The 139,544-nt window shown below is 37.2% G+C and overlaps 14 protein-coding genes, 2 long non-coding RNA genes and 1 pseudogene across 19 annotated transcripts in view; 11 read left to right on the top strand and 6 right to left on the bottom strand.

Annotated features, from left to right (window-relative positions):
- Nucleotides 1–1,586, top strand: part of LOC126375602 (uncharacterized) — a 5,357-nt gene extending 3,771 nt beyond the window's left edge. The window contains exon 3 of the long non-coding RNA XR_007567614.1: nucleotides 1–1,586. This exon is cut by the window's left edge and continues 2,320 nt beyond it. This is a non-coding gene — a long non-coding RNA (uncharacterized LOC126375602).
- Nucleotides 1,587–38,406: 36,820 nt separating this feature from the next.
- On the bottom strand, nucleotides 38,407–40,071 carry LOC126375577 (uncharacterized). Its single transcript, XM_050022578.1, has 4 exons — nucleotides 39,399–40,071; nucleotides 39,135–39,267; nucleotides 38,774–38,922; nucleotides 38,407–38,542 (listed from the first exon to the last, which is right to left on the bottom strand). The coding sequence occupies exons 1-4, from the start codon at nucleotides 39,645–39,647 to the stop codon at nucleotides 38,411–38,413; spliced, it is 663 nt and encodes a 220-aa protein (XP_049878535.1). The 5' UTR covers nucleotides 39,648–40,071; the 3' UTR covers nucleotides 38,407–38,410.
- A 531-nt stretch (nucleotides 40,072–40,602) lies between these two features.
- LOC126375541 (uncharacterized) lies at nucleotides 40,603–59,917 on the bottom strand. 2 transcript variants are annotated; one of them, XM_050022520.1, is made up of 2 exons: nucleotides 59,556–59,917; nucleotides 40,603–41,978 (listed from the first exon to the last, which is right to left on the bottom strand). In XM_050022520.1, the coding sequence occupies exons 1-2, from the start codon at nucleotides 59,782–59,784 to the stop codon at nucleotides 41,299–41,301; spliced, it is 909 nt and encodes a 302-aa protein (XP_049878477.1). In that variant the 5' UTR covers nucleotides 59,785–59,917; the 3' UTR covers nucleotides 40,603–41,298. The 2 variants fall into 2 exon arrangements, with proteins under 2 accessions (XP_049878477.1, XP_049878476.1); XM_050022519.1 differs by lacking the exon at nucleotides 59,556–59,917 and adding an exon at nucleotides 45,747–46,062 and having other exon boundaries at nucleotides 41,299–41,978.
- Nucleotides 59,918–62,381: 2,464 nt separating this feature from the next.
- On the top strand, nucleotides 62,382–65,909 carry LOC126375473 (uncharacterized). 3 transcript variants are annotated; one of them, XM_050022424.1, is made up of 4 exons: nucleotides 62,382–62,652; nucleotides 62,878–63,123; nucleotides 63,493–63,754; nucleotides 64,001–65,909. In XM_050022424.1, exons 3-4 carry the CDS (start codon nucleotides 63,611–63,613, stop codon nucleotides 65,891–65,893), a joined length of 2,037 nt encoding a protein of 678 aa, XP_049878381.1. In that variant the 5' UTR covers nucleotides 62,382–62,652; nucleotides 62,878–63,123; nucleotides 63,493–63,610; the 3' UTR covers nucleotides 65,894–65,909. The 3 variants fall into 3 exon arrangements, with proteins under 3 accessions (XP_049878381.1, XP_049878379.1, XP_049878380.1); XM_050022422.1 differs by having other exon boundaries at nucleotides 62,878–63,754; XM_050022423.1 differs by lacking the exon at nucleotides 62,382–62,652 and having other exon boundaries at nucleotides 62,834–63,754.
- Nucleotides 65,910–68,872: 2,963 nt separating this feature from the next.
- On the bottom strand, nucleotides 68,873–74,157 carry LOC126375538 (uncharacterized). The gene is made up of 3 exons (XM_050022516.1): nucleotides 71,538–74,157; nucleotides 71,230–71,367; nucleotides 68,873–69,996 (listed from the first exon to the last, which is right to left on the bottom strand). Exons 2-3 carry the CDS (start codon nucleotides 71,343–71,345, stop codon nucleotides 69,102–69,104), a joined length of 1,011 nt encoding a protein of 336 aa, XP_049878473.1. The 5' UTR covers nucleotides 71,346–71,367; nucleotides 71,538–74,157; the 3' UTR covers nucleotides 68,873–69,101.
- Nucleotides 74,158–81,753: 7,596 nt separating this feature from the next.
- LOC126375774 (uncharacterized) lies at nucleotides 81,754–84,473 on the top strand (annotated as a pseudogene).
- A 1,672-nt stretch (nucleotides 84,474–86,145) lies between these two features.
- LOC126375532 (uncharacterized) lies at nucleotides 86,146–89,933 on the top strand. Its single transcript, XM_050022509.1, has 3 exons — nucleotides 86,146–87,531; nucleotides 87,811–88,053; nucleotides 88,952–89,933. The coding sequence occupies exons 1-3, from the start codon at nucleotides 87,424–87,426 to the stop codon at nucleotides 89,678–89,680; spliced, it is 1,080 nt and encodes a 359-aa protein (XP_049878466.1). The 5' UTR covers nucleotides 86,146–87,423; the 3' UTR covers nucleotides 89,681–89,933.
- Nucleotides 89,934–98,258: 8,325 nt separating this feature from the next.
- LOC126375565 (uncharacterized) lies at nucleotides 98,259–101,490 on the top strand. The gene is made up of 2 exons (XM_050022553.1): nucleotides 98,259–99,930; nucleotides 100,890–101,490. Exons 1-2 carry the CDS (start codon nucleotides 99,753–99,755, stop codon nucleotides 101,459–101,461), a joined length of 750 nt encoding a protein of 249 aa, XP_049878510.1. The 5' UTR covers nucleotides 98,259–99,752; the 3' UTR covers nucleotides 101,462–101,490.
- Nucleotides 101,491–106,993: 5,503 nt separating this feature from the next.
- On the bottom strand, nucleotides 106,994–110,758 carry LOC126375526 (putative nuclease HARBI1). Its single transcript, XM_050022500.1, has 2 exons — nucleotides 110,158–110,758; nucleotides 106,994–109,142 (listed from the first exon to the last, which is right to left on the bottom strand). Exons 1-2 carry the CDS (start codon nucleotides 110,491–110,493, stop codon nucleotides 108,336–108,338), a joined length of 1,143 nt encoding a protein of 380 aa, XP_049878457.1. The 5' UTR covers nucleotides 110,494–110,758; the 3' UTR covers nucleotides 106,994–108,335.
- Nucleotides 107,983–110,135, top strand: LOC126375560 (uncharacterized). Its single transcript, XM_050022545.1, has 2 exons — nucleotides 107,983–108,312; nucleotides 109,453–110,135. The coding sequence occupies exons 1-2, from the start codon at nucleotides 107,983–107,985 to the stop codon at nucleotides 109,999–110,001; spliced, it is 879 nt and encodes a 292-aa protein (XP_049878502.1). The 3' UTR covers nucleotides 110,002–110,135.
- Nucleotides 110,759–111,932: 1,174 nt separating the features above from the next.
- On the bottom strand, nucleotides 111,933–115,593 carry LOC126375540 (uncharacterized). The gene is made up of 2 exons (XM_050022518.1): nucleotides 115,478–115,593; nucleotides 111,933–114,580 (listed from the first exon to the last, which is right to left on the bottom strand). The coding sequence occupies exons 1-2, from the start codon at nucleotides 115,591–115,593 to the stop codon at nucleotides 113,698–113,700; spliced, it is 999 nt and encodes a 332-aa protein (XP_049878475.1). The 3' UTR covers nucleotides 111,933–113,697.
- Nucleotides 112,465–113,149, top strand: LOC126375773 (antifreeze protein Maxi-like). Its single transcript, XM_050022862.1, has 2 exons — nucleotides 112,465–112,797; nucleotides 112,955–113,149. The coding sequence occupies exons 1-2, from the start codon at nucleotides 112,465–112,467 to the stop codon at nucleotides 113,147–113,149; spliced, it is 528 nt and encodes a 175-aa protein (XP_049878819.1).
- Nucleotides 114,803–115,448, top strand: LOC126375581 (uncharacterized). Its single transcript, XM_050022582.1, has one exon. The coding sequence runs from the start codon at nucleotides 114,844–114,846 to the stop codon at nucleotides 115,417–115,419; it is 576 nt and encodes a 191-aa protein (XP_049878539.1). The 5' UTR covers nucleotides 114,803–114,843; the 3' UTR covers nucleotides 115,420–115,448.
- A 1,404-nt stretch (nucleotides 115,594–116,997) lies between the features above and the next one.
- LOC126375489 (uncharacterized) lies at nucleotides 116,998–118,623 on the top strand. The gene has a single exon (XM_050022442.1). The coding sequence runs from the start codon at nucleotides 116,998–117,000 to the stop codon at nucleotides 118,621–118,623; it is 1,626 nt and encodes a 541-aa protein (XP_049878399.1).
- Nucleotides 118,624–124,898: 6,275 nt separating this feature from the next.
- LOC126375617 (uncharacterized) lies at nucleotides 124,899–125,764 on the bottom strand. Its single transcript, XR_007567628.1, has 2 exons — nucleotides 125,425–125,764; nucleotides 124,899–125,017 (listed from the first exon to the last, which is right to left on the bottom strand). It is a non-coding gene; the product is annotated as an uncharacterized LOC126375617 (long non-coding RNA).
- A 300-nt stretch (nucleotides 125,765–126,064) lies between these two features.
- On the top strand, nucleotides 126,065–127,932 carry LOC126375523 (piggyBac transposable element-derived protein 2-like). Its single transcript, XM_050022498.1, has 2 exons — nucleotides 126,065–126,265; nucleotides 126,481–127,932. Exon 2 carries the CDS (start codon nucleotides 126,774–126,776, stop codon nucleotides 127,920–127,922), a length of 1,149 nt encoding a protein of 382 aa, XP_049878455.1. The 5' UTR covers nucleotides 126,065–126,265; nucleotides 126,481–126,773; the 3' UTR covers nucleotides 127,923–127,932.
- A 596-nt stretch (nucleotides 127,933–128,528) lies between these two features.
- LOC126375548 (uncharacterized) lies at nucleotides 128,529–130,854 on the top strand. Its single transcript, XM_050022527.1, has 3 exons — nucleotides 128,529–130,041; nucleotides 130,146–130,268; nucleotides 130,592–130,854. Exon 1 carries the CDS (start codon nucleotides 128,819–128,821, stop codon nucleotides 129,791–129,793), a length of 975 nt encoding a protein of 324 aa, XP_049878484.1. The 5' UTR covers nucleotides 128,529–128,818; the 3' UTR covers nucleotides 129,794–130,041; nucleotides 130,146–130,268; nucleotides 130,592–130,854.
- The last annotated feature ends 8,690 nt before the right edge of the window (nucleotides 130,855–139,544 follow it).

The raw sequence follows: 139,544 nt of genomic DNA, 5'->3' as shown, positions 1-139,544 counted from the left end.
GCACTCTTGCCAACAATCCAGCTTAATAATTACCATTCATTGTAGTATTTTTGGGAAGGTAATCTATAAACAAAATTCCTTCTCTGTGTACAATGGCGGTGGCGTCCTTTATGATTGAATGTATGGACTGGTCAACAATGGCAGTGGCGCGGCGTCCTTTGTAAAAGGGCCTCATTACACTACTTAGAAACTATTAATAATAATAATAAAACACTTTATTGCACACAAATTCACAAAACATTTACAGGAAATTATTATTATTTATTTATTTATTATTCTAGGAAATAAAGTATACTTAGCTTTAGGGAAAACAGCCCATATGGTTTCTTGCTTCGTGGAATGCACCTGAAGTTTCTCAGAAGCGAGGGGGCACGGTCGAGACGTAACGGGGAGACCGTCAGTAGTCTTCGCAGCCCGGAGAACACCTGGTGGTTTGGTTATATCTGAAAATTCAGACAATAATTTGTTATAGTCATGTTTGATGTGAATGACCTTCACGCTCTGGTGCTCTGTGTCCCATGGGACTTCGGAGCAGGCTGCGGTGAGCTGCGTAGTACCATCAAGCAAGCGCTTTGTGCGCACAGTCTGGCAGAAGGTTATGATGCGCCAGGAAGTCCGACCAGATGATGGCGGTCTGTACTTCGGCCACGACGAAGTTCCACGCATAGTCAAAAAATTCAAAAATATTTGTTTCAAAATTGGCTTACAAAGTTCGCGCTTTTTGAACTTCAAAAAATTAAATTACATATTTATGTAACTAGCTGTATAAACTACTACCACATCGGACACATAGTCGCGACACATGCCTAAGTCGCAGGGTGAGACTGATGGTTCCATATGTTTTGATGGGTGTCCCATTAGCAGCGATAAGAGCGTACGATGTAGCTTGCCTCCGTCCTTGTGTAGCACTTTTTGGGACACAGCACAGATCAGAGCCAGTGTCCACTTAAGAACTTACGCTTGGTGATTTGGTCTGTAAGTCGGAGGCTACCTCTACGGACTGCCTGTGGGGTTTCCCGATGACCAGTTACACGGTTGTATGCACCTCTTTGCTTGGTTCCCAAAGAGGCTGTGATAAAAACACAGGCCGGGTTTGTTAGGTCTGTTACGCGACCTGGATCTATTTCGTGACCGATCCTTGTTACTCTGGCCGAGTGCTGTAGTTAATTTAGCCACCGTCCTGGTGAGCACGTCCAGCTGTTTTTGCATGTGGTCAAGGTCAAGCCGGTTAGTGGTAGCAGCAGATATGAATGCTACTTGTGGTGTTGCAGCAATTGAACGACAAGAAACTGAGTTATATTGTGTCTACACTCAGCGGGATGCAACAATTTTTTTTCCACTGGTAAATGACAATCGAAGGAGGAAAATAGCTACAATAAAACTTAGAATATGCTGATTGTTTTTTGTACAAAAAAAAACTTCAAAACTGTTGTGCGGGACAGCCGTCTGTCGTGCGGGACCAGTACGAACTTTATATCAATTTCATAAATATATCTATTAATTCTAATTAATTAGGTTGAAGGTAATGTAAAATAATGATTTTATATAGGCATTATATTTTATTGTTCAAAAAAAAATCAAACATTTATTCAAAGAAAAATAAAAAAGCATCATATTTCTTTTATCATTTTAAACAATTATTATAACTTAAAAACTTTAGCTTTGTCGCTCAAACCGTGGTCTAGAGCCTGAATTTCGTTGTAGAGACATGAGATAACGTGAAACTTAGAAATGCCAGGAATAGGCTTAACCGAGGTCCATGGCTTTTCTTGATCGACTTCAGCAGTTATATTAGACAGAGGAATATAAATAATCTCAGTGGTCTTTATTAGGGCAGGTGACCCGGTTTTGGCCATTTTAAGACTTTTGTAGACTTTGAGGCTATATCATTTTGCAGTTTTTGTTATCACGGACATATTTCTTGTAAAAAGTGATTAAATATATATAAATCTAGCCTAAGGATACATTTTTTTTCATAATGATTCAATGGAAAAATAATCCTGTTGAAAAGAAAAAAAAATGGGAATTTGTGCCATTTTTGGCCAGATTTACCCCATTTCTGGCCCAGTCATGTGTCAGTTCTGGCCATCAAAATTCATCAAAAATAAAAAGCAGGTAATTCAAAGTAATAAAAAGTTTATTCGAAAATCGCATATTTTACGACCAACAGTCTTTATTTAGAGAAAAATAGCTAACATAATATTGACGACAAATATGAAATATAATATTTCAGCTTGAATTAAAATTACAATTGAGGATATCAACATTAACCTATACGAGGTAGATATCTATAATATTATAATGACCAGTCTTGAAAGGTATTCTTATAATTATCTCTAGGTATGATGCACATTCGTTGTTTAAAATTAAATAACAATATTGGCAACCTATCTTTGCAATAAAGTAAACAATTATAGCCTACTTCTTATTAATTAGGTACACTTGTGATAACACTTTTATTTGTATTTGCTTATTAAATTTAAGTTTATGCTTAAATTAATATCAATATAGTTCTAAATCACAAAAAAATATTATATAATACGTACTTATATTTTAAGATTTTATAAATAAATGTTTGGCAAAAACTTTTCCATCTCAGTAACTTTAAAGAAGCCTCTGTTATTAACTTTAATAGGTGACTTTATAATTTCCACAATGTCATTAATTCCATACCAAATTTTATCAGTTTTTTCTGGCCATCGGAATGTATTATTTGTAGATAATACCATTGTGCTAATTTCATAATATCCTTTATCTTTATTCTCAACTCTTCCAGGAAAATACTCACCTTCATACTTAACAATGACGTTTGATCTTACTTTTAAGTTTTCATCGAACATTTTATTGTTTCCTAACTTTGCTAACTGATTTAGAGGCAACTCTGATTCGGAACTTGTGTTATCAGTCTCAGAACGTTTTCTTTTTCGTTTTAGATCTTTTTTTGGCATTTTGTTTTCTTCTATCACTTTTTCAGCATTTGAATCGCTACTATCACCATCATCACTACTTTCTTCAAAAGATGCGATTATTCTACACACTTTTTTCTTCATCTTTTTATTTCCTGGTTTATTTTTTTTCTTAGATAGTTTTTCTGTTTTTTCTTTTTCAGCTGCTTTCATAATATCCCGCCATTTATTCGACGTGATAACGGAAGGGACATACATTGCTTTCCTAGTATTTTTTGGTATTACTTTTCCTGGGTACAAAACACAATCTTTCACTAAATCTCTAGCTGTTTGAAGGCCAATTATTGCAGGGGGTTTAGCTGTAAGGCAGGTATTGCAGGGGTTGTCTTTGTTTTGTGAGTCTAGAACATCTGTATCAGAATAGCTAGAAGATGGACCTGGTTTTTCTGCTGTGATATCCTTTTGATTACAGATTTTTAAATCCTTTGAAGATGTGGTTTTAATTAGTGTGTTTTCTACTTGATGAGAATGTAAAGAGTCTTGAACGTCTGTAACAGACTTGCCCGAAGATAGACCTGGCTCATCTGATGGTTCTTTTTCCGCAGCCGAAGTTTTGTGGGAGTTGCTTATATTTTCCGAGTCTTGAATGTCGATAGCAGGATAGACGGAAGATGAACCTGGCTCTCCTGATGGGTCCTTCTGGTCAGTTAAGTCATCAATGTACTCTTGGTTCCTTGATATATTATCATCCCTGATAAGCGATGGTGAAGGAGTTTCTCTGACGGCATTTTCAATATCATGAGATGCCAAGGTGGGCTATGACATTGTAGCAGTAGTATCATTTTTGAAAGTTAGCCATATATCATATAACATTGATGCCTCCTTGTTGCCTTCCCAGTCTTTACCAGAATTAAATGTAGTATAAAAGTCTTTCAGTATGTTTGGTACGATTTTACTTTCCAGGTATGAAATGTAGCTGGATTCAGAAATAGCAACTTCGTGTCGGTTTTCAATAGTTTTTGGATCTCTATCTTTTATAATTCTCTTGTAATTAACAAAGTCAGCGCCAAATGGAAATAAACCACATGTCTGAAATCCTGCTTGCACATTTTTTGCAAACTTATCTTTGTTATCAAGGAGTAAACTTTGCAGAGCAGATGGCAAAGTAAATTTTGTGATTTCTTGTCCATCGTTTTCAATGCGCCACTTTTTGACCATCTGACGCCAATTCTGTTTCAATGGGTAAAATACAGCAACGTCCAAAGGTTGCAACATATGAGTTGTATTTGGGACAAGAGCAATAACTATAATGCCATTTTCCCTACACAATTCGCTAAGATGCATAGTCAGATGGGACTTGTGGCCGTCAAGAAACAAAATAATTGGTAATTCAATTTGTTTTTCTTTCAGGTAAGGAATGAAGACGTTTGCCACATATTCATAGAAAGATTCGCCCGTCATCCATCCTTTATCGGTTTTACCAACTCCCCATCCATTTGGTGCATTGTCAAGAACTTCAGAACTCATTCTTTTGTATTTGTAAATAGTTAAAGGAGGTGCATATTCACCAGCGGCATTGACAGTAAATAGGGTAGTTATATTTTCTTTATCGCAGTTTTTTGATGTATCGTAAACATGTTGTCCCTTTTCAGCTAACACAAGAGATCCTTTTGGAGCTAGAAAAAAAGCTGTTTCATCACAGTTCCACACTCTCGCAGGGTTTTCTAGAATCTTTAAATTTTCATCACCGAGCAATGAAGAAATTTCTTGGAACCAGTTTCGAATTTTCTCTTCAGTTATTAAGGCACGAGCTTTATTAATATACTCGGCATGTTTTTGGCTCAAATCAGGATGTCTCGCCATAAATCCATCGAACCAGGATCTTGAAGGTCTATCATTTGTAAAAGGTGTAGCAATTTGGCCCTTCACAACAATTTTCTTAACAGAATCCAACAAACCTTCCTTGTTGATGGGAAATCCAGCGCGAGCGCAATCTTTAATCCAAATGACTAGTTCGTTTTCTATAGGTTTTCCAAGAACTGACTGGGGCCCTACATGGCCAGAAGTTTCAGGCGCTTTTCCAGAAATTTTGTGACGCAAAGTCGTTCGAGGTACGTTAAAATCTCTACTAGCTGTGGCAACGGGCATCCCATTCTTTATTGCGTTCAAAGCTAATGTTATTTTATGCGGTGAGTACTGGAACAATTTTCTTTTCACGACACCGATTTTTTTAGTATTTGGCTTCGATGGAGACATTATAATCGTAACTCTGGAAATGAATAGATAACTTATATCAAAACAGCTAAGTAATTAAGTTGAAAAATCACGATAAAAACTAAATGGCCAAAAGTGGGGTTCTACGAGCACCACTTTTGGCCAGTCATGTGGCCAAAGATGGGAAAATTCATTAATTTCCGTTCCACTAGTGGCCACCTCTCATAACCTCACTTAATAAACAAATAGCGATAAAATATCATTAGTACCACTTAGACAGTGTATTATTTATGAAGGATTAACATAAACATTAAAAAAATATGAAGGATTAAAAAAATAATGATTGATTACTCACCCGCTCGCCTTAGCTTTTTTGCTAAGACTTAAAACAATTGACGATCGTGAAAAAATAATGACTTGTTGGATTGAAGTGAAGTTTGACACATCAAAGCGGTCAACGCTATCAGTATTGCCAATATTAGATATTTTTATTCCCGTAAATCATAGAGTAATATATTTGTCTTTGCCTTAGTTATAACGATTTGAAGTTCTAAATGGCCACAAAGGGGTCGGTGGCCACAACCGGCTCACCTGCCCTACTTCTCTTGCGACTTTGACGAAATCTTCAGCGGATTGGACCACTATTCCAGCCTGGCTTAACATTTTCTGTTTTACCAATCTTTTCACGTTCCCTCCCACAACATCCACAACTCCTTTTCCATGGGACGTAGCTGAATACTTCCACACAAATTTACGGTTGAATTTTCGGCACAGGTGATTAAGCAGCTTCACCATAAATTTGTTCTTAAATTCGGATGAGGGGCCATCGCTCCAGATGATGTTTTTGATGGTCGCAAGATTATTCTTTTTAAATATAATTTCAAAAAGGTGGTTTACAAAAACGAAAATCAAATCTTTGTCTTTATTGCGGCTGTCTGAGCAGACCACATAAGTTTCACAATGTTGTGATAAAATACAGCTGCAGTAAACATAAGTACACTAGAACGTGCCCAAAGAGCACTCTGGATCTCATTTTGGTATTCGCATGAGAAAGACATCGCAAAATCTATCTGTAGGATTCTAGTTTCAGGACATTTTTTATCTTTTTCGAATTCTGCACTCTGTATTCTTTTTAAATTAACATGACTCAAAAATTTGGGATAGTCTTCTTTAACTTTGTTACACAGTTCCGCAAATTCGCTTTCTTTCAGTGCCAGTTTCAATCTTCCCGTAGAATCTTTTTCCCATTCTCTCCATACAATTGTCTGTAGTATATGTTCAGGGGGGTTTAACTTTTGCATATCATTACAGGATTCACACTTATGTTGCCAACAAGCAGAATTCATTGAACAATCGCATAGAAGATTCTCCCAAAAACCTTGATTGTAGGTAATTTTTAGCGCCTTTAATTTCAGGACAAAATTTTCGTGTATTCTACATTTGCATTGTTCACTTGGAGTATTCTTTAACAGAAGGACATTTTCGGGACGTAACTCACAAAACTTAGAGAAACCAATTTTGCTAAACCGATTTTCTTCTTTATATATCTGAAATGCTTCACGAAGGAACATGGTTAGATAATACTTTTGCAGTTTTTTTTTCTCTCCACTTTTCCAAGAAGTCATACAATCGTTCATCCCTGGGCACGTGTAGACAATATCTGGACGAAAATAAAATTGTTTTACCGAATTTTCGTCATAATCCCAAGTTACTTCATCATTTTGCTTCAATTCTCTCTCAATTTCTTCAGCTAACTTAATTCTATAACGGCTACACAGACCTTTTATGACATAGTCACGTTTAGTAGGAGAAGATGGTAGGGCCTGAATAGCTTTTCGTATCGCTTTAGAAGCCGCTTGTGGACATTTATACGGCGGCCCAGGCGTGGAAGTGCTTGCTGTTTCGCCTGATGTATTGACGACTGAAAAATTTGGTGATTTACTAGATAGACGTTTCCTTGCCCTCTGTTTGCGTTTCTTCTCTCTTTCGTACAATTTTAGCACTTCCAGTTCTTTTCTCGTCATAGCTTCCTTTTGCTTCTTTTTTAAATTAGAAATTCGAAAAAATTTTTTTTTTTTGGTAATCTGGATCTTCAGCTTTTCTTTTCTTACGGTATTTCTTTACATACGCAGAATTACTGTGATCCGACATTGTACAAACAAAAAATAAAATAATACTGTTGTGCGGGACAAAACCTTCTAAATAAAGTCGAAACTAAACGATCGGTACCAATAACCTCCCGAGTGCCACTATCGATAGCTACAACTAAACTGCGTTTGTAATGCGATCATCAAATTATAAATCTACCCTCACACTCTCAAAAATAAAAATTGTTCCACAATTCTGTCGTGCGGGACAGCGTTAGTAAGGTATTTTATCTTAAGTCATAGGTGTGACATTAACTGACAATTGCTATCAAATTGATATTTCATTTAAACATCTGGCTACTTTGAGGTCATGACCCAAACATCTTATTTAAATCGTGTTTCCTTGTACACCAAGCTAGAGAAAACGAAGAATATTTGATCGCGATCAAAGAGCAATGTTAGAGTTTTAAATAAATTTCATAATAATTATATGTCAAATACATTTTGTCTATAAAACTTTTTAATTAGTGCTTGAGTACCTATAGTATATATTTATGATGAATTTACGCCCACATTGTAATGTTGAGTTTTGTAGCCTGCGGTTGCATTGCTGGTGGAATGCTCCAACAATATTTTTTAAGAAAATTGAAGATTCTATGATAAATAAGACTAATGTTATCTACTCTAGATACCTATTTATTAATGAAATCAAACAAACCAAACGTTCGATGAGTCTCTATTAAACTTGGAAAACTTATTAAACCATGCAATTATGGTGACAAAGAAAAAGAGATACTGCGTGACCGTATAGTGGTTGGTATTAAGGATCGTGAAGTTATAAAGGAACTGTTAAGACGGGAGGACTTAACATTGGTTTCCTTCATAGAAATATGCAGGTCAGTAGAGGCCGCCACAGCGCAATTGTCAGATATGCATAAGGCACAGGAGCAGGTGAATAAAATCACCAAAAGAGATGTGAGAAAGAAATCAATGGGTGATGCTCAAGAGTGTAAGTTTTTTGGTGGAAAGCATATCTTTAAGAAATTACTGTGCCCTGCATATGGTAAACGCTGTGAACAATGTGATGGATGAAACCACTTAAAAAGTTTGTAACAATGTTGCCCAACATTGTGATAACAATTAGAGGTGGATAATTCTTCTGAGGACAGTTTATATCTCTCAAGTGCGCACAAATAAAGAATCTGGTCATGTTGAAGCCCCTTTGAAGTTAAAAATTAAAGATAAATGGCAGAAAGTTTATTGTACTTTGGACACAGGAGCACAGTTGTGTAATGGGAGCACAATTTTGTCTTTAACTTTGTCTACAAAAAAAAATGTATACTATATAAATCACATTTTAACTGCACTGAATGTATCTAACTGAACTAACTTTATCGCCCTTACCACACAAGTCCCGTTGTTAGGCGTACGTATGTGGTGTCGCCGATTGTACTCCTGGCTGCGCGCCGACCGTTTTCCTGACCTGCGATCTCAGCCAGCCCTACATCGCTTCTACATCGGTATCATAGTGCACATAGCAACACTAATGTGCAAATGGCTGCTAATACTATCATTATCAACCCTAAGTTGTTGATTTTCTCTACAACGACATCTCCCTGTTTCTGGGCAGTCTGGGCTAAGATGACGTCTCCTCTACTTTGATACGCGCCCATAGCTACTGACTTAATTACACAATTGTATATACTACGAGACTCGGAAACAACAAATGTATACTTTTAGATAAATTACCGTAATTTATTCTCCACAAATTGCTGACTACACTGTCAAAACTTATGTTCAGTCTTACATCTATTTTAATTGCACAATTTCAAACATCATCATTACTTTGCGTCATACCACTTTTTTACTTACACTACGCCCTACATTACACGTCTATCCTATACCGTTATTGTTTCTGAATCGCGATCTGGACCTTTCTATCTGTCCCATTCGGACGTCGAGTTTCGCTATTTCGGATACTATCATAGCCGTATCGGTGGATATCGACTGCGGTGAGGCAGCCTTTGTGCATGCCTTTACTTCCTCCATGCGTGCTGTGCGAGTATTATCCAGAATGTTATCTGCAACCTGGGCTAATGTGGCTACATTTTTATTATCAACAACTGTCAGCACTCCTCTTACCCAAGAGGGTAAATGACTTTGCCATAACATGCTAAGGGTGGCATCAGGGATTTTATCTCGCGCCAGGTCCCTCATCCTTCTCAATAGCTGGCTCGGCTTCTGATCGCCCAGCTCCATCTCTCCGATGAGCTTCTGCAGCTGACTGCTTTCAGACTCTTCGTAGAGCTCCAATAGTCTATTTCTTAGTGCCTCGTATAGCCCAATGTTCGCTGGTGGTGACGTAACCAGATCGGTAACTTGTGTGACGGCATCCTTGCTTAACTTGGTTAACACAATGTTGAACTTCACCTCTTCACTACCCTTCTGCGGCGCCAGGGTTGACTCTAGGTGTACAAACCATGCCCTGGGTTGATCAGTCCAGAAGTCTGATATACGGTTACCGATAGAAATTGCTGCAACGGTGGTTGTGGATGCAGAGCCCATTTAAACACTTTTTGTTACACTTATTCACTCGCGTATACTCGTATAACTGATAAAATATATCACACGCGGTTTATACACGCTCCCACGCCCGGGTCACACGGAACCGCCGACGTCACCGTTTCCGTGGGCGAGTTGTTCTCAAAAATACGCGTTTTATTTCGCGTCAAGGGGTCACCAATGTTCTGATTGAACCTTAAGGGCCTTATGCAGGGACGACTTTAAATAATATATTTATACTGATTTATACTGAACTGAGTTTATTATGACACATTTGTTAACGTTACAAATGTATAATTATCGGGCGTGCGATGGGAGTGCGAGGTGGAGAACAACTGGCTCTATATGCAAAAACTGCTAACATACAAGTTTGTATTTCTGAGAACTGTGTCCCCACAAGGGCATCATTCAGAAAGCCCTTGAAGTCACACTCAGCCGCCTTCCGCTTTATCTCGACTATGAAGTCGTTTATTGTTTGGTTTTCTTGTTGTTTATAATTGTAAAATTCATATCCAGCTGCAATGGCTGACTTTTTAGCACTGTCACTAAATTGTCGTAAGTTTTTTTGCTCGGCAGTGTTGGTGATAGCATTTTTTTAGAATTTCATAGTTTTTGCCCCGATTAGGCCAATGAAGAAAGCCTTCTTCTTGTCATCTTCCGTGATGGCATTTGCAATGAAAAAATATTCCATCCGTTCAGCGTACGCCGCAAAATCTTTTTCCAATTCGATAGTTCTTCTCTTTCACTCCTATGTATTCTCGTCGCCAATAATAAATACTCAGATTTATAGCTTAACACTTGTTTATTTTCAATTTTAGCAATACAAACATAATACAAATTATGGTAAAAAACAGTTCGTAATATCGCAAGATACTCAATCACCATAGATAACATAGGTTTAAAGACTACCATAGATCATACAAGATTCTGTGACCTTTTACTTGGCCATCATAACCTACTAATATTGGATCTACTTTTAACCTTTTTTGCTTGGGAACATGAACTGCAACTTTAGTAACAAAAGTTTTGAGAAATGAAATATCAAAGGACTTACCTGTCCATTACTCATACGGACTATTACAACTATTACTAAGCAATTAATTACACAGTACGAGAAAAGTACCAACAACCTATTTCCGAAACATATTCTGTCACCTTGTAGACTTGGCCCACATCTATTGTAAATACAGTTGTATTGACTGCTGGTGCCCAAAAATGCTTTTACATTTTGACTATCTATGTCCTAGCACCTTCTAAATTATTGCAAACTTCTACAATTTAAAACATTGTCTCTGCGAATTATCTTAACAGAATTATTCGTTTGGTTTTGTACTAACTTCAAGAAATTTACTAAGCACTGTATAACTTTTGAATTATAAAAAGTGTAGCGGGGCCTAATAATAATATTAGAACTTATAAAACGGTTCGGTCGGGCCGCGCAGACGTTCCCCCCGCGCGCCTGCGCGAGTAGCAAGCGCGAGCGCGCTCGTATCCAATCGCTCACTCAGTCTGATCTCGGGTTCCGATATTGCGATATTCTGAGATTCCGATATTGCACGCCCTAGTGCTGACATTAGACCTCTTGTTAAAATAAGTATTTGGCTACCAGACGCATATCTCTCGCCACTCATAGTCTCTGTAAGCTGATGGAATAGCTTCAACACAGTACACAAGTGTCAAGGACTCCCACCTCTCATCCATTAAGGCCATTGTTGCTTTGATGGCATCTTCAAGCTCGAGAAAGCGCTCCAACATATTTAATGTCGAGTTCAACAAAACACAACTTGGAGGACATTTTTAGGTGCAGAAATGCCGTTTTGTTTTTGGTAACTGACTAACTTTTCGGTAGATTTCACGCTTTTCTTATAGTGTGAAACAATGTTATTTACTTTATTTATAAGATGCTGTACTTCTTCGTCTACAGTATTCTCCACTGTACAATTCTTCACCATTAAATTAAGCGTGTGAGCGTAGCAATCGAAATGCTTCAATCCCATTTTCTCAACAGCACTTCTCATGTTGCTGGCGTTGTCAGTTACAATTATTAACACTTTTCTTTAAGTTTCCAATTTTCGACAGTGCAGAGTACGTGTTCTTTAGTATTTTCGGCCGTATGCGAACCCGGAAAAATTGTGCACTCCAACAGCACCGACCCAATTTGAAAGCTTGGATCTATGTAGTGTGCTGTTAGTCCCAAGTAAGCGTCATTTACGCTGGATTTCCAAATGTCAGTCGTCAGACATAGCTTTCTACGTCACTTTCCAGTTTTATTTTCATTTCTGCCATGCACGTTTCATATAGTGCAGGCAAATAGTTATTGAGAGGACTTTCCTATTTGGCAACTGATAAGAGGGGTTCAGGCCTTCCATAAACTCGATCTTCTACTATGGAAAATGGTTGATAGTCGTATATGAACAACTGCATCAGCAGGTTGTCCAGTTTCTTTTTTTCATTAGGGGTTATTTTATATATCGAGCCATAGTTTGGTTCAACAAAACTTTTGCCGATGATTGTTCTTGCCCAGTGTGAGATTGAAGTATATAATATTAAGCGGTAACATTTTATCAAAAACGTCTATGACCGACGTACCTGGGCCGAATTTAAATCGAGAAAGGGCATCAAACTCAGACAAAGGTATATCTGCTGTTGTAGTTTCCCAGTCATAATTTGTAGCTTCAACGTATGATGACGTTGTGCGTTTGTGGTGTGGTTACTTGTAACTGTATGAGTGACTGGGAATCATCATGAAATAAAACACATTTCCAGTGGCGCTAGAAGTCCGAGATTTAGATATGGTGTGGCGCTATTACTTATGATTTTTGTACAGAAATCCAACGTTCTTGAACGTTCTACGCTTTACTCATGATTTTATTTCGCCGTGATAAAATGTTGTGCTACATCACTTAGATTTATTTTCGACGTATACCTACGTTTAGTAACATTTTGGGCTACTGAGATCCTAAGGATTTTTCTTAATTAAATAAGGCACACAAGTTTAATTACAGTGAACTTAATATTTAAAAAAAAAAATAGCGCTCGAAAACGTCTACTTCAGTCGAAAACTTATTAAATATGTTCTCTTTCCCTTTAAAATCAAGACGGGGTTATCTAACTTATAGATAACTTCATCAAATGACACGCCTGAGATGTCCTTATCATTTATTCTAAAGATTGCACTTTTTTGTCACAAACCTTAAGAAAAGTAACCCGTAAGTCGTTTTCGTCACCATCAATCTCATTAATTACTGCAGCATAATGATATTCTACATTTTAGCTGGAGTTTTAGGCGCATTAGAGCTAATTCTCATTATGGCAACTTCTCCCGAACATACAAAGACAATATCCCCAATATATCTTAATGAAAGCAGTCAAAAGTGAGTCGGTGGAGAGTCGCTAAAAAATAAAAGTATTAGGTACCTATAAAAATCAATAGAATAATGAACAGATAACATTTAAAAAAAACCAACTGTTTATATTTTTTAATTAAATGCTCAATTACCTACCAACGCAATACCGAGAATCATTGCTCAAAATAATATAAAAAAAAATTACAGATTTTTTTTCAGTAGGGGCCGATGCCTTCTATTAGGCACCAAACATATCGTTTATTTTACGCAAATTCTATTCCAAAATAAGCAGAACGCGTAAGTTCTAATCTCAAGCATAATATACGTAGGTACAGGTAAAGTAGAAGGCTTTCTTACCTAAAGGTTAGGTTACACAGTGAGAGCAGCTGATGTGACAATAGACAGCTACTGTGCCTGTGTACTCGTATGACAGTAGCTCGACTCGCCTCGCACGGTCACACTTTGCAATACTGCTGGCGCCACAGAAGACAGCTACTATACCAGTGTACTGGTATAATTCTATCTAATATTAATTACTTAATGTTTCTTTTTCTTTCAGATTAATTATTTTCATAATATAATCCATAGAATCGAACCACTTGATAGATGGTTTATAGATCTCTTTGCCATTTTTAATTTTCAATAACTCCTGGTTATACGTAGAACGTAAGTTTTTGATTTTTCTTGTAACTTCATTCGTGTTTTGTAAATTACATTCCATGCGGATGTGTTCTAGCGACGCTTTTCGCAAATCTCTGTTTTTATAATTAGGATCCAAACAATTCCATAAGTTCGTTTGATGTTTGTATAGCTCCACAAACTTTATATTTTAATCGGTTGTCCACCTATCCGCCATTTTGACGCCCAAACAAAAAACACTGTACCCGGCATGGGCCCAAGCGTACGAGCTACTATCATTTCGCAAAATCGTGCGAGTTGACGACCGAGCGGCGTGCAAGTGATGTGGTGGGGGAAGGCAAGTAGCGAGTAAAAACAAAAAATTTTGAAGTAACTCGATCGCGAGCAACTGTCCCACTCGCACATGACAGTAACTCGTATGATGCGGTTACACGTGCGTAGTAGCTGCAACAACCTCAATAACTGACTCTGTCAGCTCGCATGTTAGCTCGCACTATGTAACCCAGGCTTAATCCAGTAACTCGGCTCTTCTTCTCTCGAGACTTTTCGCGTCTATATGATCCCAATTCATCCCAATCCATTTTTTGTTTTCAAATCAGTAACGGTCATATTCATTTCACGGCTTATATGTAACCAGGAATCATCTCTCATTCCCCTGTTGGTATAATTGGGATCTCTAGCATCCCAAAGCCATCTATTTGCAGCATACAAACTTATTAAACGGCGACAATCATTTTTATCCATTTTTTTGAAAGACATCATCCGTTTTCACCAGATAGTGCACCGGCCCCGGTACTCTCACAGCATCGCCAAATTTCCATCTCTGGGACAGGTCCGTATAGCTCGTCACATAAACTCACGCTCTGAAGCTCACGTGTAGAGAGATCCTAATTCGATTTGACATTCAATGTCCCCTTGTACTTGATCGAATTTCTTTTCGGATGCTTCAAGATTTCCGAGTCGTATGTAGATTTCATCTTTCGTAAAGTTTTCACAATTTTGCGAAAGTTGATGCTCTAATTTCTAACTGGCCACGTATAGGTGCACGTGTCCTGTGTAGACGTGCGAGTTCATCCGTTTTCTACTCCGATTAAATATATTAAGAGATAAAATAGTTTTTGGTGTAAAAAATATAAAAGTCAAAAAAGAGTTATTGAAGAGAGAAAACCTGACATTGCATGAGGCAGTAAATATTTGCAAAGCTTCAGAAACAGAGAAAAACAATTAAAGACATTTTCAAATGGTGAGTCTTTAGTTAGGAAAATTAAAGACAAAGAAGAGTCAAGTTCTGAGAAGAAAAAGAAGAAGAATGAATGTAAGTTTTGTGGCAACATGCATGAATTTATAAAAGGAGCTTGCCCGGCATGGGGCAAGTTATGTTCAGTCTGCAATGGTAGAAACACACAGAAAAAGTTTCCAAAAAGATAATCAACGATATAAAAAAAGAGTCCCTAGCATGCACCAACGCAGCCATCTTCTTCATCTGACACTGACTCTGACTGTGAAAAGAACATTATTATTAATAAAATCACCAATGATCAGCAGAATAATCTGGCAGAGTGTTCTTTGAAGTTCAAGTCAGATGTCACTTCCAGGTGGATAGATACTACATGCTTGTTGGATACTGCCAGTGATGTATAAGATACCCATTACAAAGTATCTGAAATGCAAGATACTTAAAAAAATGCATTTCAGATACCAGATACAAATAATTTTCTAAAAAGGTATCTGAAATACTAGATACAAAATACCTATCTTTCAAATACTTTTTAACGATAAAATACTTTTGTAACAAAACAACATTTAATTGAACTTATCTAAGTTTATTTGTTCGAGAAAACAACTTTCGTATAGATCGCTTTGATAACAAGGATCAGCCAAATGTGACAAGACAAAATATGAAGGTTTTAAAATAGAGACTTTTAATCTTAATGTTTTAGTTGAGATTTGAGTAAAAGTAATTTCTCAAACATATTGTCGGTCATCTTCGATGAGGCCTTATGATCATGCCCCCAAAGGAGAAGAGTCGCTCCACAGGGGCAGAGCTGGGCAAATAGGTGTTATATTTTAGAAATATTTTTTTTACTGTAAGATAAGCATTTAAGCTCTTAAAGTTTGCATCTTTATTGTTGAGGTACGGGAGTGTCTCTAAATTACTGGTGCTGCTTGTGTTTTCGCCACTAGCAATAGTCCTCTAGAAACATATAATAAGATTCATCTTTTGACCTTTTTTTATATTACCTTCAATGTTGTTTAAAGCCTCCGACTTTTGTTTTTCAGATCGATTGACCTTTCTTGTTTCAGACAGAAAAAGTTCTTTTACATATTCCTTTCGCGCTTTTGGGACCCATTTTAGTTTAAACATGGGATGGGACACTGAGGCTAATATAGCATCGTTTGCTGCTGGTTCCAACTGCAAAAACCTTTTAAACCGTCTAAGTTTTCTTCTAATACATCATACATCTAGCAGAGGGCTGTAGTATTTCAGATTTTCCATTCTGAGGCTTTTGATAACATGTTGAATTCTGTATAATTCCGGTAACAGACAGCCATAATAAGTATCTCTTTCCCCTTACAGGCTTTGTATAGCTTCTGCTATTGGCTTTGAATAATCCACATATTCACTTAAAAAGTGAATTTCAATTTCTTTCAACTGTGGTAACTTTAACATTTTCAAGGCTTCAAGTAAAATAAGACTTACGTTTCCATGTTCGTGATCCCGAATCCCACAAAGACGATATTGTTACTTATTATTTAATTTAAAACACCATACAACATGAGCACATGTAAAAATTACGGAATGAGTGACAGGAGTGACATCTTATGATGACATTTGTAGAAAGATAGTGTCGCCATCTGTCGTAGCCAATTTGAAGGATGTTATGGAAGATCTGTGGAATAAAAATCAAATAATAAAGAGCAAAGTGTATTTATGGAAGACTTGGCAGGACCGCAAGACTTTTTGAAAAGGCAGGTAAACAAATTTCAAGGGTTACCTTTGCACAAACAAGTATTCCGAAGAAAATAAGAAAGTTTGCTTTAACTTTACATTTTCTTTCTCCGAAGGCGTATATTAATTATATATGCAATGTGACAGGGTGTCATAAAGACAGTTTCTAAACAAATTGACACTGTTAAGAAATGAATAGATTTGTATTTATTGTAAATATAATGTACATAATAAATAATGTGTGAAATGAATACTTGCTAATAAACAGATTTACGTTATAATTTATATTTTATTTTACACTCGGGATTCATAACCGCATGGGAGTCGGAAGGTCAAACAGACCAAAATTTAGCAAACCTTACCTCATGATTGCTTACAGAGCAACAGCGATTGGATACAGGCAAATCAAGAGTGGTGTCTGTTGCCTTTATGGCTACTACTTGTAACACGTTTTTTTTTTTTGACTTCCAACTTGGCTGTATGGCATACAGGTAAGTGCCTACGTGCCGGGAAGAAGTTATGTCCGTTTGACGTTTCGTTTACGCGATGACGATGGCAATTTAAAGTCCCGTCGCGATTATTTTTTAAAGTGGTGTATAAGCCACATATAAAATGATGAAAGGATGGTGAGGTCTTCTGGTGAGTGTTAAGCTACATATGTTCATGACAATGACCTAACCTCACTTTCTTTCTTTCAGTATTCAGTATAAAACCAATGGTTTAGTCCATCGACTAGGAGGAATGCTGTTATAATATCGTCCCACGTGATGTGGTGAGTGTTTTTACCTATAATTCCGCGTCGTAACGGGGTTGACAGAGCTGTAACATGTAATTTTGTTGCAGGGGTCAAAGTCCAGCGTCAAAGTTCAACTAGAATGATCAACTGTAAAGTCTAACTTCAAAGATCAACTTCAAGGTCTACCTTCAGGGTCTGGTTCCCCAGCCATGACTACCATTGGTGTTCATGATCTGCTTTTGCCGTCAGGGACAGTTCCTGCTGCGGTCATTAATGTAATTCCAGTTTGGTGTTAGAATCTCTGGATACCAACTGGATATCCCTTTTTCATGGCTAATTTAACTTATTATGGATAGTGTCATTTTCTCAAGTTGTTATTCTAGTAATACATGGAGTATTTATACTCAATAAATACTCCATGCCTTTTGTCCAGGACCTGCCGTCCTGACACTTTACCTATCCCAATGAGGATAAAACCTAGTTGTTTAGAAATAATACTAAGTTAAGATAACATGTTATAGTAAAAGATCTCGTTTCTTAATTTACATTAGTATGTATAGCAACCGACTGACTTCTAATTGTTTCTATTGTTAAATTGTTAAACCAATTATACCATTGTTAAAAGTGAAATCTTTATTATTTCCAACACCTTGGCTTTGTTTGCAATAGGAGGGGATCTTCTACACGGCGCCCAACATTATTAATCATATTTTCCCCCTATTCTCTGAGTTCGGTGCCTAATTCCACGCCCTGGGAAACTAATATCTCATTACAAGATAACATTAATAGTAACAATTCAATGACAGAAGTGAGGGAAACTCTCTTGAACTGTTACATACTAAAAAAAAATCCGCCGTAAGTGCACAATATGTAAAAAAAACAATCACGAAGAAAAAAAATATTACTTCAAAGATAAACAATAGTGTTCAATTCGTAAGAAATTTCCTTTTGACGCACAATGACCAATAATACAATGGTTTTTTTCGCAATATGACACATTCGCATATTGACCTATTAGCATTTCTACTAAAACGCAAAATGACGCGTACGTGAAAAGACGTATACGTATAATGACTAACGGAAAATTCGAATTTAGACATACACGCAAAACGTCCAAAACGCATAATGACGCATTAGCAAAACTAACAATACGCATAATGACCAATACCAAATCATTTATTGTCATTAAACACGAAACAACAAATACGCTGTTAGGTTAGCCAATACATAATAAGAAACAATACAATATAATAAATAATAGTCTATTAATGGGGCAAAGAAAATAAAATCACACATAATAATGAACGGTTTATTAATGGATATTTTTGAACTACAAAAGTAAACTTAAAAGTGACTCTGGTAATATTCTTACATTAAAATAATAATCATGCAATACGTTTCAGCCGCGAAAACACTATCTTCCTAAGATATTGCATGGTGTTAATTTTTTTGCATGCAGTTCACGCAACAAAATAGACAGTTTCATATCAAAATCGATATCACATTTTCTTCGATTTACTTTTGGCTCGCGAAATAACGATCTTGAAATTTCATGGTCATAAAATTTTGTTTCCTTTTTAAGTTTAAAAATAAAACGGTAAAGGCTTGGATGTATGGACATTCTCACGTTCAAACGGTGGTGCCACCCTTCTAAACAGTTGGTAGTGGTACTTTTTTTACAGACAAGCTTAAAAAATGTAAACTTGTTGCACGTTAGTCAAAATGCTAATAGGTCAATATGCGAGTGTGTCGAATTGCGAGTTGGTCATTATGCGAGTTTAATTGGTATTGGTCATTATGCATATTGGTCGTTTTGCTTAGGCGTCATTATACGTGTTGGTCGTTATGCTTGTGTGTCAATATTCGTATTACCTGTTGGTCATTGTGCGTATTGGTCATTGTGCGTCAAAAGGAGAAATTTAATCACAAAGTAAATGACTGCTTCTGGAATAAAAAGAAAAATAATAAAAAGGACGGCTGTCACATTCAGCTTCAGCATTCGGCTGTCAGCTGTAACATTCTATGCACAAACAGAAAACTTCATTGTTGATTCTGGATGTTCTAAGCACATGACATACTGAGGAAATACTAAAAGAGCAAGAAAAGTGTTCAGTAAAGATACATACAGCAAAACAGGAAAATACTCTTAATTCAACAGCTAAAGGAAAAATTGAAACAACAAATGCCAATTTTAATGATAATGATTATGTATAAATCCTAATGAGGGGATATTATATAAATTACAAAGTAAATTCTCTAAATATACTAAGATAATAAGGACTGTAGCTTGGATATGTCGTTTTATAAGGAATTCAAGACAGTTAAATAGAAAGAAGGGAGAACTGACGTATAAAGAGCATGAAAGAGAAGAGAAAGTCATTATAGGGTTGATACAAGCAGAAGACAAGGAATTGTTAGAAAAGACTAGTAGAGATTTGGGAAATATAAAGACAAAGAGAAGTTTCGTCAAAAATGTAGAACTGAATATTTAACATTGCTTGTGCTGAAAAGGAAAGAGAAAAGAGACAATTTAAAAGTAGGTGATGTAGTACTCATAGAGACTGATGAAAACAGATTAAAATGGCCTTTAGGTCTAATAGAGGATATATTTGTAGGAAAAGATGGTGAGTATAGAACTGCTTGTGTAGACGCACTCATGTAGACAGCAGGAGACGTCCATTTCAGAAACTACCCCTTAGAAATTTCAACAAGTAGTAATTTGTTAATTTCAGAGAAATCTCAACTAAGTAACCCTACAGGTAGTAATGTTTCCTCAGAAGAAGCTGTTGTTATCGATGTTGACACTCGTGCAGTCCGCAGTGAACCACAGCCACAGGTACCAATGACTAGTCGCAGTGGTAAAGTTTCATTCTTATGTACCTTTTTGAAAGCTGCACCAATAAGTGTTTCCTTTGTCAGTCAATGATTATTGTTTGTAGTACCGTATTAAAATGTGAAAATTAATGTACCTTCCTTTTTTATGATGTAGAAATAATGTTATGTGTTAATGCGCATTCAAATGATTGTCCATTATATTGTAACGGCAATATTATTGTATTAACTTTTTAAGTATTACTTATTCTTGGACAGATTGGGTGGTGGCAGGGGCACCGCGTGTGATTCAGGAGCAGGCAAATAACACGAAATACTACTGTCAAAATATCGATACATTTACACCAATAAATATACCACATTACAGTAAATATTTATTTTATGAGGTCATTAGCCCAATCTGCATCAGCGTAAGCATACTATTGAAATTATTGCTCTTTACAAAGTAAAGGCCATAATTTATGGTTCCCGCTAAATAACGCAATACGCGCTTTTCCATGCGCCAATGATCCTCATTAAAACATGTGCTAAACATGCTCAGATAACTACAGGCATTGGATATGTTTGGCCGTGTACATACAGATAAGTTCATAAGTCTACCTAAACTGCATGTACTTCTAATTTACAATTAACTGGCAACGGCGTGGAAACAGCTTTACAATTTGTCATATTATAGTTTTGTAATTTCGACACAAAGATGTTTGACTTTGTGTTAGAATAAAGGAAGTGAGGGGGCGCGGGAAGGGGCATTTAGCTACACTTGTCGCGTTGCGCGCGCGTCGCTGTCGCCTCAGTGCTCTATTGTTCTTAGCTCGTATCGGTTACACGCTGGTCGTCGCTCGTGTATATCCATTTTCTTTCGCCGCAACTATGCAAACAACTCGGAGTGCATTTAAATGTCCTCTTTTTGGTGATATTTGTGAGTTAAAAGAAACGTTCTACCCACTTACGAAGATGTAATGAAGTACTATGAATGGACGAGACATCAACTAAAATTACAATTAGAAACTGCAAAAGAACCAATAGAGATAGCAGATATAGTGACATCCAGGATCGAAAATATATGGCAAACTGCATCTATTCCATTTCTAGGCCGCCATTTGCCATTTATTTAGTTAAGAGTCTTTTTGTAATTATTTCTTTTTATTTTGGTGCAATCAAGTGTATTTGTATTGTGTATTGTATTGTATTCCGACAGCGACTCTAATCATTCAAATTTAAAAAGCATATCATTTGAAATGTAAATACCTGCATAAATTCTATCAAGAGGCTCTCCCCGGAGAAGTTACAAAGTTTTCGGCAATGCTTTGCCTTTTTAAAATACTTTTCTATATTTCAGCATGCAAATGCAAAGAATTTGCTCAGTGCATTTGTCCAAAGGATAAAAAGGTACCTAAACAAGAGCAAGTTTTTTTAATCGATCAAAGAACGTCGCAAATTATGATAATCAGCGCCATCGACGTAACTGCTACAAGGAAGTTGCAAAAAACTTTAAAAAGGAAGCATGAACGAGAAAATCGCCCAAACACATCATTAAACTCTTAACGTCAGCTGATTTGGATGTTGGTACTTCCTCGGCGGCATCATCAGCGTCAGAAAAGACAGAATGCACCATAATCGAACGCGTTCCTGAAAAAAAAAGAAAAATTCTGTGTCCTTCAATTTCCCTACGTTATCGAAGACCTGTGATAGGTATGGGGTATCAGATAGAGCAGCAGCAACAATAGCATCATCTGTATTATGCGACATTGGATCTAATGTTGAGGTAATCGATAGACACAAGTTACACAGAGAGAGAACTAGAAATAGAGAAAAAGTAATGAAAAATGCAACTGTTACAGAGCTCTCGTCTTTATACTTCGATGGCAGGAAAGATAAAACTTTGAAGATTGTTAAAAAAGGTGGTAAATGCTATGGGACCAAGACTGCTGAGGAACATATCTCACTGATTCAAGAGCCGTGACCCATTTACATGGGGTACGTACGTAGTACCTGACGTTGACACAGCGAAAGGGATAGAAACTGCGATAACAGAGTTCTTGTTACATGAAGAAATTGCTCAAGATCATACAATCGGTTGCGACGGTACGAAAGTCAATACGGAAAAGTATGGTGGAATCATTAAACTACTTGAGAAAAGGCTACAAAAACCACGTCAGTGGATAATATGTTTGCTTCACATGAATGAATTGCCTTTGAGACACCTTTTTCTTCATCTCGACGGGTGTACTTCGGGACCTAAATCTTATATTGGTCCACTAGGAAAAGCTCAAGAAACCTGCGAGAAGCTGCCTGTTAAAAAATGTGAAATAATAATGATTCCGAAAAAGCAATGAATCTCCAGCGTTCTCTGTCCGACTATTATTCTAATGTACCCGCGTTCTAATAAATTACCGAAAACAAAATGAACATTTTAACAAACACATATGAACAGGCACAAATTACATTTTTACTTCAACATTTTATTAAACTTCAAATAAAACAACTAAACTTCCGAATAAAATACTGAACCTCCGAAAAGTTTTCTAGGTTACTGACAACAGAGGTCATGTCAGAATAATCGATCTTTTACGAATTGCATGAGCTATTCAATTTTCTTTTGTTGGTTACCAAATTTTTTTTTAACTTTCAATAATTATGAAAATACCTACACAGTTCGGACCGCGCGACTTAAGTTGCCGCGGAGCGAGGGACTCTTTTTAAAAAGCAAAAATTGAATTTTGAATTTAAACTTTTAATGCGTACTTTACAGTGGTCAACTTAAGACTAAACTTATGAGCTAGTTCTATGATCTAAGAAAGCTATGCAAACAACAATACCTCCCGGTAGTTCGGGCTTATCAATAGCTGAATGCGCAGGACGGATGTTGTTCGTCTGCGCCGGAGGTCTGGGAATGCGCTTCATACAATACTTAGAAAGCTTACGTCGGGACTCTTACAGTACCCGCGGTAGGTCCGGAATACATAACTCCTCCCTCCATAAGATTGGAATTATCGGAGGGGTGGTTTTCAGCCCTTTGATGATTCCGATCTGATAATATAAAATTCTTAAAACGTTTAAATGAATATATGAAAATACTTAAAATTATGATAACATAGAGAAGTAGAGTCCCTATACTAATGTTCCTTGCGTTTACTACACTTCCATATGTGCTCACTTCACTAACTAATTCACTTTCACTATTTTTCAGGACATGGGACAGGCTTTGCAGGGTCTGTAAATCTATTTCATCCAGGTTAAGTGGTTTCTTCGAGACGACAGGCTTTGACGTCGACAGTGATGGTAGATCAATTATTGGAAGTTTCTCGTATAAAACGTTGCCCGCCTTTGATCGGTGTTGTTTCAGAGTTACATTTTGGATTGTTATTTCGCAGGAGTCTTCAATGGTAAGTATATAGGTTCCTTCAACATATGTTCTAGTGACATCCTCTCCACATTGTGACGTCATTAGAGTAGCGGTTTTGCAGTAGAATATCCAACGATTTGACTCTATTGGCTGTAACTTGAATTTTGTTATATCCACGTGAATAGGGGAACACATGGTGGTATTAATGACGAACTTCAGTAGATCGGTGATGCAGACATCTTCCATAGTCGGCGGAACAATGGAGTCTTCATGACACATGAAGATGCTTCTTTCTATTTCCAGGCAAGAGTGGGAGAGCGACAGAGCTTTCGACTGATTCACAATAAGGTAAGGATATTTAGGAATTATTAGGGTAGTTAGATTTAGGTTATCTGTTACAGGTAATGACAAGACTCGATAATAATGATAACTCTCGGATCTGACTAACGGAACTTCAATAATAAAGGTAATCTGATTTTCTTTAGAAAACGCTTTTAACTCTACACATTGTTCAATTCTTATCAAATTATTTAACTCTACGGGATAGACCAATTTATCAGTTAATTCTATTTTCCTAAGTACAGTCATAAATTCATCGGTATCAATAATCGATTGATGTAAAGTTCCTACCTTACTAAATGCAACGGCAGTTTCAATTTCGTCCAGCTTTATGTAGAGCATTTGGAAGTTATGTAAGAAGAGACTATAGACATGGATAACTTTATTTATACTTTGGCTTGTTTGGATTGATTCATTTAGTAATATTTTCAAATCGTGTATTTCTTTATCGAGCTGGATAAAATTGTTCTTCGTAGCATTTGTTACATTTGCAACAGATCCCATAATTTCGGTTATCAAGGCGATTTTCATAGAGACACTATGTTGTTGTTGTTGTAATTTACTGATCTGACTATCGTACCTTATTGCGTCTTCGTTGTCTAAGTTCCCCGTTAAAACTTTAATTAGTGAACCTATTGGGTTTAATAGTCCTCGTTTTTGTCTGACAGAAGGAATAAGTTGTCTAAACTTTTGTATGGTTATGTTCTTTATATGTTCAGTTTGTACTTTAATATCAGTGCATTCGGAGGTAATGTTTTGTTTAAAGTAATGTAGCACATGTTCGTTTAGATCCGCAAGTCGATTAACATTGAGCTCTAAATCTTCATATACAAGGTTTAAATCTAATGTCTTAAAAATTAACCATTTGTCGTAGGTAATAATGGCGCGTCCCTTTCTCACAGGAAGTATTCCAGGGTTCCGTTCAATCTTCTGCAGTTGAAGGGCCTGGCTCTGGCTCTGGATGCTCATTACCAGCAGCACGGTCGCGAACCTGTGGGGGCCGTCGAATATCCTTAATAGTTACCTTAGTTTCGCGGTTCCTAACGTGGATGGGTACAGTGTTTCTAACTATATTTCCAGATACTATTGCCTTTTCAAAACGTGGTTTGTCTTTGCTACGTCTAGTGTTCACTCCTTTGATGTAAACTGTCTCTCCTTCGTCTAAGTTAATGTTTTTCTCACCTCCTCGTTTTTCCCTAATATTTTCCTTGTGGTCTATCATTTTCTCTGTTAGGTACTTATATAAGAATTTTGTTCGGTTCGCATGATCGTTGATTAGTTTTTGGGTGTAATGTTTATTAAAGTCTACATCAAACGCGTTTGAGGAATCCGTCTGTCCTAATACTACTTCGAATGGGGTTAATCCAGTAGTAGAGTGTATTGTATGGTTGTATGCCATGATAGCATACGTCATGACGGAAGCTGCGTCGGTAAGTTTTCGCTCATACTTTGCGATACGATAGATTTCTAAAATGGTAGAGTGAAACCTCTCTACTATTCCCATGGAATTTGGGTTGTGCGGAGTTCCGATATGAAGGTTTATTTTGTAGAAACATAAGGTTTCTTTCAAAAGGGTATTATTAAACTCTGTGCCGGGGTCTACATTTATGATTCTAGGGGTACCGTAATAAGAAAAGTACGAAATTAATGCGCGTACTATTTCAGGGGTGTTTTTACTTGGGATAGGGATAGCTTGTCCCAGTTTGCTGAAAGCATCTACTATTGTGAGGAAGTATTGTCCTTCTATAGAGAATACATCCATAAAAAGTTCTTGAAATGGTTTATTCTGAGTTTGCGTTAACTGTAATTCCGGTTTGAAGGGTTTCCGATCGTATTTAAGTTTTTTGCATGTTTCACAGGAATTGATAATAGCGGTTACTGTAATGTCCATATTGTTCCAATAATAGACACGTTTTAATTTCATTAAAGTTTCTTTTATACCACGATGACATGTAGAGCCCTCGTGATATTTCAGCACTATCTGTCTCTGTTCTTCTTCATTTTCAACGGTTATTACTCTTTTGGTACACTCCATGAGATGTACGGCGCCCTTCTTGAATAGGGATATAAATGCCTGTACAAACTGTTTGCGATGAATTTCACTCTCGAAGTAAATGAATTGTTTTATTTTGGGTCTTACATAACCTTTCAGGAATTCTTTTACTAGATCCGGTCTATTTAAAGGTAAGGTTACTTCAATTATTCTTTGCTTTGAATTGGACAAATTATTAATTGATGTTTCATTTCTGTTCCAGGTATAAACCAGTATTTGATTGGGTTTGCTGTCGATTGCTTCGTTCAAGATGGGGATTCCATTGGTATCAATATCGCGTGCGGAATGGATCGTATCGGTGTTACTATTAGTGTTTTCAGGGATTGTAATGGTACTTTCCGATGGTGAGACGATTGGGAATTGGGACTCCAATTCGTTGTGTCCCGCCCTTGGGGTCTCGCTTCCATCGTCCGATGAGAGTTCTATTACATCATCTGTGTTTACTTGCTCATTACGTCGATTTTGGGGTCGGCTTCCTAGTCTGACTACTTCGTTTACTACGTCATCCAAGTAGGATCTGAGTCTATGTTCACTTTCGTCAACATTGACTCGCATGGATTCCGAATCGTTACCTACTGCGTTTACCCTTATTCTGGATAATGCATCAGCATTGTTATTCTGTTTTCCTGCTTTATATACGACATCGTAGTCAAACTCTGCCAAACGTAGTTTCCAACGAGTTAATTTACTATTGGTTTCTTTCATGGACTTTAACCATGTTAGTGGGCGATGATCTGTATACAGGGTGTTAGTGACATCGTAACGAAAAAAAAAATGGAACGCCTATTTTATTGTACTAAAAACGATGGTGGGTGTTTTTCTTGTCGCAAATGTTTAATTAAGATTTTCAATTTTTACTGTGCCGCAATGTAAGTCGAACAACGCGCCACACAGACGCTAAACTTACGCGCGGCTACGTTACGCGTGTGAGATACGATGTTGATATCTAGGTAGGAGTTTTCATTCTCTTGTATTTAGATGCTTAGTAGTGGTTCAACGTTTAAAAATGTTGTTTGTTGAAGTAGAACACCTACTGCCACGATTTTTCACGCACGGTACCTACCTACCAGTTATTAAAACGTTCCTAACTTATTAACAATAAAAACCCTACTCTTGCCTTACCTTAATTGTTATTCCTTCGGATGAAGTACCTAGGTAGGTACCCTAGAACATGTCACGTCACGTAGGAATGCAACATCGCGTTTCCTCCGCGGTAGGTAGGTATCACACGCACTCACAAACACAACACCTTGCTCTTTAATAAACATCAACAATCTTCCATACTTTTGCGCAGTAAATGGTCTATGATCTATCATCATAGTCGACACTACTCATTTACAGAATGAAACAAACACTCACAAACACGAAAAAAATATCCTCGAAAAACATCACGCGATTCGGGTCAAGCTTAGTATTCGACTGAGCGGAAGCGCGCGGCGGCGGCGTTAGCGCAAAGCATCAAAGGCGCCGACTAAGGGCGCCGACGACGCACTGGCCGCGGCCGAGTCGAGCCGACGACTAGAGAGGGAGAGAGAGTATGTTTATGGTGCAAGTGACAGAGAAAGAAATAGTATCTGTTCGTATGCCTACTTTATTGGCGAGCGTTGCCCTTGACCCGTGCGCCGGCTATTCACCTGCGCATAGCTGAAGTTGTAGATACGTTATTATTATTATTGATGACATTGATAAAATTTAATAATTAGTAATTTTTATTTGTTTATTTTAAATGTGCGTTCTATGCAGCTTAAAACACAATATGGGACTGAAAAAAATCTATTATTTTTATGAATTTGGCGACAGGAAACTTCACTTGATACCTATCAACTCAAAGAAATACCTAGTATCTGTTCGTAATGCCTACTTTATTGGCGCGCGTTGCCCTTGATCCGTGAGGCTATTCACGTCCGAGTATCCATCAAGACAGATCAAACAAGCCCTAACTCGGAGGTCTTGCGTCCCAGGATCCTTTAATTATGTCTTAGAACCTTCTTGGCCTATGTGGTCCAGTGGTTGAGCGATGGGATGCGGAGGGTCCGGGTTCGTATTCCGGTGGGGACATATCACAAAAATCTGTTTATAAGGCCTTTGGTTGGGACGTTACAGGCTGATCACCTGATTGTCCGAAAGTAAAATGATCCGTGCTTCGGAAGGTACGTTAAGTCGTTGCTCCCGTCTACTAGGTACTTATGTAAGCACGTAGCCGTTACATGAATATTGTACACAGAACAGGATAGGTTTAATTAGTTCTTTACTGATGATTTAACAATGAGATTTAAAACTACGAATAACTTAGTACTTAGTACCTCGGTACGGTACCAACATGTAACAAGAAAAATAAGATCACTCCACTCGGACAATTTTTTTCTTTGAACATGCCGACATTGCCTACGCGGCGGAGTTGCCGAACTATCGATAGGTAGATTATCAATTGTTGAACTTGAAAATTGTCTAAACTATCGAAAGTAGTGATAGTACATTTAGATCGATACTAGCGATAGTACCGATAGGTCTTGCTTTGTAACAATAATGGGTATTGATCTAAAAGATTTATTTATTTTCGATTTTTGTGTAGCGAGGTTTTGCGTAGGTACTTACATACTAAGTTGGTGGATGGTTGACATAGTAGGTAACTAATTACCTAATCTGTGGTGGTTGTGTTAGTTGGTTGTTAGTTATTCTAATGACAACAAAGAATACAATTATTTACTGTTTCAACTGTTTTAGGTAGATAATGGCCCTGATTCCTATGAGTAAATGAATGAATAACCCGGTCGAATCAAAAAGGTATCTCGCTGCGTAACTTAATTCTGTCGGTTGTTTTAGATTTCTGCTTAAAATTGACGTGTATTCCATAAATTTTATGCCTGTTGATTATCCGTCCATTTAAGAATAAGAATAAAATAAATTTATAATTTACGATAGACAGAGAAAGAAATAGGATCGGTTCGTAGTGCCTACTTTGTAGGCCGCGCCGCCGCCGCGCCGCCGCCGCGCCGCAGCCGCGCCGCAGCCGCGCCCGCCGGCGCGCGGCGCGGGGCGCGCGGAGCGGGGCGTGCGGAGCGGGGCGCGCGGCGCGGTGCGTGTGGCCGTTGACCCGTTCGAGCAGCTGTTGTCTCCATTACATCGAAAATTTTCGATAATTTGTCATTATTGTTTTTTTTATTGAAATTTGGGTTCTATGCAGCTAAAAGCACAATATGGAATTGAAAATAATTAAAAACAAAACTCAAAATTTCATGAATTTTGCGACGGAAAATTCCACTAGATATTAACTCAGAATCATGGTCTGAATCATCCCTTTCAGTATTCGTTACGATGTCACTAACACCCGGTATATGGTGAACTTATTCCCATATAGGTATGGGCGGAAATATTTAGTAGCCCATACAATGGCAAGAAGTTCCTTTTCAGTTGTGCTATATCGGGTTTCTGCATCGTTTAAAGTACGACTAGCGTATGCGATTGGTTTATCCGAACCGATTGGTCCTTGAGATAGGACTGCACCTATCGCATAGTCTGAGGCATCAGTGGTAAGTACAAAGGGTTTTGTGAAATCCGGAAATTGTAGCAAAGGGGCATTTACCAAAAGCTCCTTACACTTTTCAAATGCGTTGATGTATTCTTGATTGATCTGAATCCGATTTCTTTTCTTTAAACAGTTAGTGAGTGGGCGTGTTAATTTGGAAAAATCTTTTATAAACTTTCGATAATATCCGACTAAACCAAGAAAGCTTTTAATTTCCGTAGTTGTTTTTGGCAAAGGGAATTTCAAAACGGCTTTAATTTTGTCATCGTTTGGTTTCAAACCTTCCTTAGTTATTACATGGCCTAAATAGAGTACTTCTTTACGAAGAAACTCGCATTTATCAAGTGTGACTTTAAGATTTGTTGCTCTTAATCTTTCGAATACCTTTCTTAGCTTTTCTAGGTGTTCTTGTAGGCTGGATGAATAGACGATTATATCGTCGAGATACACCAAGCAATGTAATCCTTGCAAGCCACGGAGGACATTGTCCATTGCTCGCTGGAACGTCGCGGGTGCGGTTTTAAGACCGAAAGGCATACGGGTAAATTCGAAATGACCGGCTTGCGTAGAGAACGCAGTTTTGTGTCGATCCTTCTCGGCTACTTCTATTTGGTGGTATCCACTCGCTAGGTCGATGGTACTGAAGTATGTAGATTTGCCTAGTTTGTCAAACAAGTCGTTGATGTTTGGAAGTGGATACTTATCGTCGACTGTGATGTCGTTGAGGCGACGGTAATCAATTACCATACGGAATTTGGTTTTTCCAGAAGCGTCTTGTTTTTTGGGGACCAAGTGCACTGGCGCACTCCATGGAGAGTGCGACTCTCGAATAACGTTATCTTTCAATAACTTTTCAACCTGATTTTGAATTTCAAAGTTTTGTGCAGGTGGGTGACGATAAGGTCTGATATAAATTGGATCTTCATTTGTCGTGCGAATTTCGTGTTTTACTTGATTTGTAAAGGTTAACGGAATGTCTTCACTGTAGAATATATCTCGAAACTCATAGCATAATTTTGATATTTTGTCTCTCTCTTCTTTGTTCATATGGTCCAGTCTTAGTCTCTGTAAATTTTGTTTCAATAGGTCGTCAACGTCGTAACTATGATCGGTGAAATTTACTATGATCTCGTTCTCTTGGAATGGTGTCACAGGCAGAGGTTTATTAAACGTCACTGTTATGGTGTCGTCAGTAGCGTTTTGTATAACTGACGTAGCCATAAAGTCTACACAGTTTACTATTGCGGTTGGCATGCGGACACCTTTGGTGAACTCTATAAAGTCCAAAATTGCATGTCCGTTTTGTAATTCAGTTGGGATGCGAACCCTAGTTTCGGTACGAGGTCCTAAAATCAACTCGTGTGGTGCTTCGTATAGTATGGGTATTTCGGTGTCACGGGTCCGCAGTACTTGGTGTTTCATATCTATGGATGCGTCCAGTTTTTTTAATAAGTCTGAGCCGATTAGACCGTCATAGCGACTATCAACATCGTAGACATAAAATTTTTGTTGTAACTTGCTTTTAAATGTCTTTAAAAGGGGAATTTGTATTACTTCATTATGGCAACTACGGGCATGTGTGCTGATAACCTCGAATGGTTCCAGAATTTTGAATTTTGCAAAAAAATTCGTTTGCCTTTTTGGGACTTATGAAAGACCTAGAGCTTCCGGTATCGATCATAAATGTAGCGTTAATTTCAGGTACTCTAATATGGGGTAATTTCAATGCGTTTACGCAATTTATTCGGATTATTTGAGACGGGGTTTTGTTGAGGCCTTTGACTGAAAATTTTCGGCTGGCAAGTCCGTTGGAGTCAATTCACTTTCTTCAGCTTGTTGTTCAAATTCAGGGGGAGGAACGCCCTCGCAGTTCTCAGAAAAATCGTCTTGCGCGGTGAAATAGTTTTCCTCATAGTTGTAATCGTATGGGACAAAGCAATCGTCGGTATAGTAGATGTTATTATATTCGTCAGGGGAGTCGATCATGAATTGCGCTGTAGCAGTCCGCATCGACACGTCAGGCTCGGGTAATGCGCATGCATGCGGTTTCTGAGGTTCGGCTTTAGGCATAATTTGATACAAAGGTCGTGTTTGTTGCGGGTTATTAAAGTTTTGCCTATACCACGGATGATTCATTGGGAAATTAAATCGTGCGTTTTGGTTTGGGATTCCAAATTTAAAATTATTTTGGTTGGGGATACCGAATCTAAATCCTTGATTTTGGTTCGGGGGTCGATATCCAAACTGGGGTTTTGGTGTGAATCCGAATTTATTAGGTTGGAATTGTTGTGTAAAAGGATTACGGGACTGTTGTGGAAACGGTCCGAATCCAGCACCGGATGGAATGAATCTGAAATTTTGAGCTGTTCTCATAAATGGTGTTTGTGAAATTTGTGCGGGTTGAGTTTTGTTCTTATTTTTCGCGTCGTATTGAAATTGGAAATTTACTTCCTCCGTAACTACGCTTAAGGCGTTCTCGAGCGTGTTAGAACCCTTAAGTCGCACCGTCCTAATGAGGTTCTCGGGCAGATTATACATGAACACATTAAGGCAAGTGTTATTGTAAATTATCATTTTCGCGGCCTTAACGCCTTCATCCTGTAATAGATTCACTTTCGCAAACAGAGTGCTTCGCACTTGTTGGATTCGACAACAAAAATCGTGATACGATTCGCCAGATTTAATTTTCATTGATTCCAATTCGATAGCTATACATTCTTCCGACCTTGGGTCACCGAAATGTAGGATTAATAAATCTTTTAAGGAAGACCAAGTGTTCACATCTTGTCTTTCGCTTAATAAATGTGCTGCTTTGTCTATTAGTCTGCTTGAAATAGCATGAAATACATACTGCGTTTGGTGTGGATTGTCCTGTTGCTGGGCATATGCCGATAATACATACTCAGCTTTATTAATGAATAAATTCAGCAACTGTGGTTCGCCACTGAATTTTGGAATAAGGCTTAGCATTTCGTTTGGAACAAGAGAAATTTGTTGCGTCATTTTTATCTACTTAAAATATAACACAAGACACAAAATACAATAGAAACACAATAAAAAACACAATAAAAATACACAAGTAATACACAAGCAAAATAAGACAATAATATAAATCGCTTTCAATTATTTCTTTTCAATTATATTTTATTATTTTTCTTTAGAAAATCAGATCACTTAACTACTTTATGCTAATTATCTAAAACATTCGGCGATTGTGACCAAATGTCAGATCCTATCTAAACTATGCTAGCTGTCTAAAACATTCGGCAATTTATGTCCGATTGTCAGACCCTACCTAAATGAGTCTCACAATTAGCTGGAATAGAAAGGGATAAGACAGGATAGTGAAAAAGTCTACTCACAGACCGCTCGATCCCATTTCCTCCTACTAGAGTTGTGCGTTGCCACCGAGAGAGTACTCGTCCTTTGTCTCACGCCGCTTGTCCAAAAGTTATTTATTTGGTTCGTAGAATATCCACCGTACTGTAACCCGTGATAACCGAGTTGCAGGTCTTCTGGGTACAGCTTCTTCCAATAGCGGATATCCTACCGGCTGCGCCACTTAAGTTGCCGCGGAGCGAGGGACTCTTTTTAAAAAGCAAAAATTGAATTTTGAATTTAAACTTTTAATGCGTACTTTACAGTGGTCAACTTAAGACTAAACTTATGAGCTAGTTCTATGATCTAAGAAAGCTATGCAAACAACAATACCTCCCGGTAGTTCGGGCTTATCAATAGCTGAATGCGCAGGACGGATGTTGTTCGTCTGCGCCGGAGGTCTGGGAATGCGCTTCATACAATACTTAGAAAGCTTACGTCGGGACTCTTACAGTACCCGCGGTAGGTCCGGAATACATAACTATCGGGTTCGGGTGGCGTTCGGCTGTTTTCGTGTGTTGTTTGTTTATGTTACAAAATTGTTATAGTTTTTGTTGCTATTGTTTAAAACATCTACCAAGGAAGTGAGGATATAGGTATAGTAGGTGTACCGTTCTGAGTCCGAGGAGGAAGAAGAAAGAGCTGGACCGTCAGTACCGGCGAAGAAGAGCCGTCGTATTATAAAGTTGGGTGTTGATCAAACGGTGCTATAGTGAAAAAGAAGCAGAAGAATTTGTGAATTGTGAAAATACTTGGTCAAGAAACTATACGCGGAATAGTGATGAAGGTCAAAAACGTTTCTATTGTTGCAACAAAGTAAAATCCAAAAGGCCACAGTGTGATTGTGCCTTGTATTTATTGTTTGTAAACGACTGTAAACATGTTCTTATTTTTAAGACTGATTCAGAAGCACAGGTTATCTGCTGCTTCTGATTTGTTTACCAACAGATAAATCTGGGTAACATGGGAATAGTCATCGAGAATAGTTTGGTAATACCTGTGGCCTTCTTTTGTGACTATTCTCATTGGGCCAGCTACATCGGAATGAATTAATTCACCGATATTTTTACATTGTGGCTTTATAATTGTTTTGAAAGGTAGCCTGGTGCTTTTGTTGCGTAAGCATGTTTGCACATCTTTTCACTGCGCGGACCACACATTTAACCAAACGCAACAGCTGTTCCTATATGAGGGACTTTAGTCACAGCCATAGCGACTTTCGACAGTGGTTCAACGTGGTACACCAAGTGGCCCACGTAGTCGCTGTAGTCGTCCGCGAGTGGCGACCAAATGAATTAGAAGTTCAGTGAATTAAGTCAGTGCGACCAAAGTCGTAAACTTCGCTTGCATGGATAATTAGCTAAAAAAATATTTCAGCAATTTCACATAAATTTATTACATCAGCAGAAGGATATCGCAAACCGCCTTTGGTTTTTTTGGAAATTAATAACAAGTTTGAATTTGACATCTCCACTATGCTACTTAAGCAATCGTGACACTTTACTATTTTGGACACTTTGGTAACAACAAAGCCCGCAATATATCCCACTACATGTTTTGTATATTCTGTTAAACAGGATGGATGTGGCAGATAGTCATGGTCTACTGAAAAATCAAGTTCCTCGGATTCGAAAGCTTCCATTAACGCACCATCTCTTAAAATGAAAGAGAAGAGTTGATCTGTTTTTCAAAATTTTTGCATGTGTATGTCAATATATTAATATTTTCTAAAATGGTACAATTACCGCTTTCTATGTTTTTTAATTCACCGTGGACAATTAGCCTCTTGTAAGCTGTCCTGAATTGCTTCGGTGAGGGGTTGTTATTAAAACCACCCTTAAACCGTATAGAGCTGAAAAAAGATTCTTAATGATCTTGATTCAGTTACAAATTACAAAAAAGCCGGCAAAAATTTTAAAACGCCATTTTCAACCCAGTACCGTAACTAGGGCGGTGCCAGCGGTGCCCAGGCACAGGGCGCAGACCCTGGAGGGGCGCAGAAATGACCAGACCAGTATCTAGTTTTGTTTCATGCATGGTAGTTAGTAGGTACATTTTGTTTTATTGCGAATATGATGTAGACGCGCCTTCTGTACTATCTATATCTATATGGCATTTTTCAAGCGATCTTGAAACAACAATACTTGTAAAGGTGGTTTTATATTTGTCTGATGTGTCGTGACGTGACGCGTCAGAACGGTATCGGTTTCATACATTTAGTACTAGCTGGTGCCCGCGACTTCGTCTGCGCAGGATTAGTATTTCGAACAATATGTTTATTAACTGTAGCCTATGTGTTATTCTGATGTATAAGCTATTTTATTGTAAAGTTTCATTAAAATCCATTCAGTAGTTTTTGCGTGAAAGAGTAACAAACATCCATCCATCCATCCATACAAACTTTCGCGTTTATAATATTAGTAGGATGGTAACGTTCACACTAGTGCGTAACGTGTTGTGTTGTGGCTCATGTATGGAACCGATACAGTTCTGACGCGTCACGTCACGACACATCAGACAAATATAAATCCACCTTGTTGCTCGCAATATTACATACACAAACAAAAGTACCTATACCGTAACTATGAGACAATTTCTGTCTATATTCATTTGGAGGGCGCCACTTCTAACTTAGAAGTTCTAAGCAAATCTGTCAATCTAGCTGAGGAGATGTACATATAGTTCGTCACGCTGTCATTGCTGTCAGCCACATTCATTGGTCCTCCCTTTATTTTTGATTTTATTCATTAACTACGTGCGGCTTTACTGACGCACTAGCGTGCGAGAGATAGATAGAAAATTCATCGTTCGACAAGAGTGAAAAGGATGACTTACAAAACTAAACGATTCACAAACGTTCCATTCTGCCGCACCGTCCCACCCAATGTTCGGGGATTCCCCGATACATCGAGAATTACACATTCAGATAGCCGGCCGGGGGCACTCGGATTGATTGTGTCTTGCTTCTCAACCATGGTCATTATTTGTATAAAATTTCATTAGTTTAAAGCACAGATCATATAATACTAACGTACAGATGCCTCACGTCATACAACAAAACCGTGCCGTCCTAATTCGGGCAATTCTTCGGGCTATTTTAGTTCTAATAAATGACCACTACTGCCGCTAAAACGCCCTAGCGCTCAAGCGTAAATATTGATGGGATCGAACGAATCGAGCGACATCTAGTGAAATTTCAGCTTACTGAGTGCAAGTTATTGCAGGCACAATATATTTACTTAGAGTTAGAGTAAAATTAAGATAATAGATGGCGCAAACGGTTTTTTTTTCTCAACGTTGACATGTTAGTATTATAATCTGTGACAATGATCTGTGACATTGTCAAGGTGACAGTTGTTAGTTTAGTTGACATACGATTATTTCTGATGTTTGGTGGGGTTTATTGATTACGTCTTCATTTTAGGGATGGGCAAATGAAAAAAATATATCGATATTATTTTAAAGTATCGATATATATCGTGTAAAAAAATCGATATTTTGATATATCGATATATATCGAAATATTTGCACATTGTCAAAGTATAGTGTAGTGTAGTAGGTATCGAAAATTAAATACGAATTGGTAGTCATTTAGTCAAACCAATAATTGTCAGATATCGACATGAGAAGCACTCTTTGTTTTATGTGCACCCCTGTCAATCTGCTTCTATTGTCTGGCACTGCCAAGTTAATAACAGACGCAAGCCTTTCTGACGACACGGAAGATGCTTGGCACTTGGCATATTAGGTATTTTAAAGCGATATTAGAAAGGACCGGCGTGAAATGTCTACAACTCACCCAAAACTATTGGATCTTATTTCCTTTCCAGTAGTGGTTGGTCCAGATACTGCTTAAGCTCATTGGGGATAGAGCGAGCACTTGGAACCTCTTGCGCAGCTACGCTAACATTTTAAAGTTTCTCATGCCTGGACCAGATAGAAGACTCGGTCTCGGTCTGTTCTGATGCGTTTATTTGTGCAGGTCTTGTTTCTGGAGAACGTTGCCCTCTACGCCTGTGTTCTGCACGAATGTCATCGCTAATTTTAGAAATTGCGTGTGCCACGTCAATTGGAGTCGTGAAGTGGATTGGCTTAAAGCGAGGGTCCAAAATGGTAGCAACTGAAAGAAAAGGATTTTTTTCTAATGGAGCCAGTTTATCTTCGATTTTGTTAAGCAAGGCCTGTTGTATAGTTGTCGATGGTCTAGCATGATCTGTTACTTGACGAAGTAAATTTAAAACAGGAATGGCTAGACTCGCTGTCACGTAGTTCGCACCGCTGATTTCTTCCGTGCCTTCTTTGAACGGACCAAAAAGGCCAATGAGATCGCGTATAATATTGAGTTGCGACGTGGTGATCATGTCTGGTGTATTTCTACCAGTTTTCGTAGCTAAAATTTTAGCAACAAGTGCTGACAGTTTGACAAATCGCTCTAACATATCTAAGCACGAGTTCCATCTGGTGCTGACTGCTTGTGTCAATGTCAGCACCTCACCTTCTTTTTTTCCACAGTCTACCTGTTCAGATCGTAGCTGGTCCATTGCATTGACTGACTGCTTGAAATATGTCACAATTCCTTTGACACGGTCGCAAATTTCTGAAAATTCTTTAATTTCTCTTAGAACCCCATCAACCACAAGGTTCAAACAATGGGCCATGCAGGGAATTCTGTGATTATCAGCTAAGAATAATCGCACTGCTGCCACTATATTTGCACCTCCATCAGTGGTAATGGATACTATTTTATCCTTGTCAATATTAAACTCTTCACAGATTTCTTCCCAGCATTCTTTGATGTACTGTCCCGTATGACCAGGGCTGCCAGATGAAAAAAAGGCATGATCGTACGTCAACTACAAAAAAATCGTATTCCAAGGAAATTTTGAAATGAAAAGATAGTACAACATAAAGTTCAAAGTTTTTATTAAAAATGAGAATAATTCGTTAAGAATAGACTTATACTAATTTTCTGAGGTCATATTTTTATTCGGAAACCTGCGGTATTCGTCACCTATCGCCTGCATCACTTGCATGTCCTTGGGTTTTATTGAGTGGCAGTAACGTCGGTACTTTTTCCTGTAATTACTGGAAACAGCATTGGTAGGTTCAAGACAGTCCAGTTTCGATAAAATGGGGTCATCTAAATCATATCTTTTTTTAATTTCTTCTGCACTTGTGATTAAAAAATGCCTGCAGTGTTGAAAAAAATCAAAGCTGCCGGAGGAATACATTTGTTTCATTACGAAATGTTGCCAGGTACCGAAAAATCGTACACTTTCCGTACGATCGTAGTCTTGCGATCGTACATGAGTAGAAATGCCAAAAAATCGTACGAGTACGATTTAAATCGTACATCTGGCAGCCCTGCGTATGACCCTAAAAAGGCATTCATATATTTTTACATTATATTAATAAACAATTGCGGAGGTAAGATAATGTTGATCTTATGAATTTCAACATAGATCAAATAATTATACCTGTGATAGTTTCTGTGCTCATAGATTTATATTTTGAAGAACAGGCGATCCATTTAAGGTGTCAATGAAGTGAACCGTCACTACTAGAAAACTCCTTGTAGAATTAGTAATTGTGAGTATGTCACATCTGTTTTTTATCAACTGTGTTACCTGAAATAAATGATAAGAAGTAGTTGTTTAATTTAACATTGATCTGAATTTGTATAATGTAAATTAAAATAGAGGTATTTTATTAAATAACTTTTATTATTAGTATGGTGTAGTTTTAATTCTCCATCTCAAAGAATGGATGGAACTTTCTAATATGCGGGAGTTAACCAAGCATTACAGTGTTAAAATTATTATTGTTATTATTATAATTATTATTTAAGAAATAGAAACCTTTTTTCTACAGGGCAGTTTATAAAGAGGACAAGCGGTTCGACAAAATTTTTGTAAGCCTTTTTTTTCAACACATGATAGTGCTAAATTGTCCTTGCATATCATGTTAATTAATGCCTGTGTAAGTTCACTATGCTTTTGTCTACCTTCTGAAAGAAAGAAGATAAAGAATAAAGATAAGTCAGAAAAAGGAATTAATAACGAGTCATTTGCTACTATCGATATTTCCGCAAATAATTGGTGTACATCACTAAAATGTTGTGTTGAATAACTGATAATAATATTTTTACTGTGTTAACAATTATTTTAAATGTTGTTGAATCAAAAGAAAGTGCCTATACGCATGTTTTTTACAACCCACCTTCGAGACTTAATCCTCTTCCCAAAACATTGAGTAAAGTGGGCTGCTTTCTTTTTTTTATGGAGAACTGAGTCTCGGACTCGGTAGATGCTAGATAATCTGTCATTTCTTTTGTACTTGTACTTGGCACCACCTGGAAATAAATAAATAGATACTAATTACAAAGAAAACATCAACAAAAGATAAACTCATACTTACATAACCTAAAAAAAGTATTACAGTACCTATTGAATTGAAATATACTACTACTAATATATTACTTACATCTACACTGTTACTACTGTTCTCATTGTCTACCGACATAGCATCTTCGGGTTCTGGTTCATTCTCATTGCCAGATTTTGTTGACTTCTGCATGTTAAGTAATTGCAAATAAGCAAAATGGTGTTTTACTTTGAGATGGGTAGCTAAATTTGTGGTATTCCCGCATGTTTTATATGACTTGTTGCACAAATTGCACGTCACGGGTTCTTGGTTATCCTTTTTTTTAAAGAATTTCCACACTGCCGACATTGCTGATGGATGTGGATGGCAAAAACAAAACCAATACAATTATATTCACAACCGTCAACCGCCCGTTGGATAAAGTTTAAGTTCAAATTGTCTTGTCAAACAAGTCAATAAATTTTAGTCATTTATGTTATAAAACTTATAGGCAAGCAAAGGGAGCAGAAACTATACAGCCGATTTACTCATTCATTCATTGCTCTCTTTTTAGGTCGCGTTCGCAAGCAAAGCAAGTTAAATTCCCTCGGTAAAGGGTAAAGTGAAGGATAACTTTATGCAAAACATTAATGTGTGACTGAAACAAACTACTGTCTGGTAATAATTGACTTGGTTTTTAAACGCGGCCCTAATCGAGAACTGAAGTCGAACAGGAGCTTATAAAAAGAAATCGAATTTGATATCCGGAAAAAAATATCGATTATCGATATATCAAGATTTAAAATATCGACGATAATTATCGATTATTTATTGAAAATATATCGATATTTTGATATATCGATATTTTTTACCCAAGCCTACTTCATTTTGTATTGGCAAAAATATATCTCCAACTCCTGTAAGTATCTAATTAGTTATTAAAACTGGAAGATAATTAAAAACATAGCTAAGGTCCTACCTAGAACGCAATCGTCCCTTATCATCCCGGGCGTGTCGTAAAACCGACTGAGAACCTTTATGAAAGACAAGTCTTTTATAGCATGATGAAACATTACATTGGACCACCGGTTAAGCACCTGAGGACTTTGTATAAAGTGCTTCCAAATTGGTCTCTGTTTACTCGTGGCTCTGCCCAGCCTAATCGGGATTACAGGCGTGAGTATAAGTATGTATGTAGTAGATACTTTTTTTGTGTAGCTGTCGCCTATCTATGGTACAAATCATAATATACTGTTTGTTGAAAAAAGTTAAATTAGCCCTAATTCGCACGAGAGTTTAAACAGCGTTGCGTTATAACCCGGCATCGGCGCTTTTATAACGTCCTCAATGTGATCATTCATACGAACGTTTTTAAATCACTTTCGTCTCGTGCCTCGCTTTAGTAAGACGTGAGAATGGTTTCTGCTAAATTACTAGCAATAGCGGTTTGTGTTGCTAGAAGACGAAGAAAGAAACAAAGGACATTCTGGGTACATCCTCTGAATGAACAGAGATACTTAAAAGGACAGTTTGTGACACTGTACGAAGATTTGAGGCAATTTCCCAGTAAATTCTTTAATTATTTTCGAATGAGTATAACAACATTTGACGAATTATTGCAAATAGTGGGGCCTCAAATAACACTCCAAGATACCATCATGCGTTTGGCGATACCACCTACACTACGACTGGTTGTAACACTGAGGTAAGTAAAATAATAAAACCAATATTACAAACAAAACATTATTTATTATTAAAAAACTTATTTAAGACAATCATCTGGAGACAAGGGATATTCTTCTGGCGAACTTATGTTGAGTAATAAGGGACTTTGAACTGTTGTTGAGCTTAATGAGTCGGTATTCGATGGAGATGGACAAATATTTGGGTTGAAAGTGGTAAAGTAACTTTGGGCGGATTGTGGCCTAGAACTTTGTGCAGTTAAATTAGCGGGCCGGTACAGTTGATTCTCTAAAATCTGAATTACAGTCGATCGATGTACAGGATTAATGGATGAGGATTAATGCAAAGATAGTGTTGGATTGGACTCTGACTGCTGCTGATACATATTATGGGCCTGAGTGGATGTTGGTTGTGACTGCTGCTGTGGTGTGGTTTGACTGTACATGGGCGTTGATTGAGCCGAAAAGTTAGAATTTGTGTGGTTCCAATACGGTACAACGTTTGGTCTATTAAATGGTGTTTGGTTTTGCTCACTGTTATATATATTATGCGACTTATTTGTGAAAGTGCGAATTACTTTCAATATTTCGATTTTAGCTAGCATTTTGTTATCATCGTCCATCTTTTTAAGTGACTGAACCAGTGATAAACAGTATGTCTTATCTTCGTCAGCTTCAGATATTTCATTGTTCATGGCCTTCAGAATTGCATCCTCAAACGAGGATGTGGTTTTCTTTTTCTTCTTTGTGGTCTCTGAAACACTACGTGTGACTGTGGATGATTCAGCGGGTGAATTTTCAATGTTTTCAATATTTTCCTCCGAAACATTTGCTGGAGTACTGTAGTTTCCGGAAGTTTTAGCATCCTTGACGTGTGGAATTAGAAATAGTAATTGGTCGTAATATCTATATTTTTTTCTCTTTTTTGCACCTTGTCCTGATGCTACTTCTTTTTGGGCTTGATACTCACGCCGGAAGTTGTCCCTTAAGTGTTTCCACTTTGCTTGTATGTCTTTGCCTGAAAAAGATAAAAAGTAATACTTTCTTAGATTTTCGCGACTCGAACTCATAATAAAACTATTTTTACCGGATTTTACCGGCAGACTGTCTACCTGTGACCATGATGCCTGCAAAGGGCTCGAAACGTCTATACAAAAAACAAAATAAACGCGATTAAAATCCGGTAAAAATAGTTTTCTTAAGATAAAAAGTATCATAAATTTGTCATCACATTTTATTTGTTACAGATTTTTAGCATCAGGCAACAATTTTCATGATTTACATTACCAGTTTCTACTTGGAGTGTCTACTATACATTACATTATTAAACAAGTCTGAGATGCAATATGGAATTGTTTAAAGCCTATGTATATGCCAGAAAAATCAAAGGATGACTTTAAAAAAATATCTGAAGAATTTTATCAACGCACGAATTTTCCCAATGTAATAGTGGCCGTCGATGGCAAACATATTGAAATGGCAAAGCCTAATCAAAGCGGTTCACTGTACTATAATTATAAAAATTACTTTTCTATAGTTTTAATGGCAATTTGTGATGCAAACTATTGTTTTACTTGCATTGAAGTAGGAGCATACGACGGCTCCACTGACTCAAACATATTTAAAAATACATCCTAAAAAAAAAAAAATCAAAAATATTTATTTTTTCAAAATTGGCTTACAAAGTTAGCGCTTTTTGAACGTCAAACATAATTAAATTACATATTATGTAACTAGCTGTAAAACTACTACCACATCGGAATCTGTAACGCTGAGGGAAAGACGTGGCCAGAAAACCTCCCAGCACAGGGCCCTAGTCCTACTGTTTCATGTTTTCCTTTCTTTTCTTTTAAACCAGTTTGTATTACATAATTTATAGACTTAAATACAATGGTATTCCAATTACAGTCGGTGGAAGGAAAGTGAAACATAAAGAGTTTATGTGACTTTATCACAGAAACAGTGTTTTATGAGCTCCCTGACAGAAGCAGGCCTGTCCACATACGCAGCACCCGATCACGAGTTGACGCGAAAGCCAGCCATCGCTCCCTTCGCACATTTTTGAGGGAAAGGTGCGACCCGACTTCCGGACGCCACCGCGTACACGAACATTTCGAGGCGAGCATGCACCACTTATATAAAGAAGCTCAAAAATCCTCCGCCTGGATATAAAAAAAAAAGTCTACTGTTCAAATATCATCAAGTGTTTCACAATCCTTTTTAATCCACTTACAAAGTTATTTCAAATTCAGTATTTTAGGGCCAAGTTTTTATTGCAAACATTCTTGTCTTTCTTGTGTTGAGCTGAAGTAATCCATTTAATATTATTATCTTTAAGATAGTCTCCTACTTTATAATAAGCTTTACTGATTAAAGTAGTTTTTATAACATTCTTAAACATGTTTCCCGAAAGGCCTAGTACATCTTCTGGTATCTTATTATAGTATCGCACACACAGCGCTACAAATGATGTGCTAATTTTGGATAGTCCTATGTGGCAACACTGACGCGTAAATGTCAAGACGCGTATCTTAGTTTTAATTTCGTATTTTTATTATAATCATAGTTTTTAGTCGACTAATTTACTTGTATTTGTGTTAATTTTAGTATATAAAGTGTGTAAAATAGAAATTTGTGTATTTGAAGTGGAAATATTGGTGTAAATTCAAATCAGCTGATTGTCGTACGGAGACCAACGGACACCGACGTTACAAATTCGAAAATACGGACTAAAACCTGGGGAGTATTGCTTTGTTCCATATTATTACATTAGCTAGCGATAAATATTATTGCTATAACATAATAGTACACAGATCACACCAGAGATTAAAGTCCAACCTCACACCCGGCGCCGTTGTAGTCTCGCTTTGTTTTGACGTTAAGTAGAAACATAGTTGACGACAAAAAACGGAAACACACAATGTTTTTCTATTTATTTACACACTTACAATAACATTATATTGTTGGCATTATATTGTGTATTGTAGCAGTGTAAAACATTACTTTTTACTCATAGGATACAAAAGGTACAAATCAATAGTACAACTTCTTCGGGCTCTCATGTTCAAATGGGAGTTCCTCAAGGATCCATTTTGGGTCCGTTTCTTTTTTTAGTGTACATAAATGATTTACCTTATGTAGTACAGAACCAAGCTGACATTGTGCTGTTCGCGGATGACACTTCTCTTATATTTAAAATCGACAGAAAGTTAGAGGAATTTGACGAAGCAAACAGCGCTGTGTCGCAGGTTCTAAGTTGGTTTACAGTAAATAACCTAGTTCTAAATGCTAAGAAAACGAAGTGTATTAAATTTGTTCTACCAAACGTAAAGAAAGTAAATAATAACATTAAAATTAACGACGAGAAACTAGATTTTGTTGAACACACAGTTTTCTTAGGAATTACTGTAGATTCAAAACTTCAATGGGGCCCACATATTGTATCACTAGCGGGCAAGCTAAGTTCAGCAGCATATGCCGTCAGAAGGATCCGACAACTCACAGATGTACCCACTGCTAGACTTGTCTACTTCAGCTACTTCCACAGCATAATGTCTTACGGTATTTTGCTGTGGGGTCGAGCCGCTGATGTAGAAACTATTTTCATCATTCAAAAAAGAGCAGTTCGCGCTATTTATAAGCTGCGTTGTCGGGACTCTTTGAGGGAGCTGTTTAAAGAAATAAATATACTGACGGTCGCAAGTCAATATATATATGAAAACATTATGTATGTACGTAAAAACTTATCTCTCCTTCCGAGAAACTGTGAAAGGCATACTTACAATACAAGAAATAAACATAAAATTGCTATTCAAAATTCTAGATTAAGTAAATTAAATTCATCTTTTTCGGGGTTATGTATACGTTTTTACAATAAAATACCAGATAATATTTTAAATTTGTCAGAAAATAAATTTAAAGCTCACGTGAAGCTTACTTTATGTAAAAAAGCTTATTATAAGATTAATTACTACCTAAATGATAAAAATGTCTGGTATTGAATGTGTTCCTCTAGTTATTAAATAACTTGTAATCTATATCCTCATTGGTTTTTAAAAGATGTGTTGCTGTTGCAGTTTCTTGTCATTTCTTCTCCTCAGCCATAACACCTTGCGAAATGACGTAAATTCAAAAATGTTACATTGACCTTCAACAAGTTTATCCATGATAATTACATTGAATAAATGATTCTGATTTCTGATTTCATCATTTAACAGGCAATTACAATCGAGCAAAATCAATTTACCAGAACCGAAAACACTACCGAATGATCCGAATGGGAAACGTATGCCATTTTTATTAATTGGCGATGAAGCTTTTGCCCTATCTGAACATGTTTTACGACCGTATCCAAACCGAAACTTGACTGTACAACAACGTGTTTATAATTATCGACTAACACGGGCACGAAGAATGATTGAGTGCAGTTTTGGTATTTTGTCAAACAAGTGGAGAATTTTAACGAGGGCTATAGATCTTCAACCCGATCCTACGATATCAGTAGTCAAAGCATGTTGCGTTCTACACAATTTTGTCAGACAAAAAGATGGATTCCAATTTGATGATACTTTGTTTGACAGTACAATGCATGGTCTACAACCAACAGGTCTAAGAAGTAACCACACGGGTCTAAAAATACGTGAATATTTTGCTAAATATTTTACATCGCCACAAGGTTCTATTCGGACTTGGCAATATCAAGCTATCAATGTATAGAATATGGATGGACATATTATTATAAACGAAATAAAAATATAAAATTAATAAAAGTGTATTATTTACTTACTTCGGCTAATTTTTTCCTCATTGGTGAGGGTTTCCCAGTCTTCTGAAAGTTTTTTGGCAACGTCCTCCCAGGTATTATTTTTCATAATTTTATTTGAGTATTCTGGCAATGTTTTTGCGTATAGAAGTGGCCAAGATTCAACTTCTAAAATAAGGACTTCAGGATCTACAACCCACGACATCATACCGACGTTCTCGACAAGCACGCCCGAAAAAAACAGAACAAACACGTCCGACCGCTTAGAGATCGCGGGGCGTACTGATCGCAGCGCTGGCGCTTTTTTAACGCTCGTGTGAATAATAATAAAAAGTTTCATACGGCCTATTCCCAACGCTCTGCGTTGAAAATGCAACACTGCTCGATAAAAAAGCGTCGCGTTTTAAAAGCGCCGACGTGTGAACACGTACTTGGGTATGCATATGTTCTATTTGAACGCTTTTTTAACGTCCGTCTCGTGCGAATTAGGCCTTAGTCTAGTTAGGCAGTGAGCGTGTTGTGAATTTAAGCCTGTAACTTATTTCAGATCTCTAAAGACGATGATAACCATTGTGAAGAATGACATGCAAAGGCTATTAGAACCACATATCAACAATTTTCTGACCATGACCAAGAGATGAATATGATAAAAGTCTACCTCATGAAAGCCACACTACTTTTCAAAGAAAAATATTTTCTTTGGAGTTGTAGGTATTATAGTGAAAACTTAATCTTGACTTCTGTTCTGCATAAATGAGAATCGCACTTTGCCAGGTATGTATGCTTAAACTATTATCCCATTAACCCATTTCTTTGAGCCCGAATATCTAAATGTTCAATAAAGTAGATAAATTTCAAACTCATCGGATTACATGCGTAATAGGTCATCCATGTGTCTAAATGTAAAAAATAGAGCCTACTATTACTACTCCATTCCACCAATCTACTCATTCTTATATGAGAGTATTAACTCACACTTACTCTCCTTCTCAGGGCGGACAGAGCAAAGTTTTGGCACACAAGGTGTACATACATTGCAATATACCTACTATTATTATATAGTCACTATTACTCTAATATAAAATAGGTCATAATGGTACACTTGTTTGCATCTCAAATGATGAACACCAGTTCAAACCCTGGTACCGGACTTGCATTGATTTATTTTAAACAGTTCACATCTAGCACAGTTGGCTCGACCATTATAGGTAGCAATACGGCCTATCGTTAGCCTAACAGAAAGCTCGTGAGGTGCGTGTGCTTAGTTCATCTTGTGATGAATGTTACTTTGACTACCTCAATGGGATGCAAGATCTTGCTTATGTTATGTTATTATATTATCTGTGATACATAGATAAACTATAATACCTAATGGGTGGTAGAAATGTTTTGTTCTGAATATCATTGCCGATCAAAATTAATGTGCTATTTTAATAACTATTATATTTTCATTTGTAGGTAACATAATGTTTGTAGGTAACATAATGTAGCGAGTACCCTGGTTGAGTCAAGATAATATAAAATAAGTGGAAAGATAATGTGGCCCAAGTAGTAAAGGAAAGGATGTGCAAACAGCAGAATGTGAATCTGGCAATAATGTGCCTGTTTAAATGAGTTTTAGTTGAGTACCAAATAGTTACCTAGGTTTTCCTGGGAAAAACACTGATCCAGCCTTTCTGATTCAACTGAGTTTTTGTATGGTTTTGAATAAATAACTAAACAATAGAAATGTGTCTTTTTTATTTTACTATCCCCTTTCCATTACATAGATAGATATCATTTAAAGTAACTATAAATAATTAATTATTCATTACAATTTATATAAAAGTACCTAGTATTAGTATATGCAAATTAAGATACCTACTTCATTATTAAAATTAACAAATTTAATGAAGTTGGATTTTTTTTAATGACTAGAATGAAAATACAATAAATATTCAATTAAACTACTTCTTTAATTCAAAAGGTATTACATTTTGTTATTGTTAGATACAATACTAATTTCTTTTTTAAAACTTTGCATTTTGGCGTGTCTTCAGTAATTGACAACCGTCTTCTCTTCGGCGTGTTGCACTGGTACTGCCTGCTGGCGGTACATGCTACTGCTGGCGGCTCCACGAGCTCTTCAAGTTCGCAGTCGCGAAGCCGTTTATTTTTGTACACCTTTTTCGGTGTCAGTACTTTAAAAGTACCTGATGAACCTAAAAAGAAAAATAGTATGTATTAAATAATGTCGTGAATCTTATTTTCTTGTCGTGGGTGGAATACCAGCCTAATCAACCCTAGTGTCAGGGTTATGATTGAGTCGCCAAAGGCCCCAAAAGGTGAATGTAAAGCAAAGTTGTTGGAGGTAACATACCTAACATAAAGGAAGAAAAGGGCAATTATAACATTCATTAAAGTAGGTAGGTAACTAACGTATTAACGTAGCCATTTTATAAATATTAAAATGTGTATGATAAGTGATTCCTAAAAGATAGACATAGGTAGGTACTTATAAAATTCCACAATACATTGTTTTGTTATATCTCAAAACCATTAGGCAGCTTTTTCGATGAAAGCTCCACTAGTCTTGATTTTTTCGGACATAGATTGAACATCAGCGCTCAAAAAGTGGGACGCAAAGTTACTGTTAATATAGCGACGTGACAGTATTTCTTCGCGGTGCGCGATTAGGCGCCGAACTGGCAACATGCGAAGTGCGTGGTAAAAAGTTGCAAATATAGAAGTTCAAAGAAAAAAATATATAACACTTCTTGTAAATCATGACATTGGTGCTAATTCCTGTAAACACATCTAACTTTATTTTAAGTTATATCTGTCATTATTATTTTTTTTCTTTTGAGTTAGCCGCCAACAAACAGACGAGCGAATGGCGTGGGAGCTTTGTTTTATAATATTATTATAATGACAGATAGTAGGTACCTACCTACTTAAGTAAGTGGAATGATAAGGCTTTATTACCTACATTAACTCGATTCATCTGCCACACACGATGCGCCAAGTCATCGTGTGTACCAATGTAACCTACCTACCTACCTATAAAATGTATGACGAAATCGCCCACCAATGAACTATTTATTATAACACTGCCCGATCCTGATGCCCGAGCCCGCGATCTCGACGCATCGCGTTTGGGTAGTTTAATAACCGTTATAATATATATGTTACTGTAAAAGCTCGAACTACGGTAAATCTTAAGATTTAAGTGTAAGTCTTAGGATTTACCGACATGAGTTGGTAAATGTAAGTATTTCTGAAGATACGACGATGTTTTCGAGCTTTTACCATTCGAATTCAGTATATGCTAGGTTTTACCACTGTCAGCTGGTAGATGTTGGTTTTAGGAATAAAACAATGATTAATTCTTAATTATTTACTTTGAACTATTAGACAAAACAGGTACATAGTATTTTAAAGGTATCATAATGATAGTAATAAGTACAAACTAATACCAACTTATTTAAATTATTCTGAAAAAACACATAACGTATATCTCTGAATATCTCAATCTCTATCATATCTAACTGAATCAGTACTTCTCTATTTGGAATTTAACAACGACATACAAAACATAATGCTTACAAAAGCTAGTCAAACTTAATTATTATTTTTTTTATTATTTGGTTTAAAAGTAAAAAAAGACAATCAAATGTGATTGATTAATAGGTAAGGTACCTAAAAAAACATTTCACTTGTTACAACAAGGATTGCTGCTGTGGCATTTAGAATTACAAAGTAATCCTGATGATCTGCAGGTGCATTTTTTCGTCGAGCATTTTTTTTGACAATTACATTTTTTGAATCCTTGTCCTCCAGTTAACGACAATTTTCCGACAACTTCTCGAAGACTCACTTCTTTATCCGTAACAATTTCTTCTATCTTTATAAAATCTTCAGAGCATGCGGCGAACTGATTCTTGGTGTAAAGCTGTTTTAGTATTCCCATTTTGGTACCTAGTTGGTAAAACTCATTGTCCTTTACGTCTATCACAACTGCAATAATGCTTTTTGGGTCAGTTTTAGCTCTGTCAATTTCAGGTACTTTCAGTCTTACATTTTGGCCCACTTCCACATTTGAATATTTATCAGCTGACATGGTTTTCATTTTTTCAGCTTGGTTTTCCAAATTAACTTTTGCTTTTGTTCTTATTGTTTGAATAGATTCTATCTTCTTTGGTATTGGATCTTGTTGAGCTTGAATAGCGCTTTCTGTCTCTGAATCGGTTTGTATTTGAAAAGTTAGATTGGTATCATCACTATCATCGGTTATTTGTTTTTCTGTGGTCTGTTCCAGTGCAATAATTTCTTTTTCTTGTGTTTTGTTGTTCACATTTTTACTGTTTCCTTTTTTTATTCCTTCTGACTCATTACCAACCACGTTGTTTTCCTTGTCCTGTTCTATCATATTTTCAACATTTTTTCGGGAATGCAACACATTTTCCAAATCTTCTTCAGATTTTAATAGTCCAATCATATCTTTAGGAATAGCTGATGTCGCAATGCCCATTTTCATTGGACTACCAAACATTGCTTCGTAAGGAGAGCATTTGATTCCCTCATGATATGCTCGATTTTTCATGGCCTGGATAAATTTCAAGCCTTCTGACCACTTTGTAATCTGAATGGTTTCCATCCACGTACTGAGCATATTTTCTATGTCTTGATTTGCACGCTCTACCGATCCTTGACTCTGGCTATGCCTTGGCTTTCCGTGTACGATTGTAACGTCTGGCCACATAGAGCATAAATTTTCAATTATTTGATTACTAAATTCCCGACCATTATCGGAATGAAGGATGTTCGGCGCTCCAAAAGTGGTAAAAATATCCAATAGATGATATGCGACTTCAGTTGCGCGTTTAGTTTGAAGTGCACGAAGGATCACGAATTTAGTCAGATGGTCTTGATAAACTAATATAAATTTATAATTCCCGTCAGGATTAGTTTGTAGATCTATGAGATCTACTTGACAACGTGAGTTCATTTCACTATGAAGTATAGGCTTAATGACAATACCCTTTTTCAAAGTCCTCTGTTTCTTTTGACAAGGTTGGCATAATTTCAAATATGTCATGATAGCCTCAACTGTAATATTATTATACTTGCGGTTACATTCTTTGAGCATCCTTGTTCTTCCACCGTGTCCAACAGCAAAATGCGTTTCTTCGAGAATGTTAAATAAATCGTCGTAACAAACATAATATTTGATTTCTCCATTATCTTCCTTCATTGGGGCAATTAGCTTTTCTTCGCCGCCTATAGTCAAAATATCATAGCGTTTTATACGCCTGTAATGAACAGCTTCCTTCTTTTTAATGTTCTTTGCAGTTTTTACTTCCTCTAAACACTTAGCGTATTTGTCCTTATCGAGATAAAAGTTATTATCTTTCTTGTTTGCCACAAGCTCGTCCATTATTTCATAAAATCTTTGCTTCATACTCATTTTTATTCACAAATAACTTTTAAACACCAAAAATACAATTAGAAATCAATTTATCGTGCGAGTTCAAACGTGTCAAACGAGCGACTGAGGCGAGCGGAGTGGCGGAGACGGTGCGCGGGTAGCGGGAGCGGCAAGCTACAAGTCGATGCGCTGAGCACGTTATGACATGTTTTGTTTTTCAACATTTACCGTGCCGTTAATGTAAATCCTAAGATTTACCAACGGAATGGTAGTAAAAGTTCGAATCGCAAATCTTTTGGGACATTTACCATTAGGAATTGGTAAATCTTAGGTTTTACTGGAATATCTTAGGATTTACTGCAGTTCGAGCTTTTACAGTAACATATATACCTATAAGCCCTGTAAGCGCGGTGCACTGTTTTGTACAAGATTGTAAACAACTACGTCTCAATTCCGTGTGTCGAGAAACTATAGACTTTATGTAATTATAAATATAAGATCCATTCTGGCTTGTTGCGTTGCGCGAGGTCACGTGTTATTACGATTGTAGGTAAGTAGGTAGGCAGGTACCTACCTACTGGCTGAGTCGCGCAAACGCAAATGATAGGTACGTACGATGCGATGCGATGCGTAGTAGGTACCTAGGTATGTAGGTAAATCTGCCTGTATGTTTGTTACCTCTTCAGGCTTAAACAACTAGTTACGTTAGTTACAAACATTACCTACCCATCTACGACAATCGCCGTCTGCCTAAAGTTGAAAGCGAAAAGCTACTTTTTCTACCTATAGCTACCTAACTTACCTAGGTAGATACTTACCTATTAAGGTATTAAGTAGGTATTATAGGTAGTAGGTAGGTATCTTGGTAAATTTCTGTTTTCATAATATTTTACGTCTTTAATTATTTTAAACCCTACAATTTATGTTAATACGGCTTTATTATAGTTTAGTTACGGAAAATGGTTCGGAATCGAGACGTCTATAGGCAAGGCACCTATCGAACCTTACTATCATCACAGCCCGGACACTTCATACAAACAACCTATCCCCTACTTCTCTAAGTTCTAAGTTCACTAAGTTCGCGCACGTACACTCCCGTGCAAAAAAAAATGAACTTTTGATTATTTTCTTAACTTCATTAAAAAAAACAATGATTATATTATTTAATTATGTAAATAAAACTAAACTTATATTATTATAGTTTATTAAAACTTATATTATATTATTATAAGTATACAGTACATCCAAATAACGATGAATGTTATTATCTTAGATTGTTATTGGTACATGTTCGTGGTCCGACATCATTTCAACAATTGAGAACAGTTGATGGACATCGGTGTGCAACTTACCGTGAGGCATGTCAACTATTGCAGTTGCTCGAGGACGATTCGCATTGGGATAATACGCTCAAGGATTCCATCATATCTTCATCGCCGCATCAAATTCGTACATTGTTTGCAATTATAATATCAACATGTTTCCCCTCGAATCCGGAAGATTTGTGGATGAAATATAGGGATGACATGTCTGAAGATGTGTTGCATCGTGTGCGTTGTCAAACTTTGGATCCTACACTACAAATTACTGCAGAAATTTATAACGAGACATTGATCGTGATAGAAGATATGTGTTTATTGATGGCAAATAAAGTATTGTCGTGTAATTGGGCCTGACAGCACCCAATCGTTCTATGCAAGATGCATTTAACCATGAACTTCGAAGAGAAAAACAATACGATACTGAAGCATTGACCGAAACAGTTCGCACAACTGTTCCACAATTGAATGAACAACAAAGGATTGCGTACGATAGTTTGATTCAAGCTGTGAATAGTGGATCTGGAGGGATTTACTTTCTTGATGCTCCCGGGGGTACTGGAAAAACGTTCCTAATTTCATTGCTATTGGCAAAGATCCGATCGCAAAATGAGGTAGCCCTAGCGTTGGCTTCATCTGGAATAGCTGCAACTTTGTTAGAAGGCGGACGAACTGCACATCCGGCCTTGAAATTACCTCTAAACATGCAAATCAACGAAACACCGGTTTGCAACATCGCCAAAAATAGCGCTATGGCGAAGATTCTCCAGATATGTAAATTGATAATTTGGGACGAATGCACAATGGCTCACAAGAGGTCGCTGGAGGCACTGGATAGGACGTTAAAAGATTTACGTGACAACCAAAACATTTTTGGTGGAGCCATGATTCTGTTGTCAAGTGACTTTCGTCAGACTCTTCCAGTTATTCCTCGATCAACTGTTGCTGACGAACTAAACGCATGCCTAAAATCATCTAATTTGTGGCGGCACGTAAAGACACTCCAATTAACAACTAACATGCGAGTGTTTTTGCAACAAGATCAAACTGCGATTGTGTTTTCGAAGCAGTTGCTAGATATTGGAAATGGTAAGGTCGCAGTTGACACATCGAGCGGATTAATAACACAGATTTCTGTCACTTCACAGACTCGAAAGAGGAGCTTATTCAGCGTGTTTTTCCGGACATAAAACAACAATATAATGACCATAATTGGCTGAGTGAACGAGCAATATTGGCGGCAAAAAACAAAGATGTCGATGACCTTAATGTGACCATTCAGAATTTCCTTCCAGGAGAGTTGATTACTTATAAATCAGTTGACACAGCTACAAACCAGGATGACGCAGTCAACTATCCCACAGAATTTTTAAATTCATTGGAATTGCCTGGACTACCACCACATAATTTGCAATTAAAAGTAGGATCAGTTGTCATCATGCTGCGTAACATAAATCAACCTAGACTTTGCAATGGAACGAGACTGGCTGTGAAGAAGCTAATGAGTAACGTCATCGAAGCCACGATCATCAAGGGAAAATATAAAGGAGAGGATGTCTTGATCCCGCGTATACCGATGATTCCAACGGATTTGCCATTCGATTTTAAGCGTTTACAATTTCCCGTGCGTCTGGCTTTTGCTATGACCATCAATAAATCGCAAGGCCAGTCATTGCAAGTTTGCGGAATCAACTTGGAGTTTCCCTGTTTCGCGCATGGACAATTATACGTTGCGTGTTCGCGCGTCCGAAAACAATCATCATTATATATTTACGCACCGCAAAAAAAGACAAGAAATATAGTTTATCAGAAAGCTTTAAATTAATGAACTGTATATCCAGCTACTATGTACAGCAATGGACATCTTTTGTCCGATATGATGATGATGATAACTTCTCTTCACTTGGCTCGCCAGGATTTAACGGAGTAGCGAGAGGCCTCGGTGACTCGGACAAGTCTGGTTGAACCACAATATTGCCGATGTTGTGTTGATGGCTTTCTTCTATCTCCTCCATATCCTTAAGGTCTTCGGCAGTTAAATTAAGTTCAGAAAATATTATGTTCTCAACTGATGATGACATTGTTGAGTGACTGAAGTTCGGTTTTGAAAGCAGTTGTTGTTTGACTCGCTTTTTCTGTTCCTTAGCCCTATTTAGTCTTATTATTCGGCTCAAATTGTGACCGCACTTGACGCAAAACTTGAAAGTATCAGCGGTTATAGTGAAGCATTCGTCGCATCTTAACAATTGTTGTCTGCAACTAGGACAGGTATTACTGTTGTTCTGCCGTTCAATCCATTTCTTACAAAACAGCAATGCATTTTAAAAGTTATTACTTCTGAAAAATAGTTTTGAAATAACAATTATATTTTCTTTGAAAGTTTGGTGCATTTTAAAAGTTATTACTTCTGAAAAATAGTTTTGAAATAACAATTATATTTTCTTTGAAAGTTTGGTGACAGTGACAGTGAGTGTTGCCTGGTTACTATACTACTATTACGTTTAGTAATATGGCGCAATCGATAAAGACCGAAAAAAAATAGACTTTACCTTATTTGTTAACATAACCCTGATTAAAAAAAAGTATTGAAAAGTATTGAACCCAGGCAAACTGTATATCTATATTCTATGTATATATATACAGTTAGTGGAATCCAATACTTTTCAATATTTTTTTTTAATCAGGGAAGTGTCTATAATCTCATAACGTGACTTATGTGACATACAAAATAATTATGAACATTATGCTGAACATGTGTACGTGATTTACCCACTTTTTCCGCACACTATGGGGCCGATACTTAGACTATCTGAGTATCTGAGCATGATAGGTTTTATGCACACGTTTTAAGTGACGTTTCAATACATTTTCGCCCTATGCTAGGTGCTCTGATAATGCCTTTATAAGGCTCTAAAATACATATGGTGATACGACGTTAACCGGGTCATCTTGTATTAAATATAAGCTTATTAGGCGAAGACCTAAATTTTAATATAAATAGGTATACGAATTTTAACAAACATGTACTTCAATACTTCAACAAAAAAGGAATGACCCCGGCAAACAGTGATATAGCGACACAAACAAACTTTATTAAAAATGCAACCCAAAACAAATTTAGGCAACTTGTCCCTATGAAACGCTACAAGCGCGGAATTCTGAATCCTATGGGCTCATTGATTAAAGTAATAACAGGAAATTTGGATAATGACGATGCTATTAAGTACGACAAATTGATTAACGAATTACAATCACGCCAGGAAACTGTCTCTAGAAAAATAACATTAATCACTGAAATGATGGAGTCTTTCGTAAACAATACAAATGCTACCAGAAACAATTTCATCCAGTTAGACAAAGCAATACGAGAACTTCGGATTAAATTAAACGAGACAAAAACATCATTACACCACGATAAGATTATACAAGTGTATAACTTATTCTTACATAACTTTCAGATGTTATACATTAGGCTGGATGAGATCGAGACGGCAGTGTCTTTTAGTAAATTAGGAACTTTACACCAATCCGTTATAGATTCAGATGAACTATTAGCTACGCTTAAGAAAGCAGAGAAAACTGTTAAAGGAGAATGGGCGAATCTGGTCCAAGAACCTCCACTGATGAGACTTATATGTAATGAAAGCTTATGCTTTCTCTATGAATCTGGCAAAGTTCTATCAGATTCTGTCCCGGGGTTCTTTTTTTACGGCCATGTTTGTCCTGGCTAAAAATGTGATAAAATACAGTGGGAGCTAAAATCGGCTCAAGATTTGTTGCTGGATAACTAAGTCTACATAAATAATTATGTATCATATTGTATATCATTTTAAAGAGGATCTTTTCCAGAATCCGAAACATAAAAAAAAAAACAAAAAAAAATCTTTTTGTAAGCGAATTATAGTCAATTTATATCTGCAGCGCCATTGTTTCTCGGTAGCTAAGTTCAAGTTTCATGCCTTTTACCCCTTCCAAAAGTATCTTACCGATTTTTTTTATATTGCTTCCGGAATTTGATCTGAGTGATAATAACAAGAAAAATAAATAAACACCTCTCCGATAGAGACCGGCTAAGCTATTGCCTATTGCAAGAAATCGTCATCATTAGCAAGTCATTACGGTATTGCATATTATAAGCTTATCAGCAACTTGGAACTTGGTCCAAGAACCTCCACTGGTGAGACTTGCATGTAATGATAGCTTATACTTGTCCTATGATTCTGGCAAAGTTCTATCAAACTCTGTCCTAGGGTTTTTTTACGGCCATGTTTGTCCTGAGTGTACAGTAGTGGACTGCAAAATCACCTCAGGATTTGTTGTCGAAAAACTATTTAACTAAGTCTATATACATAATTATATATCATAATGTATATCAATTTTAAAGGGGAAGGTTATCAGAATCAAAAACACAAATAAAAAAAATGCATTATGTAAACGACTTTTAGCCAACTCACGTCCGTAGCACCATTTTTCTCAGCAGCTACGTACGAGTTTCGCGCCTTCCAACCTTTCCAAAGGAGCCCAATCATTTTTTTCCTTCTTCTGATATTGCATTCTTAACCTGACAAGTGACAACAAAGAAAAAAAAAAATAGATACCATTCTGATAGAGGCCGCGTAAGCTATGGACCTATTGCAAGATAACGTACTTACTCAAAGGCTAGTCATTATAATCCAACAGACGTAACATGATTAGAATGCGGCGGGACGGAAATGTAGTACATCGCCTTATGCGAAAGAGACGAAATATGTGTCTCTTTAACACTAACAGCAATACAACTATACAACTATACAGCTTAGTACGAGAGAAACAAGAAATAAGTCATTCTAATCAAGATGCAATACCATGACTCTATTGTATACAAAAGAAACACATTTATTAAACAAGTTCAGGCAATAACTGGTGCAAAAGGCGGCTTTATTGCCAAGGTAGCAATTACTATCAGGCAACCTTACGTTTACGATACATTTGTTGTACCATTCGGCATTGTTTATAAGACAAGATATAAGCCTGGATTAATAAAACAAGATTGTGGTGAAAGAAAACATACTACATTTGCGTCCTCCCGCATTCTAATCATGTTACGTCTGTTGGATTATAATGACTAGCCTTTGAGTACGTTATCTTGCAATAGGTCCATAGCTTACGCGGCCTCTATCGGAATGGTATCTATTTTATTTCTTGTTGTTGTCACTTGTCAGGTTAAGAATGCAATATCAGAAGAAGGAAAAAATGATTGGGCTTCTTTGGAAAGGTTGGAAGGCGCGAAACTCGTACGTAGCTGCTGAGAAAAATGGTGCTACGGACGTGAGTTGGCTAAAAGTCGTTTACATACTTAATGCATTTTTTTATTTGTGTTTCAGATTCTGATAACCTTCCCCTTTAAAATTGATATACATTATGATATATAATTATGTATATAGACTTAGCTTAGTTAAATAGTTTTTCGACAACAAATCCTGAGGTGATTTTGCAGTCCACTACTGTACACTCAGGACAAACATGGCCGTAAAAAAACCCTAGGACAGAGTTTGATAGAACTTTGCCAGAATCATAGGACAAGTATAAGCTATCATTACATGCAAGTCTCACCAGTGGAGGTTCTTGGGCCAAGTTCCAAGTTGCTGATAAGCTTATAATATGCAATACCGTAATGACTTGCTAATGATGACGATTTCTTGCAATAGGCAATAGCTTAGCCGGTCTCTATCGGAGAGGTGTTTATTTATTTTTCTTGTTATTATCACTCAGATCAAATTCCGGAAGCAATATAAAAAAAATCGGTAAGATACTTTTGGAAGGGGTAAAAGGCATGAAACTTGAACTTAGCTACCGAGAAACAATGGCGCTGCAGATATAAATTGACTATAATTCGCTTACAAAAAGATTTTTTTGTGCTTTTTTTATGTTTCGGATTCTGGAAAAGATCCTCTTTAAAATGATATACAATATGATACATAATTATTTATGTAGACTTAGTTATCCAGCAACAAATCTTGAGTCGATTTTAGCTCCCACTGTATTTTATCACATTTTTAGCCAGGATAAACATGGCCGTAAAAAAAGAACCCCGGGACAGAATCTGATAGGACTTTGCCAGAATCATAGGGAAAGCATAAGCTTTCATTACATATAAGTCTCATCAGTGGAGGTTCTTGGACCAAGTTTCATACAAAAGTGCCCATTGTCATTTGTATACCCTGTAGATTTAAATAATTTGGTTAAGTTAGAGCAGTCGATAGAGATGAAAGCTTACGTAAAGGAAAGTCAGATAACATTTATTTTGGAGATACCCTTGATAAGAAATGATAATTATGTGTATTACAAAATTTTCCCTTTACCTATTTTGAATAATTTTAATGAATCAACCCTTATAGTCCCAAAGTATCCCTATATCCTAATGAAGGGGTTGAAAGCAAGGCCGTGGCGTGAACCATGCAAAGAGCTGGAAGAAAATTACTACATTTGTGAAGAATCAAGAATACCAGACCTGGAAGATGAGTGCATTGTGAACCTTATACAGTTTACCGGAAACACCACACAATGTCATCCTATCGTGGTAAAAATTGAAAAGGTGAAATTAATACCACTCCAACCAGACAATTGGATACTGTATTCAAAAGAAAATTCATTAGTTACCCAAGTCTGTGAAAAAGAAGTATCCAGACATCACGTTCAAGGAACTTATATACTCACCATAGACGACAACTGCGATGTGAAAATTAATGAAATGATCATAAAACCACGACAAGTAGAGTATCACCAGATGCACCCTCTACCAGTTATTCACATACCTGAGTTTACAACCACGTCACCGAAAAAGGAAAGCCGAGCCCTGAACTTAGAAGATATGGACCTGACTAATTTACAGATACTTTCAGCTATCCTGAAACGTGAAAATGAAGTGGAAAGCAAAGAAAAAGTTAGTGCAGTAAATGTGGAAAACATCAGTGTTGGAACTCTTATGCTCTATGTAATCTTACTTATAATCATTTGTATTGTACTTTATTATTTTAGAAACAAGATCTGTTTTAGGCTGCTTCAAAATCATCAGTCGAAAAACTCCCCTGATAATTTCGAGCTTAAGGAGGGAGGAGTTATACCTACCCAAGGCGCTGACATTGTAGTAATGCGAGCCTAGCGCCCACGCACATCCGTCGCGCCACCCGATGACAACGCGTAGACATAAACATCCTAAATTTACATTGTAAGTTAGAAGTAAGATAGTAATATGCTTTGTTTTAACAATCAGCCTCATGTAGAGCTCCGAGCTAATAAAACGTCTAATTAAAGGGTATAGCGAGGTAAGGAAGACGAAATGGCCCCCACGGCCCATGACGGAATTATCATTTGTACTGGTATTGGCACTCCAAAAGAATACGAAATGTAAGGTCGTTGACCCCTGACCTTGTCCTGTCTTGAAGGGACTACATTATTTGATAAATGTGAATGTCAGTCAAGTATGGGTCGTCTCAAAGCTATAGTGGAACTGGATTTAAAGGAAATGTTTCCCAATGTAGTAGTCGCTATAAAGATATTTTTAACGATGCCAGTGACTGTAGCTTCCTGCGAGAGATCATTCAATAAGCTCAAATTAATAAAGACGTACCTGCGCTCGACGATGGGCCAAGAAAGATTGTCTGGCCTAGCGATTTTGTCGATTGAACGCGACATAGCACGGCTCCTGTCGTATGACAATGTAATCAAGGACTTCGCAATGAGAAAAGCGCGGAAAGTAAATCTTTGAGTAGGTAGCTGTCCTTTTTTTGTGATTACGGTTTACCTTAGCCTTGGGTCTTTACTATCGTGTACTTTGTGTCATTTCTGTATTTGAGCAAATATTTTAGAATAAACAATTTTTATCTTAAAGAAATCTACTAAGTACCTATACCTTCGTAAACAAAAAATAGATAGATTTTAATGCACATTTGTCAACTTTATTGTCAGAGCCTGGTTAGAGCATTTTTCAAGGGCGCAGTTTTGAAAGCTCGCGCCGGGCGCATAAAAGGCTAGTTACGGCACTGTTTCAACCAGTCTTAGATAAAGTATTTGCAAACTTTTGATGCAACATCGAAATCCTATTACACCACTTTTTCGGTTCGATTGGGTAATTTTTTGACCATTCGGCAATTTTAACTTATCAAGGTAAGCTAACACAGACTGTTATTTTAATAAAGAAGTTGTCATCAAAATGCTTAGAGCATATTACAGCACTTTTAGGCGGTTCCCAGTTTGTACTTCCACATGCTTTAACCCAATCAGTGCGTTCACATTCTTGAAGTGGAAACCTTTAATGACAACAACATATTAATAATAATAGACAGTAAGTATTTGGTACCACTTGATATGACTTTTTTGTGAAAATTTAGGGTAAAAATAACTGGTAGGCAACACTAAAATTTCGTGGTGATTTTATAATTACAGAAAAAACACGAAAAATCACCTGCAATTACACTGGTATCTCTTTCTAACACCAAATTGAAGATTTTACGAGAATAAAACACAGAAATAAAGAATTTTAAGGTATAATTTAATGGAAATCGTACCTGTGATGATGTACACGGACTGCTTAGATATGTTCTGTTTTCACACCCTAAAACACTACATACTGGCATTGTTATTATTCCGCTATTGTTTTTGTCCAAAAAAAGTACTTGGAAGCTAAGAAACACTAATAAGTATTTATTTAGAGTAAAAACGCAGGATCAGTTAATTGTTTGCACACAGACTGTTATTTTGACGTTTTGTGGTCAGGTAAAAACAGGTTACAGCGACAAGGACAAATAAAAGATAATGCTATCCCCTTTTTTCTTACGGTTTCTGTGTTGGCTTATCTCTTTCTAGTGCGAGTGAAACAAAAAACATTATTTAGTCTATTAGTTTCTCTGTCTACGATTTGTGACGTAAATTGTCTGTGGTCTTCAGCCCTCTCTCTGCATGTCGATGGCTGCCTCGCTATGTATTTTTTAACTAAAAAATAAACTCTGCATTATATCACAATCCATTTTATTTATCCGACCTATGTAAACCAATAAATCCGGTAATCCTTTTACACAACAATTCCAACTAAATAAATTCGGTTTCACACCAAACCCCAGTTTGGATATCGACCCCCGAACCAAAACCAAGGATTCAGATTCGGTATCCCTAACCAAAATAACTTCAATTTCGGTTTACCTAATAATCAAAACTTAAAATTCGGCGTCCCAAACCAAAACGCACGGTTTAATTTCCCACCGAATCATCCGTGAACTAGGCAAAACTAAAACAACCCGCAACAAACACGACCTTTATATCAAATTATGCCTAAAACCGAACCTCAGAAACCACATACATGCGCATTACCTGAGCCTGACGTGTCGATGCGGACCGCTACAGCGCAATACATGATCGTCTCCCCTGACGCATATAACAACATCTATTATACTGATGATTGTTTCATTCCGTACGAATACGACTACGAGAAAAAATATTTCCCCACGAAAGACGATTTTCCTGAAAATTACGAAGGCGTTCCTCCCCCTGTATCTGAAGGACAAGCTGAGGAAGCGAATCGACTCCAACTGACTTGTCGGCTGAAAATGTTCAGTTAAGGGCCTCAACAAAACCCCGTCTCATATAATCCAAATAAATTGTGTAAATGCATTAAATTTACCCCATATTAGACATGCTTGCATGCTTGAAATTAACGCTACATTCATGATTGATACAGGAAGCTCTAGGTCTTTCATAAATCCCGTAAAGGCTAACAAATTTTTCGCAAGATTCAAAATTCAAGAACCATTCGAGGTTGTCTACGATGTTGATAGTCCCTATGATGGACTAATTGGCTCAGACCTATTGAAGAATCTTGACGCATCTGTAGATATGAAACATCAAAGATAAGGACAGGAACCCAAAAGAAATGTTTTTGTACTTAACAACCAAGAAATTGTTCCCTTGTACGATCCGCCGCATCTATTAAAATTCATAAGAAATAATTTATTAACTAAAAATTTACAATACAGTATAAACGGCGTGAAACAGACGGCCAAATGGGAGCATATAACCCTGTTACACAAAGAGAACCCCGGGTATAAGGGTGTAAGGTTGATACCCAAATTAACCGACAATCACGTTGCGCCAGAGAAGTCGAAGATGAAGGTGAAGTTTGCCGCCCAAATATTTAGCCGAACGATAGCTACCAACATGGGATATCTTGCAGGTAATGAAAACATAAAATTACACCGTAATAAAATATAATTATAAATATAGCAATGGTACAGTAGTGTGTCCATTGGCACATCAGGATCTAATTTACTTTTTTTTAATTGAAAGTTGAATGGTTTATCCAAAACGAAAAGAAAGTTTTCCAATTTTTTCTTCTCTCTGATACATTTCTTTTGTCTCTTTTTTTTCGTTTATTTTAAGTTACTACAAATCTTTTCAGACAAGGGGATTCTTCCAAAAGTATGCAAGGAGACTGCAGATGTCCTTCTGTTCTTCGACAATTTTTTTGATTCGCAAAACGGAAGCTTTTGCAAAAGGAAAGTGAAGTATGCCAAGCCTCTTCTGGGTCCAGTAACGCCAACTTCGGCGCATCATGCTGAGTGGTTCGAAGCAAAGAAAATCTTAAAGAACATATGTCAAAACGTCCCCACCTTTGTAGCAACTAATGACATATACCATTAGAAAGGTCTTATAAAACAGATATTTTTTTTATATGGGGGCAACTTTATGCGCCATAACCGAAAAAAGTTATTCAATATTGAATATGCCAATAAATCCCTTATCGAGTTTCAAGCAGAAATTATATTTATGTGACTTATTATCCGTTTTTTACCATTATTCATGATAACAACTGTGCGAGCAGGACCTAGTGTGCACGCGCAGGCTGAAATGCGTGCGACAGAGAAAGAACCGGGCTACGGGCGGAAGGGAGTACCTACCTGCGCGCGGCCGCTAGTTTAGTTAGTACCGATTTGGAACTGTTTGAGCTAGTGCGACCCATTTTGTCACCACGACCCATTTTGTTTGACCTTAGACCTTTTTAACGGATTTTTAGATCTTTGCCTGCGATTGGACTTTGAATGACCTGTAATATGACCTTGGCCTTCGTAACGGATTATTGAGTTTCGCCTGAGGATTGGATATTGTGCATTGGACATTGTTATTTAACAAAAATGGCAGAACGAAGAAGTGACCATTGTGTTACTTGTGCGCGATCAGTTCGTTGCGATCGAAATAGACACACTATCAGCCGAGAACATATGGAAGATCGACCAGGCTTTGCTGAATATGTTTTAGAACGGATTAATATACAAGAGGTTAGTAAAGTGTTGTTTATTTACCACTTATATGGGTCTATAGGCTACGCTCTCCCTCACAAGATCGGTAACACATAGGTACCTCTGGTACCTCTGGTATTAGTATAAATGTTTATAGGCGGCGGTAATTACCTACCATCAGGCGAGTTGCCTGCCTGTTTGCTTGTCTTAATGTGTAATAAAAAATTAAAAACTTGTATCGCTACATTTCATATACGGATCTAGATTCTTTATTTACTATTTCAGATGGCCCAAAATGATGTACAGTACATGTGTTATCGCTGTTGGGTTGCAGCCAATCGAAGACAGGCTAGATATGAACAAGAGAACAATAAAGAAGCCGCAATTGTTCCGGAGGAGTCGCATGAAATCTCAGTACCAAGCTACAAACGGGTCGCCAATACATCTCGCCGTTGTATGTATAGTGGTTGCCAGCATATTGACCTGCATCGAGTATCTTTTTTTTTAAAAGTGCATTTATTAGTAGAATATCGCGTATATATACCACAGTCCGCACGTATTTGCTCTAACCATATTAGTGCTAACGAATGGAGTTCACTGTATGAAAATGGTGAAACCATATTTACCCCAGACCAACTAAAAGATCTCATCGATACTTTGAGGAATGCGTACAAAAATAAAACATTTCTCGATTTTGAAAACATAGAGACAATCTCTCCAGAGGAACTATATTTCCACACTGGCTTGACTCATGCTCAATTCGGGACTATAATTAATGAAACACCGTCTCTTTCCGAAGAGTTAAAAAAACCAAAAACAGCCTTGGGAGCATACTTGCTCAAACTAAGGTCTGGTGAACCAAATGTTAGAATTGCCAGTCAAGTAGGTGTTAGTAAAAGGACACTAGGGCGCTTATTTAATAAAGTGCGCGATTGTTTGACGCGGGAGTTTGTGGGCCGTCATTTAGGGTTTGATCACCTCACTCGAGAGGACATATTAGTACATTCACTAACAGTACCAAATCAAATATTCAGTGACCCTACTAACCCAGCAGCTATTGTTTTATTTGATGGCACTTACATATATATACAGAAAAGCAAGAATTTTTTATTTCAAAAGAAAACATATAGCTTGCACAAATATAAAAACCTTCTGAAGCCGTTTATGATGGTATGCTCAGATGGTTATATTATAGACATAACGGGACCACATGCTGCAACGACATCTGATGCAGTCATTATGAGTCAGATGATGAACGATTTGACTAGCCCCATCCATTATATCCTTCAAAATAATGACGTGTTCATTTTGGACAGAGGTTTCCGGGATTCTATACCAGATATAGAGATGCGTGGGTATGAACCTCATATGCCTCCAACTAAAGATAGGGGCGCGACTCAGTTGTCCGATATTCAAGCCAACAAGTCACGCCTGATTACTATTGTTCGATGGGTTGTAGAAGTTATCAACGGGTGGTTTAAACGTGACTTTAAGTTATTCCGAAATGTGGTTTTCAACAAAAGTATGCCACATATTTTCGAAGATTTTCGCATAGCAGGAGCGTTGATAAACGCTTTTAGACGACCTCTGGAAGACAGTCCCCACGCCGACGCATTTGTCGAAATAATAATGAATAGGATAGATGTTCCGAACAGGTTAGGCAATTATGTTGTTTCTGAAAACGTCAACAGACAAAGGGCGGTATTTACAACCATAGACGATGCGTCCTTGAACATAATGTTTCCAGAAATGACTGAAGATGACGTGGTATTGTTCAGTTTAGGAACATATCATTTAAAGCTGGCAAAATCATATGTTGCTGAACATTTGAGGGGAGGTGATGGTGTTTATCGCATAGAGGTATCACTGACGCCTCGTCCCAACATGACCGAATATGGGATATTGACAGACGGCTGCACGTTGTTGAGAGCTCGTATCTTGTCAAGACATGTTTCAAATAAAATATATTATACATATATTTTAATAAACAATGCGCAAGGAAGAGATGCTATCAAGGAACATTATTGCTCCTGTATGACTGGAATGAGGACACTTGGAGCCTGCGCACATACCGTCAGTGTAATATGGTTCCTCGGAGTTGGTCGTCATTTAGAAAACTTCGTTGGCCCAGCTAATGCTTGGGACGATATAATTATTGAAAGTGGAAATACTATTTAAGCTATTTGTTTAATAATAAAACGTTATTATGGTTCCAAAGTGTTTTAATATGTAGTTTAAACATATTTTTTAAAAATCAGTGGCAGAGACTAACCTTGATTTCAACTGAAGACCTCATGCACGTGAGATGATAACATTACATCTGTGCTACCATCGCTCCTCTTTTATTTAATTTTTAATGATTACATAAATATTTTTTTTTCAATTTAATATAACTCGGACCTGACATTCATTCGTTCATTCATTCATTCAATATCAATCTTTAAATCAGTCCCACACTTTATAATATCAACGCTCAGATGCTACAAGGGTGGGGACGGGGTTCATACAAAAATGCCCATTGTTCTTTAATGATATTTATTACCAAATCTGGTAAAAAAGAAAATATACCAACATTAAAGATCTGGGTGTGGACGCTTGATGGTGTAGAAGTGTTATTAAAAAACTTAGAAACACAACATCATATCACACCGGTGTACATGCGTCATCTCAATCAAGACCCGATAGAAAACTTTTTCCGTGCAATAAGGAGCCACGGGTGTCGGAACACGAATCCCACCCCAGAAAAATTTGAAAGTGCATTCACAACATTTGTCATCAATAATCTATCAAGCGTCCACTCCCCATATGGAACAAATTGTGAAGCTGATAAATGTGAAACTTTGCACGCTCTCAATATCACAAATAACTACATGTGATAAAAACAGCGGCAGTGCGGACTATTTTCTGACAAATATTTATGAAGCTGCTAATGCTGATAACCCCCGTGTGATAGGTGTAATAAATTATATATCCGGCTATTTAATTAAAAAGACATAGTCGCAGATATTTAAATCGTGTGCAACATGCAAAAAAGATTTAATATCTACCGCGAATTCGGAGGTCGTCCGTGGCTTCATAGTCCCATACCAGCTGTTGTTGCTTTTGTTAGAGATGTGCACAACATATCACATGCAATCTTAACAGAATATTAGAAAAAGATAATTTAAAAAATATTATAAAGAATAATATTCTGTTATTTGCAAATTTGGATTTTATTACCTGCGAACAACATAATGAAGACAATGTAAATTTTTTGCTCAAATTAAGTATTTATAGGATTTTTCATTTATAACTATTGCAAAGATATAAATAAAGTATTATGTGGTAAGAGGGCGTGTAAAGATAACGAAAACGACAATTTTCTAAGAAAATCACAAATGTACTTTAAAAAATGTTCTAAACCTCCAATAAATAAATAATAAAATAAATTGCATTTACATTTTCGGTGTAAATGCGGAAAGCACAAGGAGCAGATAAAGAAAGCGTGGCTGCACCCAAATCCAGGCCGAGTTTAAAGAAGAATGTGGTCTGAGAGTTGACGTGGTCAAACAAGGAGCTGGCAACACAAATGATGGAAACACGGCTCGCAGATTTTTTTCCAATCCGAATGTTACAGCACGCATCACTTGTTTTAACGAAGAGTTGATTAAAAAGTTCCACATTATTCTTCAAATTATTGCCAAGAGACAGCTTTCGTTTATGTTCAGTTATATCCATAGTACTATATGCCTTCAAGCATACACAAACTTCTTATCCACGCGGCAGATATAATTGACCATTTTAGATTATTGCCCATTGGTAAACTCTCCGAAGAGGCATCCGAAGCCCGTAATAAAGATTTCAGGGTCTACAGAGAATGTCATTCTAGAAAAATAAATATGATTACCACAAATGAGGGTATTTTGCACAATCTTCTATTGTCGTCAGATCCTCGACTAACACTCATTAGGCCCCGAATGACAAAAGCTAGAACAGCTCTTTCTTTAGAAGCAAAAAAGCTTCTGGTACCTCTTTCGAAAGACCTCCGTATGAATAAGTCTATTTAGTTTAAGTTCGTTTTAGCAGTAAATTGTTTTTGTTATCCATGTATTGATAAATTTAAAATTTCTAATTAGTATTTAAAAATGTACTACTTAAGAGTGTGTTTAGATTTTTCTCAATGAAGTATTTGATTTTATCTTTATTTCATACCTATTTAGATAACTGTACATGTGTACTTGTACAATATAATATTGTGCTACATTGTGATATCATGCACGTGTAAGTACGCACATGCCGCGCGTAGGTAGGTAGGTCTAGCGACTGTTGTTCGATTTTCTTTGCGGCGCAGTAAAAACTCAAAATCTTAATTAAGCATTTGCGACAAGAAAAACACCTACCATCGTTTTTAGTACAATCAAATAGACGTTCCATTTTTTTTCGTAACGATATCACTAACACCTGGTATTGTTTTGTTGTTGTCCTTATTACACTAATGTTTTGCTATATTTATCTCTAATATTGAACAGGGATTCCCCTGACACTGAAACATGAAGGTTAGTAGATTTTTACCGTCTGCTTTTGTTGTTGAAGTTTCGCAAGTTTCCGTGTTTTTTTATTTAACGTTTTTAATTACGAAATGAGTGACCGCAGTGACAGTGAATCGTCCTCCACTCCACCTAAAAAGTACCTAAAAAGATTCGAAAAAAGCGAAGTGTGCATTCTGTCCAGCAAGTTCCTTGGTTGCTGAAATAACAAATCTGAAATCTCATGCCGAAACGAAAAACATTTTAAAAACACACCTGGTTCGTCTCAAAAGTTGACTTCATTTGGATTCAAGGTGGCAAGGTGCAACTCCAAAAAACAAAAGGATCGTACAGAAATAAATCTAGCTCCGTTTTTGCAGAACATAATACTTATTGCTTTTCTGTTGCAGACCATTTAGCGGAACTATTTAGTCATTTTTCCGAATTCAAAATTAGTTCAAGAAATTGAACTTAAGCGCACAAGCGAAAAAAAAGTAATGTAGTATTGATGTACATTTTCGAATTATCTGCAATACTAGTTTTGCTAAACATTTAGTTTATTTGTTGTGAAGTAATTTATTTGATATATATTTATATATACATATTTGAGAATAAATTGATGTGAGATTATTTTCATTTGATGTGCAATTAATAATATCCCATTTATTTGATTCACTGCTGAGCTGGGAGCAAAAGAAAAACGTATATAAATAGGTATGTATTTTTATTTGAAAATTAAAATAAATCATTTTTTTATATTTTAATTAAAATTAAAAATAACTTTAAATTGTTGCGATGTCGTCAGCAAATTGTAGAACTCGTTAGTTTACATACGGCACAGTCTTTTGTAAAACTTGACACCATTTTGATGTTAAATCTATTTAACTACGGGAAATCATTTCGTTTTGCCAAGAAACTGCACCACAAGAATTAAAATAAGTCTTAAATTTATCTCTTATAAACATAGCGTTTTCTTGGGAAACTGAACCTTCTTGAATATTTTGTAATATACTATTTATTGGCACTGTTTCATTTATGTTTTCAAATATTTCATCATTTCTTAGGTAATTATGTAAACGAGTGCACGCTAATATCAAAATGTCTAGGTATTTGGGTTGCATTCTAATTCTCTTTTGAAAAACCTCAAACTTTTGTGTTAGTATTCCGAAACTGCTCTCTACAATACGTCTTGCACGGCTCAGGCGATAATTAAATATTTTCTTCTCGACGTCTGTCGACACTTGGTTTCCAGGAAAAGGTCTCATTATGTGTTTGTGTAACGGAAAAGCCTCATCTCCAACAAAAACATGTGGCAATGCTTCTGTCGTACCTGGCAAACATTTATTAGGTGGTATATCCAGTGTATTATTATTCAATGATTGTCCTAATCTGGAGCTGCTTAAAATGCCACTATCACTATTGCGACCATATGCTCCAATGTCGACTACAACGAATCGATAATTTGCATCGGCAATGGCTAGCAAAACTACACTGAAAAAATTTTTATAGTTATAAAATTGACTGCCGCTGTTCCAAGGTGCTCTTATATTAACATGTTTGCCATCTATGGCTCCTATACAGTTAGGAAAATTCCATTGAGTTTCAAATTCTTTTGCTAGTTTGGTCCATAACTCAGCTGTTGGTTTTGGCATAACACGCGGCCGTAAATACTTCCATATCGCGGAGCAAGTTTCGTGAACAATTAGAAGTACAGTACTATATCCCATATGATACTCGTGAGCTAGCGCTTTGAAACTGATAGCAGTAGTTAGAAATCTGAAACAAAATTTAATTATTATCACCAGTATAAGTTACACATATCGACAAATCAAGAGTAACAGCCCCGGTAGTTTGTCTACTTTTGTCCGTGTGTGTATATTATTATGTTACCATCATAAAAATTAAAAACCATAAAACATAACAAGATTGTTATATTAATAAGTATATTACTACTATTTTCAGTGGATGATTGCCAAAAGTCTTGGAAGAAATTACGAGATAGTTATAGAAAGGGCATTTCATTAAGAGAGAGTAGAAGTGGGTCAGCTAGAAAAGTAGAACGCCCATTAAAATTTGAAAAAGAATTAGAATTCATAAAACCCTTCATGAAAAGCAGGAAACAAATTTCAAATTTAACGAGTTCGCCAGAAGATACAGATATTACCACAGATGGCGAATATCAGTCTATGTCCCCAAGACCACAGTCGCAGTTATCACCGTCACCACGGCCACAGTCGCAGCTATCAAACCGGACCTCTTTATCCAACGAACAGCCTCTCAAAATGTCAAATTTATTGTTCAAACAATATATTGAAGAAAAGAAAATGGAAGATGACCCAACTATTAGCTTTTTCTTAACCATGGGCCGAACTGTGAAAACAATGCCTAAAAATATTCAAGCCAAATTAAAAGGAGAAATTTTTCGCCTCATAAATGAAACGGAAATAAGACTTGCCGATGACACCGGTGGTAACATGACACGAGATACAGCTGAATTCGACTTATCTGCCACAGGAAATAATACAACCATATCACCTTCTTCAGAGTATCCACTGGAAACAATCAGTATCAGTCCTAGATCTGTGACAGAAAATTACAATGAAACAAACATTCCAACCACATCCTTTTCATACACACCATCAATAATACCGGCTGCAGAAAACAAAACTATTACATCTTTTTCATACAAACCATCCAAAATACCGTTGACTTCAACAAGTTATCAAGAAACGAACACAGAAAATATCTACGAGACAAACTCCTCACTAAGCTCATTCGACCCACCTCCGTCGCCTTATATACCACACGCTGTGTCGAAATCACAACAAAGATCCTCTGAAGAGGATTATGAAACCAATTTTATCAATACGACATTTGACTAATAAAGAACTGTTGCCTAAATTTTCTTTCAAACAATGTTTTTTTTGGAGTGTTGTTGATTGGAGTTAATGTTGAAAAATAAATAACAATACAATTGAATATTAATATACTTTTTACTTATTTACTCACCTGAGGCAGACCGATAGTCTTTCTTCAGCGGAAATAGCCAATCTATAATTGGTATTTTGTTTTTGAATATGTGGCCTGAGAATTTCCAACAAACTTTCAAATTTGTTATAGTTCATTTTATAATAGTCATAATGAATGCTAGGATACAGATGTAAATTTGTGCAAAATGTACGAAATTGGCCAAACAAATGTCTTCTTCCACACGTCGTGTACCCAAAAGTTTCTTTTTCTTTTAAATCTTTCCCTCCTTATGTCTTCGGCCTCTTCCTCTTCTTTTATATGTGCAATAATAATTAAATCCAAAATACTCATTTTCACTGCATAAACACAAGTTTCCTCGAGTTTTATTGAAAGTGAACTGCGCATAGAACGACCCGTGAATTCATCGCGTGCGGGCTCGAGATGGCGCGCGGAGTCCCGCGACTTCTCGCGCATTCCAGCGACTTCTCGAGCAGTCGCGGGAATCCTCGCGCCTTCTCTACCGAGCGGGTCGCTGCGCTCCGCTGCCCTTCGCCGCTCTTTCGGTGTGAGTTGGCCCTTAGCGTGTATTACCCGTCGGACGGCTTTTGTGCAAAAAATTAGGATTTTCTCGCTTGTACCCACATAGAATTAAAAAGATTTTTGCTAACGCTTCAGAAATTCCTACGTCTTCCAAACAAGAAAAAATTAAAACATCTGATTTATAAAAAGCCTTCCTCCTTTTGTAAAGACTATCTTTAAATTGCTTGAATTGTGGAATATAGTCTAAATACTCTGAACCTTTGTTCCTTAGTGCTTCAATATTTTTTTTCATATATCGGTTGTATAGGTGCCAAATCTTCGCATACGTCTCTTTTACACTTATTCTTGATAATTAACACTTCAAGCGCTTTTGGTCAGCTATACACGTGTGCGTACTTTTCCGAATTATATTTTGCCTTGCATTATCAAGTGTCATTGACGCACTGCATTCACTACGCTTAACGCATCTCCAGTTATTAGTATTTTTTATTTCGAACATTTAAAGTAAATTAAATTAGTAAGTTTAGTTTATCCTGTAAATGTTTTGTGAATTTGTGTGCAATAAAGTGTTTTATTATTATTATTATTAAAGTGTAACGGTAACCACCACACAGAATTGTTTCTTTTCCTTTTTGGTTCCGCCCAAACAAAATGCATTTAACCCTATTTATTTAAATAGACAATAATACCGAGATATTAATAACCAGTGGTTTTGGTTTTCCCTTTAACAAACTATTTTATATCTATTAATAACACAATGCATCTGTCTCGCTGAAATAAACAATATTATTCGATGGTAAATTATTATTTTAAATATAATGCTTGCATATTTATATTATATTCTTATATTGTTTTTTGAAATATTATTTCATAGCTATTTAAACACACATTCTTTAGTAACTTCTCTACTTTCTTACTTTTACAGCACTTTGCGAAATGGTTCTTCTTTTTGCAGTTACATATTACACTCTTTTCCGAAAGCTGGACATGCTTTACGTACATGTCTCGTATCACATCTGTTGCAATGAAATTCTTCATTTTCTTTTTTTCTTTTTTTTTCTTTTATGTATCTGCTTAACACACCAATATGTCATCATGGACATTTAGCTGCTTCATTGTTTCATTTCTTCTGTATTTGGTATTTGTAGCGGCGAGAAATGATCCACTGATCCGTCTCACTTTCCAGCAGGAAATCTGTTTATTAAAGATAAAACACTGTTTCTCTTAAATCTTGTGTAAACAATACTTCCGGACCCCGATAATTCAGCAGCCAAAGAGTTCACATGACAAGTTAATTTTTCTGGTAGTTTTGGCCATGGGTAACGATTTCTTGCTTCACAGTTTTTAGCTTCAGATCTTGCAGGATGTATTTATTGTGGATGCATTTAGGGATGTCAAACATGGTTCTCATAGCTTTAGTCTGGAACCTTTCCAAGATATCAATATTACTGTTGCTGTTCCATATGTCCAAACCGGTTTCAATATGGTTTTGTATATGAGCAATTTGCTTTCGTTGGTTAACTGAGACTTTTTACCGATCAGCCAGTACATACTTCTCAGCTTTGTGTCCAGGGTTTTTCTTCTACTCCAAATGTGTTTTTGCCAAGTTAGCCTTCTGTCCAGGTGCATGCCAAGGTATTTTGCAGTATCTTGGTGTGGAACTGACTCTCAAGTAGTACTGCGCAATAAAGTATATTTGATTTGATTTAGCACTAGCGTGGTTAAACACAGATGCTATCAAATTAAATGCATATGTAGCTAATCGAATCCAATTTATAAATGAGCTTACAGAAAACTTTATATGGGGTTATGTATCTACTGAAATGAAGCCAGTAGATTGTCTGAGTAGTGGAGTGGATCCCTGCAACTTTCAAAGCCTATGGTGGTCAGGGCCAACAGCGATGTCTCTAATTACAATTTTACAGATTGTAGTTTTGATGTGCCTAAAGTGTTGCCTGAAACAAAAGCTTCACCGTCGCAACGAGATGTAGTATGTGCATTAACACATGGCATTCAGGAATCATTTTTTGATACTTTTATTAACAAATTCTCTACTCTTAACAAAGCAGTAAGAGTGCTTGCATATGTCAAAAGGTTCTGTAGTAATGTGCGACCTAACTCAGTCAAGGTCTAAGAAAATATCATCACTCATTCAGAACATAGTGGTGCTAATTCCTGCAGATGCCATCTAATTTTATTTTAAGTTATACCTGTTATTTTCTTATCCGTTGAAAAAGAAAGGGACGGGTAATCGACAGGCATAAAATTTATGGAATATTCGTCAATTTTAAGCAGAAATCTAAAACAACCGTCTAAACTTTTTACATCGGCCAACAACCCGACAGAATTAAGTAGACAGCACGTCAAATGGATTGCATAACAGTGAGATGCCTATTTTATACGCACGGGTTATTCATTCATTTTAAAATTAACTTGTTGACAATCATCCGTCCCTTTCCTTTTGACGGGTATAACTTAAAATAAAATAAGGAGGTGTCTGCAGGAATCGGGACCAGTAATTTATTAAACTTATTAATTAAAAATGTAGAACAAAATTACTTTTCAAGAAAAAATTCACATTTGCAAAATAATAAACAACACCTTGAACACACCGAAAAGGTTATGATTGAAAATATTGTTGAAATCAATAGTACTGTGCCCGCTCCGACAGATTGCTTTAACATAAATAATGACAGCAGCGATTCTACTTATTTTGAGGAATCTTTAAAGCCGGATAGCAATAGCCTAAAACAATTTTCAATTACTTCTGACACGGGGAAAAAGCTGGACGTAAAAAATGAAGGGTCACATCACAACGTAGAAAACGACGACTTTCTGAAGAAAAACTGATTAAGCCTAAATCTTTGCGCACAGTAATTACACGATTATTTCAGTATAATAAGTGCCACACTGCGATGTATTTTACTTCGGACAGCGTAACGACATGCATGTCGTGCAAATTGAAATATTGTTTTAAATGTAGTGTATTGGGCAAACCTATGTTGATTATATCTGCGAAATGTTTCTAGAAAATGGTCCTTCGAACGATGAACCAAATTCTTCAGTTATCGTGCTTGACTGAGATTACTTACTTTATTTAAGAGTATGTAAGTTCCTACTTTAAGAGTATATAAGTTAAAAAAGCTATGATTGTTTTTTATAAGTAAATACCTAATCTAAAACTTTGTTAAAGTGTTCAGATCGGAACCTCATGAACTGTTATGTGGTATCCAACGGGGCAAATCTTCACATGGCCACCGGTGGTACATCACCCCGCCCCATAAACCGAAAGACCTGCCGGGCGGGGTGCGCCACCGGTGGACACGGCCAACGATTACGCACGAATTATTATGCATTCTCTCTCTTTCTAACGGTCTAAAGGCCCCAGTACACATTGGCCCATGCGTGCCCACTACAGGCCATCGCCATTGTGTACTGGGGTGAATGGTATATGTTAATGACACTAATTCTGTCACTGTGTTTGTTTTTAAATTAAACGGATTTGTATTTTTAATTGAATTTTTATTTAGAGAAGCACACTGTTACAATTAAGGTTTGAAGGAAGAGAAGGTGTTGCCATGAATAAAAAATATAGGTCTATTTATGTCTTAAACATATCTAGGGGGGGCAACAAATACAATATGCAAGAATATGAATAATGGCCAAGAAGTTTCTTTAATTTTTAAATGTTGAGTTGATTAAGAGACGCACACTACAAGTTACACTGATAGTAGGAAAATTTTACAGTGGAACCTAAATTTAAAATAATTTCTATTTTATATATTTTTTAAGTTTTGAAAGTGACCACTTAGTAAAGAAGCTTCTTGGTCAAAGAAAAATTTGCTTGGTAATACTTAATACTTAATTATGAACTAATTTTAGTTAAATACTAAACATTATGTTTAAATGCTAGGCAAATTATAAGGTAAGGTGAACTCAATTTTAACTAAAGAAAAATATTATTACACAAATTAATATCAAAACATGTTATTCTATTGGAAGAATTACAATTTTTGATACAGCTCGAGTGTGTAACTTATGATTAGCGGTTTGAACTTCAACTACTCTAACCTTATTATCATTGCCATAAAACACCTTAGTGATTTTGCCTAAGGGCCAATGGAGAGGTGGGACATTAGAGTTTAACAACAAAACAACATCACCTACCTTAGTATTAGGAAAGTCTTTTCTCCATTTAGTTCTTTGATTGAGAGACGCCAAATAGTCCTTGGACCAGGCCTTCCAAAAATGCTGCCTTATCTGTTCACAATGCCTCCAGAAGCGTAGTCGATTGGAAGGAATATTTGTTAAATCCGGCTGGGGAATAGCTGTCAGTGGACCACCCACTATAAAATGTCCGGGGGTCAGACATGAGAAATCTGAATGATCCTGATAAGTATTAGATAGCAGTGGTCGTGAATTTAAAATGCATTCTATTTCAGCCATAATGGTACTAAATTGTTCATAGGTAAATAGACGAAAAGATGAAATTCGCTTTAAATGAAATTTTAATGATTTGACAGCCGCTTCCCAGAGACCGCCATGATTCGGACTGTATTTTGGAATAAAATGAAATTTAATTTCTTTCTGTAGAGCATAACTACAAACAGCTTCTTGAAACTCTTTAGTACTGTGTAATTTGTATAAGTCCTGAAGCTGATTATTTGCACCTTTATAGGTAGTGGCATTGTCACTATAGACGTCTGATGGAATTCCCCGGCGGGAAATGAATCTCTTGAAAGCTGCTAAAAATGCGTCTGTTGACATGTCCGAAACAACCTCAATGTGAATGGCCTTGGAAGCAAAGCACACAAACAAGACAACATAACCCTTACTAACAATACTATTTCGCTTTGAAGACTGTTTAATTTCAAAAGGCCCACAATAATCTGTGCCTACCTTTTCAAATACTCGTGAAGGATTAACACGATCTTTGGGTAAAGAGCCCATAAGCTGTTTACATGTATCAGCTCTATATCTACAGCATACAACACATTTGTGTATTATGCCTTTGATTTCTCTTACAGCGTTAATAATGTAATATTTTTGTGATAAGTTGCTCAATACCAGCTTTAAACCTCCATGCATTAATGACAAATGCTCTTGTCTAATTATCAGTTTAGTAATGTGACAATGTTTTGGTAAAATTATTGGAAACTTTTTGGAAAAATTAATGTTGGCATTGTGCAGCCTACCACCGACTCTACAAATGCCATCATCATCCAAGAAAGGATGTAGAGACTTCAGAGAAGTTTTTATTTCCTTGTTTTCAGACATACATTTGAACTCTTCGGCAAAGTAGTGCCTTTGCACTCCTTTAATTATGGTTTTTAAAGCTTCTCTGAACTCTCCTACAGTAATTTCTCTGCAACTGACAATTTTGCGTTTGCATTTGTTAATAAACTTCAAGGTGTACGCCATAACTCGTACTGATTTATACAAACTTGAAAATCTCTCAAAGAAAGGATGTATAGTGTTATTATCTAAATTTAGATTACATAAATTGTCACTGGAATTATAAGACTCTATATGGAATGGTTTCTCTATATGAGACAAATAAAATGAGTAATTTTGACAGTCCCTTAAATAGTCAGGCCCATGCTTCCAGAGTGTATTCTCACATATGTCCTTAGGATCTGATCCTCTAGATAAAATATCGGCTGGATTTAATAAACCAGGCGTAAAATGCCAGGAGGCATCTTTGGTAAGTTTTTGGATTTCTTTTATGCGGTTACCTATGTAAGCAGGAACCTTGATAGGTAATGTGTCTAGCCACCCAAGGACAATTTTAGAGTCACAAAATAAATGAATATTTGTTATTTTTAAAAGCGACGACACATGAAAAATCAATTTGGCTAACAGTAGGGAGCCATTGAGCTCTAATTTAGGTATTGTTAATTTTGAATTAATACCATTCAACCTTGACCTGGAGCAAAGCAAGTGACAGTAAACCTTGCCATCAATTTTTGTCTTTATGTAAATACAACAGCCATAACCAGTTGATGAAGCGTCACAAAAACCTAAAAGCTCAACATCACTTGCACCAGAGCTTTGTACATAACGTGGAATAATAATATCCGGCATTTCCGTAAGGCTCTTATAAAATTCATTCCAGCCTTTGTCTAACTCAATAGGCAAAGGTGAATCCCAATCTAGATTGCACTGCCACAGTTGTTGTAAAAACAGCTTGGCTTTCATAGTTACCGGCCCAGCAAATCCCATGGGATCATATAACCTACTCACTGAACTGAGCACAGATCTTTTAGTTGCCTTAGCAGTGGGGGTTATGACCCGACCACTCAACCGGAATACATCTTGTCCTGCATCATACGATATGCCTAATATTTTAGTAATAGACTTGTCCTGATCCAGCTCTTTGTAACCTGAACCTAAGTTTGTCATGTCTTTAAGCAGCTCTGTACTATTAGAAACCCATTTGTGTAAAGAAAAATTGGCATGCTTCATTATCGAAATGAGCTCATCTTTTACTTGAAAGGCTTCTTGAAGAGTGTTTGCACCTGTCTGGATATCATCAACATATGAATTGTTCAAAATTGCTGCACTTGCTAATGGGTACTTTTCTTTATATATGTTGGCTAGCTCCACAAGACACCTTGTGGCCAAGAAAGCGGAACTAGTCAGTCCATATGTAATTGTTTGTAACTGTAAAGTCTGTATAATTCCATTTTCTCGCCACAAGATGTTTTGCAAACATCTATGGTCAGGGTGCACTTCTATCATTCGATACATGTGACGAATATCACATTGTATTGTATATTTAAATATTCGAAATAACAATAGTATATCAAAAAGAGAACGCTGTACAACTGCACCGTTACACATAAGATCGTTTAGGCTTAGACCACCTTTGGTTTTTGCGCTCCCATCAAAAACAACTCTGAGTTTATTTGTAGGTTTATCATTTCGAACTACCCCATGATGAGGAAGGTAAAATAACGGTTCATCTTTTGGATCACAATTTTTTGTAGCAATTATTTTGGCGTGTCCTAGTTCAATGTACTCGTTTATAAAACCTGCATATAAATCTTTGTAATTAGCAACTTTTAGAAATCGCTTTTCTAAATTGTATAATCTTTGTAATGCGATTGCATATGAATTGGAAGGGTCAATTTCCTGCAACTCAACTTTGAGCGGATATTTGACTTGAAATGTATTATCCTGTAAAGATACAGATTCTTGGAAAACCTTTTCGCTATACTCGTTCTCAGACAGAGACTCATGATATAAATCTGGTACCTTTTCTGCCTCCCAAAATCGATTAACGCAGTGCTCAAGATCAGGATTAAGAACTGTATGCATAGCTACTGTATTATATGAATTTATACAACCTGCATAAGACACTATGTATCCCAGCTGAGTGTTCAATAATATAGGATCATTGTGACCACCTTCAATTTTGCCATCTAAAATAATTTTGAAGAAAACATCACTGGCAAGCAAAAGTGATATTTCGCCAGGAATATTAAACTCATTATCAGCCAGTGAAACATGCTTTGGAAACTGGAATGAATTTAAATTGATTGGACTTTGTGGAAGCTTTGATGTAATCTTATCAATGACTGAGCAAGTTACATCCAATTTAAAATCCTTCACTAATGACTCTATGCTTAAATCAACAGCCTTGTTTGTATAATTGTTGCAATTGTCACCCAAAGTGCCAATATTTTTCTGTAAATTGATCAATGGTAACCCCAATTGTTTAGCTAAAGCTGTGGTGCAAAATGAAGTTTGGCTACCACAGTCAAGGAGTGCTCTTACAATAAACTTTTTATTGTTGGCTCCCCTGACTAAAATTTTGGCTGTTGGTAATAAGACACCTTCAGTTACAGGCTGGAAAGAATGCAAATTAACTTGTGGATTAGGCTTGTCTGTGTCTGGCTTTGCCTCAGGTCGGTTTTCTGCAGTATGTATTAATGTATTATGTGTGCCTGAATGACACTCAAAGCATTTGAACTTGTATCGACATTTTTGTGAATGAGAGGCAAGGCAAATTTTGCACAATTTATTTTTTGTAACAAATTCAGCTCGCTGTTGTGGTGTTAAAGCAATAAAGGCTGGACATTTGAATAATTTATGGCCTTGGGCACACATATTACATTGACTAGTTTCAGTAACCTTAGCGAAATTTACATAAGATTTTTGTTTGCTAGGTGGTTTTTCATTTGTTGAGGGACTAGCCTCTAGTGACACTGCACGTTTGTCCAGAAAACTTAATAAATCAGTAACAGTTACAACCTGTGTGGCCTGTGTGGCACTCCGCTCCGAATGAAATAACCGCACTGTTAACGGATCGACTTTACGCATTAACACACACGAAAGCAACGCGTCCCATTGAGAAACCGGTTGGTCTAAATTTTCTAATGCACTCATATGTTGCCTGACAGTGGCCACAAAGTCACGAAGCTGTTGAGCACTTGTACGATGTAGCAATGGTAAGTCGAGTAAACTTGTAACATGGCTATTTATAATAAGAGCAGCATTGTCATACCTCTTTTTTAGCAGATCCAGCGCAGACTTGTAGGACTTACCGGCGATGGGTAAGTTATCAATAATTTGTAATGGCTCTCCCTTCAGGTACTTCTTGAGGAAACAAAGACGTTGTATATCTGTAATACCTTGATCGCTGTCAACTACTGCGTTGAACAGTTCTATAAAAGGCTTGTATGATGATACATCCTTTCCATCGAATGTTGGTATATCTAATGCTGGCAGCTTGACAACGTTTGAAGTATCCCTTGAACGATTCTGGGGTCCGCATAATTTGATGAGGCGTTCGATGGAGGCTAGCAATTGCAAATAGCGCTCTTCTACTGACGCTTCCTCATCAGCAGTCTCCTCAGGCTCGCCTAACAATTGCAACTCGAGAACTATCTCTGTGTATTTCTTGTAGGTTTCTGTTAAGTTTTGCTTACGCACTTCAAGCGTTTCTAATGTATATACCGATGGTTGACCATTGGCTAAAAACTTCTCTAAACGAGTAAAAGATGACTTGCATTGACCCTTTAGGGCATTGTATCTTTTACGTTTTTCTTCAGACATTTCGCAGTAGTCTCGCTCCGAGTCTGTGCTATATTCGGAATCGGATTCACTATAAAACAAAGCGTAAATGTTGGAATTGTTCATGAAAATTTCTAATAAACACGATAGGCGGCTTATTGTTTATTTTTCTTCGAACTGTCAAAGTCAAACTTGACAATAGATGAGTGTGTTTTCGATGCACATCGTTGTAATTTATTAATCGATAATCGAAGGTGGTGGTGTATTCAACACTCGTTTGCACCCCCAACTTGCAGCGCGCAACGAGAACATGCTGCACGCGCTGTCATGTAAAAGAAGAAAAAATGGCGACGATCCAAAGCCGACCACAACTATATTTAATTCACTTTTGCACAAAATATACTCAATCTTCGGGAGAAATAACTGAACGTTTCGGCACCAATGTTAATGACACTAATTCTGTCACTGTGTTTGTTTTTAAATTAAACGGATTTGTATTTTTAATTGAATTTTTATTTAGAGAAGCACACTGTTACAATTAAGGTTTGAAGGAAGAGAAGGTGTTGCCATGAATAAAAAATATAGGTCTATTTATGTCTTAAACAGTATATGATGGCGGACAATTGTCCATCGTGGCGCGCAATCGGGAAGTTGTCGGTTTTTTGGGCATACTTCAAAGGAATCGTGGCGTAGCGTGGCCTGTGGTGTTTACACAATCGGCCATTGTTTAGTTCGTCACCGGCCGCTGACCGGGATAGTACACTTTTGGCTGCGTCCCCAGTAGGCAAACTGTGAGCCGCCGACTGAGTTAGCGGCGTATCGGTTTAGTACGCCCTTCCATATATTTCAAATGGAGTGTTCACAGTTTGCTAGTTTTGCGCTCACTGTACGCAGTTGCAGCGTTACGCGCGCCGACTATTTTAGTGAGCGGCCGACTCCCACCAAAACCGGTTCCAGTCGGCGATTGGTTGTTCGTCGGGCGTAGTGACTCACGTTTGCCGCAAAATGATTATTCGGATAGTTAGAAAAAAGCTATCATCGTGTTAGGACGTGTTTTTTGCATCGCACCTAACTAATCTCAACGCACACACACATCAATCAATCAATCAATAATACTTTATTGCACAACGACATATACAAAGGACATAAACATACGAATAAAAACATAAGTACAATAGGCGGCCTTATTGCTAAATAGCAATTTCTGCCAGGCAACCTTAGGGTGAAAGAAGTTAATGCACTGAAAATCCAAGATGTCCTTTGATACGGAAAGGTTTATTAGTGAAATACAGAATAGACCATGCATATGGAACATGTCGAGTGAAGAATACAGCAACAGAGTATTAAAGCAGAGCAATTGGAATGAAGTCGCTGATATTATATACGATGATTGGCAAAACTTAGAAGAAAACACTAAACAAAAAAGAAGTAAGTTCCATTATAATGAATTTATTATTTATTCAACAATATACTTGTATCACTCATTACATAAAACAAAGTGCGAAGAAGCGCTCGTGGCCGTGCGGTACTGCGGTAATCAATTCGATCACCAAAGTTAAGCAACAGTGGCCGCGGTCAGTCATAGGATGGGTGACCGCTTAGTGGTAATTTGACGAGCGTTTCCGTGCTTCGGAGGGCACGTTAAGCAGTCGGTCCCGGTTGATTTTCAAAAGAAAATCAGTCGTTAAGTCATGTTCGACGCTATCTAGCGACTTGAAAAGTTCGAACAGTGAATTGTCCACTAATTCACAAATCCCGGAAGGTATCGAAAGCGGCGATGGGCTAGCGACCTGTCACGTGATATCTGAAGGTTTAACTCGCTAAGGGCGCCTTCAAATTTGCCGCTAAGTGCCGCGCGGAGGCAGCGCGTCTGCAGCGCTGCGGTCGCGCTGCTTTGTAAATCCATACAGATAAAAAACGCGCGATTGCAGCGCTGCGCTCGCGCTGCAATCGCGCATCAGTTCATCGATCGACTAGTGACGTTGCGCACGTGTCTATATGTTGTTCAAGTCTAAACATGAACGAAAATCAGATTGAAGAATTTATCGATGAAGTTGAAAGTCGTCCAGCGATATGGGATTCGAGGTCCGACAAGTACAGCAATAAAATCGAAAAGAAAAAGGCTTGGGAAGAAATATGTAATAAATTTATTGAAAATTTTACAAACAAGACCGCAAGTGAAAAAAATGAAGCATGTAAGTATACCTACATATTTTTAACACAACTTCTTTATATTTTCATCGTTTGCCATGACAATTCTCCTTCTGGACTAACAAAATAATCAGCTAGTGTATCACGTATAGTCGTAGCACTTATTTGTGGGTGATTATTTTGATTTTGTTGTATGTTTTGTAAATCGTATCTCAGCATTGTTGGGTTGGAGCTGGATTGCTTTGAATCCGTCTTCCTAAGTAAATTATGTAACACACAACACGCGCGAACGATATCTTCAGCAAAGGGTATTTGTACATTTATCGGACGATGAAGAATTCTCCACTTATTTGCCATTATGCCAAACGAACACTCAATGTATCTTCTTGCCCTCGATAAACGATAGTTGAAAATACGTTTCTTCTCATTTAGGTGATTGCCAGCGTAAGGGCGTTGTATAAAATTACTAATTCCGAATGCTTCGTCACCAATGAAAATAAAAGGCACTGGTGGTCCATCATTTGTAATTGGCAACGGATTGGGAATATTTAAGTCCTGTTCATGTAGTCTTTTGTAAAAGTTACTATTTTTAAAAATTTGCGAATCAGAAGCTTTTCCATATGACCCAACATCTATGTACGTAAAACAATAGTTTGAGTCACATATCGCTAAAAGAACAATAGAAAAGTAATTTTTATAATTGTAATATAGAGAACCACTATGCTCTGGTTTGATTACTCTTATATGTTTTCCATCAATAGCACCCAAGCAATTAGGGAAATTGGCCTTAGTGTAATATCCGTTAGCAATAATTAACCAATCTTCTTCTTGAAGCTCAGGTATATAAATAGTATGGAGGTTTTCGTATATTGCTCGACAAACTTCTCTGACAATAGCACAAATCGTAGAAAGTCCACGATTATACGTATGATATAAATTTGTAAGACTGCAACCTTCTGCCAAGAACCTGTAAATAAAAATTTTGATTGTAATTTTTTTTCAGCTATACTACTGCAACGCAAATGGAAAAACCTAAGGGATTCTTATAGTCGTGAACTTAATAAGCAAAGAGCATCAAAGAGTGGATCAGCTGCCTCATCACATCGAAAATATCAACATTTTGACCGACTTCAATTTTTATCGTGTTTGTCGGAGACCAGACCTATTGATATTTCTACTCAGCCCTCGACATCAAAAAAGAGGAAAGTTTCGGAGCAGCCGGTAGAAGATGACACTAATAAAATTTTGAAAATACTCATTGAAAGAATGCAAAAAAAGATGAATCTATTGAAAATGATGGCGATCGGTGTTTTTTATTATCATTATTAAGTGATTTTAAGAAAATACCTGAACACCGCAAGACGGACGCAAAGTACGAAATGATCGGTCTGATACGACGATTTATCAATGATAATTTCGAATATTCTTATCAACAACATCATGGCTACTTTACTTCTACGAATCAATCAAGCCAAAGCCCAGCCAATGTGTCAATACAAGAATCACCATCACAACTGACTGATATGTCGTCTATTTATGAGAATTTGTTTTCAGAGAGTAATGACAATATTTAAAAATAGTAATAAGAAAAATGTGTAATGTGATTTACTTAAAAAATAAAACAATTATTAATATGTATTTTTTTTATAATTTTTTACTCACCTGAGTGTTATAAATAGTCTCTCTTCAGCACAAATAGTATTTTTGAAGGTTGTATTTTGTTTTCCAATATAAGGTTCTAAACGAGAAAGTAATTCGTAGAATTGTTTTCTTGACAGTCTTAAATAATTCTGAAATTTTTGATCACTGTAACTTTTCACTTTATAAAATTCAGTTTGTTGGGTTATACAAAATAATGGCAACGTTGTCTTAGGCTTCTTTTTTTTTTGTTTTTTGTTCAAAATTCTTTTTTTTTTTTTATCAATAGTAACACTAAGAGCAGTGTTTCTTCGTCTGAGTCCATCGTAAAACTAAAATACAACTCTACCGTTCTCAAACATAGCGACGGCAGCGCGACTGCAGCGCTGCAGACGCGCTGCCTCCGCGCGGCACCTTGCGGCAAATTTGAAGGCGCCCTAAAAGTGGACACATGCCAGATCGTGCGATATGGATGTGTCTCTGATCACCCCTTCGGGGATAACGGTCGTGAAGATATATTATTATTATTATTTATTATAAAACAAAGTATTTACGGAAATTTACATAGTATTTACGGCTTTACACACTCCGTTACACTATTTCTTCCTGTAGCTACAACTTTCAAATATTTCTCTTGCCAGGGTAGCCTTCCTTCGTTAAGAAAATAGTTTTTAAAGTTTTCTCTTGTTATTTTTCCAGAATTTGATACAGTAATAATTTGGCTCCTTGAACTTGTAAGAGTTGTTGAGTTACGTCGGGAAATATGTGCATATTGTGCTTGTTCTCTTGCGATGACAAAATTATGTAAAATACAAACAGCTTTTACGATAGCGATGGTTGTATTCAGATTAGTAGCGATCGGTGTATGCAGAACTCTCCATTTGCTTGTTAGGATGCCGAATGCACATTCCACGCATCTCCTAGCTCGACTATGACGATAATTGTAAAGTCGCTGTTCCTTATTTAAACTTTTATTAGGAAAAGGCCTCAATATGCTTTTGTAATCCAAATGCCTCATCTCCAAGAAACACGAAAGGTTGGGGCAATCCATTTGAATTAGGCAATTTAGTTGAGTTAGGAATCTTCAGAGACCCACACGCCAATTTTTTGCCAAAACCACTTTCTTTAAATATATTACTGTCAGCATTCCGTCCGCTAGCACCTACATCAATAGCTATAAAAGAATAGTTTGCATCTGCTACGGCTAACAGAACAATTGAGAAGAACTTCTTATAATTAAAATAGTTAGACCCACTTTTTGGTGGTTTTCTAATACGGATATGCTTGCCATCGATAGATCCTATACAATTAAGATAGTTGGTTTTTTTTATAATATCGTTTTGCTATTTCTAGCCACAATTCTTCAGAAGGTTCCGGCATTTCCTGTGGCTGTAAAATATCCCATATAATGCATACAGTTTCACTTATTATTTTCGATACCGTCGATTTTCCAACAAGAAACTCTTGTGCAATTTTTCTGTAACTTAGTCCACTTGACAGGAATCTGGAAAGAATATTGAACTACCGATTATTTCTGTTTCAGTAAAAGACCTACAAAAAAAATGGAAGGGTTTGCGCGACTATCACACCAGAGAAAAAAAATAAGGATTCCTCAGTCAAAAGCGGAAGTGGGGCAACAAAAAAACGCAAGACACCATACTTGGATATGTTACACTTTTTAAATGTTTCTAGAGCTAGCAACCAGACATCTGGCAATATTAGCGCCGAGACGTCTAGCGACAGTAGCGCTATTTTAGATGATAATGATTCTACTGACTCGGTAGTTAATGTCAGTAGCCCAAAAAAGATGACTGTGTTTCAAGAAGCACTAATTAACTCGATGGAAAAAAAAAAGAGAAAACGATCCAGATATGAACTTTCTACTAAATATTTTACCGGAAATGAAGACAATGTCCCCAACACAGAATTTTGAATTTCGGTTCGAAGTGATGAAAATTTTTAAAAATATAAAATATAGTGTACATAATAATTATGACGGTGGTATGATGCAAACTGGATGTCCGAATGCCTACCAGTACCCACATCAGTATGGCTATGCGAGTGGAAGCAGCAGTACACCAAATGTGCAAAACTACCCTCGAAACAGTCCATCACATAGCTCTACAGGTTCTTCAGCGGAAGTAGAAGACATAGAAGCAATATTGCGAGGCGATTCAAACCACATTGAAGATGACGAATGACTGGTTACCAACTTAATGTTACCATATTTGTTCCTAATTCAATTTAATAAAACAGTAATTTTGAAAAGTGATTGTTAAATTAAAAACTAAGTATAAATGCGAAAGTGACTTTGTATTTAAATAAAAATAACAATTTTTTTAAAATCCTAAAGCGTTAATTATTTACTTACCTCAAAGTTATAGTAAGCCGTTCTTCGGGACATAATGTATCTCTTGTGATATTATTTTTAGCTATGTACTGGGTTATAGAGTTCAACAATTCATCAAATGTATGACAAGTCATATTGAAATAGTCGTAAAATTTTTCTGGATGTTTCCTTAGTTCTGGGTAAAGAGTGTGAAATTGTCCAATGCTCAACCTTTTCTTGTATAATGGGTGAACCCAGTGCTTCCTTTTATCCTCTTTCAGCGCTTCTAAGATACCAATTACTTCAAAAATATTCATCGTGACCAACACAACCACTCCATTCGTACAACAAAAGTAAAGTGATAATTCAGTCGGTCGGCTAAATAAGGCTATAACTCTTAACAGTTTGCTTGCGACGCACGAAAATTGATTTGAGTCTGCAGCTAACTCAAATTTCAGTTCGCTGCTGCGGCTCACTCAGTCGGCCGCTGACAGTTTGCTTACTGGGGACACAGCCTAAGTGTTGCGTGCTATTGGCGTGGTTTGCGATCGTCCAAAATGTCAATAGCGTGGAGCAATGAAGAAACTTTCAAGTTTATTGATTTATATCAATCTGAGCCCGCAATTTGGGACCCAAGTAATGCACTGCACAAGGATAAGAACAAGGTATGTTTATACTATTTTTATTTTGATAGAAATTATGTATACCTACTATCTATCTATGTGCGCTAAGATTTATTGATATTGACAACTGGGTATACTGCGGGTTCCTTGTTTAAATCCTTAGTAAACCTGTGTCTGAACATGTATGTTCTTGTTAGCAGGTAAAGCCCGCGGAGGCTGCAAAGATTTGTTAGTTAGATATTCGCATAGATTTGGGATTCAATTATCATCTCTCATCATGCTGGCATTTTTAATGTAGTATTGTGGGTACGATGTTTTCAGGTGAATGATGCATGGAATCGCATTGCAGACTCCCTGCAAATTCCTGTTTCGGAACTTAAAAAAAAGAAAGAGACATTGATGTCAGCATTTCGGATGCATTTCAAGAAAAAACAAGATTCGGTCCGATCTGGTATGGGAGAAGAAGAAATTTATAAGCCAATTTGGATTTTTTATGATGCTATGGAGGCATTTTTAAAAGGCAAATACACAGTAAAAAGTATAATTGCGACAGATGAGCATAGGGTAAGTAAAACAATTAATTATTTTCCAAAATTTTTATTAATAAGTAACTAAGTATTTACTCATTTTGGTTTCCACAAATTATAAACTAATTAAATTATGCATCATAGGCCCTACCACTGCATAGTCTTCTTTGATGGATGTAATTCATAAAATCTGATCTTATTTGCGTAGCATTATTAGGAGCCCGACGAGGTACAGATTGTAATGGTAATAGATTTTCTTCATGGTTTACTCTTATACCTACACGGATTAATTCACCATTACTATCATAGTTGTCAGTACTGCCTGGTGGAGTATAAATATTGCGAGATGATTTGCTCTTTCTTAAAAAATTGTGTAGTAATAAACAGCTGTGGGTTATAATAGAAGTTTTAACGACATCTAATGGAATAGGTCTTTTAAGTACTATAAAAACTGACGATAATATCCCGAAAGAATTTTCTACGACCGCACGAGAACGTGATAGTTGTTGATTGAACATTCTTTCTGGGGTACCTAACTGATGATGTCCAGGAAAGGGCTTCATAATATGAGTACTAAGAGCAAAAGCGCCATCACCCAGAAAAACATAAGGCATATTGGTATTACTTCCAGGAAGTGGGCAACTAGGTGGTAAATTAAGGGTTCCATCACATATTTTTTTCCACAAATTGCTTTGTTTTAAAACACCTCCATCACTAATTCTCCCTTGGCCTCCTATGTCAGCAAACAAAAAACAGTAACCACTATCTACTAGGGCTAATAAAACGATGCTGAAACTTCCTTTGTAATTAAAGTATTCAGATCCGGTATGAGCTGGTGCTAATATGGTAATATGCTTCCCATCTATCGCGCGCGTTTTGGTCAGCCATTCTTCAGGACTTGTGGGAATCTGAAAAAATAAATATATTTTTTTCAGGCAGTCATTGGAGGACAGACAGAAGAAGAAACGGAAACTCCAAGTGATGCTAGAAGCAACACAGAACCAAAGGACATGAATATAAAGATACCTGTACAGAGGAGACGTTCAGTTAAGCCACCTGAGTTAGAAAAAGTAGATAAGGAAATGTCAAAGGCTTTTAATACGTTAAACCAGGCTATTCTCAATCAAGACCAACAAAATAAAAAACAGGACGACTGCGACTTGTATGGGAGGCTTCTTGCTAACAAACTCAGAAAATATTCAGATAATGAGAGACAAGAAATAATGTACGAAATTGATGGAAGTCTATTAAAACGGCGTCGCAATTGTAGTCCTCAGTACGTGTCTTCACCTTCTCAAATCATTATAAGTAAACGTCCGTCTTCTTCAGCCACCAGCTATTCTTGTCCATCACCGTCGCCATCTTGGATCAATCGCCCCTCATCATCGTCTTCAAATCATTATATAATTACTTCTCCTATACAAAGCCCATCACCTATTCCACCTGCGCAAACTCCGTCCCCTCTTCCGCCTACTGAACTCCCTAATGCCTCATACACACAAGATGTACTTTATCAATCCCCCAACAGAATCCATACACCTGTCCCTTTGATCCATATACCTGAGGGATCCATGCAAATTAACGGATTGTATTCTCAGACACAAAGTCAGTCTCAAAATATTTTGGCTGATGCTTATGCAAAAGCTTTGAATGACGATTGTTAAAATAACCAATTAAAAAAATGTAATGGGGTAATAATTATTGATAAAAAAAATTAAAGTACAAAACAAAAATAAAGTAAGTACAAATGTTTTACTAACTCACCTTAATCCTGTCCTTTAGCACTTGGTTCAGAGCCAAACATACTTCTGGAATAATTCTAGATATGAGTGTACTTGATATTTTAAAATGGTAGTGCAGGCTCCTCAATCAAGAAATCACAATGTCAATGCCAATCTTATTTTTGGAGGTATTGCTTCTCGCCAATATGTATCCTTTTTTGCAATAATTGGCGATAATTTGCAATATACAGGGTGTTAGTGACATCGTAACGAATACTGAGGGGGATGATTCAGACCATGATTCTGAGTTCATATCAAGTGGAATTTTCCGTCGCAAAATTCATGATTTTTTTTTTAATTTTTTTAAATTATTTACAATTTTATACTTTTGCGATGAAAAATTCCACTTGATATTAACTCAGAATAATCAGCTGAATCATCCCCCTCAGTATTCGTTACGATGTCACTTACACCCCGCGCAAGTACATAATGTAGCCATACAAGTAGGTATGGGTGTTAGTGATACCGTAACGAATACTGAGGGGGATGATTCAGACAATGATTCTGAGTTGAAATCAAGTGGAATTTTCAGTCGGAAAATTCATGAAAATTTTTGTTTTTTTTAAGTTATTTTCTGTTCCATACTTTTGCGACGGAAAATTCCACTTGATATCATCTCAGAATCATGGTCCCAATCATCCCTCAAAGTTTTCGTTACGATGTTACTAACACCCTGTATACTCGAAATCACTAGATGACATACGAACAAAGTTATCGAATTCTCCTGATGGTTCTGCAACAAGGTCGCTTAGCGGATTGTCCATGAATTGCCTGAAAACGGTAAAAAAAAACTTAGTCACGTTGTTTACGTTAACATTCTAAATATTAATATCATATCCTAAATAAAAAATAAAAAATCTACGTACCTTGTCCTGTTTCGATGAATGGTCACCATCCACCATCGCCTTTTTCGCCATTTCTTTTTAATAACTTTGTGACGGTACACACTTCTATAATACTTGTAAATAGTATACAAATAAATAGCCGCAGCCGTAATTACTTCGACGTCCATCGCAAGTGGTTTGCCAGGCAGCAATGAGTCAAGCGCCATTGTGTGAACATCAAGTGATCGTGGCCTACAGTTGTGCATTGCAAAGCGTGGCCCATCACAGGCCATTGTGTACTGGGGCCTTAATAATCCTATAATAGGTTAAATGTTTTGTGTCATCACTCAGTACCGCGTGACCTGCGCTGACGTAAGAGCTTGTCGACAAAGGGCGAATTCGCCGCGAAAAATGATTCGCGCGTTAGTGAGATACTAGACAGCAATACATCGCGTCCACAAGCATCGCGCGAATTTAAAATACGCGCGTGAATCGTGTGCACTACGCCAGACTCTCGACTCGCGCTTGATTCGCGCGTATTGAGATACTAGGGACGTCTTGTTGCGTCCAGTTACCGCGCGAACTTTAGAGCGAGTGCACGTATCGAGGGCAATGGAGCGCCAAAATTTTGACACGGAATTGTTTATAGTCGAAATTCAAAAAAGATCGGCGATATGGGATTTGGAATCACCTGATTATGCCAACAGGATTTTAAAACGTAGGTTTTGGGAAGAATTGGTGTTAATATTTTCTGATAAAGATGACTCCGAGGAAAAAAAGAAAGATTTAGGTAAGTAATTATTACTATGAAACTTTGTCGAATTAACATGGCGGGAACGGTAATTACAATACTCTCCTTCAAGGCGGCACGAATTTCTTAGTACATTAAAAGTCAGGTGTTGCGTGGCCACCGGTGGTACAGCCCGCCCAGTCAGCGAGTACTCCGTGCTCCACCGGTGGTACACCCCGGTCTGAACGTGTTAATATTCGATTTATTGAGACTGACAACAATGTAACTGTAGTGAAACAATAGTCATAATTCCAATAGTACAAAATATAATAATAATGTTTTTGTATTTTGACAAAGCTCGTACGAATTTTATTATGTATGATTTGAATATGCTTTCCCTTGTTTTTTTTTTATTATTTTTGAATATGAATGTTGGTACTGACAAAGCCTGTGGTGGATTTACATTCTCTTTTTTATTATTACCGTAAAATATGCCAACTTTGCCACCCGACTGAACTTTGCCCAAAATGCGATTTAAAAGCGTGTCTTTGATATGCAAAAATATCTTAATATTATGGCAACATTGAGTGACTTTGGTAGAAAATGGGTTATATATATAGCAATACTGAAAATGGGTTATATTATGTACGTATAGCAATACTGAAAATCGTGTTCGTTGCTAACTTCGCTTAGTAACTTGTTAGAACTTGTCGAGTGATGTGCGTGTTTTTGCGGGCAAATTTAAGCGCTAATTTAAAAGTAAATTCTGCGAGATGGCGAAAACACAGGTTAGTTTACTTTATATCATGTCACAGCTAATGATTTGTAGAGTATATTTATGATAGTGTCATTGCTCAAGGTCTTTTAGAAATAAAATTATGATAATGGGCAAAGTTATCTAGTAATATTCCAACCTACGATTGACAACATTGCCCGTCGTCACAAAAGGCTTAGGGTTGGCACATTACTATACTTTGTATTATTATTTTTTCCTTTATTTATTTATTACTCACTGCTACTGCTGTGCTTATTTAATTCCAAACATTAAAAGAGAGTGGTCAAATGTGCCCCAGGCCCGGCGCAAACGAAACATATCTCATTTTTTTCGTAAAATAAGGATAAATGAATGTAAAAAGTCCGCATGGCCGAAATCAGAGGCGAACACATTAAAATTGCATAATGTTTTTGGTTAGGCGCTTTTTTTTTCATACTTTTGCAAAAATTCTTGTTGGGTTTTTTTATTATTTTTATGTTCTAAATAGAACAAATAAACGTAAAAAACTATTATTGTACACCCATTTAAAAATTTATAACTAATATAATTCAACATCGTATAAACGTTATTGAGTGTTCTCCTTTTCTCCGGCTATAGCAATACATTTTATTTTAAAACATTAATACAAATACACCGCGCCGAGATTTGGCTATATAACACGACGGGTGCCCCGCGCACTACGGCCGTCAAGTAAGGGACCATTTAAACTCTACATTCCCTCGTCGATGGATCGGACGAGGAGGCACAATCAATTGGCCTGCTCGATCCCCCGATCTAAATCCATTGGATTTCTTTTATTGGGGCTGCATGAAGGACAAGGTGTATAAAGAAGCTATTCAGAGTGAAGAACACCTGCGACAACAAATTAATACAGTAGCCCAAGAAATATCAGAATTAAGCTTAAGACGGTTAAAAAGGGCTTTCATTAAGAGGTGCCGCGCGTGTATCGCACAAGAAGGCCGGCAATTCGAGCACATACTAGATGTATTCATTGACTAAATATTAAAAAATGATTTTTTACTCAAACATGTGTATTTTATTTATTATTCAAATTTAATATGAATTAGCCCCTTTTGCACAATACTGGCAATTTCTTTTCTTTTTCTACAAAAATATGGCCAGTATTATACCTTTCTGAAATCCTTATTAAATAAGTAATTTATCTGTAAAATGTGCAGTGACAGTCCAGTACATTTTTTTTTCACCACCGAATGCCAAAGTTGAGGTAAATAATTTTTGTACAAAAAAATAATAAGAATAATGTTTTTTTTTTCAAAGATACTTATTGATATTTAGCAAAATAGTATTTAAATATGGTAGATCTACTATTCTAGAATATTTACAAAAATAAATTACAGAGTTATCTGCTTTCTTGTGTCGAAAAAAATAAAAAGTCGGGAATATCTCGAAAACGGTGACACTTTTACTGAGGTCATTTTTTTTATCGAGTAGGGCACACCTCAATCTTCCTTACATTTCAGTCTGTCGTGCTCTTTACGGGACACCCTGTATACTTGAGCAAATTGAGAACGGCCGAGCCAAATAATCGACTTGCCACTGCTTTTAATGTCTCAGTAAGAACCGTAGACAGAAAAATTCACAGCGTTAGAAGCTGTCTCTTAGAAGACTTCCTTCCACAATACTTAGGATTTAATCATATTACTCGGGAGCAAGTTATTGAACATAACCGAATTCAACCAAATTATTTTTTCGGAAATGAAGTTTCGCCAAAAGCGATAGTCATTTTAGACGGTACTTATTTATTTATAGAAAAATCAACTAATTTTTTATTTCAACGCGTAACCTATAGTACGCATAAGTATAGGAATCTAATGAAACCCTTCATGATTGTGTGCGCTGACGGCTACATACTAGATGTGACGGGTCCATATGCTGCTAGAACGTCGGACGCCGATATCATGAAGCAGATTCTCCAAAATCATAATGAACCCATGGAAGATGGGGTATTTAATTATTTCTTCGAGGAAGGCTATGTTTTTATTTTGGATAGGGGTTTCCGGGACTCGATATCAACTTTGGAATCACATGGTTACGTACCGCACATGCCTCCATCGAAACGCCGAAATGAAAGTCAATTAAGCACAGAAAACGCAAAGTCGCAAATAAATCCAGACTAATAACAATGGCGAGATGGGTCGTAGAAAAAATTAATGGACGCTTCAAACGCGATTACAAATTATTTAGAAATAGGATATTCAATCGCCATGTACCTCACGTGTTTGCGGATTTTAAAATCGCTGCCGCTTTAATTAATTGTTTCCAAGAACCATACGCAGACAGTCAATACACGAATGCTTTTATAGATATTATAAATACTAATATAAATACACCAAACCTTTTGGCTGAGTATGTGGAGAGGAACAACGTCAATAGACAAAGAGCAACATTTTCAAGAATGGTGGCTGACAGTCCAGAGGCATTCGATTTTCCACGGCTCACTATAAAAGAGATAATTTTATTTGCGATTGGTACATACCACGTAAAGATAGCACGCTCGTACTGTAGCGAGCATTTAAAACGTACTGGCGTATATGATGTTGAAATGTACAGGCACCCGGAAGCTGTAAATGATGACAGTTCGTTATTAAGGTGCAAAATAAATTCCAGGCATATAACTTCAAAAGTCTATTTACCTTACATTTTATATAACCCTGCTGCTGAAGGTAGAGATGCCATAAGCAGTTATTATTGCACTTGTATTCAAGGCAGAAGAACACTGGGTAGTTGCGCCCATGTCATCAGTGTCGTTTTTTATTTGGGATGGGCGAGGCATAATTCCCGGGTGTATAAGAATTTAATTACACTGAAGAAATGTTAAAACTTGCATGTGAATCAGTAGAATCAGGCCAAATTTCTTCACGAGATGCTCAACGGCAACTTGGTATCCCAAGACGCACAATATTAAATAAAATAAAAAAGAAACATTTGAAGTCAGTGGGTTATCCTACTGTACTATCAGCTGCAAAAGAGAATCAAATTGTGAGAGTTTTACAAGATGCTAGCGATTTTGGCTCCCCGCTTACTAAAGTGGATCTACAGCTTGTAGTCCATGAATATCTAAAGAAAAATTCTCGAGATCATATGTTCAAGAATTGGATTCCTGGTGATGCATGGGTCCAGAGAGGACAAATTGACTCTTAAAATGACTCAAAATATTTCAAAGGCGAGAGCTGAAAAGGGACCTCAAGAAATAGCCGAATATTTTGTCAATTTAAGCACACCATTAAAGGATGTACCAGCAGAAAATATAGTCGGTAATACAATAATAAATTGTTTTTGAATTCCAGAAAAATGCCACGTAATTACGTAAGGAAGCGACCAGATAGAACGATGTTGACAGAAGCACAAATTTCTAGAGCCAAATCTTCAATAGTTGATGGGATGAGTCAGAGGCGTGCTGCAGAAGAAGTTGGGAATAGCGGAGGAGGTCTCAGAAAAAGGTTAAAGAACAAAAATACTCCAATATCATTAGGTCGCTTCAGGCCAATATTTAACGAGGCTCAAGAGTTAGAATTTGTTACTCACTGTAAAAAAATGGATGACATGTTCTTTGGCTTAACAATAAAAGATTTGCGCCGTTTAGCATACGAGTTTGCTGTAGCAAATAATATACAACATCGCTTTAACCTCTCATATGCCGAGATACCAGACACAATAGATTTTACATTGTGTCTGGTCGAGATCCGCGTTCCGGCGTTCGAAAGATTAATGAGTCGTCAAAGATGGCTGGTCGTGACTGGGTAGAATGTTTTCTCCGGCGACACCCTGATCTATGTTTGCGGCAGTCTGCTCCAACAAGCTTAGCAAGGGCTATAGGGTTTAATAGAGCTCAGGTTGAAAGATTTTACAAAAACCTCAAGGAGGTTTATGATAAATACAAGTTTTCTCTAAATAAAATTTATAATATGGACGAGATAGGCATGAGCACGGTTCCTAAAAAAACCCCGAAGGTGGTCAGTGTCAGAGGTAAAAAGGTAGTCGGCAAAATAGTTTCTGCCGAGAGAGGCACCATCATGAGTGTGACAGGCCATTTCATTCCTCCAGCTTTCATTTACCCCCGCAAGAGACCACGCTCAGAGTTACTAGACGGCTGTCATCTGCAAAATATACTAATGGTTTCTGAAAGTGGCTTCATAAATTCCGCTTTATTTGTTAATTGGCTACAACATTTCAAACACTTCAGTCATCCAACACAAGAGGAACCTGTATTACTGGTATTAGATAACCACTCTTCTCACATCAGTTTAGAAGCTACCGAATATGCTCGTGCGAACCATATTGTAATGGTCACACTTCCACAACATGGAAGTCATAAGCTTCAACCATTAGATATCGCAGTTCATAGCCCATTAAAGACGAAATACGCAATTGAATGCGAAAAGTAGATGACACAGCACCCACTTATTCAATGCTGTAGTCGAATACCATATTAAACAAAGAAATTAGGAAGCAAGATAATCAAAGAGATGTTATGGACACGGAAATTGCAGAGCAACCTGAAGTATCCCAGTGTTAAGGGTAACACTAACTGGGTTAATAATACCCCTGCATAGCTTGTGAAGTTCTGACAAACCGGGAGAATAAACTGGCTATTTCGATGTGGCTTGATAATAAGCCCGTTATGCTTATGTGAAATATATATGCTAAGGAGCCAACTGATATCTATCGAAGATGGAGCAAGAACCTGAAGAGTTATATCTACGTTTCCAGAACCAAGGTTGTGAATGCTTATAACAGTAATATGGGGGGCGTTACAAGACGAGAAAATTGACCTGCAGTTTTCTGTCATATGATTGATCTTGCTGTCTGCAATTCCTGGGTTTCTTACAAAGAAGATAAAAAAGCTAGTGGAACTCCTACAAAAGATATAAGACAGCTACGCAGTTACAAATTGTCTATAAGTGAAATTATGTTACAGCAATTCTGTGACACCTCATCAGAAAATTCTGACGAATCTAACAACACAAACCACAGAGTAAAGAGGGGCAGAAAATCTGCAATTCCAACACCAGCCATTGCATTTCGACGTCGCAAGGCGAGTCACATGCCGGGTGCCGGGTTTGTCAGAAAAAATCCTGGATAATTTGCACAACATGACAGGTGCTTATGCATTGTCAGGGAGGGAAACTGTTTTAAGAATTTCTATTCTTCATAATTAAGTGACATTTAGTAATTGTTTGTAATGTTTTGATAATTATTTAATTAGGTATTTTGCTACCGAACTAATTATATTCTCTTAAAAAAATATATGGACTGAATTAGTTGATGTTATACTTTAAATTAGTTATCTGACTGATTATTAAAAGACGGATTATGTAAAACTTTTAAAAAGTACTGTTATAACAATTTAATTTAAAAGAAAACTTGTTACTGTTACTTAGGCCTCAAACTGGATGACAGCGGCAGCGGCGCGGCGGCCGGTGCGGGGAGCGGCGCGTTCAAATGCTAATAGCCCGTCTACACCATCCGTCTTACTTGCGAGCATACCTGTACAAACCAGTTTGCGCAGGCAAGTATTATTTGTACAGGACGGACAACATCCGTCCTGCGCATTCAGCTAGAGACAAGCCCGAACTACCGGGAGGTATTGTTATTTTGATAGTCGTCTTAGTTAATAGAATTAGCTCGTAAGTTTAGTCTTAAGTTGACCATTGTAGAGTACACATTAAAAAGTTTAAATTAAAACTTCAATTTTTACTTAAAAAGAGTCCCTCGCGTCGCGGCTACTTAAGTATGTCCTCAATATAAATTGTGTGTGTTGTGTTTTGAAACAGTGTGTGAACTCCTGAAGCTGTAAATAACATTTAATAATGGAATTTCCACTCAAGAAAAAACAATACGCACAAAAGTATAGAAAAGAATTGGAATCACTAAATTAATTCCAAACCTGGCTTAAGTCTTTAGGTGATGACACGAAAGCGTTTTGCACATTTTGTAAAGTAGAATTACTAGCAAAATTAATAGACTTGTGAAGACATACTGAAACAAAAAAACGCAACCAAAAAATGCAAATTATATAGTATAGTCTTTTTGGCCATATACACATACATAAAGTTTATTCACCTTATATATTTATTGATCTAATGAAGGAGTTTTATTATGCAGATAAAAGATGCCCGGCAATCGGCCTAGAAAAACTACAATTTGCCTTCATACTGAATAACAAATGCGCATCATCGAGGACATGAAGTTTGAAATATCTGATATTCGAAAGACAAATGCAGACATAGAAAAATCACTTGAATACCTGTCTTCAGAATATGATGGTATGAAAGTTAGTCTAGTCGATCTGGGACAAAAATGCTCTGCACAATAACTGCGTATAAAAGAGTTAGAGAGTGTTGAGGAGGAACAATGCAGGAAATTCAAACTAAATCTACTATAAATACGTAATGTTCCCTGCAGAGACAAGGAGACTACTGAAGACCTTGTAAAAACTTCACTAGACATTTTCAACGTGATATCGGCATCGGTTGACCGACCAGATATACTGGACATCCGTAGACTCCCATCCAAAACAGAGAAGACGATTCTTGTCACCTTAAAATCTGTAATTCTAAAAAACACCGTACTGCAATCCTTTAAAGCATACAATGAAATGAACAAAAACTGTAAGCTGAACACAAAACTGATATCCAAACAGCACCCCGGAGCCCATCTATATAGACGAGCACTTGACGATGAAGGGTAAACGTCTATATTACCTAGCTCGGCAGTTCACCAAGTCAGGTCAATTCCAGTTTAACTGGACTGCAAATGCCAAAGTGCTTTTGCGAGAGAAAGAAGGAGCTAAAATAATCATCGTGTCCGTCGAATCTCAAATAAATCAAGTATAAAAGCGAAAAATTACTGGACTTTGAAAGATATGATCTCATTTTCTACAAGAAGCATTTAGTAAAAAGACTGCTTAACTTGTGTTTCTCAAAGGTACTTTATAGTTTACTTAACTATCATTATTCCCATTTTTTTACTGAAATATTATGTATGTATTTTAGTCGGACCCACATGCCAAATAAAAAATGTTCCTATTACAACCCTTACACAAAAACACACTTAATACACACACACACCTAAATATGCACACTATTACACACCACACACACAAAATACACCAAACATGCACGCATTTAAACACACTTCCAACATATCCCAGCAACACTCGTATTCTAAACCTGATCAAATCACTCTCTATACATACTACTATATACACCCCAATTGCTCAACACTTTCCATTCAACGCAGTAAAACATCCTTGCATAAAAAAATAACTCATAGCTTTTATTGCCGCATCCACAACTATCACGTCTTTCCGCCAAATTCAACTAATTACAACCACTCAAAAATATTTAAAAATTCGCGATGTTGAAACGAACTCGTAAAGATACAGATTTTACAGCTGTTTCTACCTGTAAGGGCGCCTTCAAATTTGCCGCTAAGTGCCGCGCGGAGGCAGCGCGTCTGCAGCGCTGCGGTCGCGCTGCTTTGTAAATCCATACAGATAAAAAACGCGCGATTGCAGCGCTGCGCTCGCGCTGCAATCGCGCATCAGTTCATCGATCGACTAGTGACGTTGCGCACGTGTCTATATGTTGTTCAAGTCTAAACATGAACGAAAATCAGATTGAAGAATTTATCGATGAAGTTGAAAGTCGTCCAGCGATATGGGATTCGAGGTCCGACAAGTACAGCAATAAAATCGAAAAGAAAAAGGCTTGGGAAGAAATATGTAATAAATTTATTGAAAATTTTACAAACAAGACCGCAAGTGAAAAAAATGAAGCATGTAAGTATACCTACATATTTTTAACACAACTTCTTTATATTTTCATCGTTTGCCATGACAATTCTCCTTCTGGACTAACAAAATAATCAGCTAGTGTATCACGTATAGTCGTAGCACTTATTTGTGGGTGATTATTTTGATTTTGTTGTATGTTTTGTAAATCGTATCTCAGCATTGTTGGGTTGGAGCTGGATTGCTTTGAATCCGTCTTCCTAAGTAAATTATGTAACACACAACACGCGCGAACGATATCTTCAGCAAAGGGTATTTGTACATTTATCGGACGATGAAGAATTCTCCACTTATTTGCCATTATGCCAAACGAACACTCAATGTATCTTCTTGCCCTCGATAAACGATAGTTGAAAATACGTTTCTTCTCATTTAGGTGATTGCCAGCGTAAGGGCGTTGTATAAAATTACTAATTCCGAATGCTTCGTCACCAATGAAAATAAAAGGCACTGGTGGTCCATCATTTGTAATTGGCAACGGATTGGGAATATTTAAGTCCTGTTCATGTAGTCTTTTGTAAAAGTTACTATTTTTAAAAATTTGCGAATCAGAAGCTTTTCCATATGACCCAACATCTATGTACGTAAAACAATAGTTTGAGTCACATATCGCTAAAAGAACAATAGAAAAGTAATTTTTATAATTGTAATATAGAGAACCACTATGCTCTGGTTTGATTACTCTTATATGTTTTCCATCAATAGCACCCAAGCAATTAGGGAAATTGGCCTTAGTGTAATATCCGTTAGCAATAATTAACCAATCTTCTTCTTGAAGCTCAGGTATATAAATAGTATGGAGGTTTTCGTATATTGCTCGACAAACTTCTCTGACAATAGCACAAATCGTAGAAAGTCCACGATTATACGTATGATATAAATTTGTAAGACTGCAACCTTCTGCCAAGAACCTGTAAATAAAAATTTTGATTGTAATTTTTTTTCAGCTATACTACTGCAACGCAAATGGAAAAACCTAAGGGATTCTTATAGTCGTGAACTTAATAAGCAAAGAGCATCAAAGAGTGGATCAGCTGCGTCATCACATCGAAAATATCAACATTTTGACCGACTTCAATTTTTATCGTGTTTGTCGGAGACCAGACCTATTGATATTTCTACTCAGCCCTCGACATCAAAAAAGAGGAAAGTTTCGGAGCAGCCGGTAGAAGATGACACTAATAAAATTTTGAAAATACTCATTGAAAGAATGCAAAAAAAAGATGAATCTATTGAAAATGATGGCGATCGGTGTTTTTTATTATCATTATTAAGTGATTTTAAGAAAATACCTGAACACCGCAAGACGGACGCAAAGTACGAAATGATCGGTCTGATACGACGATTTATCAATGATAATTTCGAATATTCTTATCAACAACATCATGGCTACTTTACTTCTACGAATCAATCAAGCCAAAGCCCAGCCAATGTGTCAATACAAGAATCACCATCACAACTGACTGATATGTCGTCTATTTATGAGAATTTGTTTTCAGAGAGTAATGACAATATTTAAAAATAGTAATAAGAAATATGTGTAATGTGATTTACTTAAAAAATAAAACAATTATTAATATGTATTTTTTTTTATATTTTTTTACTCACCTGAGTGTTATAAATAGCCTCTCTTCAGCACAAATAGTATTTTTGAAGGTTGTATTTTGTTTTCCAATATAAGGTTCTAAACGAGAAAGTAATTCGTAGAATTGTTTTCTTGACAGTCTTAAATAATTCTGAAATTTTTGATCACTGTAACTTTTCACTTTATAAAATTCAGTTTGTTGGGTTATACAAAATAATGGCAACGTTGTCTTAGGCTTCTTTTTTTTTGTTTTTTGTTCAAAATTCTTTTTTTTTTATCAATAGTAACACTAAGAGCAGTGTTTCTTCGTCTGAGTCCATCGTAAAACTAAAATACAACTCTACCGTTCTCAAACATAGCGACGGCAGCGCGACTGCAGCGCTGCAGACGCGCTGCCTCCGCGCGGCACCTTGCGGCAAATTTGAAGGCGCCCTAACTCTTGCGACCCTGAAGAATGCATTAATAATATTTCTCATTATGGAATCGCCACAACTAATACTGAGCAAGACGCCATTATAGCCGCCTTTGCGTGGCTTTTAATACGGCGTTCTGCCCCAAGGTGTCCAAATTGCGGTAGGGCGAGGCAACTTAATCGCGAATCTGCATCGTCCTATAAAATTGGCTTCCGATGGAGGTGCGGAGTCAGAACGTGCAGGGTCATCTTATCTCCTCTCAAAAACACCTTCTTTGAAAGAAGCCAAATTATAATTTTAGCCACGTTGAGGCTAATTTTACATTTTATGAGGAGAGATAAGGTGACCCAAGCCGCTCTGGATGTGGGGGTGATAAAAAAGGCAGCCATCCAAATGTATCATTTTCTTCGTGAGGTCTGCGAGGTGGCTGAAGCCCACGACCGAGTTAAAATTGGGGACCCTGGTGATATGGTCGAGATGGATGAACCCCATCTTTATACCTGGAAATATCACTGCGGCCGCATCCTTCGGACTTCGGAGTCAGACGTGGTCTTTCGGCTGCATAAGTCGCCTCACTAAAAAAAACCACATTGAATTGATAGCCGACAAATCTCGCCCCACATCGGATCGCATTATTGCGAACAATGTGGAACAAGACTCTTACGTTATGACCGACATGCATCGGTCATATGTAGGAGTACATTTAAGGCTGACCATGCGCGATCATTCCAATGTGAATCACAGTCGGGAGTTCATGAATGGCTCAGTGCAGATTCCGGTTAATGCCGCTCTTGGAGTGCCGATTGGAAACACTCCGAATGTGGACGTAAAAGTGGACTGGAATTGAAGCGGCAGTGCAGGATGTGTCGCAGCGACACTAAGATAAAATGGTACATGGGAGAGTACATGTACAGGCAAAACACTTTACGTGTACTCCCCAATGACGCTGCACGTTTCCGACTTCTCCTTCGGGATATACTTAATGTATATCCCGAAGACGCGGTATTAAGACGCGGGATTAAACTTCAGGGCTGTAGAATAGATGCTCGCCAAATTGTTTCTGTCGGTAAAATCCACACGTAGTGCGAGGTAGCGCTGCATCCTTCTGCAGGGACGAGGTGATTCGCAGAGGGAAGCTGCAAAACCGAGTGGTGGTGCGCAGAAAGAGACAGCAGAGGCTTTTCGGGTGGTAGGAGTGGTGAATCTCCCGTCATCTCGCTTGTGTGATCGAGGCCCGAAAGCTGCTTCGAAACGACCGCGGTAACGGGTGCGAACGAAGCGAGCACGGAAATTAGCGGCACCCGTAGCACGATACTGTAGGTTACGAAGGCTGTATGGTAGGGGGGGAGGGGGGGGGGGGGGCCGAGCAAAGCGAGCCCTTTTACGGTCACTGATTTTGAAGGTTTACTACATAAAGTTGATATAATGGGAATATTTTGTATAAGTGACCTTGACCTTTAAGGTCAATGATCTTGGTGACTTTGACCATTGTCAAAATTACGCGTAACTTTGACATAAAGGAAAAACAAAATATAACGTGCTCGCAGGACCATAGCGGTGTTCGGCGGTTCTACATCCCTTGTCATGGAGAAATTAAAAGGTATTGAAAACTACAATACGTGGAAATACACGATGAAAGGAGTTTTAATTCATGAAGACCTATGGGAATATGTAGAAAAAGATGGTGACGTAACCAAACTTGACGATGTCAAAAATAAGCAAAAGCGCTTGCTCGAATCGCGTTGTCGGTGCAGCCTTCTGCTTACGTACATATCAAGAAAGCTAATACCGCAATGAAAGCATGGACAAATCTACAAAAGGCGTCGAAGACAAAAGTTTGTGTCATAGACTAGGTCTACTGCGAACTTTGTTTGGGACGAAAGTTAAGAGTGTGAGAGCATGGAAAGCTATGTCAACAAAATAATGGATGTGGCGCAGCAACTAAGTGACAAAGTCGCCACTTGATGACGATTTCATCGCATCATGATAAGCTAATAAAAAATAAATAAAATAAATAAACAAGACCAAAGTGGATACAACGAAGGCACTGCTTACAGCGCTATCAGTGAGCATCAGCAGTGATTCATGATACATTGACAGCGGTGCTTCAAGCCATATGTGTCATGACATATCTCTATTTAGTGACCTTGTAGAACAACAACCATTACAAGTGAAAGTTGCATATGGAGATGTACTACAGACGGCTGGACGAGCAACTGTACAGGTTAAGCTGCAGAGTAGTATCATAAAGACTATTATGTCCGTTTTCACCAACATATTCCTACGTAAGTGACCCTTAAGTAAGGGGTCCCTTTAAATCCGACCCTTACCTAAATTCATTTTCACCATGCTAGGTGCTACTTAACTAGGGTTCCCTTAAGTGACAGTTGTTTTTTTTTTTAACCTTTAACTAGTGACTAGTGAGTTTTGGATTAATTTGGATCAAACAAATCGATCGTTTGTTGTCAGTGAATCGATAACGAATCTATGGTTTGCTAGATTTTTATTTTGGTTGGCAACATTGTTGGTTCGTGTGTCAGACTGACAGCTGGCCGAGCTGAGAGACAGGTTTTTGGAAAGTGGGGACGTCGCGAGAGCGCCGGAGACTCCACTGCCGTAACTATAATGTGGGCAAATTAAAAGCCACTATTTATCGGCGACATCAAGAGCCGATGTCTAAATTCAAATAAACAACTTAACCGAGATGGTGAGTCCTCGCAATTCTTCGTGCATATTTTTGCACCAACTTGGTGATAACCTCGAGGTCCTTTGTTTTCAGCAACATCACTGAAATCCCATCGCCGAAGGTCCAGTGGGTGGGTTTAGGTTTCATCTGAGCGATGCCCAACTATCCCGGATAAACCTGTAAGTTATTTTCTTTGTTTTACACTCGTGAGTTGCCTTGCCACGCTGTCAGCTGAACCACATGCTAATCATTGCCATTCCTTGTTGCAGATGGGGGTTTTGAGTTTTTGTTTAATTTTCTAACGTTTTAAAGTTCTATTGTAAGAATGAAGAAGTTTCAATGGTCGTGACATGCTATTGTCTAAGAAGAAGTTTATGTTTGAATCAGATGATTTCCACAAATTTTGTGAATGAAGATTGCTACTGTTTTCTTCTGCGTTTGAGAGTTATTTCAAGCTTCATTACGGCGGAGCTTGCCTTGGTTGTTTGCACGTCGAAGCTTTCCTTTGTGCGGCGCGCATGTGGATGTGCCGCGCCTCTCCTTTTGTCAACACTCCGGATAAGGCCCGGTGAAGGACTGCGACGTTGACCGGTGGACGTGCAGCCCGCCAGCTGCGTACAGTTGGCCCGCTGTGCCGCCATCGTCCAGCACGCCCTGGCCTGAGCCGGCCTCAACTCATCACCTGTACGGTATTCCGGAACGCCTCAGGTAGACCTGATAGTCGGAGGTCCTCGAGTAAGTGAGGTGCCTACAGGTGTACGGACAGTGTTTTTAAACATAGTGATATCCCATGGTTGTTACGGAGTGACAATTAACCTGACGGACCAAAGCGCGACCTGTCTCCCTCCATAGGGTTTTTACCTACCTATGGTTAAATTAAATTTGTATATTTAAAATTATACATTGTACAAATTCAAAGGGAGTTTTCTTTGTTTCATGCTCACCGGTCTATAACATCTAGCTGTGCCCTTCAGGTAAACACCACTTTATAAATTTCTGAAACATATCGGTATTTTCATAACACCATTTCCTATTACATCTACCTGCCTTTATAGGTAGCAAAAATCTTTTGTTTCAATTGGACTAACAAAAATATTGCCAGTTACAGAATGAAGTTCGCTCGGCAGAATAAACCTGAACTGAAAGACATAGATCTGACTGAACTGAAGGCTTTTGTGGGGCTTTTACTATATTCTGCTGTTTTGAAATCTAACCACGAACGTACAAGTTACTTATTTGCAAGAGATGATACAGGCTGTGAAATATTTAGATGCGGCATGTCAGAAAATAGATTTGTCATATTGTTACTATGTTTGCGATTCGATAATCCAGATGATCGCGCAGAAAGGCAAAACGATGATAAGTTGGCAGCGATATCTTTTATTTTCAACAAGTTTGTCAACAATTCTCAACAACAATACGAATTGAGTGAATGCGAGTGAATAAGTTTCGAGGAAGAAGTCACATGATTTCATATATGAATTTTTAGTAAAAAGAGTTACATTTGTCATATCATTTATGTAAGGTCTATTAAAATGTTAAAATAAGGATCTCAAGTCAATTATGGCTGAAAAGTACAAGTAAGTGTTAATTATCATTTGTGTTTAAAGTGATTATAAAAACTGATTGAATTAATTAATATTTGTTTTATTACATTCCAACAAATAAATATCAACGCATTTTAAATCATTATAATGCAATTTTATGACAAAATTTAAATTTAAAAGTACTGTGAGACTACATGTCCCTTATAGCTTATAGTGTTCTCAATTTGTCACGTCCCTAGTTAAAGGTTAAAAAAGGCATACATTGTCGATAGTTCGTTAAACGTAATTAAATAATTTAAAACTAATTAAATTGCTTAAAGTTGTAATCAATTAAAGTAAAATACATCATTCTTCGTCTTTTAGTTAGCAAATAATGAAGAATTAAGAAAAATATAAATAATTAACGCAATCCAGACGAAATAAGGCTGTATGAACAACACAGTCTTTGCATTAAAACAAAATGTCAAACAGACAGATGTGGTTGTTGTAGTTTGTGATTATGTCGGCGGCGTCAGTTTGTTGTGGTATTTCCTTTTGATTCGAAATAGTTTTGCATTTTGTGATCTGAAATGGCTGAGAAAAGGAAACGTGGCCAAAACTTTGCCGCCGAAAATAATCTCGTGAAGCTTCACGAGCTTATTTTTTTCCTTAGCTTAGTAGCTACTAGCGTCACATAAAGATACAATTTTAAATAAAAAGACGGATGGTTCAACAAATGAAGCAAAAATAAAAGCTTGGATAGACGTAACCAACGCTTTTAATGCGTCAGCAACTATATACAGGTAATTTTGCATCCTTTTATAATTTAAACTGCACAATATTTAAATTCCATGCTAAAAATACCATGTAAATTTATTTCAGAAATAAAGACTCCCTAATGAAACTATGGGAAAAACTGAAAACCGAGAGCAAGCTCTATTATCAGACTTCAAAGGAGAGTACGACAAGAACTGGTGGAGGACCTGCAGATGTCAAGGTAGATCCCATAATGGAACAAATGTGTGCCCTTTCCGGACGAGCTTGTACTGGTATAATTGGTGTGCAAGATTGTGATACGGTTCTTCCCACACCACAACCTAAACAAAATCTAGGGGAAGAAGATGGTTGTATCAAAAAAATATGTATGGAGAAGGAGGAAATTTTTGAAGAGATTGTTGTTTTGCCAAATGATACCGAGATGTTCATAAGTAATAATGCCTTGAAGGAGTAATCCATAAATAAAACCCCATTATGGTCAAGAAGACGGCCACAACAGTCTCAAAGAAGTGAGAGGACAGAAGCAATGTCTTCTCTGTGCACAAGTTTTCAAAATGTACACATACATACATACATACATAAACTCACGCCCGTAATCCCTAGTGGGGTGGGCAGAGCCACAAGTAATCAAAGACAACTTGCAGCCACTGTTGATACGATGTCGTAAGCTGGATATGATGAACCTTATGGTGATAAGGGATCAGCCTATCGCCCATAACATTAGTCCATCATGTTAAGGTGCTCCCACACAGCAGTTATATAACGTTATAGAATGTTGCTTAACTTTTGTTGTTCTACTTTTTTTAACAAATTATAACAAAAGTTATAAATTGTTAATAATGTTATAAAACTTAATTCAACAAAATGTTTTACAACTGATTACAACATGTTATAACAAAATATAACTTTTGTTGTATAACATGATCAGAACCTAGCGGGACGTTAGCGGAAGGGCGCGGGGGGATTGCGCGCGCGTTCGTCTCGTCACGTACGCATCTTTAGTCGGTTCGGTTAGTGAAGTGGTGAAGCACGTATTATATGTGATTTGACAAAATGTCTGGTTTTACTTGGAGTAATGAAAATGTGATCACATTGATTGAACTATTTCAAGAGAGACAAGTCTTGTGGAATACGCAGATGGATGAATACAAGGATCGAAATAAAAAACATGACGCGTGGATGCAAATTGCGGCTGAATTTAATTTAGATAAACAGGCGATTGAAAAAAAAATGCGGTCACTTATAGGCCAATTTCAGAGAGAGTGTAAGAAGCCTAAATCAGGTGCGGGGGCTGACGATATACCTAAATGGTTTGCGTATAAAAAACTTTTATTTTTAAAAGATCGAAATAAGCCAGAAGAAACTGTTGATGGGGGATTGTCGGTGAGTAATAATTTTAACTATGGTTAATAATAGCTAGAAGCCCAATCCAGTAAACCTTGGTGTGAAAAATAATCAGCAAACTCATTTCTTATTACTTTCCCATCTTCTGTCTGTGTTTCAACTGGTTGCAGTGATGTTAACTGCTGTGTATCTGATCTCCATTGTCCGGAAGTATGCGTACCATCTGAATTTTCCTTATCATAATATTGAGGTGGGGCGTAAATAGTGCTTGATTTGGTTTTCCTCAAAAAATTATGTAGAAGCACACATGCCATAATTAAAGTAGTAGTCTTTTGTGGATCTAATAAAATTATACTTCGTAATACTCTAAATCTGGCTGACAAAATTCCAAACGCATTCTCTACCGTTCTTCTTGCGCGGCTCGTTCTATAATTAAATTTTCTCTCTTTAGTATTGTTGTCCTGGGGTCCTAGAAAAGGTTTTAGCAAATGCTTTTCTAACGGAAATGCGTCATCTGTTACAAATACATAAGGAACAGGTGTGGTTCTTCCTGGAAGTGGGCAATCTCTTGGTAAATTCAAATCACGTTCAATTATTTTTTTTCGTAAGAGTGTGTTTGCAAATACTCCGCCATCACTTATACGTCCTTGGCACCCAATATTTACGTATAAAAAATTATATTCAGCGTCAACCAATGCTAAAAGAACAACACTATAAAATCCTTTGTAATTGTAATATTCGCTTCCGCTTCCTATTGGTTTTTGTATGGCTACGTGTTTTCCGTCGATACTTCCCAGGCAATGGGGAAAATTCCACAGATTAAAAAATTTATTTGCAACCTGTAACCATTCTTGAGCAGATGTTGGCATCTGAAATAAAATAAAACATATACATTTAAATTGTTTCATAGTAAACTTCCACACTAATCTAGCTTTATTTAATAAATTAGCCATTGATGTGACACGTATAACAAGAATAATTTAAAATACTACATGAGAAAGGTTCAAATTGTAGCGGCAACGCATGCGCGATAATATTTTTTGGAATTGAAAGCGACAACTGCCAGGTAGTGTTGTACTAGTTAAAGAATCAATTATAATCTCAACTGCGTTGCCACTACAATTTGCGCAAGTGTAATTCTGATGAGTTAACGCACTTAATTATTATTATTCATTTCAGGTCAACGAAACTGAAAGCGAAAAACAAATAAGTGACACTAATACTGACTCCGGCGTACCAAATGAGAAGCCATTCACTGCCCCGAAAACATTTCGTAAAAGATTCAGGCCACAAGTTACAGAAGATAAAACATCAGAGGAAGCTTTGAAACTCTTAAAAGAAATGTATGAGAGTAGACGCGAGAGAGACGAAACTGATATTTTTGGAGAATATGTCGCAAGAAAACTTAAAGAAATCAAAAATACTCATGCCAGAAATACCGCGCAATATCATATTAATAATATTTTGTTCAGTGCTTCCACGGGAGAATATGATTGGCCAACCAATACGATGGAGAGACCCAGTAATGCTGCTGGTGCTTTCGGATACAACAGTGTACCAAGTCCATCCACTTCTTCGGTTAATATTAGCACTGATAGCAGAGAATATATCAATACACCAAGTCCATCCACTTCATTGGATAAAACTTCAATTACCAACGTCCCACAATTCAGTGAAGATTCTACGCAATCATTTGATGATTTGTTGCAATCAATCCAAAACAAATGATTACTTTGGATCAACATTCGTTTTTCGTTTTCTTGCTATATTTGTCATTAAAAATACTGCAAAATTAAATTTTAGCTTATTGTATTTTCATTAAACATTTCTGAACAAAATGTTATTAATGTTAACATTGAAATAAAAGTATTGATTTGTACTTACGTGTAAATATTCTTGTAATCCCTCGACGAGAGCCTCGCATACTTCCGGTATGATCATACTTATAAGTTGGTGTGATATTTTGAACACATCTCCAAGACTACCGTAACTGCAACCGGTTGCTAAAAACCTTAATGTAACTGCAAATCTTTCTGTATAATTTATAGATTTCCTCCAATTAGTATCCTGCTTAGCAATATTCTTTCCGACTAAATTCAGGAGAAATTCAAATTCTGAACTGTTCATTCTTAAAAAATCGTTCAAACAGCCATCAATACCCAAATCCTCCAAATATTTTGTAGCACTGTAATGTTCTCTCGCTTTCAGAGTTCGACGCATCCAGTAAGATCGCCTTTTCTTCTTTTTTTTTCAAACAAAAAATAAAGGCCAAACCTATTAGCACTTCCTCCATTATGACTCACTACCAGCCTTCTCGAAAGACAAACCCAAACTGATTGTTACATAATGTTATATGATGTTATACAACGTATTCAACCAATGTGGGAGCGTTTATAACATATAACATTTCTTAACAAGGTGTAGCGTATTGTTACACACTGTTATAAAATGTTATCGTGTTACAAACTGTTTTATAGCGTTATATAACTGCTGTGTGGGAGCACCTTTAGAGGACACAAACCCTCTGTCGGTTTTTACGACATGCCCGGGAAGACAAGCAGCTGAACGTTTTCTATGTTTTTTATTTGCTCCCAGAACAGCATAGAAGCACAAAATTTCAAAATGTAAATAGAAAAAAAGAAGACAGAGGATTTAAAGAGACAACTTTTGCAAGACGAGATTGAATTTAAAAGAAAATATTATGCGCTACAATTGGAAGCTGCGGCTACAGAAGTGCAAATTAAAACTGAAATAGTGCTCTGAACATTTTTTACTATGACACCAAACGTGTATAACCATTAGTTTGGCTTTAATTGGATTTTAAAAATCACGATTTTTTCATACATTTTGTAAAAAAAAAATATTATGTCCGTTGGGAAAAAAAGGGATACAGGCGTATTACAAAGGACCGTTAGAACATTTATTAGTATGGCGCCAAACTTCTATGACCATTATTTTGACTTTTATTGGACTTTCCGTTTTAGTTAATATGTTAAAATGCCGGCAATCGAAAAAAATACGTCGAATCTGTCTAATAGTTGCTTCTTAATATTTTTTAATATGACACCAAACATCTATGACCATTATTTTGACTTTTATTGGAATTTACGTTTTAGTTCAAATGTGAAAAGTGCCGACCAGCAAAAATACCATGTAGAGAGTATCGAGAAGATGCCTATTAACATTTTTTTCTATAGCACCAAACGTGTACAATCATTAGTTTGGCTTTTAGTTTATTTTAAAAATCTTGATTTCTTATTTATTTTGTTTAAAAATAAAGTGATTTGGGCAAAAAATGCGATACGGTGGATTACAAAGGACCTTTAGAACATTTAATAATCTGGCGCGAAACATTTTTGACCATTATTATGACTTTTATTCGTCTCTCTTTCCGTTTTGGTTCAAATGGGAAAATGTCAGCCAGCGAAACAAAATAAGTCAAATCTTTTGGTAAATTACTTGAAACGTATTTTTTTACTATATTACCAAATGTAGACTTTGGCGTTTATTGGACTTTTAAAAACATCTTTTATTATATATATTTTAACAATGACAACAAGCAGAGCTTTCCCAATGACTAGTTATTAGTCAGCTAAATACTTTGTGTTATTGTTTTGTGTGTTGTTAGGTGAACTTCTATATTAATACTATCTGATTTTAGATACGACGTTGGCTGTAGTTTATGCATTCAACTCAACGTTACGGTCTAAGTTTAGGTTGAATTATGGTATTGATTCATCTTGATCGTAGATGGTTACCACCCTCCAAAGATAAGCTTGCCATCTAGTGAGGAAACTCGTATTTTAGCATGACGTCTGAAGAAGCTGTTAGGGAAGACAAGAGTCGGGCAGTTATACTTTGCATGTATGCCGATCACAATGTCTTGGTCGATATAGCACAGTACCTCACATTTCTTAAAAAAAAATAAGCTTCTAAAGCGTGTATCACCATCAGGTGGTCAAATGAAAACCTATTTTTGATTTATAAAAATGTGTACGTACAATGACGACCACGATATTACGCCTTTACCTGCATTATCGCCAGATAAAACTTTTTTCGCCAAAGTGTAGGTATCTATGAAAACTCCAGATTTTGGATAAATCTGGAGTTTTCGCAGCAGACGCCGCGGCGGCTATAGCGGTAGGCTCAGCCGTCAAGGCCGCTAGTGCAACGGTCCCGCACGTCGCTTTAATGTCGTCGCTAATAGCGAAGGCGGCTGCTGCAATAGCAGACAGCCACGCAGCAGCAGCGGCTCTCGGCACGCTGGACGCTGAGTACGCAAGCGTTGCTGCCGCTGTTGCGGCAGACGCCGCGGCGGCTATAGCGGTAGGCTCAGCCATCAAGGCCGCTAGTGCAACGGTCCCGCACGTCGCTTTAATGTCGTCGCTTATAGCGAAGGCGGCTGCTGCAATAGCAGACAGCCACGCAGCAGCAGCGGCTCCCGGCACGCTGGACGCTGAGTACGCAAGCGTTGCTGCCGCTGTTGCGGCAACAGCGGCTCGCATGGCCACGGCGCACATAGGGGTATTTGGCCGATCTGGCTGGCCAAAATACAATTTCGTCAAAGTTGTTCTAAGAAAGCATAAACACTGGCGCTGTCTCCACGAGCGAGAGAATCGCGGCGATATTATCGTCGTGCCACGTATTTCTATACACTCTCTATGGAACCGTCTCCACACAGAGTGACAACGAGCGCGCGAAACGTCATTACATCGTCGCTAGCCCGCCGCGACTAGCAGCGAGCCCGCCGCGCGCTCGCGCACCGGACCCGGCGCTCTCGCGACGAGCGCGCAGCGGGCGCGCTGTCAAACGCAGTTTCATTTCAGCGTTGCCTGTCGTTAAGCAAAGACGTTTCGAGAAGCTTTTTAAACAATAGTACAATGTTTGACATTGAAAAGTTTATACTTGAAGTGAGAGAGAGACCTGCCCTTTACGATGTTCAGTTGGCCGAGTATCGAAACAGAGAAATTAAAGCAAAGTATTGGTATGATGTGGGAAGTGCTATGTTCACAGAGTGGGATGACCTAACCTCTAAAGAAAAAAAAGAAAAAGGTAAGCGTACAATATTATTTATTTAGGTAATTTTTGTTGTTATAATTGTTAGTTTTTATTGTCTATGGCAGGGGTAGCCAACCGGTCGATCGCGATCGACCCGGTCGATCGCGGCTATACGTCAAATCGATCGCGACAAGGCAAAAACACAAGTTTAAATATGCTAGTGTTCGTCCAGTGGCCAAAACTCGACCCTAATTAATTTAAGAAGTATGATTGGTAGATCGCATAGGGTTTCGTCAGTAAAAGTAGATCTTAGCTCTAATCAAGTTGGCCACCCCTGGTCTATGGTATAACGAAATAATATAGGTACTTACATTCGTCGGTACAAAACCGTTGTTTCAACAATAATTATAAGAAAGATTATTTTCATTAAACGATGTAGTCATTTTGCCAAGGAACCGCGCCCACTGTCTTAAAATAATCTTTAAATAAGTTTCGAATTTGCAACCCCGAATTGCTTGTCCTTTGAAGTACGGGTGTCATATTTTGTTGATTGGATATGTCTTCATTTTCCCCGTCAGTGGCATTTAATGCTCGACGCTTTATGAAGTTGTGCAAAACGCAAGCTGCTTTTATTACAAGAATTGAACTGTCCGGTTGAAGATTTATTGTATTATGAAATATGCGAAATTTTGAGGTGATTTGTCCAAAGACACATTCCACGTAACGTCTCGCACGAGACAGTCTGTAGTTGAAAATCTTTTTATCCGTAGGAAGACATCGACCTGGATACGGTCGCATTAAATTTCGATGAATACCGAAGGCCTCATCAGCTACAATCACATATGGCATTTTGGGTCCGCCAAATACCAGTTCTTCTTCTTCCGGCAAATCAAGGGTTTCTTCATTTAGTTTCTGGCCTAGAATTGAAGATTGAAAAATGGCAGAATCATTTTCACGGCCATACGAACCTACGTCAATCACAGTAAATAAATAATTCGAATCCACCAAAGCCAATAAAACGATTGAGTTGTACTTTTTATAATTAAAGTATAGAGAGCCGGAATTCCGGGGGCACTGAATTCGAATGTGTTTGCCGTCTAGCGCTCCCAAGCAATGTGGGAAATTCGCGTTTTCTTTAAATTCCTCTGAGATTCTTTTCCATGATTCTGTGTTCGGGGCTGCCATTTCTGTAGGTGCTAGCACTTTCCATATAATTCCACATGTTTCTTTTATTAATTTAGCCAACGTTTTTTTCGAAATTCTGTACTTATTCTGAAGGCGTTTATAACTTGTTCCAGAAGCGAGATATCTGTAAAATGACATTATTGTTTAAAAAATATACTTTATTATATATTTTTTTAATATAAAATATTCTCGCGTTTGTTTGCAATCACACCTGATGGAAAGTTTTTTTTAAATGGGATGTAAAACGAAGACTCCATCAAAGCGTTCGGATTTACTAATCTGTGTTGTTTTTTTTTATTAAAATACATAATAATTAATATATGTATACTTATATATTTTTATAATATTTAAATTAAAAGTTATCTCTTTGCTTCAGGACTTGAGTTAATGACAAAATGGAAATCTTTAAGGGATCAATTTCGTAAGGAGTTAAAGTTGCAGCAATGTTCAAAATCCGGTCAAGCTGCCTCAAAACGACGAAAGTATATTCATTATGATGCATTACTTTTTTTAAAGAAACATACAGAACACGCTTCAACATCGTCAAACATGTTCAATGAGGACAGTCAAGATGTTTTTGAGGATGACGACAGTTCGGTTAATACCACCCCTAGTGTTACGGAACCATCCACGTCTAATAAAAAGAAAACATTAGTCCAAATGTTTCTGGAATCTAATAAAGAGATATCGAATGTTATGCGCGAGAGTATAGATATACAAAGAAATAATGTTCAAACACAATATCGCGACGAGCGTGGAAATGAGGCATTTTTCCGTCCGTTGCTACCACTTATGGACAAAATAAAAGAAGACTGTTTAATTGATGCCAGAACTGAGATTGTGGCCGTAATTAAGAAATACACACCATCATCACATACATTGCTAGACTCTTATTCTCGTACATCCACACCAACAAGCGAGGACGATATTGCTCAAATGTTAGAACACTTTGATGGAATGTAAACATTAAGTTTTAATTTGATGTAAGCGTTTAAGTAAAATAAATCTGCTTTAAACTTACTGTAGTGTTACTGCTAATCTTTCACATGGCCCGATACTTTTCCTCATATTAGTATTTTGCTTTGATAAGTGTCTTGATAGTAAACTTAACAGTTCATCGAAAACAGGAATTGGCATTAAATATTCATCTTCAAACCATTCTGGATGATTTCGATATTCTTCATAATTCACATGGAAATGGACTTTCACGACGTAGCAACATGGGATGTGTCCACCAACGGCGCTTTTTTCTCCTTCTTAACAATAACTGCATATTCACTAGCATACTTGCAGAAGCACCCCACAACACTATATCCATAATAAAGAATTATTTTATCGACTAAGACACTACTTATTCCACTCTCGTCTGGCACGTAACTGAATTCTTTCTTTCGCAACGCGTCGTCAAGGAAACACGGCGATACCGTTACGAGTCGCCGCGGAGACGCTGCGATTCCGTTACGAGTCGCCGCGGAAACGCTATGATTCCGTTACGACTCGCGACGATACGCGGCGGAATTATCGCTCGTTCGTGGAGATTATCCGACGATATAAGGGCGGACTCGTCGCGATTCTCTCGCTCGTGGAGACAGCGCCCTACTGTTAGCTCGATAGCCGCGACACATTAGGCAGTCCTTCCCCCGACCCCTCAGTATCGCACCCACTTATAATTACCACTCGAAAGTTTGACATTCGTTTAGTGCGTATGCGACTCTTACGGACGTTAAGTGCGATCGTCTGGTTTGACATTAAATATTATTTGCTGTGTGATTGTTATAGTGCAAGCAAGAATGGATTCTCAAAATACAGGTACGATAGCATACTTTAAACCTCATAATATACTAATTTTGTTTAAAATCAATTGTATAAAGTAGCTTATTAAAAGAACCTATATTTAAAAAAACAAATACATATTTGAGAAATACCCTAAGGTATTAGTTATACTTCAGGGTGCTTCCCGGTCAATTTTTTTACTGAACGGTATTGAATAGACATCTGGTTATCTGATGATGAAGAAACCAGGTGCTATGTTTTGCTCTTTTTCTTTATATTGCTATTTTAATGGAGGTAGTCGTAAAAATCATTTTTATTATCGTTAAGAAATGTAAATTTTTTTATAAATTTTTAACTTCGTTTTAGACATGCCGGGTAGTTCCAACTACAGAATTGTAACCAGGAAAAGGTTATATGATAAAATGCAAGAGCAGGACTTACCCAATTTAGAAGAAAAACTTAATTATTTGGAACATGACCTTTTAACATCCGAAGCTTATTCCCAAGACTTGAATTATCATTGAAGCATAAAATTTCGTATATTAAAAGTGAATTTAAAAGAAGATGGTTAAAAGCTAACAGACAGCAACAAAAATTCTTAGACGAGAATACTGATTGGCTGCAAGGAACATTCGAAATTCCTAAATCTTCGCAGCAACGCGGTCGGCCATCCAAATCATTCAGTGAGTCATCAGAGAGAAGTAAAAGGAGGAAAACAGAGGAACTACGACAAAGCGTAACAGAGAGGTTCTGGTTCATGCCACTAAGATGAGTTTACAAAGCTCTGTGAGAAGAGATGCGTCACAAATACTGACTGAATTAGTTAAGTCTCCGAAGCGAGCTACTAAATATAAAAAAGCTTATTTAACGTCCTTGCAAGTCGACACAACACAACTTACACCTCTCCGCACGTTATCAATGTTTGTGGAAGCCGACCTTACCAGGAAACAATATGAAATAATAAGAACTTCAAATAAAAAATTGTATTCTTGCTACAGTGTATTACAAAAAGAAAAACGTAAATGCTATCCTCAGAAGGAATCATATAGAGTAACTGAAACATGCGCCGAAATTGAACTACAGCATTTACTGGATCATACTGTAACCCGGCTTTTGACATATCTACAAGACATTTTAACTGATTTAACGCAAGAAGAACGTAATACATTAGAGCTGATTAGTAAATGGGGTTGTGATGGGTCACAGCAATCGCAATTCAAGCAGAAAATGCAAAATAATGACGCTACGGATTCAAACATATTTCAAAGTTGCCTGGTCCCTCTTCAATTAGTGTGTGGGAAAAACAAAAAAAAAATCATATGGCAAAATCCGACCCCATCATCACCCCGATACTGTCGTCCAATAAGGATCAGATTTGTAAAAGAAACGACTGATATTACAAACAGTGAAATTAATTATGTGCAAAATCAAATAAATTTGTTAAAAAACAATTTATTTATGAATGAAGGCGTGTCTGCAAGCGTGAGACATTCCATGGCATTTACCATGGTAGACGGGAAAGTGTGCAATGCTGCTACACAAACAACGTCTACCATGAGATGTTATATCTGTGGAGCAACATCAAAGCAGTTTAACGATTTAACCATTAAGAAGGTTGTGGATGTTGAAGCCTTAGCGTTTGGTTTATCCATCTTACATGCAAGAATCAGATTTTTTGAAAGTATTCTACACCTTTCCTACAAACTGCCAGTAAAAAAATGGCAATTAAGGTCCGAAGCTGACAAAACTATTGTCTTCAGAGAAGAAACAGGCTTAATTGATATGCCTAAAGCCGGTTTCGGCAACACAAACGACGGAAATACCAGTAGAAGATTTTTCTCCAATCCACATAAGGCAAGTGAAATCACTGGCGTTGACTTTAATCTCATTTATAAACTAAAAATAATTTTAGAAGTCATCTCAAGCGGTCACAAAGTTGATTTAAAGAAGTTCGCAGATTACTGTTTAGAAACTGCTAAATATTACATCGCCTTATATCCATGGCATCCTATAACCCCAACCATGCACAAAATTCTTGTGCATGGTGCAACGGTAATGGAAATAGCTTTATTGCCTATTGGAATGTTGTCTGAAGAGGCCGCAGAAGCCCGAAATAAACATTTCAGGCTATATCGGAATAGCTTTGCACGAAAGTTTTCAAGAGAAGAATGCAATGTTGATGTCTTGAATAGACTGTTGTTAAGCTCTGATCCATTAATAACAAGTCTAAGACCGAAACCACCAAAGTCTTCAAAACCTTTTTCAAAGGAAGCGATTGAAATGTTGATTGCACCAGATGTAGACGAAAATGTGGATAATTCTGACTCCGAAGAGCAAGTAGAAGAAAAGGCAGATGAGTCAGAAGATGAACCCTGGCATTCATCATCAAGTTGATTTAGTTATTTAGTTTAAGTAGGTATTAAAATCTCTATTTTCCTACTTCTATATGCATATTACTATTACGAGTCTTTAAATATAAATATCCAAGTATCAGGAATAACTTCTTTTAATGTAAAATATAATAAAAACCCTTAAAGTTCAATAAAAACGGGGTAAATAATTATGGCCAGCCAGATCGCCGAAATACCCCTATGTGCGGCGTACGCAGCTGACTGCTATCGCCGGGGCCATTGACTGCGCCACCGTGCCGGGAGCCGCTGCCGCCAGTAGCGCAACTGAAGCCTTCGCTGCCGCTGGTAGCGCAGCCGAAGCCGCTGCCCCCGCCACCGGTAACACAGCCGAAGCCGTTGCCGCCGCCACCGCAGCTTCGGTTGTGTTACCGGTGGCGGTGGCAGCGGCTTCGGCTGCGCTACCAGCGGCAGCTTCCGGTGTGCCGGGAGCCGCTGCCGCCAGTAGTGCAGCCGCTGCCGCCGCCACCGGTAGCCCAGCCGAAGAATAATTCATAAAACGGTTACTGATGATGGATATTTAGTTTAAATTTTGTTTTTGTATTTTTACTACTATTGTTATTCTTGTTTGTTTTAAATAACGCGCTATTTTTATATATTTTTTATATTCTTGTAATTTTAAAATCAAACCATGTTAATTTCTTTATTATTTAGATACATGATTTGGTAGTCGGCAAGGTCGCCCGTATTTATTAGCGAGGACCTCAAAGACTTCCCAGTCCATAATTTGTAATACATTAGGATAATCATGATACCAGCAACTCTGTGTTCATTTTATTAAGTTGCTGATATACTCCTCTCGGTGGCGGATTTAACCCCTAGGGAAACTTTAATAAAAAACCTTAATTAGCTAAGTGCACTAATGATGCTAATTCCTGTAGCCCATCTATTAATTTTAAAATGAATGAATAATCCTAACCTAACTCAGTAACTTCAGATTTTTTTTTGTCAAAATGTCATTATTTTGTTATTCCAATCGATAGAAAAAATCGATACAATCAACATTTAATACTAGTGTTTTTACCGAAAAACTAATATTTAACGAAATATGATGACAAATGTGTCAAATTAGAACTATGGAACTAAATTAAATGTATTTAAATCGCTTTCTTTTCGGCGGATTAGCTAATGAGGTATAACTTAAAATAAAATTAGATTGTGCCTACAGGTATTAGCACCATTTTATTCTTAAACTTAAAAAAATCTAACTTCTATATTATTGCAAACCAAAAGATTAAAGAGACTTACTTTTGTTCCCCTGTGTTGTATATTGTATTGTAATAAAGTATGTTGTGAGAACTTAATTAAAATATTTTATTTTAAACTAACAAAAACTGTTACACTTTCAAATTATTTTTTTAATTACTCAAAAGTTCATTTTAAAACTATATTTTTTTTTAATTTTAAAAATCTTTGTAGTCTTGAATAGATATGAATGCTGTTCGGTGCGTTTATTTTAATTTTTGGAGGTTTGTAGGTTGGTATAGGACAAAAAAATATTTCAAACTATTCCCATAAAAAAAGAGTTAAATTACACACCAATACAATTACCAGAACAAGACACATACAAGCACAAACACAAGGTAATTCAAAAGTTAGGTATATAATATGTAGAAATATATTATACAATTTCAATAAAAAGGCGTTAGATAAGTGCAGTGTGAACACACCGTAAGCGAGACGGCCGCGCAGTACCTATTGTATCGAGATTGTATGGACCGGCGCACTATGGATCGAAAAATGGCTTTCATAGACATAGGGATTTAAAATTTTAAGTGGCGGTTTTTTTGCTGGATATAGCTTCTATTACCTATTACTATATAGGAAAATGATACCCGAGTTGATTCTGTGCAAAAGCGGATGAATTATAATTTTTTTACGAAAAATTTGTATGGAGCTACTATGAAAAATCCGATTATCTCGAAAACGGCAAAAAAAACCGTAATATCCTGACAGATGGTTATCGTACTAATTATTTATGATTTTTTGACATAACTCATATAACGGTTTGAGATGCCGTTTTTTTTTTAAAAATCGTCAAAATAAAAAATATTTATTTTTTGTTTAGAAACGGTTTCTTTCGAGTAACACAGGTATTTAACAACATTATAAGACATAATGGCATCACGCCTGTATTCCTGATGGAGTAGGCAGGGGTTAAGTATACCCAAGTAAGTATAAAAATGGCTTTCATAGACATAGGGATTTCAAATTTTAAGTGGCGGTTTTTTTTGCTGGATATAGCTTCTATTACCTATTACTATATAGGAAAATGATACCCGAGTTGATTCTGTGCAAAAGCGGATGAAGCGGATGAAGCTTGGGTATACTTAACCTCTGCCTACTCCATCAGGAATACAGGCGTGATGCCATTATGTCTTATAATATTGTTAAATACCTGTGTTATTTGAAAGAAACTGTTTTTAATCAAAAAAAAAATAATATTTTTTATGTTGACGATTTAAAAAAAAATGGCATCTCAAACCGTTTTATGAGTTATGTCAAAAAATCATAAATAATTAGTACGATAACTAGCTGTCAGGATATTACGGTTTCTTTTGCCGTTTTCGAGATAATCGGATTTTTCATAGTAGCTCCATACAAATTTTTCGTAAAAAAATTATAATTCATTCGCTTTTGCACAGAATCAACTCGGGTATCATTTTCCTATATTGTAATAGGTAATAGAAGCTATATCCAGCAACAAAAACCGCCACTTAAAATTTGAAATCCCCATGTCTATGAAAGCCATTTTTATACTTACTTGGGTATACTTAACCCCTGCCTACTCCATCAGGAATACAGGCGTGATGCCATTATGTCTTATAATGTTGTTAAATACCTGTGTTACTTGAAAGAAACCGTTTCTAAACAAAAAATAAATATTTTTTATTTTGACGATTTTTTAAAAAAAAACGGCATCTCAAACCGTTATATGAGTTATGTCAAAAAATCATAAATAATTAGTACGATAACCATCTGTCAGGATATTACGGTTTTTTTTGCCGTTTTCGAGATAATCGGATTTTTCATAGTAGCTCCATACAAATTTTTCGTAAAAAAATTATAATTCATCCGCTTTTGCACAGAATCAACTCAGGTATCATTTTCCTATATAGTAATAGGTAATAGAAGCTATATCCAGCAAAAAAACCGCCACTTAAAATTTTAAATCCCTATGTCTATGAAAGCTATTTTTCGATCCATAGTGCGGCGGCGTGGCGCGTCGGCCGGTCCGTCGATGCGTTTGTATGAACACACTACGCGTTACCGGTGCGCACATTCGTGTGGACAGCGAGACACAGCTGGCGTGTTGGTAGCACATTCGTTGGTACAACTTTCGTGATAGCTACGCGTGTGCGTAGAGCACGCCTCGAGGTTCCATATGCGCATATTTGTCACATAGGTCTAGCAGCTGAAGTGTTAAACGATACTTTTGAAAAGCACTATGCTCCCAAAGAGGATGTCTGTGTTGACGAAAGCCAAGTGCCTTTCAGAGGTCGCATCATATTCCGGCAGTATAACAAGAGCAAGAGGCATAAGTAAGGAATGAAACTTTTTAAACTCTGCACGATACCAGGCTACACGTGCAAATTACAACTGTACGCCGGCAAAAATAATGAACTTGTGAATACCACGCCTACAAAAGTTGTGATGTCTCTATGTGACCATATATTAAGTTTGGGTCACACAGTTGCAACAGATAACTGGTACACTAGCATGAAGCTCGCAAACGAACTACTCAACAAAGACACTAATTTGGTTGGCACTATCAGAAAAAATAGAAAAGGTTTGCCAAAAGTAGTGGTAGAAGCCAAACTAAAACCAGGCGAATCAAAGGCTATGGAGAATGAACGTGGGGTATGCGTATTGAAGTGGAAGGACAAACGCGATGTTTTCATGCTATCGACGAAACATTCTAAAGGATTTTCGACTGTTACTAAAAAAGGGAAAACAGTTCGAAAAACGAAAATGGTTTTGGCCTACAACAAAGCGAAAGGGGGCGGTGGATATGAGTGACCAGATGACCTCATATTCATCACCATTACGTAAAACTGTCAAGTGGTATAAGAAACTAGGCATTGAAGTCATTTTAAATACTGCTATTGTAAATGCTTGGGTAATGTATACCAAAAATAAAAAGATTAAGGAGAGTATAGTACAGTTTAGTAAAGTATCTAGTTGATGCAGGAAAAGATGAGGTCGTAGAACCTATGAACATTGAGAGACCGAAAAGACTGAAGCATCAATTGTTGAAAAGAGAGAGAAGTGTGAGAAATACAAGACGATTCTGTTCAGAATGCTACAAGATCTCTGTGGCGACGTATGGTTCAACAAAATCCCTTTCGGCCGTTTTGGCAACTAAGACTGGCAACCGGTTGCAAACAAAGAAAAAAACATCTTTATACGCAACTAGTTGTCAATAAAGAATTTTTATTCTTGTTTCACCACTAGTTGCCCACAAGGAATAGTTTTTCCGTCTTGGCAACCAGTTGCTAACAAAGAATAATTTTTCCGCAATTGAAACCGCCTTTTAAAATAAAACCCTATTATTGAAAAACTACGCTTTAAAAAGCCTTACGGCCAAAACTTTTCATTATTATAACAAACTATTGATTTTTATCGGTTTATAGGTAGGTCCGTTTCGTCTGGTTCCCTGTTCATCTAACGAGTTAATTCTCAGTTCGTCCGTTTCCCTGTTCGTCTATTTCCCCGTTCGTCTGTTTCCCAATTAGTCTATTATACGGACTGCTCTGACGGTGAAAGAAAACATCGTGAGGAAACCTGCATGTCTGAGAAAATATTAATTTTCTAATCCGCACTGGGCCTGTGGTCAATTAATTGCACTACAGCAGCTACTATGAAGATTCTGTTCATAGTACGCTATCTTCAATGTTAATATTCTTTTTGAAAACCAAAAACAAATGTTTTTTTGAAAGTTATGACATATCTAATATTATTAAATAATCATAATTATAGATAGATAAATACTAACAACTTTCTGTATTACGTATGGCATAGGTTATCTGTGAGTTGCATTTAGTATTAGGGTCTCAGCACACATATGGGATCGGAAAGGGATCGTCACCGTATCGCCTCGAGCCGTTCAGAATGGTTTGTATTAAACTCCCTACTGCAACGCACACTAATCGGAATAATAACGTAATCGCCTCGCCTCGGAACAGGCTCCGAATTTGAATTCCCGTGCTTACGGCTCATCGTCCCCGCGCTTACGTCTCTCCGTACCCGAGCTCACATCTCTTCGTCCACCCTTTCCTCTCCCGCGACTTGCCTGCTAAAGACGCCGTCATTGACCTTACAGATCGCATGCTTTCAGTCTGCCCATCGCGTAACCGAACAAAAAAGTGGACAATTCGTGTTATATCACATCTCTTTGATTTGGCGGTGGTAAATGCTTGGCTGCAATATAGAGCTGTTCAAATAGAGAAAGGTGCCATAAAGAGAAACATAATACAAATGCGTCAGTACAAACTCGATTTGGGTACAAAACTTATTGGAGACAATGAAGAACAAAGTGATGGTGAAAGTGGAGGTGAAGAGTATGAAGAGCCCGAACCCAAACACAAGAAACGTAAGATCCTTATCAAACCAATACCTTCCAGAGAACGCCGTATGAAGTCTGCTGCACACTTACCCGAATATAACACTAAACAATCGCGCTGTAGGAATAGAGGATGCTCCAAAAAGACCACAGTTTACTGCATAAAATGTGATATTTATCTCTGTTTTACACCAAATAGGAATTGTTTTTCCGACTTCCACAAGGATGCTGAGTAGTTTTTAATTGAAGCTTTACTTATACCTAGTTGATCTCATGATTATGTTCCTCATTAATGACTTAAAAGTACAAAATGTTGATTATTGTTCTGTTATGTTATAATTATAAGGAAGAATTGTTTAATTTTGATAATTTTTGAAGAAGACTGATTTATTTTTGTTTTGTTTCTCAATTTTCTGATAGGAGGCTTAAAATTTAAGTTTTTTTGTTTGCTTTTCAGTACCTTTACTTATTTTTATTCCAGATATCATCCCAGAATTATCCTATGTACTACATAAATCACATAGTAATATCGTCACTTTGTTCTCTACATAGGACATAGCGAAAAATCGTTTTTCCGAAAGCAGGATTTTTTTATCTATTTTTCCCTTGCATGTCAACCTATTCCGAACAACATACTAAAATTTCAGAAACATACTCCAAAAAAAGTGCTTCTGGTAGGCAGGAGGTAGGTATATGAATTGGCATTAATTTATTTATTATTGCATTGCACACATCTATTACTATCAAACGAATAGTTGATTCTCCTAAACGGAAGCTCGATGATAAATTAGTAAATGTAGATCCAGTTATGAAGTACCTGCAACAATAAATGTATATTTAATATACGTTTTATAATATGTGTATATGTTTATGTGAATGTGTGTGTATGTGCTCCCTTTCACACATACATGTGTAACTACATGCGCTTGATATAGTTAACCATGATTTATTTTATTTCAGAATCTGAGTGCAAGAAAACTTGGTTAAATCTTAGAGAGTCTCACAGACGAGCTATGAAGAAGCGTAAAACTAAAAGTGGTCAGGCAGCCCCGACGACGAAAAAGTGGACCTTTGAAGATGAAATGAGTTTTTTAGTACCTCATTACAAAGAAAGAAATACGATCTCTTCGGTTGATGATGATGACGGTTCAGATGTTAGCAGTTTCTTGGGTAATGATGATTCACAGAACTCAATAAACATAATTCAGTCTCCAGAAAACTTACAAGCGGAAACTACTCCACTTTCGCCGCGTCCTGAGTCTTCTGCATCTTCAGTTGCATCCAAAATTTCATAAAAAAATCTTAATATTGAAAAAAATTCAGCGTCACAAACTTTAATGAAATATTTATTAAATCACAACGAAACCAAAAAAGAAGATGAGATAGATAAATTTTTAAGAGCATTGCGGCAACGGTTAAAAAAATTTTCAGAATATAACCAAGCTGTTATGAAAAGTAAAATATATAACGCAGTTTCGGAAATGGAGTTAAAAGAAATCGCAGAGAAACAAAGCTATTATAGTTATCGCAACCCTTACATTCCCCAAAGAGAAGATGACATGCCTCGAGGTTATACCACTCTAAATAACATTAGGCTGCCCCCACATTGGGCGTTGGCCGAGCGTACGCGTTTCCTGAGCGTGCTGCCGGCGTCGGCGCGGCGCGGGCGTCGCGTCAGCGCACCGTCTGCGGGGCGCGGGCTTCGCGTTGTCCAGCGCCGCACAAGCGCTGCGTGAACGCCGCGCAGACGCCGCGCTTACGTCGCGTTCCACGGGCGTTCGGCCGCCCGTGCCCGTGCCCGGCAGCACGCTCAGGAAACGCGTACGCTCGGCCAACGCCCAATGTGGGGGCAGCCTTAGCCACGAGATACAATCAACATCTGGCGCTTCAAACATTCATGATTTTAATATTTCAAACTTAGAAGAAAACGATTCGGAAAGTGAATGTGATTCGGTGGAAAATTTTGTCACTGAAAACGTTGCTCGTATGTCTTCAAATAGGCTACAGACATGGAGAGAACCAAGGGGATTACAACCAACAGTGATTGCATTCACGGAACCAACAGGTATTTATGTTTGTTACTCTTTCACTGCAGAACGGCTGGACAGATATGGAAGTCTGGAATAACATATTTTTTTAGGGTTCCGTACCCAAAGGGTAAAAAACGGGATCCTATTACTAAGACTCCGCTGTCCGTCCGTCTGTCTGTCACCAGGCTGTATCTCATGAATCGTGATAGCTAGACTTGAAATTTTTGACTAAATGAAACCTTTGTTTTAGGTATCAAGAAACCGTATGATAACGAACTACGAAATGCAGACCCAGGAGCGTATTTCTCACTGTTAGTCTCGGACGAAACGTTTGAGGAAATAGCAGTGCAAACCAACTTGTATGCTTCGCGACGCGTAAGCACAAAGCCTTCCTCACGTTTGAAAAGTTGGAAACCAACCAACAAAAATGAAATCAAAAGTCTTTTCGGACTTATTATGTACATGGGTCTAATCAAGCTCCCAAAAATAAGTCTTTACTGGAGCACAGACAGAGTTTTCAAATAATCTTTTGCACCATCCGTAATGAGTCGTAATAGATTCGAACTGTTGCTGCAGAATCTGCATTTCGTTGATAACGAAAAAGCAGATACCACAGACAGAATTTATAAAATACGTGGTCTGATAGATATATTGAATAAATCGTTTAGACAGTACTATTTCCCCAAAGAAGATGTTTGTGTCGATGAAAGCCAGGTCCCTTACCGCGGGCGATTGATCTTTAGGCAGTACAATAAAAGCAAACGACATAAATATGGAATGAAGTTATTCAAGCTGTGCACGATACCAGGTTATACCTGTAAACTAGAACTTTATGCTGGTACTCGTAAAAACCATGAACAGGTAAATACGACGCCTAAAAATGTTGTGATGTCACTCTGTAAGGAAATACTTGATTTGGGGCACACCGTATCTACGGATAATTGGTACACAAGTTTGGATTTGGCCAATGAACTTATAGACAGAAGTACTCATTTAGTAGGTACACTGAGAAAAAATAGAAAGGGTCTCCCAAAACAAGTTATAGGTGCAAAACTTAAACGAGGCGAATCTGTAGCGATGGAGAACGAACGAGGCATAACAGTGTTACACTGGAAGGATAAACGAAGTGTCTTCATGCTCTCTACAAAACACTCTAAAGGATTTGCTAGTGTGCATAAGAAAGGAAAAGTGTTCCGAAAACCGAAGATGATTATAGCGTATAACAGAGCAAAAGGAGCTGTTGACATGAGTGACCAAATGAGTGCGTATTCTTCGCCATTGAGAAAAACTATTAAATGGTATAAAAAGTTAGGCATCGAGCTAATTTTAAATACGGCAGTAGTAAATGCGTGGATAATGTTTAGTGAAAATACAGCTCAGAGAGGAATTGTGGAATTCCGACGTCAATTAGTCGAATATTTAATAGACTCTGGGAAAGAAGTACCTGAAGACGTCGAGAATGAATCAATTTCAAAAAGACCTAAAAGATTAAAACATACTTTAAAAATAAAAGAAGGCAAAGTGAGGCAATCCAGGCGCTTCTGTATTGATTGTTATAAAAGCTGTGTTTCCTCGTTTGGATCAAGAATTGCCAAAAATAAGGCCAAGAAAGTGGCATCCTATTGTTTTGAATGTCCTGGACAGCCCCACTATTGCCTTGAATGTTTTAATAAGTGCCATCGTTATTTTTAAGGATGTGATGTAATTTCTCTATTTTTTTTTAATTTGAAATGTAAATTTTTGTTAAGAATTTACTACTAACGTTAACATATACTTAAATAATAAATGTTTTTTTTTCAGTACACAGTTTTTTCCTCTTCCTGTAAAATTATGTTAACACACACAACACAGTTTTACAACCATTAACAAATAAATTTAGATTTTAAAAATTATTATCAAGGACATTTTTATGTTGTTGTATGTTTTCCTTCAAAAAAAAATTTTTTTTTAAAGTTACATAGAAACCATCTGAAAGTTTTACTCCTGAGCGCCATTCCGGTCACTTCGTACTAAGAAATTTATGGAACAAGCGACCTACGGCCCGTAAAACAACTCCGAAAAGAGGTCTACCTTGAGGTCACCGGTGCCCTACACGGCGCCTAGATACAAGACCGTGACCGGTCACCGGTGACCTACATGGCGGTTAATGTGCTAGCCGTAGCCGAGTTGACGTACAGGCGCTGCTGATACGCTTTCGTTACGTGCATACGGTAGGTTGACGCCTGGTTGACAGCGAGGCGAAAGGCGTTACGGTTACGATCACTTTCCGATCCCATATGTGTGCTGAGACCTTTAATCGTCAGTTTACGACAGAGCGCAAGCAATGTCTACTTCAAACATTTACCCAAGTACATCAAGAATAGAATTCTTAACCACAACAAGAGGAGGCATATCACTTCGGTACGAAGGCCGCCGTTACCACCGAAAAAAAGATTTATGTAAATGGGGAATCGTTCTTTAAGTGTTGTACTAAAAGTGGTTGCAAGGGCAATCAAACTTTAAACTCTCGTAATGAAATTACAAAGTCACCAAAGCCACACGACAGCGACTGTGAAAGCAACTATGAAAGAAATGTCATTTTAAAGCAGATGGACTACCTAAAGCAAAAAAGCAGTTCCAACTTTGAATCAATACAGAAGCAGTATGAAAAGGTAGTGCATGATCTTAAAGACAATGGTATTCATTTTCTTGCTGATATACCAAAATTTAATTCTATAAAGACTGGCCTTTATAATGAACGGAACAAGGTTTTAGGTGTATCAAAATCTCGTTTTCAACATTGTCGTGATGCAGAAATACCCTCTAAATTTAAACGTTTTTTACTTGCTGAGTATGTGGATGACGATTATCGTATAATTGTGTTTTGTACCAATGAAAACAGAAGAAAGTTAAGTTACTATTACCACTTTTATGCCGATGGTACATTCAAGAGTTGCCCAAAAGGGTTTAAACAACTTTATTCTATACATGGATATAATAAACAGAGTCAGTCGGTAGATCCTTTGTTATTTGCATTATTACCTGATAAAAAGCAGAAGACCTATGAAATTTTGTGCTATTTAATAAAAGCAACATTACCATCTTGGAGGCCTATAAAAATCACTCTAGATTTCGAAGTAGCTGCCATTAATGCTTTTCAAAACGTTTTTCCAAAAATAATATTTAAGGGTTGCTATTTTCACTTTAACCGTTGCTTGTGGAGGAAAGCAAAAGATTATAATATAAAGCTAAGGACTGAGAAACGACATGTAGCGCGGTGTGTGGGACTTGCGCGATTGCCAATTCAATACATAGAAGACGGATATGATTACGTAATGAATAGAAGCCCCAATGGTGAAGGAATTAACAAGTTTAATATGTATTTTAAAAAACAATGGATGAAAAACAATCAAATGCTCGATACTTGCTCTTGTTCAAATGAGAAAATAAGGACAAATAATAACATCGAAGGGTGGCACGGAAAAATAAATAAGTATATTGGGAGAAAATATCCATCACTGTCACAATTATTGGAATGTTTAGAAACCGATAGTGGTAGTTTGGCAAGCGAGTCGTGGCACTAAGCATTTTTACAAATTTTTTATGTGGCAACATTTTCGAACTGTCATGTCAAACGTCACAAATCTGTTTTGTAACCTATCGTCTAGTGTATTTTTATCAAAATATTCCGAAATTATGTCGAAACCGATAAAAAGTGGCGTGAGAAGTATGTTGTATACTATGATAAATAATTACGAACATTGAAAAAGTGAATTCAGTGAAGCTGCGATGGAAAAACAACGCCTTTTGGATGAAATCCTGTCCGCGTCAGGTACTATGACCAAACGTTATTGATACTTGACGGTATATATTTTTATGTTTCTATTTTTTCTTTTACTTAGCTAGAAATCAGCATTTGTTCTTTTATTCTTTCAGCTCGTGTGGATGATGAAGTTAGAAATTCAATTCAAGGTCTAGTTCTGGAGTTACAAAAAAGTCAAGAAAATGAGATGTGGAATTCAAAGTCACGATATATAACACAAATCAGCACCATGACAGGTAGTAAACTGAAAAATATACCTTTGATAATATCCAATTTCTTGATACTATCTCTGTAAAAAAATCTGACTAATCAAAATACAGGCTTTCGCCTAGTTTGAGGTACGTTCTTAAAGTAATCTGTTGAACTGTGTAATTTCACAATGAATAAAGATTTGTTTTAATTTACTTAGCATTAGTTAAAATATATTAGTTAATATAAAAATAACACTACTACTAGTTAGATCGTCCTTGAAATATTATGTACTAGTTTAAATACTTTGTACTAGTTTGATGGTCCTTGAAAAATTTTAATTAACACATTAATCCGTTTTATTTTACAGGAGTAAGTGTTAGAACATTACGACGAATACAAAAAGAAGGTTCTATGAACCAAGGTGAATGGAATACACCAGGTAAAAAACGACCACGGCAACCGACAGTGTCCAATTTGGATGATTTTGATATTTCTGTCATAAGAAACAAAATAAACGAGTTTTATGTTGTCAAAAAGTGTGTTCCAACCTTAAGAAGCTTACACATGGAGCTGCAGGATTCAATTCAGTTCTCTGGAAGCCGGGAAACGCTGCGACAACTTTTACATAAAAATGGCTTTGAATTCAAAAAAAAATAAAAATGAGCGATCTATTCTTATAGAAAAATTTGAATTAGCTGCATGGAGGCATAGATACCTGAGGACCATTCATCAAAAACGCCAAGAAGGAAAACATATTGTTTATCTTGATGAAACTTATGTCCACCAAAACTACAAACCCAAAAAATCATGGCAAGGACCATCTACAAGTGGATTAGTGGATAAAATATCTGCAGGAAAAAGACACATTATAGTCCACGCAGGATCAGAAAAGGGTTTTGTTCCTAATGCTTTATTAGTGTTTAGCACAAAATCGAAAATGGCTGACTATCATGATGACATGAATAAAAACAATTTTTTGAAATGGTTAGAAGAGAAGCTAATACCAAACCTGATGGAACCCTCTGTAATTATCATGGATAATGCGAGTTACCACGTAACTCAAATTAACAAGCCACCTACAATGCACAACTTGAAAGCTGACATTCAAAAGTGGCTTTCTGATAATAATATTTCGTTTGACGAATGCTTTACAAAGGCTGAGCTCTTATGTCTAGTGCAAGAAAATAAACCAACTCCTCTATATGAAGCAGAAGAGTTACTGAAACAGCATGGGCATGAAGTTTTAAAGTTGCCTCCATATCACTGCGACCTCAATGCGATAGAACTTAGTCAAACTGGAGCTTGGTCAAACGAAAGATTGCAAGCAAAAATTTGGGCGTGCATGGCACTCACACCGATGAATTAATTCGAGAATGTTTCTCAACCGTCACCGCAAGCGACTGGAAGAAAATCACTGACCACATAATTAATGTGGAAAATGAATATAAAACTAGAGACAGAATTACAGAGACTGAACTGGAACCATTTATTATAAATGTTCGTGAAGACGATAGTGACAGTGACGATTCCCTCTCTGGTATTGAGTTTCTCGAATCTGATTTTGATTATGAATAAAATGTTATTATTTTTAGTACTGTGTTTTTTTTTTTAACTTTATATTTCAATGGAAGTTGAATAGTGCTCCAATGTGTGTTCTCTTTCTATGGAAACCAATGGCGAGGTTTTGAGCAGGCAAGGCTATGAATAAATGTCATTATCATTTAATATTTTGTTAGCTTTTTGTCATGTCAGTGGTTTTAGCAGAAATTTAAACTCATTTCAATTTCTGTCCCGGCCGGCAATTGAACTCGGGACCTCTTGAATGTTGACTACTGAACCACTCAGGTCGTCTGACAGCACGCACCCACAAAAGAACAAAAGCAGTTCTTATAATTTTAGACAATGTCCATAAATAACCAATTATCAAAACCGTTTTATCCTGGTATATTGAGTGTTGTCTGCATAAGATTTTTCAAATTTGCTGCCGTTTTCTTGTGCCACGACTCGCTTGCCAAACTCTATACACAGTTTGAAAAATAGTAATAAGAAAAGTAAGGAATACAAATTAATTGATCAAGAAATTGATTACGCAGTAAAGGAGTTGGAAGAAAAAAAAATCAGTTGGCCACTGCTTGGAGATTATAAGTCCATATGCAATAACATTTTAACTAAGTAATTGTTGTAAAATAAGAATTTTGTAGTTTAATTTCAATTAACGGATATGTTTTTATTTTGGTTTATTTGGTGAAGTTCCAGTTTAGTTCGATACAATAATACAACAACGGTTTTTTATTACATTAATTTTGTTTGTTTTCTTTATTTGTAAGTCCAAACTATTACGAAATTCCTTGTGGGCAACTAGTGGTGAAACAAGAATAAAAATTCTTTATTGGCAACTAGTTGCGTATAAAGATGTTTTTTTCTTTGTTTGCAACTGGTTGCCAGTCTTAGTTGCCAAAACGGCCGAAAAGTCAAAATCAGCCAAAAATAAAACTAAGAAAGTGGCAACATATTGCAAAGAATGTCCTAATGAACCACACTTTTGTTTGACTTGCTTCAATAAGTTTCATCGCTACGTATAAAACTAATATAACTTCTCGCTTCTTTATTCATGTTCTATACTTAGGTTTTACTATTTTAAGTGTCATTCTAAGTAAATATAAGTACATCCATGATTATCGTGGCATTAATATAATTATGTTTTTTTACTCTGTCCTCCACATATTGCCCTATATTTGCTACAATTTCATAATTAGACAGACACCATACGAAAGGAGTAATCTACAGCGCCGCTCCGGTCCCCTGCATACGGTACTATTTCGTTAACAAAACAGGTCTACCTTGAGGTCACCAGTGACCAACATGGCGCTTAAATACAGGAGGGAGTCCGGTCACCGGTGACCGGAATGGCGTTTAAGGTGTTAATTAATATGAAAAAAATAAAAATAAAATAAAATTCAATATAAATTATAATTCACGATAAATTGAATAAATAATATATTTAATTAAGTTAAATATATTAATTGTTATATTGAATTTATTAATAATTCATCACCAGCCCATTAACGTCCCCACTGCTGGGGCACGGGCCTTCCCTATGGATGGTGTTCGATGTAATCGAACACCTTATAACACGTGCGGCCTAATTCCGCCGATTAACTCATATTCAGTGCAATTATCCGTATCTTACGTACCGGACGTGCATTCATAACATTTTCACAACATTTAATAGTAAGTTTTCCGTGAACAATAAATCAGTTTACTATTGAGTGACAAGTGTATCATTCGCCATCCCAGAACAGCAAACAACAACAACACACACACACAACCCCAATAGATGGATAGGGAGATCGGGCCTTAAACCACCACGCGGGCCCAGTGCGGATTGGTGGTTATTAACGACTGCTACTGCAGCCGGGACCAACGTCTTAACGTGCCTTCCGAAGTACGGAGGAGCTCGAGATGAAAACTCCTATGACCGGCCTTTACGAAATTGCTTAACTTTAACAATCGCAGACCGAGCGCGTTTACCGCTGCGCCACCGAGCTTCTCATTCGCGACCTAGGAACAAATTTGCGGACCTAGTTTGTACGCGCCTTTGAACCAATATGGATCATCCATTTGCAATTGTATCAGAGCAACCGCTCGCCCCCCCACCTAAGCCAACCCCGACACCTTCGCAGAAAACCTCTTCCACTAAGAAAAGACCTCGAGGAAAAGGAGCAAAGCAACGTTCGACCGAAAAATTCACCCAATCGGCGAATCAGAAATTCATGCAAGAAAAGCGTGATGCAGCACTCAAGCGAATTGGCGTTTTTAATCAAGACGCCGCTCAGCTAGAGCAGAGTCTCCGCTTTATGACGGTTACCGTCCAACCGAGAGCCATTCCTCTACCAGTGGCAACAAGAGGAGCTGGATTTACAACAGTGGCAGAATACAGCCGCTTAGTTAGTGCGTGGAATCAGGAAACGGTGTACATGATTTGTACTATCTATTAATAATTATTAATGAATAAACGTATGTGTCAATTAGGGATGTGAAAAAATAATCGATTTTTATAATAATCGATTATTTCAAAAAAATAATCGATTTTTATTAATCGATTTATGGATCACTAATAATCGATTTTTGAAAAATCGATTTTTTTTTTAGCAATTTCTTAACTTTCGATTTTTTAAGAGTACCTATTTAAGGTAACTGGTAACACAGTCTGAACTGAAGAATATCTGTGTGATGGCCGCTGGCGACGGCTGTGTGAAATAGCGCCATCTAGTATGTAGCGAGAAAATTATCAAGTCAGTCGGTGTGATGGCCGCTGGCGACGGCTGCGTGAAATAGCGCCATCTAGTATCTAGCGAGAAAATTATCAAGTCGGTCGGTGCTTTGCTATCTATTCATCGCGGGGCCATGTCGCGGGGTACGTTGGGTCGGTAAAACAGTCCTAGTCGGAGTCGGTAAAACAGTCCTAGTCGGTAAAACAGCCTAATAATATTTTGAATCGAGTTGAGACTTGAGGGTGATTTTGAAACTTTGTTGTTGTAAAAATATAACTAACTCATCGACTTAAAACTTTGAATTACTTAAATATTGTCCGAAAAACAAGAAACCGCATCTTGGGGAAAAGATTGCCCAAACTATTATTCCTTCAGTGTTTGCCCACAGATTTGTGGCAGCAGTAGGTACTGAACTGAATTGTTATTCATTATTATTATTATTGTAAATAAAGTTGATTTTTTGTACTTTTAAGCTGTTTAATTTTATCCCTTAAAAAATCGATTTTTATGAAATAATCGATTATTTTTAGTAAAAACATCGATTTATTTTAAATCGATTATTTGCCAGCAATAAAAAATCGATTATTTAAAAATCGATTTTTCAAGCACCAAGTCACATCCCTAGTGTCAATTACCTACTAATTCATCCAATGCGAAACGGGAATAAATCTTTGTGGTATTTTGGCTTCTTAAAGGTACCTTGTTTTTCCATCATCGCATTGGGCTTGCCTGTAATGGTGATGTGGTTGTACTATTACATATAAGTATAAACTAGATTTCGCGTGGTTCGCTCGCAGCAAGCTGCTCGCGTGTCCTGTATTAGTTCGATGCTATGTATGGCGGCCATCTTGTTTTTCCGCCATTGTTTTACCGCGATAGAATTCGACCAATACTTAAATAGGTCTCGTGAAACCAAAAAAGTTCTAGGTGCTATAGTTTTGCCAGGCCGTAGGGTGACCCCTGATACGGAGCAGTTTTCCAAGATGACGTTCCGATAACACCCCTATACATCGTTTTTACCCCCGAGACATTTTCTGGGAAAACAAAATTTTGTATGGCGGCCATCTTGTTTTTCCGCCATTTTGTTTTTTTTTCACCCGCAATAAAATTTGACCAAGATTTAAATAGGTTTCGCGAAAAAAAAATTGCTCCAGGGTTTATAGTTTTGCCAGGCTGTAGGGTGTCTCCCTGATTCGGAGCAGTTTTCCAAGATGACGTTCCGATCACACCCCAATACATCATTTTTACACCCGAGACATTTTCTGGAAAAATAAAAAATTATATGGCGACCATCTTGTTTTTCGGCCATTTTGTTTTTTTTTTCACCCGCGATAAAATTTGACCAAGATTTAAATAGGTTTCGTGAAATCAAAAATGTTCCAGGTGCGATAGTTTTGCCAGGCCGTAGGATGTCTCCCTGATGCGGAGCAGATTTCAAAGATCGAGAAGTACTTCCATACTCAACATGACATTCCGATTACACCCCCATACATTGTTTTTACCTCAGACATTTTTCTGAAAAAACAAAATATTTCTGAAAACACAAAATTTGTACGGCGGCCATCTTGTTTTTCCGCCATTTTGGTTTTTTTTCACCGGCGATTGGATTTGACTAAGATTTAAATACGTTGTGCGAAAAAATCATTGTTCCAGGTGCGATAGGTTAGCCAGGCCGTAGGGTGTCTCCCTGATGCGGAGCAGTTTTCAAAGATCGAGAAGTATTTGCATACTTAACAAGACGTTCCGATTACAACCCCATACGCAGTTTTTACCAACGAGACATTTTCTGGAAAAACGAAATTTTGTATGGCGGCCATCTTGTTTTTCCGCCATTTTGTTTTTTTTTTCACCCGCGATAAAATTTGACCAAGATTTAAATAGGTTTCGTGAAATCAAAAATGTTCCAGGTGCGATAGTTTTGCCAGGCCGTAGGGTGACCCCTGATGCGGAGCAGTTTTCAAAGATGAGGTTCCGAACAAATCCCCCACACATAAATTTTACCCCCGAGGCATTTTCGGGAAAAACGAAAATTTTGTATGGCGGCCATCTTGTTTTTCGGCCATTTTGTTTTTTTTTCATCGGCGATAAAATTTGACCAAGACTTTAATAGGCTTCGTGAAAACAAAAAAGTTCCAGGTGTGATACTTTTGCCAGGCCGTAGGGTGTCTTCCTGATGCGGAGCAGTTTCTGAAGATAGAGAAGTATTTCCATACTCGACAAGACACTCCGATCACATTCCTATACATCATTTTTACCCCCGATGCATTTTCAGGAAAAACGAAAAATTTGTATGGCGGCCATCTTGAATTTCCGCCATTTTGATTTTTTTTCAACGGTGATTGAATTTGACCAAGATTTAAATAGATTTCGTGAAAACAAAAAAGTTCCAGGTGCGATAGTTTTGCCAGGCCGTAGGGTGTCTCCCTGATGCGGAGCAGTTTTTCAAGATCGAGAAAAATTTCCATAGTCAACGGGATGTTCCGATAACAATCCCATACACAGTTTTTACCAACGAGACATTTTCTGGAAAAACAAAATTTTGTATGGCGGCCATCTTGTTTTTCCGCCATTTTGATTTTTTTTCACCGGTGATTGAATTTGACCAGGAATTAAATAGGTTTCGTGAAAAAAAATTTGATCCAGCTATAATAGTTGCGCCAGGCCGTAGGGTCTCTCCCTGATGCGGAGCAGTTTTCCAAGATCTGGAAGTTTTCCCATACTCACCGGAAGATCTCGATCACACCCCCCATACATCATTTTTACCCCCCAACGCTCCTTCTGGGAGAACAATTATGTCAGTGAGTGAGTCAGTCAGTCAGTGGGTTTGCAGCTATATATATATAAGCTATATATATTATAATACTAGATGTCGCGTGGTTCGCTCGCAGCAAGCTGCTCGCGTGTCCTGTATTAGTTCGAAGCTTTGTATGGCGGCCATCTTGTTTTCGTGAAATCAAAAAAGTTCTAGGTGCTATAGTTTTGCCAGGCCGTAGGGTGTCTCCCTGATGCGGAGCAGATTTCAAAGATCGAGAAGTATTTTCAGGAAAATTTAAAAATTTGTATGGCGGCCATCTTGTTTTCCCGCCATTTTTTTACCGCGATAGAATTTGACCAAAACTTGAATTGGTCTCGTGAAATCAAAAAAGTTCTAGGTGCTATGGTTTTGCCAGGCCGTAGGGTGACCCCTGATGCGGAGCAGTTTTCGAAGATCTAGCAGTATTTCCATACTCAACAAGACGTTCCCATAACACCCCTATACATCGTTTTTACACCCGAGACATTTTCTGTAAAAACAAAAATTTGTATGGCGGCCATCTTGTTTTTCGGCCATTTTGATTTTTTTTTACCGGCGATAATATTTGACCAAAATTTTATTAGGTGTGGTGAAAAAAGAATCGTTCCAGGTGCGATAGTTTTCCCAGGCCGTAGGGTGCCGCCCTGATGAGGAGCAGTTTTTGAAGGTCGGGAAGTATTTCCATACTCAATATGACATTTTATATAACGTTTTTATGTATGATATTTTGATCTCATCCCTCTTACATCACATTCACCCCGAGGCATTTTCGAGAAAAACGAAAATTTTGTATGGCGGCCATCTTGTTATTCCGCCATTTTGATTTTTTTTTCACTGCCAATTGAATTTGACCAAGATTTAAATAGGTTTAGTGAAAAAATAATCGTTCCAGGTGCGATAGTTTTGCCAGGCCGTAGGGAGTCTCCCTGATGCGGAGCAGATTTCAAAGATCGAGAAGTACTTCCATACTCAACATGACATTCCGATTACAACCCCATACGCAGTTTTTACCAACGAGACATTTTCTGGAAAAACGAAATTTTGTATGGCGGCCATCTTGTTTTTCCGCCATTTTGATTTTTTTTCACCGGCGATAAAATTTGACCAAGATTTTATTAGGTTTGGTGAAAAAAGAATCGTTCCATAAGCGATAGTTTTCCCAGGCCGTAAGGTGCCGCCCTGATGCGGAGCAGTTTTTGAAGGTCGGGAAGTATTTCCATACTCAATATGACATTTTGATCTCATCCCTCTTACATCATATTCACCCCGAGGCATTTTCGAGAAAAACGATAATTTTGTATGGCGGCCATCATGTTTTTCCGCCATTTTGTTTTTTTTTTCACCGGCGATAAAATTTGACCAGGATTTAAATAGGTATCGTGAAAACAAAAAAGGCCTAGGTGCGATAGTTTCGCCAGGCTGTAGGGTGTCTCCCTGATGCGGAGTAGCTTTCGAAGATCGAAAAGTATTTCCATACTCAACATGATGTTTCGATCACATTCCTCATACATCATTTTTACCCCCGAGGCATTTTCGGGAAAAACGAAAATTTTGTATGGCGGCCATCTTGTTTTTCCGCCATTTTGGTTTTTTTCACCGGGGATTGGATTTGACCAAGATTTAAATATGTTTCGCGAAAAAAAATTGCTCTAGGTTTTATAGTTTTGCCAGGCCGTAGGGTGTCTCCCTGATGCGGAGCAGTTTTTCAAGATCGAGCAGTATTGAAATACTCAACATGACGATCCGATCACATCCCTATACATCATTTTTACCCTCGAGGCATTTTCAGGAAAAACGAAAATTTTGTATGGCGGCCATCTTGTTTTTCCGCCATTTTGGTTTTTTTTCACCAGGGATTGGATTTGACCAAGATTTAAATATGTTTCGCGAAAGAAAAATTGCTCCAGGTTTTATAGTTTTGCCAGGCCGTAGGGTGACCCCTGATGCGGAGCAGTTTTCCAAGATGACGTTCCGATCACACCCCTATACATCATTTTTACACCCGAGACATTTTCTGTAAAAACAAAAATTTGTATGGCGGCCATCTTGTTTTTCGGCCATTTTGATTTTTTTTTACCGGCGATAAAATTTGACCAAGATTTTATTAGGTTTGGTGAAAAAAGAATCGTTCCAGGTGCGATAGTTTTCCCAGGCCGTAGGGTGCCGCCCTGATGAGGAGCAGTTTTTGAAGGTCGGGAAGTATTTCCATACTCAATATGACATTTTGATCTCATCCCTCTTACATCACATTC

This window comes from Pectinophora gossypiella, chromosome 19 (genome assembly GCF_024362695.1).
Source record: "Pectinophora gossypiella chromosome 19, ilPecGoss1.1, whole genome shotgun sequence".
Taxonomy (NCBI): domain Eukaryota; kingdom Metazoa; phylum Arthropoda; class Insecta; order Lepidoptera; family Gelechiidae; genus Pectinophora; species Pectinophora gossypiella.
Note: the sequence above shows the minus strand (reverse complement) of the source record. Positions and strands in the feature narration are given on the sequence as shown.

Coding starts and splice junctions, on each gene's coding strand:
- LOC126375523 (XM_050022498.1), top strand. CDS start 126,774: ATGAGTCGTAATAGATTCGAACTGTTGCTGCAGAATCTGCATTTCGTT.
- LOC126375548 (XM_050022527.1), top strand. CDS start 128,819: ATGGACTACCTAAAGCAAAAAAGCAGTTCCAACTTTGAATCAATACAG.
- LOC126375532 (XM_050022509.1), top strand. CDS start 87,424: ATGTCAATAGCGTGGAGCAATGAAGAAACTTTCAAGTTTATTGATTTA. Junction 87,532..87,810: donor TGCACAAGGATAAGAACAAG/GTATGTTTATAC, acceptor CGATGTTTTCAG/GTGAATGATGCATGGAATCG. Junction 88,054..88,951: donor TTGCGACAGATGAGCATAGG/GTAAGTAAAACA, acceptor TATTTTTTTCAG/GCAGTCATTGGAGGACAGAC.
- LOC126375773 (XM_050022862.1), top strand. CDS start 112,465: ATGTCGTCGCTAATAGCGAAGGCGGCTGCTGCAATAGCAGACAGCCAC. Junction 112,798..112,954: donor TGGCCACGGCGCACATAGGG/GTATTTGGCCGA, acceptor GTCTCCACACAG/AGTGACAACGAGCGCGCGAA.
- LOC126375565 (XM_050022553.1), top strand. CDS start 99,753: ATGAACGAAAATCAGATTGAAGAATTTATCGATGAAGTTGAAAGTCGT. Junction 99,931..100,889: donor AAGTGAAAAAAATGAAGCAT/GTAAGTATACCT, acceptor ATTTTTTTTCAG/CTATACTACTGCAACGCAAA.
- LOC126375540 (XM_050022518.1), bottom strand. CDS start 115,593: ATGCCAATTCCTGTTTTCGATGAACTGTTAAGTTTACTATCAAGACAC. Junction 114,581..115,477: donor AGATTAGCAGTAACACTACA/GTAAGTTTAAAG, acceptor GTCATTTTACAG/ATATCTCGCTTCTGGAACAA.
- LOC126375489 (XM_050022442.1), top strand. CDS start 116,998: ATGAGTTTACAAAGCTCTGTGAGAAGAGATGCGTCACAAATACTGACT.
- LOC126375560 (XM_050022545.1), top strand. CDS start 107,983: ATGTCTGGTTTTACTTGGAGTAATGAAAATGTGATCACATTGATTGAA. Junction 108,313..109,452: donor CTGTTGATGGGGGATTGTCG/GTGAGTAATAAT, acceptor TATTCATTTCAG/GTCAACGAAACTGAAAGCGA.
- LOC126375581 (XM_050022582.1), top strand. CDS start 114,844: ATGACAAAATGGAAATCTTTAAGGGATCAATTTCGTAAGGAGTTAAAG.
- LOC126375541 (XM_050022519.1), bottom strand. CDS start 46,062: ATGAAACTTTTTATTATTATTCACACGAGCGTTAAAAAAGCGCCAGCG. Junction 41,979..45,746: donor TGAGGAAAAAATTAGCCGAA/GTAAGTAAATAA, acceptor TATCTTTTTCAG/GCAAAGACATACAAGCAAAG.
- LOC126375577 (XM_050022578.1), bottom strand. CDS start 39,647: ATGTCGGCAGTGTGGAAATTCTTTAAAAAAAAGGATAACCAAGAACCC. Junction 38,923..39,134: donor AAGAGGATTAAGTCTCGAAG/GTGGGTTGTAAA, acceptor TCTTTCTTTCAG/AAGGTAGACAAAAGCATAGT. Junction 38,543..38,773: donor AACTGCCCTGTAGAAAAAAG/GTTTCTATTTCT, acceptor CATTTATTTCAG/GTAACACAGTTGATAAAAAA.
- LOC126375473 (XM_050022424.1), top strand. CDS start 63,611: ATGGCAGAACGAAGAAGTGACCATTGTGTTACTTGTGCGCGATCAGTT. Junction 63,755..64,000: donor AACGGATTAATATACAAGAG/GTTAGTAAAGTG, acceptor TTACTATTTCAG/ATGGCCCAAAATGATGTACA.
- LOC126375538 (XM_050022516.1), bottom strand. CDS start 71,345: ATGAACTATAACAAATTTGAAAGTTTGTTGGAAATTCTCAGGCCACAT. Junction 69,997..71,229: donor AGACTATCGGTCTGCCTCAG/GTGAGTAAATAA, acceptor ATTTTGTTTCAG/ATTTCTAACTACTGCTATCA.
- LOC126375526 (XM_050022500.1), bottom strand. CDS start 110,493: ATGCGTCGAACTCTGAAAGCGAGAGAACATTACAGTGCTACAAAATAT. Junction 109,143..110,157: donor GATTACAAGAATATTTACAC/GTAAGTACAAAT, acceptor ATTTTATTTCAG/ATGCCAACATCTGCTCAAGA.